Source organism: Ovis canadensis, chromosome 9 (genome assembly GCF_042477335.2).
Source record: "Ovis canadensis isolate MfBH-ARS-UI-01 breed Bighorn chromosome 9, ARS-UI_OviCan_v2, whole genome shotgun sequence".
NCBI classification, from domain to species: domain Eukaryota; kingdom Metazoa; phylum Chordata; class Mammalia; order Artiodactyla; family Bovidae; genus Ovis; species Ovis canadensis.
In genome coordinates this window covers 46,212,759-46,356,937 of record NC_091253.1, presented here as the reverse complement: position 1 = coordinate 46,356,937, position 144,179 = coordinate 46,212,759, and the positions used below count along the sequence as shown (strand labels likewise).

Here is a 144,179-nt window from a genome sequence, read left to right as displayed (position 1 = left end):
AGAACATATTCTTTGTGAGCCAAAGATAGCTGTGCCCCATTATACAGGAAAAAAATAAATGAGATTATTCAATCTGTTTCAAGTATAATTTCCCTCCAAAGAACAGAAGAGAAAGGCTCAAGAAAGGCCCCAAACTGGAAGGATCAGATTTGAGTCACAGCAAATCACTCTTAATGCACTCAGGTTCACCTGCAAAATAATGGGAGGTTATTGACCCTCACTTCTGCCCTGTATCTAAACTCAGCTCACCCATTTCGTCCGCATAACCACTCCGTCATCTGTAAGCACGTGTGTCCTCCTGGCCACCAGGTCAGCCGACCACTCTCGGGGTGTCCACTGTTCTCTGTCCCATATCTGACTATGAACAGACAGATGCTCAGTATTGGGGAAGTCCTCAGGGATCTCGGCCAACCTCACTTTATCCCGACAGAGGAGATAACACGCTTTTGAATTGAATCAGGTGGAGGGCCTGGGTGTCCAGGCAGGGGCCTCGGATGCACAACACGCCCCCAGATAAGCAGGCAGCAAGGGGAGTGTTTGCCCTTAGGTCCAGAGAGTAGAACTTTGCTCAGGTACTTTCTAGAAACAGACTGCAGGTGCTTCTGCCGGCCTGGGAAGTCAGAGGATGAAATACCACAAAAGGATGTTCCAGGCTATGAAAAATAACCGCTAATTTAAAAAAAAATAATATGACCAGTGATTTTCCCCAATATCCACGTGAGTTGTGCTCAGGAAAGATACCGGTTCACAGAGCACGAGTAATTCGGTTTCTACGGGCAGTGGACTTTGCAGGGTAGAAGCCACAAGCATGGAGGCCGGCGGTTAGCCCACCAAGCGGGGGAGTTTCTGGGGTTTTAGGTCAGGTCTTAGAAGATGATGCTGTGAAAGTGCTGCACTCAATATGCCAGCAAATTTGGAAAACTCAGCAGTGGCCACAAGACTGGAAAGGTCAGTTTTCATTCCAATCCCAAAGAATGCTCAAACTACCGCACAATTGCACTCATCTCACACGCTAATAAAGTGATGCTTAAAATTCTCCAAGCCAGGCTTCAGCAATACATGAACCGTGAACTTCCAGATGTTCAAGCTGGTTTTAGAAAAGGCAGAGGAACCAGGGATCAAATTGCCAACATCCTCTGGATCGTGGAAAAAGCAAGAGAGTTCCAGAAAAACATCTATTTCTGCTTTATTGACTATGCCAAAGCCTTTGACTGTGTGGATCACAATAAACTGTGGAAAATTCTTCAAGAGATGGGAATACCAGACCGTCTGACCTGCCTCTTGAGAAACCTGTATGCAGGTCAGGAAGCAACAGTTAGAACTGGACCTGGAACAACAGACTGGTTCCAAATAGGAAAAGGAGTACGTCAAGGCTGTATATTGTCACCCTGCTTATTTAATTTATATGCAGATTACATCATGAGAAATGCTGGGCTGGAAGAAGCACAAGCTGGAATCAAGATTGCCGAGAGAAATATCAATAACCTCAGATATGCAGATGACACCACCCTTATGGCAGAAAGTGAAGAGGAACTCAAAAGCCTCTTGATGAAAGTGAAAGAGGAGAGTGAAAAAGTTGGCTTAAAGCTCAACATTCAGAAAACGAAGATGATGGCATCTCGTCCCATCACTTCATGAGAAATAGATGGGAAAACAGTGGAAACAGTGTCAGACTTTATTTTTTGGGGCTCCAAAATCACTGCAGATGGTGATTGCAGCCATGAAATTAAAAGACGCTTACTCCTTGGAAGAAAAGTTATGACCAACCTAGATAGCATATTGAAAAGCAGAGACATTACTTTGCCGACTAAGGTCCTTCTTGTCAAGGCTATGGTTTTTCCTGTGGTCATGTATGGATGTGAGAGTTGGACTGTGAAGAAGGCAAAGTGCGGAAGAATTGATGCTTTTGAACTGTGGTGTTGGAGAAGACTCTTGAGAGTTTCCTTGGACTGCAAGGAGATCCAACTAGTCCATTCTAAAGGAGATCAGTCCTGGGTGTTCATTGGAAGCACTGATGCTAAAGCTGAATCTCCAGTACTTTGGCCACCTCATGCGAAGAGTTGACTCATTGGAAAAGACTGATGCTGGGAGGGATTGGGGGCAGGAGTAGAAGGGAACGACAGAGGAGGAAAAGGGGACGACAGAGGATGAGATGGCTGGACGGCATCACCGATGGACACGAGTTTGGGTGAACTACGGGAGTTGGTGATGGACAGGGAGGCCTGGCGTGCTGCAATTCGTGGGGTCGCAGAGTCGGACACGACTGAGCGACTGAACTGAACTGTAGTGTCCCCATCACCTCCGCCAGGTGCCCCCGAGGACGGCGCCGCCAGCAGTCTACCTCCCGGCGCTCGGACTCCGCCTGGCCGACAGGGGGCGCGCGCAGCCACGCCTAGCCTGCCCCTTCGCGGGAACCCCATCCCCGGCTCACGCAGCCGCCTTAGAGCCCGCCGGACGATTCCTCTTCCGGGGCAGCGCAGAGAGGCGCGCGGGACCCGGATGCAAACGCGAGCGCGGCTATATAAGCGCCCCACAGGCCTCACGCCTTCCTCTTTGAGGAAGACGCGGTCGCCGTTGCAGCGGCTCTGTGTGCCGCCCGCTCCTGCTCCTGACTCACCGCTGTTCGCTCTCGCCGAGGAACAAGTCGGTCAGGAAGCCACGCCGCAGCCATGGTGAGTCGGAGGCTTCCGGGTCGCGTCCTGGAGGTAGATTGGGCGGGAGGCAGGGAACGGGACTCGCTTCTCCAGGGAATGGTCTTATGAGACGCCGCCAGGAACTGTGAAGCTCCGAGCGCGCTGGTCCCAGGATTTGACAAGCTTCTTAAAGAGTTTTTTATTCTCACTTGTGTGGTAACAGGCCTTTAAAGACACCGGCAAGACTCCCGTGGAGCCAGAGGTGGCCATTCACCGGATTAGGATCACCCTCACCAGCCGCAACGTGAAGTCTCTGGAGAAGGGTCAGTGCGGCGAATTCGGGGGTCTCGGGGCTTGTTCTGAGCGAGGTCGGCTCTCGGGGGGCCAGCGTCCTCTTTCAAAAGATAGAGTTAAGAGTGGTCCACACTCGGGGTATGCCGTGTTGGCGGTGAGGAGAGAATTGCTGTGTTGACTTAAGGTGATCGTCTTATACGCTATTCTGAGCCCGCGGCGGTTCGACTTTGAGCCGGCTCTTGTGCGTTAAGGGAACCAACTGAAGGATGCTTTTACTTCCCTGCAGTGTGTGCTGACCTGATCAGAGGCGCGAAGGAAAAGAATCTCAAAGTGAAAGGACCAGTTCGGATGCCTACCAAGGTGAGAAAAGTGTCCTGGGCAGGAGGTGGAAGATGGTAGTTGGAGAGAAGATAGAGAAATTAGAAAACAAACTAAGTGAAATAGGAGCACTGAATATGAAATAGAAAAAGTGAAGCAAACTAGGTAAAAGGATGTGTTACAGTCCAGTTGCTTTTAAACGTGGCTGCTCGTTAGAAACATCTGGAGCTTTGGTGAAAAAAAGCAATACCTGGGCATTTGTATTTTTCAAAAAACTCCCAAGATAATTCTGATGTGCATTTGGATATCGGAATGCATTTTTGCCTTTTAGGGTGGAGGATTTGGCTAACAATACACACCCAGGGTCAAATGTTGGTAAAATCTGGTTCGTGTTAAATATGTAATTTCTGGAGGTAAACCGGTTGAAGGCTTTTGCTGCTGGTGTTCGGTATGTGCAGGCTGAGGCCCTGGGAAGTTTTCAAATGGAATCTGTAATGATTCTGTAAGTGTCCTAGGGAAGCACAACAGATCATAAACGCTTGGTTTCCATTTTTTCTTGTTGCAGACTCTGAGAATAACTACGAGGAAAACGCCTTGTGGTGAAGGTTCTAAGACTTGGGATCGATTCCAAATGAGGATCCACAAGCGACTCATTGACCTGCACAGCCCTTCTGAAATTGTCAAGCAGATCACTTCCATCAGTATTGAGCCGGGAGTCGAGGTGGAAGTCACCATTGCCGATGCCTAAAATCAACCTTTTTAAATAAATCTATAATCAGTTGTTAAGTCTTGTTGACTTTTATTCATAATACTGACAAGTCTTGGGAATAGAGTTGTGTTATAGAATTGATTCCACTTTTTAAGTAGAATAATTAGAATTAGATGGATAGCCTGTGGTGGTTGACCCTGTTTCCATTGTAAGCTAGTTTACACATGACAGCATTTGAAAATGGAATTGTGTTAACTGCCACATGAGATCTTGCTGTTGATGAATATTGGGGGTTTTGAACGTGTGTGGGTTTAACTTTGGAACTGTCAGTGGTTTCTGGGATGATTTTAATGGGACCAGCTATGGTTAGAAACCTAGCGTGATGAAAGGCAAGGAACTCAGAAGCTAGATCTTAATATCTGACCCTGATCCTGCCATTTGTCATAACTCCTTTTAAACTTGGCAAATTTCAGTAAGTTGTGGAAACTTATAGATACTGGTGCCTTAGTTATATTTTAGATGAGATAATAAAATATAAAACAATCATACTTAGATTTAGGTTATATCTATAGATACATGTTTTATATATATTCCTTGGAATCACTTTTCACTTAATGTATATAGGTCATTCAGTATGAAGCTAAGTTAAGCATTTATGTTTAGAGCTGAAAAGTATATCTTAGGTCAAATTCCATTTATCCAAACCTCTATTATTGGATAACACTGCCTAGCTCCAAGACCCTGCTTATACATGTATTCCCATTGTGTAGACATAGAAATTGGTTTTTGCGTTTTAATTTGCCCAGTGTCCTGAGCTGTAATAGCACAGCTGAAATTTTAGTGTGTCCGTGGGTTGAGGATCCATCTTGATGTCCCATTGAAGGGTTGTAGTCTTAACTGTTTTTAATTGGGTGGCTATCTAAATGTGTGTCTATTCTACAGAAGTATAAGATAGGTGTGTAAGCATTTTACAAATGATAAAATTTGCCACTCTTAGGATTGCAGTAATGAAATTCCTGCCTTTCCTCCCAGGAACCCAGCCCACTTTGGATTACCTTGTCCAGTGGCTTCAGTTAGCAAGTATGAACTGTTAAGTTTTCTCTATATCCAATTACGTGCCAGATGCCAGAACCTCACTGTAAGTTGACAAGCCCCTCACACCTGGTTTTAACCCATGTCCAGCACATGCCACACGGTTGTTCTGATATTGGAATTCTCATCCCTAAACATTTCTGCAACATCCAAGTCCTTTTGATTGTGTTTTTTTTTTTCCTCCTAGTAGGTCTCCACCAGATGTTGAAAAGGGATTTTAGTGGAGCAGAACCTGGAAAGGTGTTAATGCTAAGGTTTAGCAAAGATGCTATGCTAAGGTAACCTATGTTAACCCATTTATAACAACATTGTGCCAGATCAACTAATTAGTTTGGGAAAACAAAATTTCACTGCATAAGAAGAGTCTTACAGTTCTGTTCCTGAGGCCAGCAGTGATTTAACCTTTTCCTAGAGGAGCTGGTGTTCTCAGTTCAACTGAAGAAGTTGGTAGGAAATCAGCCTAGCAATGAGCTACTGACTTGCCCTCTAGCCCAATTTTCAGCATTCTCTGCACTAGGAAGTTCTACAACTACAGGGGCAGTTAAGATCAGTAATGGCTAGAGTAGGTTGTTAAGCAAAATGTGCCTTCCTAAATCAAAAAATACGCTTGCATACAGTTCTGAAATTTAACCAACACATGCCAGGGTGACCGATGGTTCAGCAATTGTCATGACACAAGGATAATTGCATTTAAGCCATAAGCAATTCATAGGGCCTGAAATACAGCTAAAACCTGGCACTTAAAATTCAGGAACTGCTATTATCTTCAATTCCTTTGTTAAGTCACTAAGTTTTGTGGGGCTCTTGCCCCATGGACTGCAACACACCAGGCTTCCCTATCCTGACTGTAGATAATGTAGCACAGGGGAGATAGCAGTGAACTAACTGGGTTTTAGTCTTAAGTTCCACAGCTGGTTGGTTAGGTGACCTTAAACAAGCTTGCTTAAGCTCTTTGGTCATTAATTCTCATCTGCAAGAGAGGAAAGGCTACCCACTCCAGTGTTCTGGCCTGGAGAATTTCATGGACAGTATAGTTCACGGGGTCACAGAGTTGGACACGACTGAATGACTTTAAACTTCCAGGTAAGATTTTTTTCTCCCCCTAAAAAAGAAATTCTGAGACCTTCAGAAATTGACTTAACATGAATGAACTAAAGTGTAATAAACATCTGCCCACTACCTCAGAGGACTTTAAAAGGACAAATGAGAAAATACACATAAAAATGCATTTGTTGTTAAGTTACTCTGTCATGTCCATCTCTGTGACCCCATGGACTATATAGCATGCCAGGTTTCCCTGTCCGTCACCAACTCCCAGAGCTTGCTCAAATTCATGTCTATTAAGTCAGTGATGCCATCTAACCATCTCATCCTCTGTCTTTCCCTTCTCCTACCTTCAATCCTTCCCAGCATCAGGGTCTTTTCCAATGAGTCAGTTCTTCATATCAGGTGGCCAAATTATTGGAGCTTTAGCATCAGTCCTTCCAGTGAATATTCAGGACTGATTTCCTTTAGGATGGGCTGGTTTGATCTTGCTGTCCAAGGGACTCTCAAGTCTTCAACACCACAGTTCAAAAGCATCAGTTCTTTGACGCGCAGCCTTCTTTATGGTCCACCTCGCAGCACTCAAACAGTAAAGCATCTGTCTGCAATGCGGGAGACCCGAGTTCGATCCCTGGGTTGGGAAGATCCCCTGGAGAAGGAAATGGCAATCCACTCCAGGACTATTGCCTGGAAAATCCCATGGACAGAGGAGCCTGGTAGGCTGCAGTCCATGGGGTCACAAAGAGTCAGACACAACTGAGCGACTTCACTTCACTTCGCACATCTGTATAGGACTACTGGAAAAACCATAGCTTTGACTATACGGACCTTTGTTGGCAAAGTGATGTCTCTACATTTTAATACACTCTTAAACATTCAAAAATGGCTACTTAAAAGTAAAATCCCTACTGGGCCTTCAAATATTAGTAACAAAATAAGAGTAGTTTACATAGTGGTATCGATATCAATGAGTCTGGGTTGTAGGCCAGCTTGTATGGATTAGGGAGGCAGAGTGTTAGTCCCTCAGTCATGTCCAGCTCTTTGGGATATGGACTGCAGCCTGCCAGGCTCCTCTGTTCATGGAATTCTCCAGGCAAGAATACTAGGGTAGCCATTCCCTTTCTCCAGGGGATCTTTCCCGCCCAAGGATCAAACTTGAGTCTCCCACATTGTAAGCAGATTATTTACCATTTGAGCCACAAATTTAGCCCAAGGCAGAGGAAGGTTGAAAATGGGAGGCTCTCCAGTCCTTACCACATTCCCATTAGATTCACAGCTACTTTGTTTTAAACATGCAGCTAAACCAGAGACAACAGCTATGCATTGCTAGGTCAGATTTTTCTACTTGATGCTCCTAAAGTATGTATTAAATAGGTTCAGGATCTGGGATGTAAGGTAAACAGGCAAGAGAGGAGAAATTCTCGGCTGTGCTGTCAAATCTGTTTCAAACTTAATTACCTGGATATGCAGGCTTAATAAAATACTTCTTGGAGCCTCAATTTTCATGTGCAAAATGAAGGTACTTGTGTCTATCTCAAGGTCACACTGGGGGTTCCTTTGTCTCTCTGGGAGACATTTTCTAACAAAATCAAGATTGGTCTGCTAAGTGCATAGATTTCTCCCTCGGCGACCTCGATTCCCACAGGGTGTGGTGCACTGCTGACCAATGGTGTTAGGTGAGATTACTTACAGGGGCATTTGAGCCCAGCACCTGGCTTTCCTAACCGCTTCCTCCTTCACCAAACTAGTGAGTACACAGGTCCAACTCTAAAGCAGAACGTGGCAAAGCCAAAGTTTAACCTTTAGAGACTAAGAAGAACTAATTCTCATTCTAGGTATACTACTTTCACTTTCATAAGTTCTAGACTTCTAGAACAAGGGAACTTGATCTTTTTGTATGTTTTGTCCTATAAAGTGCTTTTTTTTTTAACCTAAAACCCACCCACACCAAAAGGTATTGTTAATATTGAAATCTTCAGAACTTCTCTTATAAATATAAGTATATGTGATTTTAAGCTAGTCAATATTTTTTCTTTAGCCATATAAAATTTATCTCTTTAAAAAATATGTGTGTGAGAATACTAAACATTGCTGTCTGTATATTCTGATATTAACTGATTATCTGATATGTGATTGGCAAATTCTCCCATTCTGTAGGTTGCCTCTTCATGTCAATTCATTTTGAGTAAATTTTTGTATATGGTATAAGGTGATTTTTGTAGATGGCTTCATTCTTTTGCCCCATGGAAAAGAAATGCAAAAAAGCCAAATGGCTGTCTGGGGAGGCCTTACAAATAGCTGTGAAAAGAAAAGTGAAAAGCAAAGGAGAAAAGGAAAGATATATAAGCATCTGAATGCAGAGTTCCAAAGAATAGCAAGAAGAGATAAGAAAGCCTTCCTCAGCGATCAATGCAAGAAATAGAGGAAAACAACAGAATGGGGAAGACTAGAGATCTCTTCAAGAAAATTAGAGATACCAAGGGAACATTTCATGCAAAGATGGGCTTGATAAAGGACAGAAATGGTATGGATCTAACAGAAGCAGAAGATATTAAGAAGAGGTGGCAAGAATACACAGAAGAACTGTACAGAAAAGATCTTCATGACCAAGATGATCACGATGGTATAATGACTCACCTAGAGCCAGACATCCTGAAATGTGAAGTCAAGTGGGCCTTAGAAAGCATCACTATGAACAAAGCTAGTGGAGGTGATGGAATTCCAGTTGAGCTATTTCAAATCCTGAAAGATGATGCTGTGAAAGTGCTGCACTCAATATGCCAGCAAATTTGGAAAACTCAGCAGTGGCCACAGGACTGGAAAAGGTCAGTTTTCATTTCAATCCCAAAGAAAGACAATGCCAAAGAATGCTCAAACTACCGCACAATTGCACTCATCTCACATGCTAGTAAAGTAATGCTCAAAATTCTCCAAGCCAGGCTTCAGCAATACGTGAACCGTGAACTTCCAGATGTTTAAGCTCCGTGAAATTCCAGATGTTCAAGCTGGTTTTAGAAAAGGCAGAGGAACCAGAGATCAAATTGCCAACATCCTCTGGATCGTGGAAAAAGCAAAGAGAGTTCCAGAAAAACATCTATTTCTGCTTTATTGACTATGCCAAAGCCTTTGACTGTGTGGATCTCAATAAAGTGTGGAAAATTCTTCAAGAGATGGGAATACCAGACCACCTGACCTGCCTCTTGAGAAACCTATATGCAGGTCAGGAAGCAACAGTTAGAACTGGACATGGAACAACAGACTGGTTCCAAATAGGAAAAGGAGTACGTCAAGGCTGTATATTGTCACCCTGCTTATTTAATTTATATGCAGATTACATCATGAGAAATGCTGGGCTGGAAGAAGCACAAGCTGGAATCAAGATTGCCGAGAGAAATATCAATAACCTCAGATATGCAGATGACACCACCCTTATGGCAGAAAGTGAAGAGGAACTCAAAAGCCTCTTGATGAAAGTGAAAGAGGAGAGTGAAAAAGTTGGCTTAAAGCTCAACATTCAGAAAACGAAGATGATGGCATCTCGTCCCATCACTTCATGAGAAATAGATGGGAAAACAGTGGAAACAGTGTCAGACTTTATTTTTTGGGGCTCCAAAATCACTGCAGATGGTGATTGCAGCCATGAAATTAAAAGACACGTACTCCTTGGAAGAAAAGTTATGACCAACCTAGATAGCATATTGAAAAGCAGAGACATTACTTTGCCAACAAAGGTCCATTTAGTCAAGGGTATGGTTTTTCCGGTAGTCATGTATGGATGTGAGAGTTGGACTGTGAAGAAAGCTGAGCGCTGAAGAATTGATGCTTCTGAACTGTGGTGTTGGAGAAGACTCCTGAGAGTCCACTGGACTGCAAGGAGATCCAACCCGTCCATTCTAAAGGAGATCAGCCCTGAGTGTTCATTGGAAGGAATGATGCTAAAGCTGAAACTCCAATACTTTGGCCACCTCATGCGGAGAGTTGACTCATTGGAAAAGACTCTGATGCTGGGAGGGATTGGGGGCAGGAGAAGAAGGGGATGACAGAGGATGAGATGGCTGGATGGCATCACCGACTCGATGGACATGAGTTTGGGTGAACTCCGGGAGTTCAGGACAGGGAGGCCTGGCATGCTGCCATTCATGAGGTCACAAAGAGTTGGACATGACTGAGTGACTGAACTGAACTCATTCTTTTGCAGTATATCTCTGTATTTCTCACAACACCATTGGCTGGAAGAGACTTCTTTTCCCCAGTTGCTTGGTCTTGGCATCTTTGTTGTTCAGTCTAAGTCATCCAAATCTTTTCGACCGTATGGACTACAGCACTTCTTGTCCATAGGGTTTCCCTGTCCTTCACTATCTCCCAGAGTTTGCTCAAACTCTTTTCTATTGAGTTGGTGATGCCATCCAATTGTCTCATCCCCTTCTCCTGCCCTCAATATTTCCCAGCTTCAGGTTTTTTTCCAATGAGTTGGCTTTTTGCATCAGGTGGCCAAACTATTGGAGCTTCAGTTTCAGCATCAGCCTTTCCAATGAATATTCAGGATTGCTTTCCTTTAGGATTGACTGGCTTGATCTCCTTGCAGTTCAAGGGACTCTCAGGAGTCTTCTTCAGCACCGCAATTCAAAAGCATCAGTTGGCATCCTTACTGAAGACCACTTGACCTTCAGTCAAGGCTGAAGCATCCTTGTGTTGCAGGAATAAATCCCACTTGGTCATGGTATATAATCCTTTTATCATGCTGTTGAATTTGACTTGCTAGTATTTTGTTGAGGATTGCCTCAGTGTATTCATCAGAGATAATGGTGTGAGTTTTTTTAACTGAGGGCTTCCTTGGTGGCTCAGGAGGAAAGAATCCACCTGCAATGCAGGAGGCTGCCTGAAATGTAGGAGACGTGGGTTCTGGCTGGGAAAGATTCCCTGGAGGAGAGCATGGGAACCCACTCCAGTATTCTTGTCTGGGAAATCCCATGGACACAGGAGCCTGGCGGGCTACAGTCCACAGGGTCCCCAGAGTTGGACACGATTTAGTGACTAAACCAAACCACCATGATTGACATATAGCATTATATTAGTTTCAGGTGTACCATGTAATGATTTGATATTTGTATATAATCAGTAGTTTTCTTGTAGAGTTTGGTTTTAGTATTGGAATAATGCTGCCCTCACAGAATGAATTTTGAATTATTCCCACCTCTTCAGTTTTTTGTAAGAGTCTGAAGAAGATTGTTGTTAGTTTTTCTTCAAATGTTTGGTAGAATTCCCCAGTGAAGCTGTCTGATCATGGACTTTTCTTTGTTGTTCTTTGTTAAAGATACTTCAGTGTCCTTACTAGTTCAAATTTTTTATTTGTTCACGATTCAGTGTTAAGAGGTTCTGTATTGCTAGGAATTTATCTATTTCTTCTCGGTTATCACATTTGTTAACATATAAGCATTTACAGTATTCTCTTATAATCCTTCTTATTTCTGTGGCATTAGTTGTAAGGTCTTACATTTCAATTCTGATTTTAGTTAGTTTTTTCCTAGTTAATCTAGCTAAGAATTTGTCATTTTTATCTTTTCAAAAATTCAGCTCTTAGTTTTATGAATTTCTCTGTTATTTCCCTATTCTCTGTTTTATCTCTGCTCTAATCTTTATTATTTTCTTCCTTCTGCTAACTCTGAGTTTAGTTTGCTTTTTTTTTAGTTCTTTGAGATATAAAATTAGATTATTTATTTTTCAAGAGTGTATTGTTTAATTTCCACATATTTGTGAATATTCCAATTTTTCCTTTGCTATTGAGCCCTAGTTTCATTCCATTGCAGTCATTTGGTATGTTCATTTCTTTCCTCAAATTTGGAAAAAAAATTTTTTTTTTTGCTATTATTTCTTCAAGTAAGCTCTCTGCATACCCCACCCCTTCTCCTTCTGGAGTGCCTATAATTATTACATTGATCTGCCTGATGGTGTCCCAGAACCCCCAAACTGTTTCACTTTTCCATTCTTTATCCTTTCTGCTCCTCTGACTTAATAATTTCAAATGATCATCTTCAGGTCATTTGCTGATTCTTCCTTCTGCTTGATTAAGTCTGCCACTAAATCCTCCTATTGAATTTGTTGATTCAGTTATTGTATTCTTCAGCTCTAGAATTTTTTTAAATATAATTTCTATCTCTTTGTTGATATTCTCATTTTGTTCATCCACTATTTTCCTGATTTTCTTTAGTTGTCTATCTGTGCTCTCTTTTAGCACATTGAGCACCTTTAAAGTGGTTATTTGGATTCTGTGTCTGTAATTCATAGATCTCTTGTTTCTTTAGGGTTGGTTTCTGGAAATTTATTTTGATCAGTTGATTGAGCTGTGTTTGTTCCCCCCGCCTCCCCCCCACCCCCACCCCCGTTTTCTTTTTTTCCTTGTAAGCCATGTGATCCTTTGTTAAAATTTGGGCATGTGAAAAATGGCCATCCCTCCCAGTCTGTTGTTTATTCACCAATTTGTGCCTGACTCTTGCGACCCCATGGGCTGGACTGTAGCTTCAGGCTCCTCTGTCCATGGAATTCTTCAGGCAAGAATACCAGAGTGGGTAGCCATTTCCTTCTCCAGGGGATCTTCCTGACTCGGGTTGAACTCGCGTCTCCCAAGTCGGTAGGCAGATTCTTTACCAATGAGCCACTAGGGAAGCCCAGTCTGTAGGGGAAGTCTAGTCTGTAGGGGAAGTCTAGTCTGTAGGGGAAGTCATCTTGGTTGGAGATTTGGGAACCTCTCATACCTTTTCTGGGGGGTACGTCTCTCTGGGCTTGTGTGTATGATTTACTAGAGACAGAGACTTGCCTGTTTCCTTGTCAGGAGCCTGTAATCTCTTACTCCCTCTGGTGTCTGTCTGTGGTACTGCATTCTCTGTGGTTTCAGTTCAGTTCAGTTCAGTCGCTCATTCGTGTCTGACTCTTTGCGACCCTATGAACTGCAGCACGCCAGGCTTCCCTGTCCATCACCAACTCTGGCAGCTTACTCAAACTCATGTCCATTGAATCGGTGATGCCATCCAGCCATCTCATCCTCTGTCGTCCCTTTCTCCTCCCACCTTCAATCTTTCCCAGCATCAGGGTCTTTTCAAATGAGTCAGTTCTTCGCATCAGGTGGCCAAAGTATAACTCCAACTGAACATGCCTTTGTTCTCAATGGCCTCGAGTCCGGCAACCACACACAATATACTGCTTTCCCATCAGTGCCCTGAGTTCCAGAGACTGAAATTAGTCCCTTAGGCAGACCCCCCAAAAGCCAGGACTTTGGACTCATGTTCCACTCTATTTTCCCTTCCAAGAGAGAAGCTGGGAGCTTTCTTCTGGTCTCTGTCCTGGACGGGGGTGTGGGTGGGACCAGGGCAGGCAAAGCTCAAGGAGCTTCCTTACCTACTGTGACCCTTCTTGGCTTTGTGCTCTCCTCATGCTGCAGCCTGTTGCCTGGTTCCTGGAGGTGTCACAAAGATGCTGTGGTCTGTGTATCACTGTTAGGTTGGTGTCTGTGTTAGGAGAAGGTCTGGGGCTTCCTATTCCTCTATCTCGCTGACATCACTCTAATGAATCTTTTTGAAATATAATCAAATATAAATAAAAATAACCTCTTAATATCCTTAAATATCCAGTAGTATTCAAGTTTCTTTAAGTATTTTTGTTTATTTATTTGAATAAGGATCTGATTGATGTCTCTCAAATTTCTTTTAATCTAGTGGTTCCTCTTCCATCTAAGAAATTGTTTAGGTACAGACAAGCCTCGTTTTGAGCAGTAGCATGGGATCAGACAAAGTAAACATGCAAGCTGAAAACTTGCAAAATGGTCTTAATAATCAACAGGAAAAATTATGGTTGTTCTGTTACCTATAAAGTTTTACAAAAAATTAAGTCTTTGCTTTTAGTTACAAATGTAAAGGAAAATATAAAATGGTAGAACTGATATTCAGTTTGTGTGTGCTGTGCTAAGTCGCTTCAGTTGTGTCTGACTGTTTGCAACCCTGTGGACTGACGCCCACCAGGCTCCCCTGTCCATGGGATTTTCCAGGCAGGAATACTGGAGTGGGTTGCCATGCCCTCCTTCAGGGGATCGTCCTGACCCAATGATCAAACCCATGTCTCATATCTCCTGCATTGGCAGTCCAGTTCTTTACTACTACTAGTGCCACCTGGGAAGCCTGATATTTAGTGTACTATCACCTAAAACATTAGTAATATTAAGAAAAAATTCTATGCCTTTGTTAAAAAAAAAAAAAAGAACAAAAACCAAAAACCCAAGCTCATCAATAGTATGAACAGTGCTTGCTTTCTCATTCCATAACTTAAGGCATTTTTTTTTCCTATGCCTTGGTGAGCTGTCATATTTCTGACTTTGGTCATGAAGTATTTCTAGTTTCTTTTTAACGTATAGCTTTTTAATGGTATTCCCCCTCTAGGACATCATCACCCTTTTCATCACAGCCACGCTCGTCCTTCACCTCAGTAAGTCTGTCTTCACTGAATCCCTTTGGCTGTGCTTCTGAGTCTCTCAACATTGCCCTGTCAACAGGCCCAGGGTCCACTGTTCGCTCCACAACCCTGTTTACGTTTAATTCAGACTTCATATCCAGCATTCTCATATTGCTTCTTCGCTGTTCTTCTGTCTTTATGCGCCAATTTCCTGTTCTTAAGTCTCCATTTTTGTAAAACAGCACGTGGGTTTATGGCTCCATGCTTTGTTGTCTCTGCTGCCTCTGTGAAGACTGAATAACATGAGCCATCACCAGACTTGGAGAGAAGTGATGTTGTTATGTGTGTGTTGATGATTTGTAGACTGAAGTGCTTGCCACAGAGTTTATCTTCTCTGCAGCTTCTCTCACAGTTGATGTACTGTGGTAACTGATACAGGAGCTACATCAGTGGGGGCCTAGTGGTGCAGGCCTCTACTGTGATAACCGTGGTAAAGCTCATGCTTATCAGAACCTGGCAAAGCAAAGACCACCCACATTTGTCTTGGAATTATCTCTGATTTCTCAGGGGCAATTGTCTATTTTGATTTTTTCCTTTGAAGCTATGGGGAATCTTTGGTTTCTTTTATTTGTAGTTAAGAATCGTAATTAAACTTTTCTTTCTGGTACTGGCGGGGGGAGACCTGTTTCTCTAATAGGCTCTTCTTTACCATTTGAAGGATTTTCAAGGCCTGGAAGTCCCTGTAAGGTACACGTATAGGCAGCCAGCTGCTAGACTGGGGACCCTCACAACAGACACCACTTAAATGAAGAGCAACACTTGGTCACGTTTGGTGCTTTTATCTCTTCCCAGGGGTTAGTCAGGTTATAGACAGGTACAATCTCCCTCTTGTCCTTAGTGAGGCAGAAGCTTGTGGGGCAGGCTGACAGGTATAGGTGTTTCAACAACACACTCTCAGTTAGAAATTAAGCCCCCTGTTGGTAGCCTTCTTCAAATCCTGCATCCAGGGGTGCACCAGCTCCTCCCTAGCCAGAGCCCCAGGAAGGGCAGTTCCCACCACCAGCCCTACCAGAAACATATTCTAGGGCATGCCTCCTCCATTCTGTCTCTTCTCATACATTCTGAATCCTAGAAAGCTGTTGAACTCAAAAGTCTGTCCCATTCTCTTTCTTGTTAGCGATTTAATCCTTTGTTTTCCTCTACGATAGTTTCAGTGAGGTCTCTAAACAGAGGTGAGGCAACTTCCTTGGCTCAGTCTGCACTCCTGAGCTGATGTCTAGCTGATTCTTACCCGTCCGGGACACATCTCCTTAGGAAGAACAGTGGAGTAGTGTAGTAAGGAGAGTAGGTGCTCCTAGCCAGGCTGTCTGTGCTCACAATTCAACTCTGCTCTTTTCTAGCTGAAACTTTGAGTTATTTATCCTCTTGTATCTTGCTTTTCTCATCCAGGGTTTCCCTGGTGGCTCAGATGGTAAAAATAAATCTGCCTGCAATGCAGGAGACCCAGGTTCGATCTTTGGATTAGGAAGATCCCCTGGAGAAGGGGATGGCACCCCACTCCAGTATTCTTGCCTGGAGAATCCCCTGTGGACAGAGAAGCCTGGCAGGCTCCATTCCATGGGGTCACAAAGAGACAGACATGACTGAACAACTAACACTTTCACTTTCTCATCAATAAAATAAGAAAATCCCTCATGGAATTGTTTGAAAATGAAGTGAGTTAATATTTTTAATGTACTTAGGACAGTGGTTAGCACAGAATAAGAACTATTTAAGTATTTGAAAATGAATAGCTTTGAATTACAAGAGATGAAAAATGAATCTGAAAATGTGGCCCCTTTAATTTCTTGTCTCCACATTTAGAACAGAGTTCCCTGAATACAAGGAGGCTTAAGAAAAATTTTTTTTCCTGCTTAAAAATCACTTAGGTTCAGTGGTGACTGCTTTTGCAGTTAAGTAGGGACAGGGGAGCCTGGTGGGCTGCTGTCTATGGGGTCACACAAAGTCGGACACAACTGAAGTGACTTAGCAGTAGCAGCAGCAGTAGGCAGTTCATAAGAAGTAAATGTGTAAGTCTGAAGGACTAAGTGTATCCCTGACAGGACACACAGGCATCAGAGTAGCAACTGAAATGAATTCACCATACAAACAACTAACAGGGAGGAGACACAGCCTGACAAAGGAAGCTCAAAGACAGGATTCCAAACATCTGTTTGCTTCTATTTTTGGTAATCATTGCATCCTCACAATACTTCAGCCAAAGCTCGAGGAAAGCAAAAACACTACCTATTGAAAGCCCAACAAAAAGACCACAATGAAACATTCAGCAAAAGATCAAGTTCTAACAAAACTGCAATTAAAAAAAAAAAAGAACTGTGGACATTGTTTTCCTATGAGCATTCAACAGGTGTTTTCAATCATTTATCATTTGTTCACTTATGATTGAGCACATTTGTACATTATCAAGTCTCAGATGTTTTCATTTCTAAAAGCGTCAACACTGAGCTGGAATCTTTTCCAAATACGAATCCCATTAAACTTTGGTTTAAAGAAAATGATGGAAAACCCACGAGAACAAGAAGTAAATTGTCTCAAAAAAAAAAAAAGTAAATTGTCTCTTTAAAATAGGAAGGAGAAATAAACAAGTTATACTACGAACAGGAAGCCTCATTGATCCCAATTCTTGTTGGGATCCCAAAACTTGTTGATCCCAAAACTTGTTGCTGCCATGTCAGAAAATAATGTTGACAAACATATGTTCCTTAAAGATTCTTTCTTTCATTTTTCCTTTGTAACTGCAAACTTACATAAAAGCTGTAAGAACAGTACAAAGAATATGTTGTCACCCATTTGGATAAAGATGATAACATGACACCATCATTCAAATATTTCCCTATGTGTATTTCAGCCCTGCCCCCTGACAACCACAGTGCGGCCACCAAAATTAGACCAAGGATGCTCACCTTGGTCTAATCCTCATGACTCATTCAAGTTCTGTCAGCAGTCCTAACTCAGTATCAGGCTGAGTCAGGCATCGCACTGCATTAAAGTTCTGTTTTGCCTGATTTAGCCCACCCATTCCTCAGTCTTCCTTTGACCTTCATGACCTTGGCACTTTGGAGGGTTACAGGCATTGTAATTTGGATACCTGCCTTACCTGCTCAGGCTGCAGCCCCACTCTGGGCTCGCTCCTGCAATCTTGCCCTTCTCCGCTGAGCCCTTCCCTCTCGGGCGATGTCCTGGGCTGGGCTGAGCGGCTGGTCCTACCACCTCCCCCCGCTGGGTGCTGACACCCTGCAATGAGGCCACTGCCCTCCCACTCCCTCTGGGGGTGATCACACCCATGCTGAGATGCTCAGGGAGAGAGGGATAAAGGATAAAGGGGAAATAAAAGAAAAGGAAGAGGCCTCTAACAGTCTAGAGAAATACGTTTTCGTGTTGGTCTAACCGTGAACTGTAGCAGGTAAAACTTTGATCCAGTCGATGATCTGAAGTCATCTTAAGCAGAATCACAGATTTTAAACAAAATGTCTTTCCATTTATGTCATGAATCTCAGAGGAATATTTTGAGGGGTTAGGAAGTGGTCATACTTAACTATGATTATTTAAAAAATGCATACAGAGAATTCATGTGGTCTTAAACATTTATGTATGTACCCCAGAATGATATTCAATCTCTTTTGCCCACACTGAAAAATGAAATCAGTAAATTATTATCTAAAACATTTAAAGTAGTTAGAGGTTATTATGAAATGTGGGTTTATGTTCTGCAGTGATATGTTAGAGTTCTCCAGAGAAATAGAATCAATAATATATATGTATATATGTTGTATGAAATTTATTGAAATGTATGAAATTTATTATAAGTCATCTCATGTGATTATGAAAGTGAAGTGTTAGTCGCACAATCATGTCTGACTTTTTGCAACCCCAAACGACTCTTTGACGTCTGTGATGATTAATTTTATATGTCAGCTTGACTAGGGCATGAGATACCCAGGTATTTGACCAAACATTTTTCTGGGGGTTTCTGTGAAGTGTTTTTGGATGAGATTAATATTTAAATCTGCAGACAGTAAAGCAAGTTGCCCTCCCTAACATGAGCAGGCTTCAGCCAATCAGCTGAAGGCCTGAGCCTGAACATGGCTTTATTCTGCCTTCAGCCTTGAGCTGAAACACTGGCTCTTCCTGGTCTCTAGCCTGTTGGCCTTCAGACTAAAGTTATTCCATAAATTTCCCTGGCTCCTAGGCCTTTGCACTCAGTCTAGACCTAAACCGTCAGTGCTCCTGATCTCTTGCTTGTTGCCTTGTCCTGTAGGTCTGCCCACATCCATAGGGGCTTTCCTGGTGGCTCAGGTGGTAAAGAATGTGGCCGCAATGCAGGAGACCTGGGTTCAATCCCTGGGTTGGGAAGATCCCCTGGGGAAATGTATGGCTACCCACTCCCCTATTCTTACCTGGAGAATCCCATGGACAGAGGCGCCTGGTGGGCTACAGTCCATGGGGTTGCAAAGAGTCAGACACGACTTAGTGAATAAACAAAAACAGAAATTTAATCCTCTAGTTTCCAAAGCTTTTTTATTATTCACTCTCAGGGGAATTCTTCTAATATGCGCTATGCTGTTCCCTGCGGTATTAAATAGGGTGTACCGATTATCTAGGCTTTATCTGCTAGAGGGCCATCTGAACCTCAGGTGCTAAAAAACTGTCTGTCCTCAAGGGCCGTGGCACCATGAGGGGCTCTTGAGTTCACTTAAGGAGCTGCTGCTCTAGTTGTTCTCCTTCTCTTCCAGGAAAGCTTCTCAAGGCTCTCTTTCCCAGTGGCATCATGCTTACTAGAAAAGTTATCTTTTGGAAAGAGTGAGCAAGGTGCCAGAAGGCTGAGTGGAAATGGACTGGAACGCAGCTAGGTCCCTGCTTGGTCCTGTAGCCACGCGATTGCATCACTTGCCCTTCTGAGGCTCCAGGAGCCTGTGCGAGGTGCTTGTTGTTTGTTGTTCAGTCGTGTCTGACTCTTTGTGACCCCATGGACTGTGGCTTGCCAGGCTCCTCTGTCCATGGTATTTGCCAGGCAAGAGTACTGGAGTGGGTTGCCATTTCCTATTCCAGGGGATCTTCCTGACCCAGGAATCGAACTTGAGTCTCCTGCATTGGCAGGCTGATTCTTTACTGCTGAGCCACCTAGGAAGCCCAGTATAAGGTGATACACACCCACTGAACTCCAGAGAGAGTGCCCCTAGCCCCCATCCAGGTCTGGCTATAATGCCTTTCTCAAATTCTGTGTTATCCTATGGTGAGCTCTTCTTTAACAAAGAGCTTTTTTCCTTTCTTAGGAGCTTCAGATTGCTGGACATCTGTGGATGGACTTCAGTGAATTAACTTTGAAATTACAGACAGAATTTTGCTTGGGCTTATGCCTGACCCTTCTGGAAAGAAGATCCAACAGTGTCATCAGATTCTCAGAAGGAATGAGATGGGCTGAGATATTACTCCTAAGATGGGCTGGGATCTTACTCCTAAGAAGAGGAAGTGATGAAGCGAGGTCATTAGTCTTCTGAACAGGTTTGGTCTGAGCTGAGCAGGTATAAGCAAACTGATGAGTAAATTGCCAGAGTAACGTTTGTGGATTGAGGCCCCAAGGCACCCAGGTGTGCACATGGAACTCAAATTACAGAGCTGTCTATACAAGGCCCTGGTTTCCTTCACTTACATATCATAGACATCATTTTATTTTTGTTTATAGATCTGTTCTAATATTTTAAAAATAATTACATAGGATTCCACTGTATGGCTATACTGCAATTTATCTAGCACCTCATGGATAGATATTTATGATTATTTTTCTTGTTATTTTTGGTCATAAACAGTGCTACCCTGCAGATCTTTGTACATATGATTTTGCACAACATATAACAGTATCTTTTTGCTCATTCCCTTCCAGCACAGGATATTGTGATTATCTTTTGGACATTTTCCTGAATGAAAGGTGAAACCTATGTCTTTTACTTGGTATTTATTCTCTGGAAGTTGTTCATTTACTTATGGATTATCTGTGTTTCTTCTTCCATAAAAGGTATGTTCACATGTTCACATTTGCCCCATAAATACAATCTTTCTAGAGCATGAAGTGTTACAAGTGAGAAGCCAGAGTGCTAGAGGCACAGCTTCCATTTCACCAATGGATGTGTGATTTGACCCTGCTCCAGGACAAATTGTCCATGTCTCTGTTCTCTCTTTGCAATGATTTTTTGCTGGATCTGTTAAGGTCAGCTGGAAATCTGATAGAAAAGTTAACTGCCAGAAGACTAACATTGCCCTGATGCACTGACTAAAGATTTATTAATACCCGAAGTGATATTCCAGGAAATAATATGAACAGAGCAGATTAAGAGGTCAAAACTTCTATAACATGACCCCAACTTAAGTTGACTATGAACCTACTTAAGGAAGTGCTCATAGCAATCATCATAGTTTTTTTTTTTTTAAGTAAAGAATGCTTTGTTGTAACCATAGATCTCATTATTATCTATAGAAAAATAATTTAATGTCCTGTAGTGAAAACTATTATAAAACTTCAAACGGGTTGTGATTTTTAAATGCAAACTTTGAGTTTTATTCCTTGAATAATCTCCCTGCAGGTTTTTGGAAGTTAGTCTATTTCTTTTAATGTGTGCTTGATCCTTTATGAGCTTATTAGGAATTTGGCTCCATAAGAGGTGAAGGGCTGAGCTCTGTGTTGAAGGCAAGCCTTGGTAAATCATATGTTTGTCTGTAAATTTCAACATGGTTATGATAAAATCACGGTTTCAACTCAATACATATTTGTTTTATTATCTGCAAAGCTAGATGTTTCACCTAACTCAGATTTTGGGAATAAAGGTCAGAATAAACTAGATTGTGGATGGGTGCCAGAGGTAGAGGGGGTCAGGGAAGTACTAAAGAGGATGAGAACAGGTGAAGGGACATTCCAGGAACAAGGACCAGCTCGCAGCTGAGAAAGAGCATGGCATGGTAAAGGGGCTGAGAGAAGTCAGGTGTGGATGAAATACCTAGGCTGGGTTCATGTGAGGAGAGACACAGGACTGGTGATGTAAGAAGGGTTGGGTCATACTTTACCCTATGCTAAGGAATGTAGCATTTATTTTCCAGCAAAGGGGAGAACATCGGAGTGTTTGGTCAGACGCGTAAGATGAGGGGACCTGCTATTAAGAGTGGACTGCAGGGAGGGGGAAGCCTGGAGGCTGACGGGTGATTGAAAGGGTCCAGTAGAGGCACGAATGCAGCTTGAACTAAAATAGAGGGACTGAGGATAGAGGAAGCTCTATCACTATGAGAGGTTTCAGAGGAAAATGCTACTGCAGTTGTGAGTAGGCCGAATAGGAGGAAGGGTAAAGAAAGAGCGAGGCAGGATCTCGAGTGGTGAACGGCTGACAGAGCGTTACAGAGAATTCTGAAGAAGGGTTTGTAGGGCTGGATCTGACATGTTTGAAGTGGCCGTGTGCCTTCCATGTGTAGAAACTGATAAATAGCTGGACAATGTGGATCTAAAGATTAGGAGAGGAATCTTGGGTGGGGAGGTGGACCTGGGAACCTCTGCATAAAGATGATAATCACAACCATAGTCATAGGTGAGATGGCCCAGGGAGTGTGAGACCGATGAGCTGAGCTGGACGGAGCCCTGAGCAGACAGATCCTGAAAGGAAGGGAACCCATAAGTGGGATCAAGAAAACCAGCAGACCAGACTGAGGGGGACGCGAAAACAATATTTCAAGAATGAGGGAGGTGTTGATTGGTTCTGATTAGACACAAGTCAAGTGAGTCCATTAGATTTAGCAAAAATTGATAAAGGACAGTTTCACAAAGGCGATGGGAATGTGAGGTAGATTACAGAGGAGAGAGAGAATGGAGACCCTCGAGCACAGACAAATCTGAAAAGTTAGGCTCTAAAGGAGATAAAATAGACGAACAGCAAGAGTGCAGCAGTGTGTAGTCGAGAGTGGACCTTTGTGTTTCTCAGATGAACTTACAGGATGTTTAAAGGTTTCTGGGAAGGAAGCAGTAGAGAGGTGAGAGCTGAACACACAGGACGAGGCAATGATGGTGACATCATCACGGCGGGGGCGGGGGAGATGGTGGAAACTAATACAAAGTTCTATGTTAATTATATCTCAATAAAAATACTTTTGGAATAAGATCAGCAATTTCAATTAAGCTTTGCATTTCATCAACAGAAAGACTTTAAAATCCTGCCTTCAGGGCTTCCCTAGTGGTCCAATGATTAAGAATCTACCAACATCATTTCAGTTCAGTCGCTCAGTAGTGTCCAACTCTTTTCAGCCCCATGAATCGCAGCACGCCAGGCCTCCCTGTTCATCACCATCTCCTGGAGTTCACTAAGACTCACGTCCATCGAGTCCGTGATGCCATCCAGCCATCTCATCCTCGGATGTCCCCTTCTCCTCCTGCCCCCAATCCCTCCTAGCATCAGAGTCTCTTCCAATGAGTCAACTCTTCTCATGAGGTGTCCAAAGTACTGGAGTTTCAGCTTTAGCATCATTCCTTCCAAAGAAATCCCAGGGTTGATCTCCTTCAGAATGGACTGGTTGGATCTCCTTGCAGTCCAAGGGACTCTCAAGAGTCTTCTCCAACACCACAGTTCAAACGCATCAATTCTTCAGTGCTCAACCTTCTTCACAGTCCAACTCTCACATCCATACACGATCACAGGAAAAACCATAGCCTTGACTAGACGGACCTTAGTCGGCAAAGTAATGTCTCTGCTTTTGAATATACTATCTAGGTTGGTCATAACTTTTCTTCCAAGGAGTAAGTGTCTTTTAATTTCATGGCTGCAATCACCATCTGCAGTGATTTTGGAGCCAAAAAAATTAAAGTCTGACACTGTTTCCACTGTTTCCCCAACTATTTCCCATGAAGGGATGGGACCAGATGCCATGATCTTCGTTTTCTGAATGTTGAGCTTTAAGCCAACGTTTTCACTCTCCTCTTTCACTTTCATCAAGAGGCTTTTGAGTTCCTCTTCACTTTCTGCCATAAGGGTGGTGTCATCTGCATATCTGAGGTTATTGATATTTCTCCCAGCAATCTTGATTCCAGCTTGTGTTTCTTCCAGCCCAGCGTTTCTCATGATGTACTCTGCATAGAAGTTAAATAAGCAAGGTGACAATATACAGCCTTGACGTACTCCTTTTCCTATTTGGAACCAGTCTGTTGTTCCATGTCTAGTTCTAACTGTTGCTTCCTGACCTGCATACAGATTTCTCAAGAGGCAGGTTAGGTGGTCTGGTATTCCCATCTCCAACATATCCTGGTTCAATCCCTAATCCAGGAAGATTCCACGTGCCTCGAGGCAGCTAAGTCCCACGACTGCTGAGCCTGTGCTCTAGAGCCCGGGAGCCACCACAGTGAGAAACCTGTGCAGTGCAACTAGAGAGTACCCCCTGCTTGCCTTGCCAACTAGAGATCGCTTGCTCAGCAATGGAGAACAAAAATAAATAAATTAATTAATTTAAAAAAAATAGAATCCTGCCTTCATACACCATATGCCTTGTCTTTATACAGAAAAAGATATATATCCAGCCACAAACATCCATGTGAGGAAGAAGAAATAGTTATTGACAAATTCTGTTAGAAGAATAAATGGGCTTTTATATTTATAGCGGTGGCAAAGGAAATAACACCTAAAGATACCACAGTTTAAAATGGAAAGCTAACCTCTCTGCTGAGCAAGGAAAATAGCTCTCTGGCTGTTTTTTTTTTTTTTTTAATTGAAGTATAGTTGATTTACATCCATAATTTCTGCTCTACAGCAAAGTGATTCATTTATATACGTTCTTTTTCACCTATAGATAATAATACTGCAGTGGACACTTTAAAACCTGTTAAGAGGGTAGATCTCATGTAGGGTCTTTTTTTACTATAATTAATATTACCATGTGATAGACCAAGAAATCTACAAACGAAAGGGAAGATGTGCAACAGAAAAAGATTCTGATTGTTACATCCAGTCAGCGTGAAAGGAAGCCAGAGCGCATGATGAGCCTCTCACAGCAGCAGGTGAGTCATGACCGTGCCTACATGCAAGCCTGCACAAACGGCAGAGCTGAAAGAGCACAGGGCTTAGTACTGGGAGGGATGGGCCTCACTTCTGTTCTTCCTTCTTGCTGGTCCTTGAGCAAGTAGTTTGACCTCTCTGGGACTCGGATGCCAATTATATAAAAGTTGAGGCTAAGTGAGATCTCAGCTTTGAACTCTACAATTCTATGATTATATTAAAGAGAAATCATTTTTTCCTGATCGTAAACAAATGTGATGCGAACTTCCTCCCATGGCTAATTACAAGAGGGCTTTCTATTGCTGTAATTCTGACTAAAGATCTGAGAATACTGGCATTGATGTGCTTGGAGAAGTGCCAGGATTTTTGTTTTAAAGTGGCTACAGCAAAGAATCTAGTATCATTCAATAAAACAAGTTTTTGTTGTGGTTGTTGTTGTTAGAACGGAGTTTTAGTAAATAAGAGACGCTAACTTATTTTTCATGTTTAAATAAATGCACATAATTGGGTGCTAAGTTGCTTCAATTGTGCCCAACTCTGTGAGATCCCATGGACTGTAGCCCACCAGGCTCCTCTGTCCATGGAATTCTTCAGGCAAGAATACTGGGGTGGGTTTCATCTCTTACTCCAGGGGATCTTCCAACTCAGGGACCGAACCCATGTCTCCTGTCTCCTGCATTGGCGGGCAGATTCTTTACCATGTTGCCATGTGGGAAGCCCTAAATAAATGTATGCAGTACTGAAAATCCCAGGAGATGCACAAACTTTCCCCATGTAATTAATGAAACCTCTCCCTTTTACCCCCTCAAAATATCCCAGTTTGGATGCTAAGACGGAAGGGCACCCTACTGTTAGTAGGTTCTTTTCTACTTTGCTTAATTCCAAACCCCTTCAAAGATATCCTTCATCTGGTTCTCAAGCGGCTTCAGATGGGCGTTATGAGAATCAATGGCAGCCAGAAGAGTGGGTTCCCCTTTCTTTTTCATTTCCTAGCTGCGGGGTTATTAAGAGCATATTTCCAGCGATCCAACACGCTGATGCGGTTTCTGCTCTGACAGGTAAAGAGCTCAGACGTTGTCATTCCCTCCTGTGATGAGAAAAGCTGACCAACGGAGAATCAGAGGATTTCCCTGTACTCATCTTAGAACTACAGCCACAGGGCACCCTCCCCCTGAACCCCACACTGAATCTGGAGGGTCTATCACAACCAGAAAAGTCCCTGGAGCAGAAACTGGGGATCCCAAACTGGCAGAAAGATTTAAACCAGCCCTCAGGACCCTCTCTGCCCTCCCTCCCAACCCTGCTTCCTGGAGAACGTCCCTTCCATTCTCCACAATGTTCCAGAACTCACAGCCCAATATATCTTTATGTGTTTTTATTAATTCCAGGGACTCAAGATTGGCATGAAATTTATTACAGCAAATTTAAAGCATTGCACAATTTCATTGCAACTTTGAAGACATTCCCTAGGGATTTTTTTTTTTTTTTACTTGAAAATTTAATCAAACAACCCCTTGGTCATGAATCTGCCTGGCCAGTTGATGGGGAGTTGTGTTCACACCTGCAGTGACGTGTACTCCAGACTCGATTCAATTACAAATCTCGGTGATCTCAACTCACCTACAAATGGCACTGAATGGGCAGCTCTGCTTGCTCTCTATAATTACAGTGACGTATCCAGTTCTGCAAATCAGTGAACAGCTCCTGAAATTGCTATACAGCAAAATGGTGCAGAATTACATGAAAACTGAAATCCTACTTCGTTCAGTCAACAGGGAAAGGCTTGTATCATCTCTGATTTTCATTTGTTTTTTAATCAACTTATAATGGCTGTAAATGGATGTTTCTCAGAGAAAATTTGACTAAGCTCACTGTCAACTACAAATGTGCACTCACCATAGGCACTTGCCTCTACAAGGCTGAAATCATGAACTACTGCAGCTGCTGACTTTCAACACCTCCTGATAGGAGCTCAGGGTGGAGCAGAAATGAGGAACGCTGTGCTAGGGTAGAGGGGAGAAGGGAAATACTGGCAGAACAGGTCTTCAGGTAGTTTGGTATTTTCAGGAGCCGATTTTATGAGCCCAATTCTTATATCTCCTCGGGTCTAGAAAAGCACTAAAACCCTCCATGGAGACCACTGCTCCTTGTGACTAGCAGAAAGTTTCTGGGAAAATTTGTGCTTGATTGCATGTACTCTCCCATCACCAAAATCACACACATACTGACCTTCCCCCACTGTCTCTTTGGAGCGGTCTCTTACAGCTATCTGAGGTGCTGTCTCCCGGGCTGCAGTCCTCATTTTGCCCCCAATAAAACTTAACTCACAGTTCTCACATCGTGCATTTTTTAAAGTTGACGTCACGGCCCCATTTACTATTGGGAGTTGCGGGGCGGGGGGTGTTTCTGTTGAAACCTCACTCTCTCTGGAGAACACAGACCACTGCAATCTCTCTTCCTCCCTGAGGACCCAGCATCCTTCAAGAGACCATCTTATCACAGCCAAAGACTACTCTTTCCAAGCACCCCGGAGACACCAGCCTGCTCCTCTTTGAGCTCCAGCTAGTCCTTCTGTATCTGTTGGAGATGATGGTGGCAGCTGTGCCTCTTGGTGCTTCGTCCTAGAAAAGCTGCCTCTCCTCGGCCTCCCTGGGGCTTTCCCATCCTTTCGAAGTCCCAAGACTGATGCTAAGAGATCCTTGTATGTGCTTAGTTACTCAGTTGTGTCCGACTCTTTGCAACCCCATGGACTGCAGCCCACCAGGCTCCTCTGTCCATGGGATTCTCCAGGCGAGAATACTGGAGTGGGTTGCCATGCCCTTGGATCTTCCAGACCCTGGGATCAAACCCCGGTCTCCTGCATTGCAGGCAGTTTCCTTAGCTTCTGAGCCATCAGGGAAGCCTTTATATCTGTACATATATGTGTATATATATATATATATATATTCTTTCTCAGGTTCTTTTCCGTTATGGAAGATGACTTCCTAACCAACGGATACACATCTTACAGACATAATCTCTCCAGGGGTCTATCTTAACATGCTTTGGTGGTTAGAAGACTACGAAGGGTGTCAATCAGATTAACAACTGAAGTGATTTTTTCCATCTATTCCATATGCCAAGTATATAGGAAAATATGGGGGAGGGGAATAAATTTTTGCCATTTATATTCTAGGCAATCTGCTACTTTGATTATTTGCAATTGAAATGTGCCAGTTATTTCAGCTGTGTTTCTTTTTTAATGACATATTTTGAAAAAACATTCAGGTTTATAACCAATATATGTTAATTAATAATTTCAATTTTTTCCCTTGAGATGTTTTAGACCATAATTGACCTCATTTTTCCTCTTTCAGTCTTTATTCTTAATAAAAGTATAACTTTATGAATAATAATCTGATATTAATAAAAGCATGGACTTATTAAACAAGGGAATTTTATGTAAGTGTTAGGGTAAAGTTAAATAACACAATATTAATATATAGCTTTATGGTTTCTAGAACAGACACTTGGAATTGAGAGATCTCAATTCTGCTATCTTAGAAGGCTTAAGTTATTTCGTAACTTTTTAAAGTGGCTCTTACTGACTTTTTCATCACTTTGTATTTCTGATAAGATCCTTTCATACACATTATTATTGGACTGAATATTTTAAATATTTAAAATATTTTATAAACAAAGATTCTAGGCCGAGCTTGTAAGTGAAACCAAGTCACTACAATTAATGGTTCAAGTCATTTGGTATTAAAAGCACTTTTGGGGAAGGTGGGAGAAAGTGCTTCCATTTCATTTTCTTTCAGTTTTGTATTCGGATGTAAGGTAAGGTATAGCTGATGAAGCAACCAGACCACCTCCGGTTCACTTATGTGACAGAACACTAGATGGCACTGTCTTCCTCAGGATTGATCAGAATTCTTTTTCAGTCCATTTGTCAGGGATATGTTTCTTTTGTGTTTTCCAGAAATCGGATAAAAATATTCCCTTCACTTTGTTCTTAATGAAGTGTTAACTTTGTGAATAAGCATCTACACTTGAGACAAAGCGGACTGTTTGAATAATGTAACTGAGTAAATGCCGGGTTGGTAGCTCTTTATGGCTTCTGGGAACCAAGACTCCTGGAACTGGTTTACTTTTCCATTGCTGTTGACTCTAATGAACTTTAGAACAGTTTCAGGTTTACATAAGCATCTCAGAGCTAGTACAGGGGGCTGTCATGCACTTTGCCTCCAGGTCCCCATTATTGCTCCCTTACTTTAGTGAGGCACACTTGTTACAGCCGATGAAGTGATGTTAACTTACTATTAGCTGAGGTCCAGACCTCATCCAGTTTCCTTAGTTGTTACCTCATGTCCTTTTCCCATCCCAGGATCCCCTCCAGATGACTGCTGGACATGTTGTCACCCTGTCCCCTCGAGCTCCTCGTGATGGTTGCCAGGTTACTGACTTGGTGAGCATCTGGTGCTCCTTTGGTTATGGATTTAGGGGAGGAAGACCACAGAGGTGCCAGGCCGCCTCCTCACCTAGTGTCAGGGTGCACAGTGTGCTCAGGCATGTCCGACTCTGAGACCCCATGGACTATGGCCCACCAGACCCACGGGATTTCCCAGGCAAGAATATTGGAGTGGGTTGCCATTTCCTTTTCCAGGGTGCACACTATTTAAAACATTAATTTATTTTTAACTGGAGGATAATCGCTTTACAATATTGTATTGATTCCTGCCATACAGCAACATAAGTCAGCCACAGGTATACGTATAACCCTCCCCCTTGAACCTCTTTCCCACCTCCCAACCCATCCCACCCCTCTAGGTTGTCACAGAACACTGCTCCCCATGTCATTCAGCAAATTCCCACCTGCTATCTATTGGACATATGGTGATGTATATTCTTCTGTGCTGCTTTCCCAATTCATAAGTGTCCACAAGTCACACTATCGATGTGATCAATCACTGTGTCCATTGACCTTCCTCTCCCAGCTGAGGGGTGCTTGTCAGGCTTCCTGTCTCCCCACCGTCAACGTGCCTTTCCCCTCCTTTTCTACACTTTTCTCCTTGGAAGGAAGTCACTTTGCACAGTGAGAACTTGAGGAGGTGGGTGTGATGATTCACCTCTTGGAAAGTGAAGTATCTATTATATTAATCATCTGGAATTCTTCTGTAATGGAAAAATTTCTCTTCTCCGCCATTTATTCACTAGTTTATTTATTTATAACAGTGTAGACTCATGAATATTTATTTTACCCTCTGGGTTATAACTCAATACTACTTTATTTATTTTGTTACTCACATTTTTCCAGCTTTGGCCCTTGGGGGATCTTTCAGTTGGCTTATGTGTACCTTTGACATACCTCCATCAATGTATTTTTTTTTCTTTTTAAGCAGTTCAGTCTACAAATGGGATTTCACACCATTATTCTGTGAGCATGACTTTTCCATTACTAGAGTAATATGTTAATAATGAAAACTGAAAGATAGATGAAAATAGAAAGAAAAAGAAACAGTCCACTTTGTTTAAAAAGTCTTCGTTACTTTGTCAATCTTTGTTACTATTCATGTATTCTCTGAAAGTGTTTCTTTTTTCATTATTATTCTGCATACTTTTTTCTTACATTTCCTCTTTAAAAAACAGGTTTACTCATTCTTTGTAAATAATTTCATATCCTGATCATTTCTATTTAACAATACATCTTGGATGCTTTTCCCATGTTATTACATATATTTTACTTGAAATGTCCTCCATCGAATTAACCTTTCCTTTAGAGTTGAATTGGCTCATAAGTCTCTTCAGTGTGCAATTCTGGATGCAGAACCGACCTTTAACACATAGGGACTGAATAAACTATCTCTCAAAATTATCTGTTTCAACGTTTTAGAATTATAGTGATGAAATGCGTACATTTGAGCCTACAAGTTCTTTAAGCACTTTCTCCTTATTTCACGTATTTAAGATTGCTAGGAGTTGAGCTAGGTCCAAGGAGAGCAGCCATATTTTTGAAGCCCTTGATTCATGTTTGGATTTTACAAAATTGGGCAAGCTGTATGAGGGCAGCCTAGGAAAAGGAAGGGGAAGATGTTGTCCAGACTACGCAGGTAAGCCAGGGATCAACAGCCAAGAAGCTAAGCAAAATGAGCTGCTTAGTAAGAAACAGGCTTTTCATAGAAATGATGTCTAATTCAGAGCCTGGGTGCTGACCTTCTCAGCACAAATTCTTACTCCTTTACTGAGAAATTATGCAACTGACTCAATTCCACATAGTTCAAGAAAATACAGGAAGAGATGACTCCACATCCTGGGTGGTACTAGTCACCTTATCCCCTCAGGAGCTGTCCTAAGTGGGCAGAACAGTGAGAACTTGGATTTTTCCCTAAGATCTCTGCTTAATCACACCACCATGCTATCCGAAATATTCATTAAACAGTTAACACAAGTGACTAAAAACAGAAAACACCAGAGGCTAGACTCTCAGACATTTAACCAGAGGTTGTGCATTAGAGGAATGAAATTCAATTTCTGTCATTTTTTGTTTTAAAATGATTTTTCTCTCCCAGGAGCGAGTTCAGCCCTCATTTTGTATTATGTGGCATAATAACACGGAATTTCTTTCTCAGGTTTCACATTCAGAGGTTAAACCTCACGCACATCGTCTGTGTGTCTGGCGGGGAATCCTCACTGCCCCACTCACCCCCAATTCTCCCGTGAGGAGCTCACAGGGTTTTCACTTCATCTTGTCTCAGCTTTGTCCTTGGGGAGCTGGGGGTTCCTATTTTCTCATCCACAGCTCTTGTTCCAGAAATTTGTGTATGTGTGAATTCTCTTCTCAGAGGACTTCCTTGTTATACTATTGATTGATAAGAAGAAAAATATTTATTTTTTATTTGATTCTCTGGAGTTGAGGGTTTTCATCTGATTTTTAAGTTTTTCACACTCTCCTTTTCTTTATTTCCTATTACAGACTGAGCAGCTCTCTGGAATATGATTGGGATATTTTTAAAGCTGTTGACAGATGGGGAGCTGTTGTTCAGAGAGCTAAGTGACAAATAACTGTGGATGTGTGTGTGTGGCAGGGGGCATTCGTGTCGGGGTGTCCTTAGAACGAAGTGCATTCCAACCAGCCAGCACCCGGCACGCTCCCTGGCACAAGCAAGTGATCCACACCTACCTGTTGACTGAATAAATGGACGAATAGCTGGTATTGTATTGTGATAGGATTCCCGAGCTTGAGATCTTGTGGTTGTTGTTCAGTCACTCAGTCATGTCCAGCTCTTTGTGACCCCATGGACTGCAGCACGCCAGGCTTCCCTGTCCTTCACTACCTCCTGGAGTTTGCTCATGTCCATTGAGTCAATGATGCCATCCAACCATCTTGTCTTCTGTCACCTCCTTCTCCTCTCTTGGAGCCAAGGGTGGTCCCAGAGAGGGATCCCAAGAAGGGAAGATGATGCTCTGTCCCAGAACCAGAAACTCAGGGGTGGGCCAGGAACCTGTGATGAAGAGGTGATTCCGAGGCCTCTGAGACTGAGAGTCATGCCCTAACTCTACAGTCTGGGGGCTCCATCCTTTGATGTCCACCCCCCACTTTGCTGCCCTCCTCCCCCCTCGCTTCAGCCTCTCTCTGGAACCCCCTGCAGCCTCCTCTTCTGCTGCCAGCACCCTGTCTCTCCTCTAAGCCAATCCTGAAGGTCACTTCTTCACAAAGCCTTTTTGCTGTTTGTCCAGGTCTGTCTTTGTCACCAGCCCCACCACCTCTCCACAGAAAGATCCTCTTCACCTTTCCCCCCCTTATAATCATTTTCCTACACTTGCTTGATCATCACTGCCCTTGTCCCCTTAAAGCCGGCCACCTGAAACTGAATTCAGTGACGCACTGTAATGAATGACCACTAGTAACTACGGAATAAGGTTCTTTCAAACTAAATACCTTGACAAGAAATTAGGAGTGATGATCCACTTTGGGGAAGAAGTGCCTTACAAAGAAGGATTCAAATCCTCTGACAGGGCAAGTGTCTTAACATCTGTCACCTGCATCCCCTTGCTCACATCAGAGTGAATTCCAGAGCAGTTAGATTTGGGAGTCCACCATCAGTGATCAGAATTGAACGGAACGCCCCCTTGTGGTCTTTTGTGAAAGAGCATCTCCTTTTGTTTGTGGTCTTTGCCGGCTACTGCGCCCATTATCTATTTCAGCAACCACAGTTCACTGGCATCTTTGTGGTCACTAAAACCACCAGACATTTCTTCCCATTTGAACTTCGAAGTCCCAGGCCTCCCTGAAGTGCATTTGATCAGAGAGTGTTTTAATGACTATGTTGCTTCAGAGCTTCCCTGGTGGCTCAGACAGTAAAGAATCCACCTGCCAAAATAGGAGACCGGGGTTTGATCCCTGGGTTGGGAAGACCCCTCGGAGGAGGAAACAGCAACCCACTCCAGTATTCTTGCCTGAGAATTCCATGGACAGAGGAGCCTGGTGGGCTACAGTTCATGGGGCCACAAAAGGTTGGACATGACTGAGCAATTAATACACACACTCGTTGTTTCAAAGAGATGCATAAATATTGTGCATCTTGCAACATAGCTGCATTAAATAAGTTTTGAGTAACCACAACCCCCATGTTGGTCAATTTGAACTGGACACTTCTCTAACACTAAGGTTATCGCCTTAGTCGCGGACGTCCAAAATACCCTAAACCACGCATATTTAAAGAACTCATTTGGTGGTAAAACTTGATCTGAAGCTATCTATAGGCTATATTCACTCCACTTCCTATGAACTCAGGCATTTTTCCTACAGAAATGTTTTATTTGTTTAGTGGTTTCTTCCCCAGTGTTCACCGAGAGAAATCCACCAAATATTAAGTATATTTACTGTATTAAGGGAAGTCGCTCAGTCGTGTCTGATTCTTTGCGACCCCATGGACGGTAGCCAATCAGGCTCCTCCATCCATGGGATTTTCCAGGCAAGAAAACTGGAGTGCGTTGCCATTTCTTCTTCCAATTTATTGTATAAGCCTTTCAAGTAAAGACAGAAAAGCAAACCTTAAATCAGAAACACATCTGACCCTGAGGTTAGCAGATGAGGGCTTAAGAACTTGTCTGAGCCCCAGCATAAAGTGTAATTTAAAAATGCACGGATTTTTTTGTTTTGTGACATGGTATTGACTTTCAGTGCTGTAAATAAAGCCACCTTTGATTCTAGAAGTTCTATATTAACAGGGCACAATGACCAATCCAGATTATATCTGAAAAATCTTATCAGTGGCCTAGAGATGGAGGCCCAAGCCTGCCCCTATCATTTCCAGATTTAAGGGAAACATTCGCGTTCACTTGGTGACCATCTTGAGGACCCTGTGACATTTTTGGCACTTGCTCCTACTCCAAGTATTTAGATTCATAAGAATACAGGAAATTAAACTGGAAGGCTTCCCTCTTACACATCTCTCAGATTAGGACTTTCTGGGATAAATTTTCATCAGTTTAATACAACCTCAATGTCATGAAATGGAGTACAAATGTTATCAAAGCAATTCATTCAAAAGCATAGTTTCCATAAGTTGTCTTTTTAAAAAGAGTGAATGGTGAGCTAAATACTTGCATGACTTTTCTCCCCAAATTAAAATTTTTAGAAGAAATTTTTCTCACATCTGTCTGGACTTCAAGTGGGGCATCTTATACCTGCTTAGAACATCTAGCCGAGTCACGAAGATGCCACTGTAAAGAAATTTCACTTGTTTTATTTTGCAAGAAAATACGAAGAGAAACCACTCTATTCCTTTTGTGGCCCTGAATGCAACTGATTTCTCAGCCGTGAATAAGCGATCCCAATGTCCAGGTATTCCAGAGTGACTGTGTGAGCTCACGGCGATCTTTTTTTTAAAGTGCCAAAGCACTGAATGGAGAGAACGGTGGGTGTATGGGTATCTTTGTGTACCTATAGTCATTATTGCCATCAGGAAGAAAGGCAAGGCACCCCCAGTTCATCAGAAAACCTCATGTAGTCACAGCACAGAGATAGAGAACTGATGTCTCATTCAACCAGCAGAAGTAGAAATGCAGGTACAGAATCGGGGAAAAGGTGGGTGATGTGAGAGGATCTCTGATGGGAATTAAGCGTGGGCATGGAGAGAGGCTTTAAAATCAGAAGGGTGGGGGGCTGACCCATAGGATGAGCAACTGTTTTAATTCAGTTGAATTTATTAGATGCTGGTGCTTCGCGTCCTTTTAGCTGCAGCTTCCTCGGCTATAGTTGGTTTGAGCAAAAGGAAAGCCTTCAGCACAGGCAAGATGAGAAACGAGCTCACAGTTAACTTCAGTGCCCTTGATCTGCCACATTGTGTAAACAAATATGGCCCCTCCTCTAATCAACCCTCTTCTGCGCTCCTGGGTGTGGTGTGTCCCCTAAAGGCAGACCCAGACATGCTTCACTGGCGGGATTCTGACAGCACCCCGAGAAGGCTTCTGGCGGGCCTATGGAAGCACCGAGTGTCCCCTCCTCCCAGGGACACATGTCAGGGCTACGAGCTCTGCTTTAGGTTCAGCGAGCTTCCCGTTTGTAAGAAAGGAAAAAGCCACACTTCCTCCTCCGTCTTCCTCCTCTACTGCAGCCACCTTTGGGAAGGCAAGCCATCTAGGGAAAGAGAAGGTCTTCTTTTGAGCAGATCACTTTGCAGTACAGGTCAAAGCTGGGGCTGGCTCTTGAACCTGGGCATGCACTATGCTCACCTTAGATTCCTGGGAAGCTTTTAAGTTCACTGACACCCCTGTATCTCCCCCACCCAGTGGAGAACAACAGAGTTGGGCTCTCGGGGGTGGAAGTGGGGTGGCCATTCTGTTTTTCAAATTCTCAATAATGACCTGGGACATGAAGATGTAACCAGCCTGCACGTCTCTGTGGACCCCGAGATTAAACAAGTACCTGCCCAGGCCCTGGTTCTGCCAGTCAGGAGCCCTAAGAGTGCGTGTTGTCTGCCGAGCACCACCTAGTTGGACGTCGAGAACAAGCGAGGAAGCCCAGGCGACAGCAGAGGCGCTGAAGGCAAAGGAATTCAGACTTGACCTGGAGGTGGGGTGAAGGGTTGGGGGACAGTTGAATGTAAAACTGCCAGAGGAAGCAGAGTGGAGAAAAACGAGGTAAAGGTGAATTTGGTCATTTCCTAGAGATGTTGTTTTGCTTTGGGGATTCCTTATGCTCTTTCTTGATGCTGGATCACGTGTGAGCTTCTGAAATGGAGTGTGAACAGGTGTGCGTATGTAAAAAAATGCAGCATGGTGAGTCACGTCACCAGCTCTGCAGACATTAGATGGTGATAACAGTTCACCTTTGTGAAGGTGGTTCTTGTGAGTTGAGAATTTTAGAATACTTACAATGGACCTTTAAAAAACATTATATGGGAAAGGAAGTTAAAAGCTAGGGGAAAGCAGAATATTTCATCCTTTTCTCCAGGCACCCAACACCTAGGCAACACATACAAAGTGAAATTGTAATGGTGCTTGGTAGATAAGCCCGGTTTCCCTGCTGGCTCAGTGGTAAAGAATCCGCCTGCCAGTGCAGGAGACACAGGAGATGTGGGTTTGATCTCTGGGTTGGGACGATCCCCTGCAGGAGGAAACGGCAACCCAGTCCAGTATTCCTGCCTGGAGAATCCCATGGACAGAGGAGGCTGGTGGGCTGTAGTCCATGAGGTTGCACAGAGTCAGATAGGACTGAGCTACTGAGCACACACACATATACTTTACTAAGCCTATTTGAAAACAAATCCTGTTGGGCCCCCCGACAGGGATGATGGGTGTCCAGGCCACCAACTCCTCAGTTCTCCAATCTGAAAACACTCAAAGGATGGAGGCAGAACTTGTACACACTTTTCAAACGATGTAATCAATGGAATCACCTCCCAACCCCCACTCCCCCACCAACTGGTACCCATTTTTATATTGACAGTTGGAAATGTTAAACATCAGTGAGAAACTTGAGATGTTACTGACCCAGGTATATTAAAATAAGATCAAAAATAGAAATATTAGGTATATACACAAACAGCATAGGTGAAATGTGATATGACATAGCCTTTTCCATTCAAGCTACAGTAGAAAAATTTAACAAACAAAACCTCTATCTAATTGCTCCAGTGATTCAGAAAAGCCTCCTCACTCATTTAGTTTCCAGCATAGCCTCATATAAATAGACTCACACAGACCACACAAAATTTAGAAAAGATTGCTGAATCACAAAAATAGCCCCTGAACACGGCATTTTTACTTCCTAGAGTACAACTAAAATGAATACTTGATCAATAAAATAATGTTCAGAATCATTTGAAGCAGTAAAGAAAGCTCTGATGTTTTGTAAGGCCCTAGAAGTTCCGCAGAGATTAGAATCATCTTGTTCGTCCAAACTACAAGGTCCAAAGAAGTCTGGATAGAGGAAATTGTGGAATTGAAAAGCTGGACTGTCAAAAAACATTCCTTCTATTGGGAGAGCAGTTCCTGAAGCTCCCTTCCAGGGGAGCTGGGCAAACCTGGGTGGCTGGGGAATCCGCGTGGCTTAACACAGTGGCCCTGCCTGCTTGCTGACGACCCTTTCAAGGAAAGAGATTCCTCTGCCCAGCTGGGGTTCTGAGTGATCTCCACGGAAGGAAGTGCTGACCCGTCCAGATTTCAGGGGGTGGGAGGTCACAGAAATCTGGGAAGGACATGGAAGCATCTGACTTCACCTGAAAAATCTAACAGGTTGGATTAGTAGATTTTTTTTTTTTTTTTAACAAATTAGCTCAAGCACAGAGAACATACAAGGAAGTGCAATGAAGACAGCTGGTTATTTCAGTTGTGCTCCTGTCTGTGATCTACTGAGATGGCCTCCAAACCTCTGAGTCACATGCCCCCTTGTAAACAAGAGGCCGATGTGGGTGCACTTTGGTGGGATAGGTGTTTTCTTCTCAGAAACCCATGTCTGGGTGTTGGACTCGCAGAGCCAGTGTGCCTGCTGGGTGCAGGCTGGTGGACATATCGCCCTTGAGAGGAGACTCCTTTCCCGTGGAAGAAGTCCTTCCTGAGTTTTAGCCCTGTGTGAAGGAAGCAAAGACAGCCGGGGAAGCCAGCCCAGGAAATAACTAGTGACCGGGGATTGTTGTTTTTCCCTTTGGAGGGAGGCGGCGGTCCCGTGCACGGCTTGAGTCCTCGGCACTAAGGCTGCTGCTGGTACTGGCCCTCGGTGGCCGTGTAGAAGTCGTCCAGCACGCTCTGTAGGTAGTCGAACGTCGGCCTCTCCTCTGCCTTTTCCTTCCAGCACATCTTCATGATGTCATAGAGCTCATCCGGGCAGTTCTCCATGCGGGGCATCCTGTAGCCCTGCGACAGGGCGGTCATCACGTCCGCGTTAGTTCTCCCTGGAGGTGAAAAACCCACAGGTACTGTTTAGAAGCCTGACTGAGGGTCACGTGATGCAGTGGTACCCACCTCCTTCATCCCTGGTTGGAGGGAGTGTCGGAGGATGCTGTGGGCCGAACTGTGTTCCCACAGTCCCCGCTCTCCTGGAAATTCCTATACTGAAGACCTAGCCCCCAGGACCTCAGAATGGAACTGCGTTTAGACATAAGGCCTGTAAAGAGGTGACCAAGCCTTTAGGGTGGGCCTAAGCCCCATTTGACTGGTGTCTTTATAAGAAGAGGTGATTAGAACACGGGGATGCCAGAGAGAAGACAGATGGAGATGTTGTCTCAAGGGCCAAGGATGAGCCTTGGAGAAAGCAATCCCGTCAACACCTTGATCTTGGACCCCTACCCTGAAGAAAACACATTTCTGTTGTATAAGCGATTCAGTTTGTGGTATTTTGTTACAGCAGCTCTCAAAACTGGTAGAGGGGCTAAGGACATTTCTGTAAGCAACGTAATCCTATAAAGGGGGGCAGTACAAAGAGGCTCTAGGCAGCATTCAGCTGCCAAAGTAAAAACCAGTGAACGTGATAAGCAGAAGACAGAGCGAGTTCTCTTTAACGACAAAAGGATGTTGGACCTGACAGATCTTGTGAATAAACAAGCCCAATTCTAACATTTCATCTCACTGTCTTTTGCACTATTTTTTCCCCCAGCTTCTAATGGTAATTAATTTTAAAAAAACCATCATTTTCTCACCCATTATCTCCCAATACTTTTTAAAAATCAGCTTTTCATTGCACGTTTACTTAAAGAAGTCAGGATCCTTAAGTGAGCTAGACCAACTGTTTCATTTCCACTCCTCAAATTGTCCTCAGGACAAGAAGAGGCAGAGCTCGGCAGGCTCTGGGGAGGGAACCAGCGTGCCTGCGTGCTACGTCACTTCAGTTTGTCCGACTCTTTGAGACTCCGTGGACTGTAGCCCACCAGGCTCCTCTGTCCATGGGATTCTCCAGAATACTGGAGTGGGTTGCCATTTCCTTCTCCATGGGATCTTTCTGACCTAGGGATCCATCCTGTGTCTCTTAAACATCTCCTGCACTGGCAGATGAATTCTTTATAACTAGCTCCACCTGGAAGCCCAAGGCACCCACTATTCCTGCCGGGCTCTGCAGGATTGCTGACTGTGGAGGATGGCTTTTACTCTAATCACTTGTCTCAGGTTAGCTCAGACACTGAACTGTCCGTCTTTGACACTGAGAAGAGCTTTAAGGGGAAAAAAAAGGTCATTTTAATAGTATTTTTCTCCATCATTAAAATGGGATAATAAAACATGCTAATTCAGCCATTTTAGCAGCCTTCCCTGGTGGCTCAGTGGTAAAGAATCCGCCTGCAATACAGGAGACCTGGGTTTGATGCCTTGGTTGGGAAGATCCCCTGGAGAAGGGGATGGCAACCCACTCCCGTATTTTTGCCTGGAGTACCCATGGACAGAGGAGCCTGGTGGGCTACCGTCCATGGGGTCGCAAAGAGTTGGACACAACTCAATGAATAAACAACAACAACAACAGCAGGGGCTGGAGGTGGGTAGGTGGGTCGGGGAGTTAGGGTCTAATGGGTACAGTATCAATTTGGGAAGATGAAGACGTTCTGGAAATGAATGATGGTGATAAGTCCAGCAGGTGAGGGCAAGGTGGCCAGGATTCCGTAGGAGCCAGTGATGCGGCTCTGGGCCAGAATCTCCTTCTCTTGAGCCCCAGAGCCTTGTCCACACTTCACTGTGGAGCGTGCAATACCTACCACACAACACTTGTGAGGTTGTATGTTTATTAATCAGGTGTCATATATAGGCAAAGTATATAATCTTTCTCTATAGGTTGTAGATTATAGATAGATATCTGGGCTGATTCAGAAATACCGTCCCCATTTTGCGGTGGTTTTATTCATTAACTTCGGTGTCTAGAGCAAAGCAGCCATCAGAATATGAAATCTGGCACCGGAGGGTTTCACGGGACCGTCAGCCCACTGTGTAGGCCCCACCCAAAGGCTTCCCCCTCCCGCCAGCCCTCCAGGCCCAACAGCAGCAAAGGTGACTAGGAGCCTAGAGGCCACATCACTGCTCCACCCCAAAGTCTCCCATCTCTTGCAAAGTCAGAGGTGAAGCCCCTGGGCAGCCTCTGAGGCTCACATCCGCTCCACGTCATCCCCACACCTCCTGCCCCTGCTCGGGACTGGTGCTCTGGCTGTTTCCCCCATGGGACACCCAGCCCCGGACAGCCCCTGGGGCTCTCTGTCAAGGCACTGAGTCCCTGCTGCTACTGGATCGCTTTTAGAACCTGCAACCCACCCCCCTCACCCCAATCCCTAAACCATCACACCCTCCCCCAACAGCATACTTCCCATTCTACATACGGTCCTTATTATCAGTGATTATTATAAATGATTGTAATTAATACTCAACTATTACTCAAGGGAGGAGCTGGGACTGCTCCATCCAGCACCTTGGGAATGCTTAGCACCCTCAGATTTTTGAATGAGGGAATGATTTAAACATTAAAGGTTTACTTTTAAACTGGCCATATCCATTGATTTTGTGAAAAGCCCAACATTAACAAGAAAGAGAAGGCTTTGGGGAAAAGTCCCTCTGCTTCCATGTTCTGGAAAAGGGACGGCTGGCAGAATCTGGCTGGGAAGATGTTAGGCATCTGGAAATACTGAATGACGTCCCCACAGCCAGTAAGTTGAGGATGTGAAGAATCATTTGTTTGCAGACAGAGGTGGTTGTCTCTTGAAGTGGCAGAGACTCCAAAGTACATTATACAAATCTCTGTTTCAGAACTGACCAAGCAAGAATCATACAGCATCATTTCTATGTCCGTTTCCTCCACCATCCGGCGCGAGGCTTGGGAGGAGCCCCGTGTCTAGTCCTCCAACCATGTTGCTTCAGCAATATCTGTGACCGCGCCAGGCACATTCAAGGCGGTTAGTGGTGGAATTCATTAGTGGAGCGAAAGACATGCACTCAGACACGAAGGCGGAGAAGTGTCTAAGCATATTTTACAATACCTTCCACTAAAGACAAAGTTCTCACACCCTTGTCTTTCCTCTGGATATTTGTTCATCTTTTTTATGTCTCATACCACCCGGCTTTTTTCTCATATATATCCCGCAAATGGAAATAGGTAAGTAAGCAGTACCTGGGTAGGGAATTTTCCCATAGGTGACAATTTCGTACAGGAGAATCCCAAAGGACCACACATCAGACTTGATGGTGAAACATCCGAAGTTGATTGCCTCTGGAGCTGTCCACTTAATGGGGAACTTAGCACCTAGGGGAGAAGACACAGGGGCTTTACTTGGGTCTCTGAGCTGAAACGAAAAAGTCACAGGCGTGTGACTCTCACACTTTCCTTCTTTGAGGGGGAAAGTTTTGATGATTTATTTTGAATGGGTAACACATGCATATCCCAGGTGGCTCAGTGATAAAGAACCCGAATGTCAATGCAGGAGACCCAGGTTCAATCCCTGGGTCGAAAAGATCCCCTGGAGAAGGAACCGGCAACCCACTCCAATATTCTTGCCTGGGAAATCCCATGGATAAGAGGAGCCTCGCAGGCTACAGTCCATGGGATCACAAAGAGTCAGACATGACTGAAGCTGGTGAGCACACAAACACACAGAGGCCTGTCAAATTCTACAAAACCAATATAATAAATTGATCTCCTGGGTCTGAATCCTGGCTCTCCCACTTACTATATGGCTTCAGAAGCTTCTGAGCCTCGACTTTCTCCTCATATACAAGGAGGAAACAATACCCTACTTATCATATAGGGTTACTGTAGAGATAAATGAGGTAACGTATGAAAGGCACTTAGAACAGCAGCTGCCTCACTGCACAGCTCACTACCTGCTGCTGTCGACTGCTGGTGCTGTTGTTCAGCTGCTCAGTTGTGTCTGGCTATCTGCGACCCCACAGACCGCAGCACACCAGGTTTCCCTGTCCTTTACTACCTCCCAGAGTTTGCTCAAACTCATGTCCATTGAATAGGTGATGCTATCTCACCATCTCCTCCTTTGTCACTCCCTTCTCCTCCTGCCCTCAATCTTTCTCAGCATTAAGGTCTTTTCCTTTTACCTACTTCTTCTCAAACTGTTTTCCCTGACCTGCCATTTTGCTGAAGGTGATTAAGGCCAAAGATACATTATAGTCCACTAAAGAGTTACCAAAACTTGAGGCAGGAGAACCACCTTAAGCGTGACAAATGCAAGAGATGTTTCGCAAATCAAAACAATGTTTTCAGTCTGTTTGTCACAGCTATGAATTCTGTGGGCACCTTCCAGAAATAACACACATGTCGTTAATTAATCCTTAACAAGTCTTAGGCATGTCAAGGAAGTGCTTGGCTCTTTCAGTAGAGAAAGCACTGCAAAAAACCCCCAAACACTACCCACTGAACTTTCAGGAATGAGACTGTCGGAGTCCTCAGATCACAAACAACAGAGAACAGTCTCCAGCAGGAGAGGCCAGTGCAGCGCCAGGCGGGCCGGCCTCGGAGCGGCAGGCCAGGGACTCGGGGTTTCCACGTATAATATGGAACGTGGGGAAACAAAGGAGCGTGTTTTTGCAGTGTTACGTTTACTTCTGTGTGTGTGTGATAATTCTCATGTTTTAATTTGTATTGGGTTGGCTAGAAGGTTCATTCGGGTTTTTCCACAAGATGCAATGGAGAAACCTGAATGAAATTTTTGGGCAACCCGACAGTTAAAAGGCCAGAATACAGCCTTGAATAGTATAGTATAGAATTATCGTTACAAATATTTTTTCTACAGTGAAGCAAAGTGTACCTCATTGGGTGAAAAGCTCTGACATGTAATATGAACAAAGAATTACGATTCTGCCAAGCCTCTTCTTGTTTTGCCTTGCTTAATTGAAATACAAATGACAGCATTTTTAAATTTTATAAAAGTATCGTACAGAGACAATCGAAAGAGTAATTTTTTAAAAAGAAAACAATTAGGATATACCACAAACTGCAACTATGGTACATTTTGAATATTGTACCAAATGAATTCTTTTTTTTTTTTTTGATGCCTATTGTAATTGCTTTGTTAAAAATAGGCAAAAACAAAACAAAAGCAAACAATAACCAAACACCTAAAGATGGCTCTGGGAACATACCTTCTCTGGCTGTGTACTCGTTATCTTCAATCACTCGAGCAAGACCAAAGTCTGCGATTTTGCACATGAGAGACTCGGAGACTAACACATTAGCGGCTCGTAGGTCCCGGTGGATGTAGTTTTTCCTCTCGATGTATGCCATTCCCTCGGCGATCTGGAAACAGAACAAGGCTTTCCTTTAGACGTTCTACTTAGGCCCAGAGAGGAAAATCAGAAAGCTTCTGAGTTCTTGTATGATATCTGAAGGTTCAAGTTTTTCAAACAGAGGGTAAATTAAAACTGCCCCCTTGAGTCCTCTCTAAAATAACTGCTCCTCCAAATCTCCAATGATGACAATCAGTCTCAACATGATTTTTTAAGTTGTCTCAATCTTTCTGAATGTGTGGAGGCCCTTTTGAAGACTCTGTAGATACGAGGACGTCATTGTCCCAGCTTTTCAGAATCGAAAACAGAGCTGGGGGATTGATGCGCTAACAGACGCAAAAGCAGGCTGGACCTGTCACCACACATTCATGCAAGAAAAGTTGATTCTAGATTCCATTAGCCAGAGTAGTCTGATTTCTTCCTGCTGTTGCAAAATAGAGAAACAGAGCTGGATTTACTGGTGTCCCTGTCACCACATCCCTGCTGTCCAGGTAGCTGACTGCCCACAGGACCCAGGCTTCAAGCTCTCTCCGCACAATCCCTCCAGGATGAGCAAAAGAGTCACCCAGACACAAAGCTGATGGATGGCAGGAGAGAAGCAATGAGCCAAAGATAAAACAGGGGAGGTGAAACTGCTATGTAGCATTTACTGGAAAATTGGGTTAAGGAATTAAAATAGGGTTATTTAGGAAAACATTACCAAATTATTAAGATAAGAATCAAAAAGTAAGAAAGGAAGGGAGGAAGGCAGGGAAAGGAAGGAAAGAGAGAGGGATGAGTGAAGGAAGGGAGGGCGGGAGGAAGGGAAGGACCAAGGAGCTGTGTCTGGTGAGCAGTTAGAGGGAAAACTAATTAGGATTACTTCACACAGGAATGAGTGCATTCTGCAGATTCTACCTTGAATTCCAGGCAGCTCAGGGTGGCGGACTTGACTCTTTCCTAACTCCATCCTCAACAGCATCCTTCTTATCACTCATCAAAGGCCAGTTCAGCCAGGCGCTGCAGCTCAGCAAAGGCTTAGCTCCTTACTACATGTGATGCTTCTCCCAACTCCAATGACTACAGACTGGGACTATAAACTCCAAAGACTGGACTGGGAACCAGGAAGAGCCGAGGTTTGCTGTGATTCCAACGCAAGCTGGACACTGCATCAGGGACCCTCGCCAGACACATCTCCAGGACGTGACCCACCACTCCGAGGAGCCCAGGGACACAGGCTGAATCTCTAACCAGGGGCACCAAGGACTCACATCTCTCTCATTCTCGGTGACGGATCTGAATGCTCAGCTCATGAAAAGCATCCTGGGAACTTGTTGGTAAGGCTCTTCTTACACACTCACTGAGTTCTGCATTTACACAAACCTGAATGCATTTTTACAAAACATGATTCTCTGAAATAACAACAGACTTGCAGCAAGTCTAGCTTATTCTGGCTTTCTTTTTCATCTCAGGGTTTGTTAAGAAGCTCATATTGCAAATAATAATAATGGCGCTCACTGAGACAAAGATTCGAAACAATAGCATTCGCCAAGTGGAATAAACAATAGATATGAGAGCGTAACAAAAGCTTTTGGATAGGACTTGTTCTGAGGTCACAAAAGACTACAATTCTCTTTTTATATAAAATGTACTATTTCCCTGGTCTGTATGCATTGGTCTTTCTGGGTTTCTTTCTTTTTTTAAACCTTAATCTTTTTTTTTTTTTTTTTTGGTTGTTGTATTTACTTTGACTAAAGTAAAACCAGCTCTATTTCTCTATTTCGCAACACCAGGAAGAAATCAGAGACCACTCTGGCTAATGGAATCCAGGATCAACTTTCCTTGCGTGAATATGTTCTACCTCCTCTGGGCCACTTAGTCTAGCAGCTGTCAGCACGGAAGAAAAAGCTGTTGCATAAATACATCACCCCCAGGCTCAGCCATTCACCAGGACCCAAGGAGGGAGGGGCAGTGCTCACCTCCCACTTTCTTTTTAATTAAATTATAGTTTATTTACAATGTTCCAGTCACAATGTACTGCAAAGTGACTCAGTTATACCTGTATATTGGATTGGCCAAAAAGTTCATTCCAGTTTTCATAAGATCTTACCGAAAAATTGAATGAACTTTTTGGCCAACCCAATACATGTGTATTCTTTTTCAGATTCTTACCATTATAGGTTATTACAAGATATTGAATATAGTTTCCTGCACTCTACAGCAAGTCATTGGTGTTTATCTATTTTATATACAGTAGCATGGATCTGGGGCTTCCCAGGTGGCTCAGTGGGTACAAAATCTGCCGGCAATGCAGGAAATGGGGAGATGCAGGTTTGATCCCTGGGTCGGGAAGATTCCCTGGAGGAGGGCATGGCAACCCACTCCAGTATTCTTGCCTGGAGAATCCCATGGACATGGTGGGCTATAGTCCCTAGGGTCGTGAAGAGCCAGACACGACTGAAGTGACTTAATATGCATGCATGCATGCAAACAGCATGTATCTGTTAATCCCACCAGCTTGGGAAGGGTGAATTGTGAAGAGTTAGGTGGAGTCGCTCAGGTCTGATGAGGACAGAATCTGATTCAGGAAGATTCCTTTGCACCCAGAGGTATTTTACATAGATGATGATAATAATAATAAGGTGGCTGATTGACAGGTAGATAGATATATAGAGAGATGGTAATAACCATCACTTCTCCCAGCACTAAAGGAGTGCTTTTCATGCACCAGACTCGGTTTTACCTTCATTAAACCTACTTCACATTTCATCTGAAAAACAAATCTATCAGGAAAGTTTTATTTCCATTATACACATGTGAATGAGACTTAAAGAGGCACAGGAACCTCCTGAAAGTCACAGAGGGAGGGAGAGAGCCAGGACTGATACCCAGGAGGGCTGACCTCCAGGTCACATCCCAGAATGTCCCATCAGCAAGAAAGCTCACAATTAGATGCTTCTGGAACTCAAATTTTTCATCAAGAGGAAACTATTTCGCTGAGAAGAGGAAAGAATGCTTTTGATGTTTCCTCTTAGAATTCATTGTTGATAAGCCCAACTTTCACAGCTCCGAAATGCTATCACAAACCCTCCCCATGTAGAGCTCAGGAAGGACATACAAGCTTGGACACGCATGGGCTGTCTTTGTCTGGAGCAGTGCTTCTCAACCTTTTCTCATTATCACCCTCTAAGGAGAAAAATTGGAGGGCAAGAGGAGAATGGAATGACAGAGGATAAGATGGTCGATGGCATCACTGACTCAATGGACATAAGTCTGAGCAAACTCTGGGAGATAGTGGAGGACAGAAGAGCCTGGCATGCTGCAGTCCATGGGATCGCAAAGAGTTGAACATGATTTAGTGACTGAACAACAACAACAAGAAAAATAAATACTAAGAAATAGGATTTCGTCCAGTAGGTCTGAGCTGTGGAGGGCCACAGAAACATCTAAACTTTCCTCATCCCCCATGAATGAATTCTGACTCCCGTGGGGGCAATCTTGCCCCATTTTGAATTCTTGGTCTAGAAGCTAAATTAAGCAAAGAAGGTATAAAGCTCATTTTTCCCTATGACTCAAAAGTGGCAAATAAGATGGATGATGATATATTCTTGGCTTGGATGAGGTTAACACTCTGTCAGAATGAAAATAACCAGGCTAAAATTAAGCAGGAAAATATTCTTTCATTCAAGTAGCCCTATATATTGTGAAAAAAGCAATAACTATCTTTACTTTCAGAAAATTCGACAAGGCTGAAAGGAAATTATTTTCCTAGAGTCATGCCACAGGTTAGCGCAATGGTTTGGAAGTGACTTTAATTTCCCTTCTGCTCATTTAATGGTTAAATTCAGTTTTAACCCTTATGACCATATTTCTTAACTCTGGCTGGCTGTGTCCCTGGGCATCTTACGGTAACCCTGGTCTCACCCTAAACCCCCTAAACCTGCACCCCTAAGAGTGAGGCCTCCCTGGCTGGCTGTGATGTGCAGTCCAGGCGAAGAACTGCCTTGGCCCTTGTCACTTTCCGGGAGCTTGACTCCGATCCTGATTTATTCAGTAAGAACCTGGGTTTTAATAAGCTCTTTGTCTGCACACTGAACTTGCAGAAGCACTGCATTAGATCCAGTGCTTTTCAACTTCAGCTGTCTTAGGATCTGAAGTTCTACACAGACTGGCATGAAATCCCAGTCTCAGCCTCATGAATGGACGGACGATTGTCCTCCTAAGGCTGGGGAAAGGAGGTCCCCCCACAACTCAACTGAGGAGAAATAAGGAGCAAGATGAGCATAGCCGGCAGGAAAGAGCCCAGGCGGGGAGGCTAGGGTGCCAAGCGGGGGCTGATGGCCCAGGTGGTGGGCAGTGCAGAACGTGTGTCCTGAGCTTCTGTTTCTTTTGTAACTTAGGGAGAACACCAGGCTCACAGCTCAGAGGCAGGGAAACTGGAACCCTTCCTGCACATCAAGGTTCTGGGGTCAGGCCGTTATTGACAGGGCTTAGAAAATTGATTTAACCTCTCAGCTTTAAATAGTCGGAGGGGATTCTCTACCTCTTGAGCCACGTCGGCATCATACCAGCATCAGGCTCAGTGATGCACAAACATGAGAAAATCTTGCCTTTCTGAACCACCTGCCAACACTAAAGAAGAACTAAAAATGTCTCTTTCTCCATGCGCTAATTTCCAACTCGGTACTAGAGTGTCTGTGTGTGAAGCAAGTGGAAATTTGAAGTAAAAACCTCCCCTATGACCTAAAATGAGAATATTCATACAAGGAGACAAGGTTGGTGATGTGTCTGGACTCTTGGTTTAAAGCTACCTTGATTGACGGTCACATGGGCTGGCCATTTCCTGAGGTCAAACAGCGTGGCAGGCGTACATGTCTAGTTCCTCTTTTTCTACTGTCAGTGGAAATATATGGTGACATTTTCTCTCTTTAATGTTTCTGTGTGCAAGTGTGTGTGTGTGTGTGTGTGTGTGTGTGTGCGCGTGCACGTGCGTGTACAGTATCCCAAGAAGACAGGGAAGAATCACTTGGAAGTGAACCGCTGGGACCCCCACCTGAGCAGTAACCCAGCAGCTTCTGGCAACATTTCCCAGGCATCTGGTATCCAGTAAAAGTTCTAGGCACTGAGAAGACATTAAAAATGGTGCTTCCTGAATTAGAGGTCAATCTCATCTTGCATGCATGCATGCTCAGTCACTTCAGTCATGTCCAACTCTTTGAGAACCCATAGACTGTAGCCCATCAGGTTCCTCTGTCCATGGGATTCTCCAGGCAAGACTACTGCAGCGGGTAGCCATTTCCCTCTTGAGGGGATCTTCCCGATCTGGCGCTCGAACCTGGGTCTCCTGCATTGCAGGCGGAGACCTGCAATGGCTCTGTACCACTGAGCCATTAGGAAAGCCCCAATCTCACCTTGGTGCTAAATAAGCAGACCCCAGCCTCTGGCTGTTCTCCAGGGAGGCCTTTCAACATGCTGTGAGAAGGAAAAGTGTGACCATTGGGTGACTGTCAATCAGCTTCCCAGACAGGACCAGAGAGGATGCTCTGACCCCAAATACTGGGAAGCCGCTGTTCTGAGAAACGGGCGAGTAACAGGTTATCTTCTCAATAAGTGATTTGTAAAATTTTAATGAGCAGAGCCCACACAAAACAGAGCGGATGGAATAAAGGAACCTAAATGACGGACTTGATGTGATTTCTCGAGCAAAGCTAAAATCTGCCCCAGGAAATTCCAGCCCGAAAGAAAACTGGAACTGAAAACCCAGCCTGTCTTCGAATCGGCCAGTTGGAAAACATTTGTCACTTAGATGAGCAGTGAGAGAGAAAGAGCAAGAAGTCTGCCAGAAAGCAGGAGAGACTGAACTTTGGTTTTCTTGTGGCATGTCGTGGCACCTGTCCCATGAGGCATTACTCTCTAGATACATATTTTCTTCCTACACTTGGGAAAAATGGAATTCAAATAATTAATCGCTTGCAAAAACCCTAGGGAGATTACAAAATAATAATAGTGTTAATATTAATAAGCTGGAACTGAGCCAAAGGGTAAAAGCCTCTCAAGCCTCTCTGAAGGGTTCTCTCCATCACCCTGGGGTTAATCCTAAATGGATCTGAAAAGACCATTTCGTGACAAAAGAAAAATACAATGCAGAGAAAACCGTCTTCAAAAAGAAAGTTTAAGTAAGAACGCATTTCCTTGGTCCTCCAAACGGCCCAGCATTTGCTTTGTGTCAGGTGATACTTCCCACAGACGTACTTTTCTATCATTATTCACTGAGCCTCCATACTGGATCCCTGCACTCTTTAGTCCATAATTTGGATGAAGGAAGCGATGGCTTAGAGAGCTCATTCCTTGCTATGCTGGAGCATCACATTTCTTAGAAATTATGTTTTAGCTTTACTGGGTTATTAAAATATTCTTCTTTATTCCTCTTTTTCCAGCAAAACTTCTTAGAAATACTGGAAACTATGGCTTTGATGCTGATGGTGATGACGATGGAGGCAATGAGGAGGATGGTGGGGACAGTGACGGCGATGATGATAATAGTGACGGTGATGATGACAGCTACCAGTATTGGCTGCTTACTCCGCCCAGGCACCTTGCCAGGCATTTATAATCCCTAAAATAAGCCTGTAAAGCCGCCAAGATTCCTAGTAAAGATGAGAAAGCGGAGTCTTGGAGAAGTTAAGATTTTTTTCCTACACAGACTTGGATTTGAATCCAAAGCTGGCTGGTCCTACCCCCTCTGCCCTTAATTATGTATCTGTACTAGCTTTTTCCTTTTAAAAGGGCTACAAACAGTAGAATGCTTGCAAGTTGACATCAGGGGAAAGGGGAGAAAGGAGAAATAATAACTAGATCATGTAACAAGTGGCCACATTAAAGTGTGCAGTCTGTAATATCTTCATAGCTGAAAGATGAGGGCAGAGTTTGACACATACAAACTCAGGGCTGGTGAGGTTCTCTGATAGATCAAAATTTAATCGGTTCAGGGACTTCCCTGGTGATCCAGTGGTTAAGAATGTGTTTCCCAATGCAGGAGATAGGGTTTGATCCCTGGTTGGGGAACTAATATCACACATGCTATGGGGCAACTAGACAGCCCGTGCATTGTAACTAGAGAATTCTTCATGCCTCAGTGAAGACCCAGTTAAGCCAAATTAAAAAAAAAATCAATCCAAAAGCATGAAAGGACCCACAAAGCCTCAGGAAGACACAATTTCCACACAGACAACATCACAAAATAATCATACTTAAAGCAGTAAGTTTCCATCAAAGAGATTTACCTTCATTAGCAGAAAAGAAAGAAGCATTTGTCAACTAATTCTCATAGACCTTCTCCTGCAAATACTTATTGGACCAGCTCACATCCATTAGGATGGTTGTTATAAACACAGTCAAATAACAACAACAAAAAGAAAATAAACAGTGTTGAGGAAGTGGAGAAATTAGCTATTGCTGATGGGAATGTAGAATAGCACAGCCACTGTGGAAACCAGAATGAATGTTCCTCAAAAAATTCAACATAGGATTACTACACAATCCATCAATTCCACTACTGGGTATAAAGCACAAAGAACCAAAAGTAAATAGTTAATATTTGCACAATCTTGGACAGATGCACCCCCGATCATAGGAGCATTATTCACAATAGCCAAAAGGTAGAAACAACTCAAGTGTGATCAGTGGACGAAATTAAAAAAAAAAAATTTGCAGTCTATACAAACAATGGAGTATGATTCAGCCATAAGAAGGAATAGAATTCTAACACAGACTACAACATGGATAAACCCTGAGGACAGTAAGCTAAGAGAAGTAAATAAGCCATAAATCATTAAGAAGGGCAAATACTGAACGATTCCACTCACGCACGGTACTTAGAGGATCAAATGCACAGAAAGGCGAATAATGGCTGCCGAGGGCCGGTGGGAGGGAGGAGCGGAATTAACGTTTCATGGGTGCACAGTGTCAGTTCTGCAAGATGAAAAGGGTTCTGGAGATAGATGGCAGTGATGTCCACACAGCAGTGGGAATGCCACTGCCAACCGGATGCCACTGAACTGTGCGTTTAATAATGGATGAAATGGTAGACTTTACGTTATGTGTATTTTATCACAGTTGAAACATAAAACAGGGAGCTTCCAGCTGCAGGAAAGCAGGAACAGAAGGTGGAGAGCCTGCTGCATGCAGCAGAGAGGCTGTGCAGTGCATTCTGCGGCTTGTGGTGGCACCCTCGCCAGGGACGCCCATGCACACCTGCGGGGACCAAGTCAAACTGGGCAGTGGTCAGGGCTCCTCCCATACCACTTCCTCCCCAGGCCACTCCTCAATCTAACCTCAAATAGACCCGGCCGTGATGTGAATACACAAGCAGGATCAGCAGGAAGTAGACCAGTGACGCCTCCGAAGATAGTCAGCTGGCTGTGACTATGGGTCAGAGACTCACAAGGAGTCATCTTGGGTTTTATACAAAACAGGGGCAAGTTTCTCCTCAAAATCTCAACTTTTCCACTCTATGAAATGCAATAAGAATAGCATCACCTGAGAGCGTCCAGATGAGACTGAAAAGGAGAATGCAAGACCACTCAATGCAAGATGGAGATGAATGATTCCTAACATTAATACACCCTACTCTATAGCACATGGATCTCTGCTCAGTGCTACGTGGCAGCCTGGATGGGAGGGGAGTTTGGGGGAGAATGGATACACATATATGTATGGCTGAGTCCCTCTGCTGTCCACCTGAAACTATCACAATATTGTTAATTGGCTATACTCCAGTATAAAATAAAAAGTTTAAATGGTTAAAAAAAAAAGATGAAATGGGATCATAGCAAATAGTAGTGATTTCCTTTTTTTTTAATCAATTTTTTTTTTTACTTTGGGAAAATAGGCACCCACAGGTGCCCAAGTGCAGCCTCTCGCACACTGCCTTCCCTGCTGAGTGGCTGCCACAGCCCTTGGGAGGATCTGGAGCTGGACACCATGTCCACTGATGGGCTCCCTGGTATCAGCTGCCTGAGGCTGAAAAGGGATGACCTGTTGAGGATCACCTCCTCCCAGTCAGGTCAGGGACTCCCCACTCTGTACCCCCAGGAGAGGGCAGTGAATAACCGACACTAAGATCAGAAATCTCCTTCGCTTACTGTCCTCTCTTCTGCCTCAGTTTCACTGCTGCTACTGTTATCAAGACGACATACTCTGACCTGCGGCTAATGAACCATGCTTATCATCTTGGAAGGAGAAGAAGGAAGCAAAACATTCTCAACTTATCCCAAGGATGGAGGAATGAGAGAAAAGCCACTGGTTCTGCCCAAGCTTTTGCAGGAGAGAAGAGGTGTGATGGCTGGATCAGTGTTGCCTCGTAGGAGGAATGTGGCCTGACAGGGTTTGCCCCACACACCTCCAGCAGAGGGACAAGTCTCGGGATGCAAACGTGCAAATCTGCTCAATGAAAACTAAAACTGTCAATGACTCGAAAACATTCCTACTCTGATCTTATTATGTGGCAACTGGGGCATAATGAAACAGGTGCAGTAAGTAAAGAAAGGTTTTGTTACTTGTATTAATGGAAAAGTAGAGATTCCCCAAACATAAACCAAAGAATGGTAAGGAAATCACAATACAGTTACAGGAATAGAATATTATACTTTAATAGGTACATACATGTTGATGGAGAATTAAAACTAAAAAAAAGGCTTAGTTTATATTTATTTATTTGGCTGTGTTGGGTCTTCGCTGCATCATGTGGGATCTAGTTTCCTGATCAAAGATCAAACCCGGACCCTCTGCATTGGGAGCATGGGGCCTAGCCACTGAACCACGAGGGAAATCCCTGGAGAGTTTTTAATTAAATGAAAAACTGTAATATTCCGTTCAATACATATAACACAGCACATATGGTACAAAGCTGATATGCAATGAAAAGAATAGTTAGAAAGGATGGATAATGATGAACTAATAACAACAACAACAAAAATGGTTAAAAGCTTAAATAAAGAATTCCCAGAAAAATAAACTGCAAACAAAGAATAAATATAGGAAAAGATGCATGATTTCATCTATACTAAATAAACACAACTGGCAATAAAGAAACAGTGCATGCCTGCTAAGTTGCTCCAGTCATGTCTGACTCTCTTGCAACCCCCTGGACTGTGGCCTGACAGGGTCCTCTGTCCACAGAATTCTCTAGGCAAGAATAATGGAGTGGGTAGCCATAGCCTCCTCCAGGGGATCTTCCCAATCCAGGGATCAAACCCAGGTGTCCTATATTGGTAGGCAGATTCTTTACCGTCTGAGCCATCAGGGAAGCATCCTGCATTTAGGGTGGGCCCTAAATCAAAACTGAGGCCAGGAGAAGGGGGAGTTAGATGGTGAGATGGTTGGATGGCATCACTGACTCAATGGACATGAATCTGAGCAAACTCCAGGAGACAGCGAAGGATAGGGAGGCCTGGAATGCTGCAGTCTATGGGGTTGCAAACAGCCGGACATGCCTTAGCAACTGAACAACAACTAAACCGATGAGCAGTGTTGTTTTAAGAGAAGATACATGGAGAGACACACAGAGAGGAGAAGGCCTGTGAAAAAAAAGTGATGCTGCCGCAAGCCAGGGAATTCTAGGAACCACCAGGAGGCAGAAGAGGCAGGAGAATCCTCCACTAGAACCTCTGGAGTGAGCGCAGCCCTGCTGATACACTGAGGTAGGACGTCTGGCTTCCGGAATTGTGACAGGATAAAAATTCCTGATGGTTTAGCTATCCAGTTGGTGGTAACTGGTTATGTCAGTCCTAGGAAAGTACACAGTGCTCTCAATGAGATCACTCAGGAGGTGAATCTGGAGAAAGAGGAGGTCCAAGAACTGACTTCAGGGACCTTCCAGTGTTTAAATGCTGGGAGCCGAGGAGGAAACGGCCATTGAAGTGGGAGGAAACCCAGAGAGCAGTGTCCCAGAAGTCAAGTGAAGAGGAATGTCTGGGAAGAGAGAGAGAGATCAAGCACGCCGCTCTGAGTCTGAGGAGTGCCCTTGGACTTGCGTTGTGGGGTCACCGAGGAAGACTTGTCTAGAGCTGCTTGCTCGAGAGCTGGTGGGCTCGAGCGAGAGCCGGAGGGGAAGAATTGTGAAGAGAGAATATGGTCCCTCAAGGACCTTTGCCATGACGGGGTGGAGTGAACTGGAGGTAGAGGCAACCAGAGAGGGGTGTGGAGGAGAAGGGGCGCTGTATCATAGTTCCTATGGGAACGGCACAGAAATAAAGGGAAAACGGCAGGGCAGAATTTCTAGGGCAATACCTTGAAAGGAGGGCTTCCCAGGTGGCTTGGTGGTAAAGAATCAGCCTGCAATGCCAGAGATGTGGGTTCGATTCCTGGGTTGGAAAAACCCTTTGGAGAAGGAAATGGCTACCCACTCCAGTATTCTTGCCTGGAGAATTCCAGGGACAGAGGAACCTGGCAGACTACAGTCCATGGGGTCACAGAGTCAGACATGACTGAAGCGACTAAACGGGCACGTACATCTTGAAAGGAAGAGGGGTCAGGACTTGGTGCCCAGTGCAGGCGGCCTCAGTCAGGAAGCAGTGAGTGTGCCGGCTTCTCCTCAGGGGGTGACAGCAAGTGACCCGAGAGAGTGGGAGGGGAGGGGTTTAGGCCCGGGGACATGTGTGTGTGAGTGGGGTCCCTATGGCAGCTCGACTCTCATCTAGAAGCAGAAGAGCCAGCGCCTGCCGTCAGCACTGGTCACGGCTGGTGTGCGCACATGGGACAGGCGAAGGGCTGGGCTGGACGCAAGCGTCGGTGATAAAGAAGGGGGCAGGTGGTGCACAGAAGCCAGGTCAGGAGAGAAAAGAAACATGGGGGGCATGCAGAGGAGGAAACATGGAGGCCTGGAGCAGGAGCCAGGCAGATGGGGGGTGGGGGACGAAGGGCAGGAATGGGGGCCTGCAGGCAGAGCCTCTGGTCGTAACCATGGTGGGGCTCTGGCAGCTGAGAACAGAGTCCTGGAGGAGAGGAAGTCAAGAAACAGAAGGACTGAGCGTGAGGGTCTACATGCCTGGGTGGCCAACAATGGCTGGGGCTTCGGGGGATGGAGGGGGTGCCTGGGTGAGTGTTGAGCTGAGAGGCAGTGCCCAGGGATCCTGGGATGGACGGTGGGCTGGCAGATCTCAAAGCGGGGGGTCCAGAGAGGGGCAGATGGAAGGTGTGGAAACGATGAAGATCAGCTAAAACATAGGGCTGTCAACCTGAGTATAATATGATGGTTACCAACCAATGTGCAGGTGGTTCTCCAGCTCAGAGCAGCTCAGATAGTGATGTCATAGACACGACTCTGTGTGTGTGTGTGTGTGTGTATAACAGGTAACAAGGGCTGGAAACCCCGGTTGCTAAGAAAAGCCTGCCAGCCCCTTCACCCCTTGAATTCCAGCTTCAAAGGAATCTGAATGGCACTAGAGAGGAAAAACTCGTCCATTTAAAAGTGCTTTTCCGATTAAAAGCATCTGCCACTGGCTGCTATGCGCAACATTTCACTTATAGTTTCTCATCCCCCTGGCGTTCTTTACTCCACAGAGTAGAAACAAGGCAGCTCTTTGTCTTTTCAGAAAGGCCCGGCTACTTCTGTTCTACTTCCTTTTTATTTTCTCTCACTGTGATTTTGACCAATAATGTAAGCTTGGTACAGGGAAGTCAGCACGGCCAGAGTGGGGGGAGAAAGAAATGTACCAGGAACATGTTTTATGGGTAAATCCACATGAAGAGTGGCCCAGAAAACACCAGAAACACAGGCTCTTCTATTACTCATTCAGAGCCATGCAAAGCAGGCTCTGTTGTTTTAAACTGAACATGGGCAGCCCCCGCGTGGGTCAGTGCAGTCATTCGACAAATATTTATTGAGTACCTACTGCATGCAAGGCACTGTGCTAAGTGTCTGGGACACAGAGATAATCCAAAACTGCTCAAATATTCACACTGCAGTAGGTGCACTGAAAGAAACAGAAAAGAGAGAGTGGGTGGTCTCCAAGAGTGGGCTTGGGAGAGACACTGAGATAGGAGGCTGGTGGGCTCCAAACCTGAAGAAGGCTGGGGCCGTGTGCCCTCAGGCCATCAGGAACTTTTTGGCTTCCCTGGTGGCTCAGATGGTAAAGAATCTGCCTGCAGTGCAGGAGACCTGGGTTTGATCCTTGGGTCGGGAAGATCCCCAGAAGGAAATAGCAACCCACTCCAGTATTCTTGCTCAAGGATAAGCCCACTGCCACTAGGGTAGGGGGCCGGGCAGGACCCATGGGCCCACCATCTGGGGCTACATCCTCGGGCAGGGCTCTGTGGGGGCCGGAGGCTGGGGAACGGGTCTTGGTGCATGGAGGGGGCAAGGCTGCAGGGTGGCACCTGTGGCGGGGCACCATGTGGCCTTGGGCATCACCTCTCTGCTCTGGTGGCCCTGTGGTCACAGAGTTGTCCTTCTGGCCCTTGAGCAGGACCCCAGGCTGAAAGTGAAGCTGGAGAAAGTGCCTCCAGCTCCACCTTGACCTCAGAATGAACGCCAAGGACAACAAATTCCTCTTAAACTGGGGATGGAGTGACTTTTGGCGACTCAGTTTTAAGCCTTCTATTGGATTATATGAAGCCAGGGAGTGAGGTAACACAAGTGTCTTAAAGCAGGTATTCCAGGGGTGGGGAAGGAAGGACTCATCTGTGAAAGGCTACAAAAGCATCTAAAGGTTTTGGGTAAAGGTCATTCATGTAAAGGTCACTTGAAGTCATTTCTTCCATTATTTTTTCCTGCATAGAAAAAGTCAATATGAACCTGCTTTTAAAAATAACAACCAAACGATTCCATTCAAGAAATACCAGGTATCAGTTGTTTGGAGAGCATGACTGAGAGAGGCCAGAGGGGGAGTGGGGTGGGCACAGGAAGGAGGAGCAGTCAGGTCCAGGGAGGAGGCTCCGGAGGCAAAGGAAGGGATTCCAGGAATCAGGGACAGAGGAGGAGACCCCGAAACAGGGAAGGGGACAAGGCCCCAGCTTAGCTTCCACTGGAATCATCACTGGAAACCATCCAGCTGTTACCGGGGGACTTCCTTGTTGCTGGTGGCATCCGTCCAGATGATTTTGTGGAACTGACTATCTCTGCAGACTGGTGGTACCAACTCAGAGTTATTACAAGGGATGCCCTGTCTATACCCCATTTTATTGATCAGTAGATACTTCAGTGAGGACAGACTCAGACACTCTAATGTCAAAGACTTTTGTATTAAACAGGCTGAGAATTACATGATAGTAGACTGAGGTATCTGACCTGCCTTGTTCCTCAATTTCCAACTTAAATGTGTCCTACCCTTTAACACGAGAAGGCAAAATGCATCTTGAGCGTAATCACTATGTGGCACAAAGACCTGCATCTTGGCAATAGAGATTCTTTGGGGGAAAGAAAAAAACACTAAAGATATTATTAATTCTGAAAATCAGAATCTATAAAAGGGGAAAATGCACATCAGCAAAATGCCAGGTGCAGGTGACCACAGGGCAACTCTGATCATGAAACTACAGTGGGGTGCAGAGGAAAGGACCAGTTATCGAGAGTCAGAGGAGCCACGGTGGAGCCCAGCAATTCTACCACTAGCTGTGACCTTGGAGTCCAAGGTCACCCCTCCATGTGTAACATGTATCAAAGTGAAAGTGAAGTCGCTCAGTCGGGTCCAACTCTTTGTGACCCCATGGACGGTAACCTACCAGGCTCTGCAGTCCATGGGATTTTCCAGGCAAGAATACTGGAGTGGGCTGCCATTTCCTTCTCTGGGGGATCTTCCCAAGCCAGGGATTGAACCCGGGTCTCCTGCATTGCAGACAGACGCTCTACCGTCTGAGCCACTAAACAACAATATAAATGCTTTCAAGGTTGTTGGGCTTAAGTTAATGATGGAGGTAGAACAGTTTATCATCCAGAAAGAGTTAAAGGAATGTTACTTGCTGCCATGATTATAACAGCAACTTTGATTTTCCCACTCTTACTGCAGTTTTGTTGTTGTTCAATCGCTAAGCACTGTCTGACTTTTTGTGACCCCATGGACTGCAGCATGCCACAACTTTGTTATCGTGAAGGGGCTTGTGTAACTCAACGAAGCTATGAGCCATGCTGTTCAGGGCCACCCAAGATGGATGGTTCATAGTGAAGAGTTCTGACAAAACATGGCCCACTGGAGGAGGAAATGGCAACCCACTCCAATACTCCTGCCTGGAAAATGCCATGGACAGTATTGCAGCTTCACTCACACATAACTGTGTGTTCTTTGACTTTTGGTACTTTTTATACCCCCCAAAGCTCAAGAAATGCCTTGATTCCCCTGAATTACAAGATGATTTATCTGACCTCCATATTGCAACTGTGAAGTTCCCACTTCCTTTCCTTCTCGGTTTGAGGAGTCTACAAGCCCATTTCCATCTCTGCTGAGGGAAATTCCCACAGATTTCACCCACTCCTCTTTCCAAGTTCATTTTTTTCTCTTAAATGAGGCAAGGGCTGGAAAGCAGTTGGACAAAGTCTCTCTGGTTTGAAAGTATCAAACTTCCTTTGCAAAGGGGTCATTTTTCTACTTCAGCACAAGATGGTTTTAATACAAGAAAAGCACTGGATATGGCTAAGTTGGGATTTCTTAATCTCCACTAAGTGGAGAGGAAGACACGTGGCTGGAGAGGTGGGTTGGTCGATGACACTGGGGTTCCGAGGAACCTTTCAGAACTCATCCTGAGACAGGAAGTGATGAAATCAGCTCTCACAACTCACTTCCTATCTTGATGTGCCCTGAGGGAGCTTGCGGAGGGGACAGGAGCATGGGGAAGTAGCTGGTGGGGAGAGGGAAGAATTGCTGAGAGGAGAGTCTGGGAAAAGTCCCAGCACTGCCCCTCACATGCCCCACCCCCACCCCCATTTCCTTATTTTTCTGGGGCTGGGAATCAGTCAACTGGTTGATTTCTGCTCTCAGTCTCCCATTGCAAAAACTACTGAATTTAACCATAGCCTCTTGTGAACACTCAGTTTCCCAGATCTCTGATGCTACTGACAATGCAAATGGAAGAAAGAAAGTGTAAAAGTATTTTATAGGTTACTGATTGTTGAGTTCAAATACCACTCAGATCCACAATTCTTCCACTTTGCCCATTTGCCACTTTCAACAGTCTAGTGGAGGTAAGGGTTGAGAAGACTGGATTACTAAGACACTGGCTGTCCCGAGTCACCCTACTGATTATTGGTGTTTAGTCACTGAGTCGTGCCCGACTTTTTGCCACCCTGTCAGGCTCCTCTGTCCATGGGATTTCCCAGGCAAGAATACTGGAATGGGTTGCCATTTCCTTCTCCACGTGTCACCTTGGGGCAGCTTTATGAATATTTACTCTTCTCAAGTTATTCACTATGGGAAAGTGACAATGTTCATTACTGGCACACGATGGAGGGGAAAAGTAGAAACAATTCAGAGATGACTTTATTTGTACAGAGATGGTTTCAGAAAAGCCCGTGAAGACGGAGGAGTGTGGGGAACGCCAGTCACAAATAAAGGGAACTGACTATCACAGAGGGATGGGGTGGCCAGCACGGTCGACAGCGATCGGATGCGTGCGGTGTAGGATTTCAAACCGAAACTGAGGCATACATGCCCTACCCTCACTGCCAAGGTGCAGGTCCCTCCAGTGTTACAATAAGAAAAGCCACGAGCAGACGAAATGGATGACAATTAAGAACAGACAACAGGAGATCTCAGTAGCTCTCCCTAGAGGGGAGGGCTGGGGGAGAGTTGAGGCGAGGTTTACCCATGAACAAAGATGGTCTCAAGGAGAACTGAGTGTCTGTGGAGGGTCCTTACAAGGACCTTGAGCTTTGTGCTGACCTCGCCTGCTAGGGGCTCCCTGGTGCTGCCGACCCTCCACAGACACTCAATTCTCCTGCTCTTAAGCTAGACGTGGTTCCCAGCAGTCACTGCTGGGAGAGCCAGCCTGAGACGGATGAAGAAGAGCATCATCCTGTGAGCTGGATGCAGGACGCTGGCTTGGACGGTGACCACGGTGGGCACCTCGATTGCTCCCTGGCCCCTCCTGGAACCCACAGTCTGAAAGTTAAAGATTAGAAAAGGAGGCCTTGACTTGAACCTTAAGAACTATGTCAAGATAAGGTTTTATAAGACAAAACCAGATACAAAGATAAGTGTGACAAGATAAGTCCTACCCAGACATAGCACACACCCCACTGTGCTAATTTCCACCCTACAGAATGGCAGGCAAGAATGCCGCTGAGAACCTGGACAGGGATGACCATCCAGGCCTCCAGGCCATGCGCCCTTCTCCTCCACAGCCCCCTTCCCCTTCTGAGAAGCAGGTGCACAAGCTCTTACGACGCCCCTCAACGTCCCCATACAACGGGGACTCCCATGTCACCAGCCTTGGCAGGGCTCCCCAGCCTCGTATAATGGTGCTGAGAGTGACACAGGCTCCTGAGCCTCTGCCTTCTCAGTCTCCTGACTCCTGTCCATGCGGGGTGCAGAGCTGAGCCCAAGTCATCTCTCCTCTCACTGCCCAGCAGTGGTTTTCAAAGCGTAGGTCTGGGGACTCCCCTGGAGGTCCAGTGGTTAAGACTGTGCCTTTCAATGCAGGGGGTGCAGGTTCAATCCCTGGTAGGGGAGCTAAGACCCCACATGCCTCTCGGCCAAAAGACCAAAACAAGCAATGTTGTAATGAAGTCAATCAAGACAAAAAATGATCCACATCAAAAAATCTTAAAAACAAACAAACAAACAAAAACTGTTAGCCCAGAGCCTGGGGTCCCACAGAGCCACACAGGGGCAGCTTAGAGAGTTTGAGAAGAGGGTTCAAAAGTCAGGTGGCCTCCCCAGACCCCACAACAATTTTGCTTCTTTCCACATTAGATATTGGAGTTGCAGATGCCGTTTGAATTGCCTACTGCGATAAGGAACCTGTAAAGAGCCCCAGCTGTGCAGACAAGGTGACGACTAAGCAGGACGACTTCCTCACTCACCTTTACTGCAGGAAGGGGGACAGTCGCCCCCAGGGTCTCTTCAGTGTGCCCCCTCTGGCTCTGAAGCACCCAGTTCACGCCAGCTCATTTGACTCTACCCTCAACACCTCTCCTTGCCACCTAGGCAGCCCGAGGCTAGTACTAGAAGTGTTACAAATGAACATTTCTCAGAATCCTAAAGACACATCCAACAAGGAGTGAAAGTGGGTTAGAGAGGGAAGTAAAACAGTTCTTCTGTTTCCCAGAACACTGAGGCATCAGAACTTAGTAACTTAAACACTACATATACATCACTGAGAAGGTGCCATGCTTATATTGCATGGAGTTCATCTCCAGAACGCATGAAAGTGATAGCTCAGTGGTGCTGTTTCTATCTTTCATGCAGAAATGAACACAAGTATAAAGAGGTGAACTGGGTCAGACACAAGAGGATCCATGTCACCACTCAACACGTGCACACACATTCCAAGAGAAACACCCATCTCCACCTCCAAGGACCTGTCCTTCGAAGGTCTACTAGGAAACACAACCCTAATGCCTTCCCCCTGAAAGTGCAGTTCCATCCCGAGTATGAAGCAGGGGGACATTTACAGTACTTTACAGCTGCTTTTTCATACGTCACCTGAGCAGAGAAGTCAATCAACTTCGGAAGCAGCACCTTGCCCCCCTCATCGCTCTTCAGGAAATCCAGCAAACTGCCTGTTGATGAAGAAGAGCAAATCAGTGCAGTTCAAACATGCACACACACAAAGAAATCCAAACAAAATTCAAATGATCATTCCTACTGGCAGCGCAGGGAGGAGGGATCAGGTGAAATGACTGCTTCACCATTCTGTGTGATCACAGTGCCTTTTCCTGGCATTGGTCAAACCCAGTCCCCTCCTACCTGTCCCCTCAGACTTGTTGTGAGATGTACACGAGCTCCAGGTAAGAAAGGAGCATTTGCATCTGCCACCGTGGCCCGCGTCCTACAGGGCCTCTCTGGGACAAAAACCAGCCTGTTCTCCTGGCTGCGCGCTCCATGCCCACAGCAGGCACTCATCCGTGCCCAGCACGGATCTCAGGCACCACCCAGGTGCCCAGTGAGGATGTGATGAACCAACTGTGCTTTGGAGGAAAGTAAGATCTCACTTAAAAGGGAGCAAGTGTGCCCACCGGCATCGTCTCCAGCATCCCCGGACTTCATCTCGAAAACACGCCCTGCTCCTTCTTCTAGAACTTGTAGCACCAACTTGAGGGTGACTTTGGGCAAGTTCTGTACCTCGTCTGAGCCCCTGTCAAGTGGGCAGTTCCCAGGAACTCTACCACAGTCCACAGGAGGAGGGGTTTAAAGCATGTGCCAGGGTGATGGCAGGTAGTAAGCGCTCAATGGATCCGTAACACAGAACAGCAGTGCTCAGCCTAGACTGCAAGGAAGATGAGCGCGTTTCTCAGGGAAGACACCAAGTGCCATCTGGCATATAGTAACTGCTCAATACCAGGTGGGCACTGCTACCATTTACATTTATGGTTAAGAAACTATTAATCAACCCCACAAGTATCTGTGAACTCCTGCTTAAGCGTCTGATCCTGAGCCTGGCTCCTGAACGGCAGCAACCTAATAGGTAGTAGGGCTTTTCCAAACTGTATTTATCTTTTTATCTTCGTTCTCTTGGCTGTGCTGTGCGGGCTGCTCTCTAGCTGCGGTACAGGCTTCTCACTGCAGTGGCTTCTTGTGAAGCATGGGCTCTGGGCGCATGGGCTTCAGCAGCTGTGGCTCCTGGGCTCCAGAGCACAGGCTCAGTGTCTGTGGCGCATGGGCGGAGTTGCTCCGTGGAATGTGGGCTCTTTCAGGATCAGGGATCGAACCCGTGTCTCCTCCACTGGCAGGAGAATTCTTAACCACTGAGCCACCAGGGAAGCCCTGATAGGGCTTAAAAAAATATTCTTTTTTAGAAGGACTCTGGAGGATATTAATATTCTGAAATATTAACATATATTAAATAAGAAAATGCAATATTCATCTTTCTAACCTATTCAGTTATGGCATCACACTATAATCTCCATTCTCAGGAGGTCACTGTTAATTCTGGATAATGGCTTAGGTATCATCTTCGTTCCTTCTGAAGATTCTTTAGAAATCACGGGCAGTTTAATTAGCATTTCTCCTGAGCTGGAGGAAGAAGGATGATGACTTAAGATCCTTGATCTGAAGGGGACAGCAGTGGGAGAAAAGATGGCTGCTTGAAATCACTTCTTCAGGGATTCTGTGACGATGCAGGAACTTGACCTGGCCAAGTTTTTCAAATATTTATGTTTTAAAGTGTCATTCCGAACGTTTAGATAATGCTAAAGAGGACAAGGAACTGGTTTTCAGTTTTGAGAACTCACAATTGGAACCCCAAACAATAATACTCTTATTTGAAATCGGTATTTACTTATTTGACAAGTATGTCCAGGGGGCCGTCTAGGCTTAGGGTCTCATTCTTGAGGCCAGCAGGTACATTGAGATAAGTGCCCAGAAACTGGGAAGACAACATATTCCTTTTACAGCAGATGACTTACAGGGAGGTGGCTTATGAAAGGGCTTCACTGTCCTGTGTTTTCTGATGTTTTTGTAACAAGCCTGTGTGCCAAGTTGCTTCAGTTGCGCCCGACTCTTTGTGACCCCATGGATTCTAGCCCACCAGGCTCCTCCGTCCATGGGATTCTCCAGGCAAGAATAGTGGAGTGGGCTGCCATTTCCTCCTCCAGGGGATCTTCCAGCCCAGGGATCAAACTGACATCTCTTATGTCTCCTGCATTGGCAGGCGGGTTCTTTACCACTCGTGCCAGCTGGGAAGCCCTTGGAGTGAGCCTGCTGCTGATAATCTGAATTATCTGAGGGGTCTCTGAATGTTTAGGTGTTCTCCTTCTGAGGGCTGAGCCATCACATGCCTGGGTGTCCTTTCCGAGGGCTGGGCCGCCACAAGCCCTAGTGGGGGCGGGTACTCACCCTTGGCCATGTACTCAGTGATGATGTAGATGGGCTCCTCTCTGGTGACCACGGCATACAGCCGCACCAGCTTGTCGTGCTGCAGCGTCTTCATGAGGTTGGCCTCCTCCAGGAACGCTTGCACAGACATTGTGCCTGGCTTCAGTGTTTTTACAGCCACTTTGGTGCTGTTGTTATAGTAACCTAGGGAGGGAAAAGAAGGGAGGTTATGATTCATCAAAAACTTCATGCAGACTTAGAAGAATATTTAGCTATAGACAGAAAAAACTTCTATAAACCCTATCGTGTTCACATTATCTAAAACCTTTAGGGACTTCCCTGGTGGTCCAGTGGCTAAGATGCTGAGCTCCCAATGCAGGGGACCCAGGTTTGATCCCTGGTCAGGGAACTAGATCCCACATGACACAACTAAGAGTTTGAGCCTTTGACTGTGTGCATCACAATAAACTGTGGAAAATTCTTCAAGAGATGGGCATGCCAGACCACCTGACCTGCCTCTTGATAAACCTGTATGCAGGTCAGGAAGCAACAGTTAGGCCTGGACATGGAACAACAGACTGGTTCCAAATAGGAAAAGGAGTACGTCAAGGCTGTGTATTGTCACCCTGCTTATTTATCTTACACGCAGAGTACATCATGTGAAATGCTGGGCTGGAGGAAGCACAAGCTGGAATCAAGATTCCCAGGAGAAATATCAACAACCTCAGATATGCAGATGACACCACCCTTATGGCAGAAAGTGAAGAAGAACTAAAGAGCCTCTTGATGAAAGTGAAAGAGGAGAGTGAAAAAGTTGGCTTAAAGCTCAACATTCAGAAAACGAAGATCATGGCATCTGGTCCCATCACTTCATGGCAGATAGATGGGGAAACAGTGGAAACAGTGGCTGACTTTATTTTTCTGGGCTCCAAAATCACTGCAGATGGTAACTGCAGCCATGAAATTAAAAGAAGCTTACTCCTTGGAAGGAAAGTTATGACCAACCTAGACAGCATATTAAAAAGCAGAGACATTACTTTGTTAACAAAGGTCAGTCTAGTCAAGGCTGTGGTTTTTCCAGTGTTCGTGTATGGATGTGAGAGTTGGAGTATAAAGAAAGCTGAGCACAGAAGAATTGATGCTTTTGAACTGTGGTGTTGGAGAAGACTCTTGAGAGTCCCTTGGACTGCAAGGAGATCCAACCAGTCCATCCTAAAGGAGATCAGTCCTGGGTGTTCATTGGGAGGACTGATGTTGAAGCTGAAACTCCGGTACTTTGTCCACCTGATGTGAAGAGCTGACCCATTGGAAAAGACCCTGATGCTGGGAAAGATTGAGGGCAGGAGGAGAAGGGGATGACAGAGGATGAGATGGTTGGATGGCATCATTGACTCGATGGACATGGGTTTGGGTGGACTCTGGGAGTTGGTGATGGACAGGGAGGCCTGGTGTGCTGCGGTTCATGGGGTTGCAAAGAGTCGGACATGACTGAGCGACTTAACTGAACTGAATTGAAGATCTCACATGCTGCAACTAAAAAGATCACGCATGCTGCAATGAAGACCTGGTGCAGACAAATAAATAAGTGCTTAAAAGTAATAATAAAAAGAAAAACAAAACCTATATATGTAACATTAGGGGGCTTCCCTGGTAGCAGCTCAGCTGGTAAAGAGTTCGCCTACAATGCAGGAGACACCGGTTTGACTCCTGTGTCAGGAAGTTCCCCTGGAGAAGGGATAGGCTATCCACTTGAGTATTCTTGGGCTTCCCTGGTGGCTCAGACAGCAAAGAATCAGCCTGCAATGCCGGAGATGTGGGTTCAATCCCTGGTTGGGAAGATCCCCTGGAGAAGGAAATGGCAACCCACTCCAATATTCTTGCCTGGAGAATCCCACGGACAGAGGAGCCTAGTGGGCTACATACAGTCCATGGGGTCGCAAAGAGTCGGCCATGAAATTGGTCGCAAAATGACTGAGCGACTAAGCACAGAACAGCACCTAACATTAGGGGCAACTGAGTAAAGGGTATATGAGAATTCTTTGTATTATCTTTATCAAAGAACTTCAAATTATTCTAAAATCAAAAGGTTTTTTTAATAAAACAATGGTAAACAAAGCTCCATATGCACTGTACCATTCTCTCTTAATTAATTTGATTTTCTTAATTTCATTAGATTTTTTCTAATTGATAAAATGTTTTTATCCCAAGACAAAAAAGCCCACGCACCATAAACCTATTAGATACTCTTACACACACACACACACACACACACACACACACACACACTGACAACTGTCTGGAAGAAAATACACCAGAATACACTGAGTACTGGCTTAATTATGAGTGATTTAAATTTTGCTCACCATACCTTTAACTCCTTACCAACTTTACTACAATGAATATGAATTATTTTTATAATCAGAAAGAAAAGCTTTGCACCCCACTCCAGTACCCTTGCCTGGAAAATCCCATGGATGGAGGAGCCTGGTAGGCTGCAGTCCATGGGGTCGCTAAGAGTCGGACACGACTGAGCGACTTCACTTTCACTTTTCACTTTCATGCATTGGAGAAGGAAATGGCAACCCACTCCAGTGTTCTTGCCTAGAGAATCCCAGGGACGGGGGAGCCTGGTGGGCTGCCATCTATGGGGTCACACAGAGTCAGACATGACTGAAGTGACTTAGCAGCGGCAGCTGCTTTATTAACTGTAAAGTACAAAGAATACACAGGAGTCAAATAACTATTTCTCAAAGTTTTCAAAGAGAACTGGACACAGTGATTCTATGCAAAGGAAGGGCTCTGGGTTGAGCCACCTGGGAACCCCTGCCTACCCCACGCCATCTCACCCAGGAGACACAGCAGGAGTGCAGACAGCCCAGCATGGAAGATGCCCGTCTGGCTGGGTTAACCACAGCATTTCCCACGCCATCTCAACCTCAGAACACATCTTCATGTACCTTTTATCTCCCAGAACACACTTCAGGAAACACTGCCTCCTTAATATAGTTCCCCCAAGGCACTGATTTTCTGGGACCTGCCTCCATGATATGGTTACTTTTCCTTGCTTTAAGATTACATTTGATGTGGACCCATTTTCAAAGCCTTTATTGAATTTGTTGCAATACTGTTTCTGTCTTCTGTCTTGGTTTTTCGTCCGTGAGGCAGGTGGCATCTTAGCTCTCGAACCAGGGATCAAACCCGTCCCCCCTCCATTGGAAGGTGAAGTCTTGACCGTTGAACTGCCAGGGAAGTTCCCAATGATGTGCTTACTTTGGAGCTTGATTTTCTCCTGGAAAAGCCTTTTCTCGGTGGTTTGGAAAGCAGGAATAGAGGCAACCACATGCAGCTTTTCTTTCTGTTTCCCTAGTTCTCTTGGAAGGACAGGAAAAGGTGAGGATGGACTGGCAGATGGTCACCGCGAATCACCCTCAAGGTCACCTCTACCTGGTGTGTGGCAGCCTGACAGCCCCAGGCCCAAGAGAGACAAACATCTCAGAAATGGTGATGTGAAAACGTCCAGTCCCTTTTCAGGTCGCACGATTATCAGTACACACACAGCTCACACTCAGTGAAAACCAACAATGGCGGTCTCCAGAGGACCTCTCTGGTGTGGTTAAGAATCCACCTGCCAATTCAGGGGACATGGGTTCAATCTCCAGTCTTGGAAGATTCCACGTGTCGTGCAGCAACTAAGCTGTGTGCCAAACTACTGAGCCTGTGCTCTAGAGCCCTCGTGCTTCAACAAGAGTAGCCCCCTCACTGCAACGAGAGAAAGCCCATGTGCAGCAACGAAGACCTAGAGAAGCCAAAAAAAACCCCACAAAATCTCCAGGAGAAAGAAACCACCACCCAGCAAGACAAAAATGACAAAGTCTGACAATCTTGAGCGCTGGCAGTGCTAGCCCCTTAGGAGGACAGCTGGGGCAATTCCTGCAGGTCCCTTCTGGGTTCTCATCTGAGCATCACTGAAACTGAGTTGTAAAGCTTCTATCTTCAACAGTATCCTCAATGGCCCTGGAAGGATGCTGACAGAGCAGGCTCCTTTCTAGAGCAGTTATACTGAGTGACCGCCCGCCTGACTCTGAACCTGTGTACACTGGTGGGGAGGGTGTAACCCAGAACAGCATCTATTGGAACTGAGGGCTTCCCACGTGGCTCAGGTGATCAAGGATTCAATCCCTGGGTCAGGAAGATCCACTGAAGAGGAAATGGCAACCTACTCCAGTAATTTTGCCTGGAAAATCCCATGGACAGAGGAGCCTGGCGGGCTATGGTCTGTGGGGTCTCAAAGAGTCAGACATGACTGAGGGGCCGAGCACTGGAACTGAAGATTCACATACCTGTGATCCAGTAAATCCACCCCGCTCATCTAGAGAAACTCATGTACCCTGGCACCAACCAGTGCAAAAACGTTCACAGTAGCCTTGTTCCTAATAGCCAGAACATGGGAGTAACTCCAATGCCATTGATAAATGATAGGGTTTCTTTTATATAAAGTTTAAAACCGGGCAAAAATAAACTACTCTGGGTGCACACAGCCCCATACACAAAAGCAGCAGAACTACAAAGAAAAGTCAGGAAATGATCACAAAAGCCAGAACGGCAGCTGCCTTCGGGGGACAGGTGGGGTTGTGGTCGGGAAGGGGAGAACGGGGGCTTCGGGTGTGATTCAGTGGTCACCACACAGGTTTTCATGCTGTCAGTAGCTGTGAAAGCGAACGCTCGTGTGGTAGGCACTTTTCCGACTGCTTCTTATACTGCATGTTACAGCGACAGGAGAGAGAGAAGCAGGGCTGGCTGGTCTCCTTTTGTCATCACAAAAGCCATGGGACTCACCGAGACTTTTCACAGAACATGAAGTTACGGGTCAAGGATGAGGAAAAAAAAAAAATGCTCTCCAAGCGTAGGGGAAAAAAATCACCAGGAAATACTGCAGCTGCTAAAGATATTAAAAATGCTGATAAGGAGTTTGAAAAGAGCAGCAATTAAAACAGCTGTGTCAAACCCAGCTGAGTGCAGGACAGCAGCTTCCACTCATGGCTGCTTAGGGCTGTGACGTTTGCACGACAGGGCAGCTTTCCATCTACACCAAAGGTGTGAGTTTTACTCAGCGCTAAGCATCAAATCGTACTTGACCGATACACTGCCCGGTATGGGCAGGTTCACAGGGGTCACAGAGAGTGGCATGATAGATGGAAATATACACATGCTACCATGTATAAAACAGATGAATAGCAAGGACCTACAAGGAACTCTACTCAATATTTTGTAAAGACCTGTATGGGAAAAGAATCTGAAAAAAGATTCTTATACATAACTGAATCGCTTTGCTAAACTACCACAACACTGTAGATCAACTGTACTTGAATAAAAAATAAATTTGTAATAATAAAGAAATAAAAGGAAGCTGCAAAAAAATTTTTTTAATCTTTTGAAGGAAGTAAATAATTTTTTGTGGGTGCTGCTTTGCCATAGGTAAAGCAGAGAGCGCTCCAATGCAGGTGTGGCTGCCTCGCTACACCACAGGACGAAGGTGGCTTCGTTAATACAAAAAGATGAATGCAGTCGCTTTTAGAAGCTGGCTGGTGAGTCATTCAGTGCAGTTGGGTCCCATGAAGATGGATCAAGCGAACTTCAACGCAAAATCAGTTTCCTTTCTTTCGCAAAGTCTCTTCAGAGACTGAGCGGGAACAGGAAATGTCACGCTTTGTGTCACTCATGGGTCAGTTCCCTCAGTGTCCAGCGGCCCGAAGAGGAAAACGGGTCCCCGAACCAGACGGCTGAGGATCACACGGACCAGAGGAAACAGCTGGAGGGACAAACCCCTCTCTCTTTTCCCCCCACCCCTGCTCCCCCCAGATCAGGGCATTTCCTAGTATTTGTCCACTGTGCTTCGGACGAGAAAATCCAGACCATAAAGTGTGCCTGGGAGCCTCTGCGTCATTTCTCATGCTTCACGATAATATTCACTTACTTGATTAACAGGGATGCAATTTTTAATCTGCTGTCCTTTTTCTATCCATCAGCAAAGGCAGCCAGCTTATTTATCCCTCAAGGAGTTAAAGCTAATTGCCAGCAGCTCTAAGCTGCACAGACAGACCTTGCTTTTACACAGAGCCTTGATCAGAATGAGACGTGCAGACACACAAGGGAGGGGCACATCCTTTGACCTGATTCGTAGCACATCACTCCCCTCTGTTCCTTTGGTTTTATTTCCAGCATTCCCCTGCTAAATGCATTCAACAAACTGACGTAATTTCAGCAGCGCAGGAAGAGCTCCCTGGCTGGCAGCCAGGTTCACAGAACCACACTTGCACAAGACCCCAGAGCAAAACTATTTTTCTCCTCTTCTTTCTTTTCCTTCCTTCTCTCCCTCCCTCTCTTTCTTTTCTTTCTTTAATACAAAACTAGGGGGAAAGCACCATTTAAAAACAAACAACTTTCAGCATCAACATTCCAGCGGTGATATTATACTATAGTGTTGCAATATGTTACTTTTGGGAGAAACTGAGTAAAGGCTACATGGGACCTCTCTGTATTATTTCTTTTACATCTATAATAGCTTTATTGAAATATAATTTATATGCCACATTAACTTCCCATTTAAAACACACCATTCATTGGTTTTGGTATATTCAGATTTGTGGTACCATCACCACAATCAATTATATGGACATTTTCATGTCCCCACCCCCCAAAAATGGTCCCTATTAACAATTACACTGCCATCCCCTGCACCTGAACCAACCACTCATTTCCTTTGTCTCTACAGAACTGCCTTTTACAGACATTTCACATAAATGGGAGTCATCTAACACATGGTCCTCTGTGTCTGGTTTCATTTCTTTATTATTGTGTTTTCAAGAGTCATCCATGTAGCATGTATCAGGGCTTTCTTTTTATTGCCAAATAATATTCCATCACAAGGAAACACCACATTTTGTTTATCCGTTCATCAACTGATGGACATTTCTGTTGTTTACACTCTTTGGTTACTATGAATAATGCTCTTACTTATGAACAGTTGTATAAAAATGTTTGTGTGAACAGATATTTTCATTTCTGTATTATTGCAGACAACTGCGTGTGAATCGATAGTTATCTCAAAATGAAAAGTTTAATTGAAACTACCCAAGAAACAGCTCATGTTGAGGGGGGACATTCTGGGCAATTTCTCCCCTCTATGTCATAGTCTTTGCTCTAATTTATCAGACTATCTTTATAATATAATTATTTAAAATAATAACAATAGTTCTTAAATGCTGTCAACTATATTAAATGATTACTTGCATCACCTCATCTTGTTTTTACACCATCCCTATTTTATTGTTGCTGAGCCACTTGAGAGTAAGTTGCTGTTGTTCTGTTTGATTTTAAGGAGGTCTACCAGATTTCTCTGTTTTAAATGTAACATTTTAATTCCCTGTTGTAACTGATGTATTCATTACCTTAGAGGAGATTCTTTAAAATTGTTTAAATATCCAAAAGCGCTTTCCCCAGATGGTTTCAGCATCACGTGCTCATCTGATTCTCATCCCTCTTAGAAGTCATCACCTCTCTAAAAGCGGCAGCCGTCTGTCCTCTGACCTGCCTTCACCCTCCCCGGCGCCCCCACCCAACCCCAAACACGGTTATTCCAACCTCTGGCTCAGTCTGGGAACTAGGGACTCTGCCCTCCCTCCTTGGCCTGTAGGCAATAATGGAACCAACCATCATTCTGTGCCTCTGAGGGATGCAGGAAGACACAGCATCGCTTAGTACTTAGATGCTATTCGTGACCCAGGGCATAATCTGGACAAAGTCATGGTAAACACTGGGAAATTCAAATGAGAGACGTTCTACAAAAGGACAAACCTGCCATGAAAGATGGAGACAGGCCAAGGGACTCTTCCAGATTCAAGGAGACTACAGACAGATCAGTTAAAAGCAAACTCTAGATTCCAACAGCCCCGGGGACATCACTGGGACAATGAGGGGAATTAGGATGTCGACTCTACATTAGACTCTGCAGATCAGTGCAGAACTTCCTGAATGTGACCACCGTGCGGCCTGGTACCACAGTCCTCTGAGGAGACGCCTGCATGAGCGTTCAGGGGTGAAGGGCGTCACATCTGCACCTTACTCTCAAGTGGCTCCGCAAAAATAAAACATGTCTGTGTGTGTATGTATAGAAATGATACAGGAAATATAGCACAATATTAACTGGTGAATCTAGGTGAAGAAGATACAATGTATATTATATCTGCTCCTACTCTGTGGACTTGGAAAAACTATATTAAGAAATGAATGCAAATATCTCAGGGGAGAAAGAGGTGACAATTTTTTAAAAAATGAGTAGATCCAAGTTAAGACAGTTCCTTAAAAAGTTAAGCACAGAATGATGTGACTCAGCAATTTCACTGCTAGGAGAATGTATATCCCTAAGAAAATGAAAACACCTGTCCACACAATAATTTGCACATGAATGTTCAAAGAAGCATTATTCATAATAGCCCAAAGATGGAAACAAGCCAAAGGTCCACCAACAGATAAGTAGATAAGCTGTGGCATACCCATACATGGAATAGTGTTCGCTCATAGAAGAAAGAAATTCTGACAAATGCGGGTGAACCTTGAGGACATCATGCTGAGGGAGATAAGCCAGACACAAAAGGACAAATGTGTGTAGGATCCCACTGATGTGAGAGCCCTAGAGTATTACAGTCATAGAGACAGGAAGTAGAGTGGTGTCCAGGGGCTGGGGAAGTGGGGGTGGGGGTAAGTGTCTGCATTATGGGTACAGGGCTTCCTTCTGGACTGATGGAAATATTCTGGAACTAAATAGAAGTGGTGACTGTACAATATGAATGTGAATTGTTCACTGTAAAATGACTGACCTTATGTTACATGAATTTTACTTCAATAAGAAAGGAAAGGTGAACAGAGCAAGGAGGAGGAGGTGATGATTTTGGCAGCAGAGTGGGGACAGAGGCACACCTAGAGCAAGATCACGCCCCCAGTCTGTGGACCCGACTGGAAAGAGTGCCACGTACTCACACAGATCCCAGTGAGCACGGTGAGGCTGTGTACTCACGATTTAGCCTGATTCCATTATCATGTTCCCAGAGAATTACAGCACAGTAAGAATTAATTATGGACTTTCCAGGTGGTGCTAGTGGTAAAGAACCTGTCTGCCATTAGAGGAGATGCAAGAGATGCAGGTTCGAGCCCTGGGTTGGGAAGATCCTCTGGAGGGGGGCATGGCAACCCACTCCAGTGTTCTTGCCTGGAGAATCCCATGGACAGAGGAGCCTGGTGGCCTACGGTCCATAGGGTCGCAAAGAGTCAGCCTTGACTGAGTGACTGAGCACAGGCGCCCAACTGTTCCTTTCCCCGAGATGCCTGCACTTAACCGTATGTCCAAAGAATCTGCTGATGAGAGAGTCAGAAAGAGTAGACAGATAAGCCAGGATAAGCGCCCACTGCCCCTTCCTTGTAAACACTCATCCAACAAGAGAAAGCCTAAGTCTCAGAGAAGATGAAGAGTCTAATCATGAGGACTGTGTGGGCTTGTTCTTGGCACCCAGTGGACAGAGGGAAATGAAAGCATCAATGGTTCTGAGAAAACTGATAGAAATCAGCTGGAGCCCTTACTTCTCCAGAAGGGACTCAGGCTCCAAAGCCACACACTCACCCATCCAGACTTCCCCGAACTGCCCGGCGCCCAGCCTCTTCACCAGCTTGATGGACTCTCGGGGGATCTCCCAGGCATCCTTGTCCCATGGCTTCTGTGGTTTGGGGCTAATGCACGCCTTCTCCAATCTCCGGCACAAGCCATCTGACTGCTCTAATTTCAAAGAGAAAGTAAATGTGGAAAAGTCATCCTTTGTATTTTACCAGTATCTACAGAGAAATCTGAACTATGAGTTTTATCATTTCCAACTCGCCAAGGTCTACAAACTTAAAATGTTTATGGGTGTATCTTCTGTGAAACCATGACTTGAACTTCTTAAATGAAAGACAATGTAAGATGCACTTGATTTGATTCATCAGTAATACTAATCTATGAAAATAAAAACAATAAAATAAATAGACAAACATAGGCTGGCAGGTTGTCACACTTAATAGACTATAGTTTTAATTACTGAGTCTGTGTAAACTCTTCAGGGCACAATGGTGAGAACTTGGTCAGGTCACCAGGGGACACCCCCCCACCTACTGCCCAGCCTCAGAACAGAGCCAGGGCTCCACAAGTAATCAACACATGTGCCAGATGAATAACTTGATGGGGGTACAGAGAGGGAAGGACTTACTACTCTAGAGTACTTGCTCTCTCCATACTTGGGGACATACGCAAAGTTTATGTGTATTACCTTAGAGCAGCTTGAAGAAATAAGCAGTAACAGCTTCCCACTACAACTGATCTCAAACACAAAGGGAATATACTTAAAGGCTATTCAGGGGATCAGCCTAGCAAGGCTGTAGGGCAAACTGGGGACAAAGGACCACTGACTGGCCACTTCTAATTGTTTTGGTGTTATTGTTGTAATTTCTGTTTTCTTTTACCAAGGGTATGTATTACTTTTACACACACACATACATATGTCTACACTAGAACACAGATCTACAGATCTGCATTCCTAGCCTGGATATTAAAAGATGTGTTGTAAAATCATGCACTATATGAAAATAATAGTCATTTCTATCTTTGTAATTTTTGAACATTAACTGTTAAACAGCACAGGCTAGGTGGGAAGGACTAGGATAATTATACACAAAGATCAAATCTGACTTTGAATGCTTGTGTGTGCTTAGCTGCTCAGTCGTGTCCGACTCTTTGTGGCCCCATGGACTGTATAGCCCACCAGGCTCCTCAGGCCATGAGCTTTTCAAGGCAAGAATACTGGAGTGGGTTGCCATTTCCTCCTCCAGGGGATCTTCCCAACCCAGGGACTGAATGGGTGTCTCTTGTGTCTCCTGCATTGGCAGGTGGATTCTTTACCACTAGTACCACTGTTGAATGTATAGTTATAGGTTACTTTAGGACCAGTTACAGAATATGATCCTGCAACTTTATCCAAAAGAAATATGATTCTTCTTTCTAAAGAGGCTACCAGGAAAACTACTAGAGTTTGTCAATGAATTCTGTAAAGTTTCAGGATACAAAAATTTTTTATATAAGTTTGACATAATATATGTATCATAACAGATGTATCTTTCTTTTCTTGTCTGACCTTGTGTTTTCACTTACTTTGATAATGCTTAATCATGTCACTGATACAAGGAAAAGTGATTCGTGGGGAGATGTAATAACCCCCATTGTCCAGACTTCTGATTTTGTAGTGCTTAATCACATCACCGTGCACAGGGTCACAGTCTCTGACAGACAGAGAATAACTTCCTGCAGAGAAAGAATTACAAGCAAAGATTACACTTATATTTTGTAAACAAGATTGGCATTATGGGGAGGGAAGTTTTGGGAGTTTGGGATTAACAGATGCAAACTATGACACATAGGATAGATAAACAACACAGTCCTACTGTGATATACCAGAACAGAAAAGAGTATGAAAAAGACGGCATATATGTATAACAGAATCACTTGGCTATACAGCAGAAATTAACACAACACTGTAAATCAACTATACTTCAATAAAATAAGATCTGCCCACAATTCTTTTTCAACAGAATTCTAGAATCATTTCTAAGAATGATTTCCTAAACAGCATTTGATAAGAGGCCTTATGTCACCTCCTACCTTTTAACGTCTCGCTTTCTCTGATCAGGAAAGCTCCAGCACTGTTCCCTGGGGCCAGAAGCTGCCTTTCTGCATCTTTCCTGGTTATATCCTTGAAAAACCACCTGTGAAGACATAGTAACATCCCATGGCTGTTGTAATCCCGGGGAGAAAAAAGATGAAGAAAACGCAAGAGATCCAGCATGTCACACAGAACCACTCCAGACCACTCCACGAGGGGACTCACTCTTCCGTTTCCAAGGTGTTGACTTTGGCCACATAGTTGCTGGGAATGAAACCTTCTTTCTTTGTCGAAATGGACTTGGCTTTCCACCACTCTCCGTGCCTGGAATAGAAACCTGCATCAGAAAGGGTTTGTCGGACTTCCCTGATGGTAAAGTGACTAAGAACTACCTTGTAATGCAAGGGATGTGAATTCAATCCCCCGCCAGGCAACTAAGATCCTGCACGCCATGGGGCAGCCTAGCAAGTGCTTGTGCCTCCAAGAAACGGGCCACACGCCACAGCTAAGACTCGACGTGGCCAAATAAACACGCATTATAAAAAGAAAAAAAGGGTTTGTATTCAATGACTCAAGAACTACAAGAGCAATTGTCTTAAGGTGTTTGTCTTAAGGGGTGTGGGACAGTGGGGAAGACCCTGGGACCCCAGAATGCAGGGGGAAAGTTAATGTGTCCTGATGAAATACAAATATGTTTAGTGAAGGATGCAAAGGAAAACAGCCTCAGGACTGAAGTGTGGGTCTCTGTGCTCAGAGCTGCTGCATAAGAGTTGGTGAAAATGGTTTCCATCTTGCAGAAACAGAGTTCTTAACTTCCCCGGGGATATCTACAAAATGGGCTTCCCTGGTGGCTCAGAGGGTAAAGAATCTGCCTGTAATGCAGCAGACCTGGGTTTGATATGTGGGCTGGGAAGATCCCCTGGAGGAGGGCATGGCAAACCACTCCAGTATTCTTGCCTGGAGAATTCCCAGGAGAGAGGAGTCCATGGGGTCACAAAGAATTGGATACCACTGAATGACTAACACTTTCACTTTTCACACTTACAGAAATGGGAGTCAAGGGAATAAAAGGTCATAGTTCTTCAGTTATAAACGCCTTTGTTGAGATAGCTAGTGTCCATAGGCTGATGCCATGGGACAAAAAAGAAAACCATAAATCAGTCCCAAGCAGATGAGCCTCATTACCACCTCACATCTCCTGCGAGAGGCATGGAGCCAGGGAAGGAGCTGGGGAAGGAGAACGGATGGGTCGCCAACGGATGAGCCTCAGCTGTGTTCCCATCAGGTTCCCACACCCAGATGGGACCCTCATCTGGCAAGACATGAAGGACAATTTCAACTGGCACTCGGCTGTGGTACACTACACGCCTGTGCCATATTTATAAAAGGCACACACACACATAAGCCATTTCTGGTTTCCAAGCGAGACACTAAGATACAGAGTTAAAATGACTTGTCACGGTCACACAGCGATCAAGTGGCAAGGACAGAATGAGGCTCAAGTTCACATTCAGCCAGTAATGGACAACCCCTCTCAGCTACTCAACACCTTATACTTAATAAGGGCCTCTCTCCTCCAGCCAACCAAGGGTCTCCTGTTGGCAGGCCAAGGTGATGCTATATGAGGAGTAGTAGAATTACTGAAGTTCCTTATTCTCAGCTCAGTCCTGAGCCCTGTGAGTCAACCTGGAGGGGTCAAGAAAACGATGTCCAAGCATCTTCACAGAAGCACTAAGTGCTGAGCAGGGGCTTTCCCGGAGATGACCGCTGCCTCGGTGCCCCACCCTGATGACTCACACCCAGTTGGACCCATACACTCAGTGTGAATTTGAGGAAAATAACAAAGTAAAAACGACATTAAAAGAACATGCAGGGACTTCCCTGGTGGTTCAACGGTTAGGAATCCACCCACCAATGCAGGGGACACGGTGCGGATCCCTGATCTAAGAACTTAGATCCACGTGCCTCGAGGCAATGAAGCCCACCCGCCACAACTAGAGAGCCCGTATCCTGCGACTACTGAAGCCTGTTACACTCTAGAGCCCATGCTCTGCAACAAGAGAAGTCGCTGCAGTGAGAAGCCTATACACTGCAACTAGAGAGTCGCCCCTGCTCACAGCAACTAGAGAAAGCCAGAGAGCAGCAACAGAGACCCAGCACAGTCAAGAATAAATTTTAAAAACATTTAAAAAAAAGAAATGCAAATTCTACATAGATCTAAGCCTCTTAAGGCAGCACAGATGGATAAGGAAAGACAATGGTGTTTGGTTTCAAAGGAAAAACTCTTGGGAACTGCTCACAGTAAAGCCGAGGAGGAAAATCCCTCTGGCCCTGCTCCTTTTGGCAGCAACAAGGCTGGAGTTCCATGCCCACCCCCAGAGGGGTGTCTGCCGTGCCACTGGCGGCCAAGCCCGAGGAGGGGGATAGGCTTCGGGACTTGGTGCCATAGAAGAGGGACATCCGGTTGCACTTACTGCTCCAGGACTTTCATCTTTTCCCCTTTCTTGAAGGACAAGTCGTCTGGGTGGATGCCATCGTACGGATACAATGCAATCACGATGTCCCCTTGCTCCTCTGGATCTGAAAATGAACAAGGCGAGCAAAGACCTTTAAGAATCCACAGCAGAATGTTTAAAATGGATAACCAACAAGGACTGATTGTATGGCACAGGGAACTCTGCTCAATGTCATGTGGCAGCCTGGAGGGGAGGAGAGTTTGGGGGAGGATGGATACATGTATACCTATGGCTGAGTCCCTTCACTGTTCACCTTCCCTGTTCGCAACGTGGTTAATCGGCTATACCCCAATACAAAATATAAAGTTTTTTTTAAAAAAAGAATTCACAGCAGAAATGTTGTAACACCTTGTCATGGGGCACAGAGTGCAGGGATATACTGAGGAAACAGGCAGCTGGAAAGAGGACATGTTTTCCTCCCAGATGGCTCGGGGTCCACATGGTCCATGGTTGGCCACACACTGTGCACACTGGTACAATGTCTGTCATCTCAAATCATAGAGACCTAGGACCTCAATGACTTCCAGCTCTAGGTTTAAAATGTGATACACCTGTGCTCATAGCAGCATTGTTTACAAACGTTAGAAGGGGAAAACCATCCGAAGACACTGTGTATACATACCACAGAATAAAGGAATCAAAATTCAGACACCTGCTACCACATGTATGAACCTTAAAGACATTATGCTAAGTGACAGAAGTCAGCCGCAAAGGACAAATACCATTTGATTCCACTTAGGCGAGATCCCCAGAGCCGTCAAACTCATAGAGACAGAAAGCAGAATAGGGGTAACAGGGGCCGGGAGGATGGGGGATGGGAGTTTGCGTTTGATGGGCACAGAGTTTCTGTTTGAGATGATGGAAAGTTCATCATCCCAGATGGAGAGATGGATGGATGGAGGTGATGGCTGCACAAAAATGAGAAAGTAGTTAATGTTACTGACCTGAACACTTTCATGGCTAAAATGATAAATCCTATGTTATGTCTATTTTTCCACAATTAAAAAAAAAATTCGGAGACACATAGTTTTTCAAGGCAGAAGCCTAGTGTGTCTCCCTTTGCCTGGCAAAGCAATAAAAGTATCATTTTCTACCTCACCCTGCCGCCTGCCCCCACAAAATCAACAAAAACACCCAGGACAACTACTTTACAGAGACTTGAACAGCAAAGAAAAGAAACTACCATGGCGTTATGAAAACATACCTTTAGTCTGAAACCTCTGTCCTGGTAAAAGCTGAGAGTCTGGAACCTAAGAGAGAATATTCATCAGAAAAATATTTTCTATGTTTAGCATTTTATGCTTACATTCATACTGTATATTATGTCATTTTTGAACAGAAGCAAATAGGGTTTAGATTTGTTAATTTATTAAGCCAGAAAGAAGAGAAGTGCAGAGGAACAGTCCTGCGGAGCTGTATTCCGATCCTTGCCCCCCGCCCCAATCATTGAAGGGCTTTTCCTTCTTCAGCAGCCACTGGCCTGGGGGTGACAGGACATTCTGAGCCGCTGCTGAGCCAATAGGCTCCCTCCCCTTGATTCAGTACCAGAGCCCAAGTAACCTTAGGAGTGGCGGTTTGCCCAGCTCCATGGTGATGCTTCCCAATTCTCCAGCCTTCTATGCAGATGGCAAGGAGTTGACCTGCAGGCAGGTGATGGGGCTTTGGGATCGGCTTTCTTATTCCCTGGGCTGCTTCTTTCTGCCCAGAAGCAAGTGATGAGCTGGGATTTCAGCAGCCATGGATACCAGTGACCAGAGACAGCAGAGCAGAAGATGGAGAGCGGTCCTAGGGGCCACCTGGGTCCTTGGTGACCTTGTGGAAGTGCCACCCAGGCCAGGACTGCTGATCTTCACTTTTCCCAGACTTGTTTTAAAAGCTGCTGTAAGGGCTTGGTCACTGGCAGCTGAGAACAAGTCCTAACAGATCCAGGCTTCCTGTGGCTGACCCCGATTCTGCTATGGGGACAGATGGCATCCCTGTTATTTTAGCTTGGAGCTGAATGATCAGGAAGGGCCTGATGGTACAAAAGGCCACCCCAATCACCTTGGAAATCAAATTCCTTTTTCATTCGTTGACATGGGGAGGATGTGCGAGACTTCCCGGGTTTTATCATGTTTCTCTTTGATTAACGTGATTGAATGGAATATGAACCAAAACAGCTTGTACTGAAATTTAAATTTCTGATGGAAGTCAGCCCATCAAATCTCCAGGGGCGGGGAGCAGGGGATTACGTTTTTCTGGTTCAGAAACTCTTGGCTCCGGATGATCTTTCAATACTTATTTCAAGGAGTTCTATACTGATTTTTAAACTCATTCAGATTTGCATAATTAGAATGTATGATCAATTTTAAAGGAGTTAGAGGAAACAATTAGAAGATGAGAGACTGATTAAATCATTTTGAGAGCAGCAAGCTGATTTTCAAATGTCAAAGAGTCCTTAATTGACAAATGATTGAACACATTCTTCAGAAGGCCAAAACATATGTATAGACCTCATCTGTCACCACTCTCCTTCTCTAAAATGTCTTTTCCTTAGAGTGTTATTGAATTTGTGTCAGTTCAGCCTTGCTGTCACACAATACAGCCTGTAATCAATCCAGGGGTGTGTTTCGGGCACATCTGGCTGGAACTGAATGTTATCCATGGAATAAGGCCCAACTGCCCAGTTACAAACCAGGGCACCTGTGACCAGAGAAGGTGGAGTGTGCTGCGCTCCGGGGGTGCATGAGGGAACTGAGAGATTTCAAACATGCTTCCTACTTCTGCTTTCGAACTTATCTTTTAACCTCCTTTACTCTTGGCAAGAGGAAAAATGGTGTGTACGTTTGTACTGGTCTCCTTTGCTTTTCTGAATGAAGGACATCTTCTTTCATTACATTAACAAAAAATGGGGGATGGTAAACCATGTAAAATCTACAGCACATGACACTAGAAAAAGTCAGGTCCTTTTTATGACACCTTTGAAGTCTATAACGAGAAAATTATCTGTGACTCCAAGTCCTTGTATCATTTCATTTTCTGTTAGTCATATTTCCATAGCATAGCTCCACATCTATACCTATTTATGTGATGTCTTTTTGAATATTATGTTTATAGGTATTTATAACTAAATTATAAAACTTATTAATAATCTTGTACATTTTGAGTTTCTGTTATAAAATTACAACATTTAAAAAATCTTTTTCTTTATTTTTGGCTGTGCTGGGTCTTCATTGCTGTGCATGGGCTTTCTCTAGTTACGGGGTTACTCTCTAGCTGCAGTGTACAGGCTTCTCAGTGCAGCGGCTTCTCTTGAGCACGGGTTCTAGGCCCACAGGCTTAACTGCCCTGTGGCATGGGGGTCCTTCTGGACAGGGTATCAAATCCATGTTCCCTGCATTGGCAGGAGGACTCTTAACCAGTGACCACCAGGGAAGTCCACAATGTTTTTCTTAAATTTCTTTTTTGGTTGTGCACCACAGCCTATGGGATCTTAGTTCCCCAGCCAGGGATCAAACCCTTGCCCCCTGCATTGGAAGCACAGAGTCTTAAAAACTGGACTGCCAGGGAAGTTCCTAAAATTAACCTTAATTTATCTGTCTAGAAATATGTAGGGAATTAACAGCATAATGTACTCACTTTTCATCTCTACTTTTTTGCAAGAATGCCAACACCGACTTACTAATCTCAACAATGACATGTGACCTTGACACACACCATACCTGCAGGATAAGGGTGAACGTGGGGGAGGGGGCTGGTACAGGGAGTGACAACAATGGTATACTTCGAGAATGCCAAGGCATTTAAAAACATGTCAGATTAGAGAAACAATGAAAACTCTTAATGAAGGCATTTGGACTCATGTGGAATAAGCTGCTTTCAGCTTAAACGCTGAAACACTGGTTTCCATAAAAACCAGGCAATGGGGGATGTACATATATACAGTCAGCAAACAGAAAGGACCTAAGATCTGAAGTAAAGTGCATTTAAGGTTGTAATTATCCAAAGCTCTGTTCCTTTCTTCCATGAAATGTGGTATTAGTTCTTTGCCAAGCATTTCTCAAACACATCAGAGAGCACATCCATCATGTAAAAATGCTGGTACAGATATTTGCCCTACGTTAGAAGGCTTAAATCTTTTAATTCTCTATAATAAGTCATGACAACTTCAGTGTTCATACTAGTTTGAATTAATTGAAGAACAACATGATGGGATAAAGTATGATGGCTACCCTGGTGGCTTAGCAGTAAAAAATATGCCTGCCAACGTGGGAGACACAGGTTTGATCCCTGGGTCAGGAAGATCCTCTGAAGAAGGAAATGGCAACCCACTCCGGTATTTTTGCCTGGGAAATCTCATGGACAGAGGAGCCTGGTGGGCTATGGTCCATGGGGTCTCGAAGAGCTGGACGTGACTGGGTGACTAAACAACACCAACATCTACCAAAGGGCATATTAGCACCTATTTTGGCTTCCGACTAGAATTCAGCATTTCCTTCTGCTTCCAGACCACTAATCTTATGGCCCATCCTAAGTCACACAAGCTCGTATACGTGTCTTTACATATAAAGAGAGGGTATTTGTACCAGTGACAGGAAAGGTGATAATCGCCACACATAAGAAGGTGACCAAAGGCCCCTTTATTGTACATTAAGTGGCCTGGTTGTCTCGAATATATTTATAAACTCTTTAAAGGATTAAGTTACAAAGTATATCAAAAATTATTTGAGGCCCAAGTAATTAACATGATTTTTTTTTTTTTGGCATGCACATGGTACAGATTTGGAGTTTAAATTACGCAGCCATGTTTTGATCCTGCCGTGGGAACGCTCCCCTGAGACTATCTACTTACTGGCCTTTGGTGTTTATTGGACGTTGGATCTCTCACATAAATAGTTCGGTCAGTATTACGTACTGGTTGCGTCTTCAAATCTACTCCATCGTCATTCAGATTGTCTTTCCTTTTTGACTTTATACATCCCATAGTTCCTGTTGGAATACAAAAGCAATGGCATCGTTTTACCATTCCAGAACTGGCTTCCAGCCACCGAAGCTTCTCCATTAATAGAGAGAAGGTAACAGCGACTCAACAACAGCAAGCACACTTCTAGTCTTCATCGCTGATGATTTAACCAAGTCAAAGAGGTGAAGACCGTTCACAAGCCAGGTGCTTGTTCATAATCTGTTCACTCATTCATTCAACAACCATTTATTGAGCATCGATTTTACGTCAGCATGAATTCCTGCCCTACAGACGCTCCTATTCTTGTGGTGAAGATGTGTGAATTAAAACAACAATGTGACGTGGCAGGTCAACGACAGAGGATGCACAGGACATAGGAAAGGACACTGACCTCAGGCAAGAGGAAAAGGATGTGGGCAGGGGAAGTGTCCTGATGGAAACGCTTCGAGTCAGAATGGGAGTGATGTCAGCTACGTGGCAGAGTCAGTAAAGGGATTCCAGGAAGAGACAACTTCACATGCAAAGTACTGGCCCCGGGAACACGGCCCCTTCGGGGAACTAGTTCAAGTCAAACCCTTCAGGGAACAAGTAGGGAAGTCCAAGAGTTGGGCTGGAGGGGGAGGCATGGCTGAAGACAAATGTCACTGTGCAAGGTGAAGTGAGGGGACCTGGGGCTTCAAAGGCAAACATGAGGAAGAGCCAGGAAGCATAAAGGGTGGCTCCAACCTCATGTGGTTTGGGGCCTGGGACAATGGTGGTGGCCTTCACGGAGACTGGAAATCAAAGAGGAGACACAGGTACGGAGGATAGATGCTTGTAGGAACACCCACACGATCACATCTGTAGACGTCCCAGTGAGACGTGTGAGTGTGGAAAACAGGAGAGATGTCAGAGCCAGAGGCACAGAGGGTGCCGCCAGCCAGCTTAAGGCTTCAGGAGAGACACCTCGACAGAAGGGGGCTTGAGCACAACCAGTGAGACAGACGGAACCACCCTTCTAAAGGCTAAACTCTTTTCTGTCTATTCAGTTATTCTAGGATGTGCAGAGTGCCACCCAAAGCAAACTGGGAACTTAGATCTAAAGGCGACTTTAAAACTGAAATTGGATATGACTATTCCTCACAGCACAGCCTCATGGTCAAATTTATACATTAAAGACAAAACAAAATCTGTATGCACTCCACTACAAGGTTCGGGAGGGTGGTGTTCCCGAACCTAAAGGCACACAAGAATCGCCGAGGTTCACAGAGCAGATTCCCTGGACACAGTCCAGGAACTTCTCCAGGGGCACAGTGGGGTGGGCACTCCAATGTGACTGTCATTCTCAGGCACTGCCAAAGGGGACCCCTGCCCAGAACATCACAGAACAAGGACGGTTTCACGTGGGGAAGGCAGGTGATGGGAGTTAGGAACTCCTCCTAGAGGAGGAATGGGTCAAAAAAGCCTCAGAAGCTCATCCCCATTGCCCCGGCTCGGCCTGCCTCTGGTCCCACAGCCATCAGCGACCACCGCCTTGTTTATCTTCTCATTGGCTGACATAGGAAGCCTCTGAAGACGGTCACGCCTCTTGCTGAAACTAGCGAGCTGTAGTTCCCAAAATAAAGGGGAAGCAAGTACTTCTTTGACTCAAAACAGCACAGTATTTTTTTTCTTTCATGTGCTAAAGTTTCTGAAATGGGATGGGTTTTCTAGTTGATCTGTAAATAAACAGGGGAGCTCTTTTTTGACCCATCCCACCTCCACCCCTACTCCTACCCTTCAAAAAAAAAATGTGTTTTTAACTTATTCGCATCAAAATGGGGCTGCATGAAGGAGGGAAGTTGGTATTGGAAAAGGCCAACCCTAGTGGACACCAGTGGCTCCCTGAACTGTGAAAGGAGCAGCCCAGCGGGTCCCCAGGACACACACATCCCTCGTCTGTGCACCTCTCCCCAGGATGTTTCCCGGAGGCCCACTTGTCTCCCTAGACCCTCCCAGACTCTAACACACTCCAGTTCTGTCTTTTTTCCAGATCTGGACCCAAATGTTGCCTCCTCAGATCTTCTGAAGCAGACAGGCTGGGCTCCCAGCCTGTTTCTTCTCTGTAATGCCACTCCGAGCAGGTGCTCAAGGGTTCATGGAAAGAAGGGATGCACCAAGTACTCAGGGTGCTGCACTCTGGGCTTCCAGCGTGCTCATCCCAGCCCCTCCCGCTCAAGACAGGCAAGGAAAGGGAAAGGGGACATCCCTGCCCCAGCCGTTGTTGTTGTATTGGAGATAGAGGCATAGAGACCTGTAGAACTAAGTACTAGTTCATAGGAAACAGAGGAGAAAGGGTCAGAATAATCAGACAGGTCCATGATGTGTCAAAAGGTGAATGAGGTTTGAATGAACAGGTGAGTGGGGGAGGACACGTGGTGGGGATCATTGGAGATATCTGAATACATGTGAACTTGATCCCAGGGGATTACACATTTCATTGATGTGATGTGGTACTGTGGTCATGCAGGGGAAGGTCCACATCTGAGAGGATGCTCATGAGGCGGGTAGGGATGTGGGCTCGGGGTATCTGCCAGCTGTCAACATTTTCACCAAAACGAAAAAGAAAAAAGGGGGACAAGGGAGCAAGAGGAGGGGACAAATGTGGCAAAATAGCTTTAAAAAAAATTAGTGACTCTAGGTGAGGATTTTTTTTTTCTGTAGATTTGACATTTTCAAAATAAAAAGTCGGAAAAGGGAGAACACAGAAGGACATAAACGACTTTATGCCAAAAAATTCCCAGGAAAATATTAGCTACCCCTGTAGTGTGTGCGTGTGCACACACATTTGTGTGTGAAGGCAGATGTGATTAGAAAGTCACTTTGTAGGTGTTAGTGATATGGCACAGATTGGGGAATTGGTGGTTTGGTCCTCTGAAGGGGTGATGGCAATCGTCTGAAGGCCATGGCCATGGGAAGGAAAACAGAGAATGAAAATAAAAAGTGGGAGGATGTGTGAGGGGTCGTCTAATCTGCAGTATTATTTATTTATGCATATTTCATGATTTCCCTCTCCCCATCACATGGGCTTCCCTGGTGGCTCAGATGATAAAGAATCCGCCTGCAGTGCAGGAGACCTGGGTTCAATCCCTGGGTCGGGAAGCCCCCCTAGAGAAGGGAATGGCAACCCACTCCAGTATTCTTGCCTGGAAAATTCCAAGGAAAGAGGAGCTTGGCGAGCTACAGTTCATGGGGTCACAAAGAGTCAGATACCACTGAGTAACTTTCATTTTTCATCACACAGATAACTGAGACACCCATGTGCACACTGGAGACGAAAACCCTAACCCACTACCACTGAGCTTTGAGTTTGGGTCCCTGCAGTTCAAACATTCCAGCAAAAGAGCTCAGAGAGCATCCTGTTGCATCAGAGGATAAACGCTGCCAGGTCTTCAATTCTTTTCACTGAGCCACGGTACCAGAAAAACACAAAACCCAGTGCACTCCTAACAAAAACTAAGAGCCCAGTTACACGTTTGCAAGTGGCAGGAGCTACGCTTTATAAGCATTTACACCTTAGTATTTATTTTTCAATTAAATATCTGTAATTTTCTGAGCATCTCATCTAATCCTTGAAGAAACCCCATGACCCAGGTATTATTAATCCCATTTTACAGAGGAGTAAATGGAGGCATGGAGAGATTACATGACTGGCCTCAAACCATCGCACAAGGGAACGGTGGACTCACATAGCTTTCACCTGAAGTCCGTGCTTTTTTTTCCTTACCCTTTTGCCAAACAATGGCTATTTTGAAACGTGTTTTATCTCATTATTAATGATGCTAAAGACACTGTTCTTTATAGCCTGCTTCTTTCTCAAAAAGGATTTGAAATGCTTTTACCAAAAAGTGAGTTTAACAAATTGGAAACAGAAAACTCTAGGCGAGGAAAAGAAGACAAGGCAAATGTGGATCCAGATTTGCAGTAGGAGCTTTCCGGCAGGAAGAGCCAGAGCCGGCATCACAGGGCGCTCTCCTGGGAGAAAGGAAGCCGACCTGGGTCCACAGTGGACGGGCACGCCCCGGCATAAATTTCTAGTTTCATAGGATGGGCTTCACTTAAAGTGCTGTTGGCAATGTCTTCGATATTTCTTTTTTAACAGTAAATGAAAGCACATTTTACATGTGGACTCTGTCGTTCAGTTGCTCAGTCATGTCTGATTCTTTGTGACCCCATGGACTGCAGAACATCAGGCTGCGCTGTCCTTCACCATCTCCCGGAGTTTGCTCAAACTCATATCCATTGAGTCAGTGATACCATCCAACCATCTCAGCCTCTGTTGACCCCTTTCCCTCCTGCTCTCAATCTTTCCCAGCAGATATGAATTAATCATGATAATACCTGAGGGCCTCACATGCAAATACACCCCTAGGATGTTGTTCATCATAGAAGCTCAAGTAGATGATCTAACCAGACGCAGACAGCAGGTGACCCTCTGTCACAAAGGGACCTCCACCAACATATCCAGAAATCAGGATTGGGCGACTTTTCTGTACAGACGTTCACTGGGGCAAATATCCATTAGTGGTGCCTCATCCTCACTGAAGGGCCTTCGAATACCAAAATCTTTGTTTAAAAAAGAAAAACCGGAAGAAACTCTGGGATAAAAGGCTAATTATGACTCCTCGTTTATCATCAGGCTGCTCATGGTCAGACCAAATAATGTCCCACAGTTATCGACATGCTCAGCAAGGAAGCAGCTGTCCACCTGGAATTGCACTTCTGAAAGGCTGTTCTTTTTCCTCTCTCTCCAGCTTTTTTTTTTTTTTTTAACAATCTTATTGATTTACTGGCTTTGCTGGGTCTTCGTTGCGGCATGTAGGCCTCTCTAGCTGCAGTGCTTGGGCTTAGTGGCCCTGTGGCAAGTGGGATCCTAGCTTCCCGACCAGGGCTCAAACCCCCGTTCTCTGCATTGGAGGGTAGGTTCTTTACCAGTGGATCACCAGGAGAGTCTCTCTCTCCAGCTTTATTGAGATATAATTGACATATACCACTGTATAAGTTTAAGGTGTACAATGTGATGCTTTGATATGCTTTCATATTGTGAAACGGTTACCTCAAAACAGTTAACACATTCATCACTTCACATTTTTAGGGGTTTTTGTTGTTGTTTGTTTGTTTTTTATGGTGAAAACTTGTAGAGAATTTGTTCTTTAGATATGCTTACACAGAGCAAAAGGATGTTCATACTGGTGTTATTTATATGACAGACACACAGACAATCTAGACGTCCATCAATAGGGGTTGTGTTGCTGTGTGTTAGTTGTTTAGTTATGTCTGACTCTTTGTGACCCCATGCGCTGTAGCCTGCCAGGCTCCTCTGTCTATTTCATTCTCCACGCAAGAATACTGGAGTGGGTTGCCATTCCCTGCTCTAGGGGATCTTCCCAATCCAGGAATTGAACCCAGGTTTCCTACATTGCAGGCAGATTCTTTACCATCTGATCCACCAGGGAAGCCTGATAGGGGAGAGTTCATTAAATTAAGCCAAACTAACATATTACATCACATGGATCACAGTCTTGTCTAACTCAGTGAAACTAAGCCATGCCATGTAGGGCCACCCAAGATGGACGGGTTATGGTGGAGAGTTCTGACAAAATGTGGTCCACTGGAGAAGGGAATGGCAAACCACTTCAGTATTCTTGCCTTGAGAACCCTATGAAAGCAGAAGGAGAGGGGGATGACAGAGGATGAGATGGTTGGATGGGATCACCAACTCAATGGACATGAGTTTGGGTAAACTCTGGGAGTTGGTGATGGACAGGGAGGCCTGGTGTACTGCGGTACATGGGGACGCATAGAGTCAGACACAACTGAGCAATTAAACTGAACTGAACTGAGCATATTATAAGAGTGGGGCGGGTTAAAAAGAGAAATTTGCATAACTTTGATGCTCTTGACCACCAATCATTATGAATTGAAAAAATTCATATATCCATCAATTTATGTAATCAATCAGCACACACACACACATGCGCATGCACACATCCATATATAATTAATGTGCACAGAAAATAGTCTGAAAGGATCCCACCATCATGTTGCTTAGGTTCTGAAGTCCACTTATAAGATGCAACAGCCCATAAAGAAATTTTCTCTTAAAAATGTCTAAGGAAGGGAGTTTCCTGGTGGCCTAGTGGTTAGGATTTGGTGCTGTCACTGTGGTTACTCGGGTTCCATCCCTGGCCCAGGAACTGAGATCCCACAAGCCCCACGGTACAGCCAAAGTATATATAGTTTTAAAAGTTCCTAAGGAAGACAACACAATTTGCAAAATATTTTGGAGAAAAGAACTGTGAAGTCAGATTGCTAAACTCAATCCTGCACCCCTCAATTATTAACTGTGTGATCTTGGCAAGCAACCTAACCTCTGGGCTTCAGTTTCCTTCTGAAAAAAATGGAGATCACTTCATCTAGCTCATCAGTTTGTTATGAGGGTGATGTGCCTTAAATCAGTAATATTTGTAAAGTGCTTAGAAGTGTACTTAAGCAGCGCATAGTAAGAGGTATATACATCTCTGCTAAATAATACATAAATAAATGTAGCCCAAAGGCTAGGTTTCCCTCCATTACTGGGAGAGAGAGAATTCGTGATGAGAAGCATAAGGAAACCCCATTTCACCCCAAAGAGGGACCCGCAGCAGCACACTTCCCAAATCAACTTCTGGCTGGCACATGCCCCACTTCAGTTCAGTTCAGTTCAGTCGCTCAGTCATGTCCAACTCTTTTCGACCCCATGAATCGCAGCACGCCAGGCCTCCCTGTCCATCACCAACTCCCGGAGTTCACTCAGACTCACATCCATCGAGTCAGTGCTGCCATCCAGCCATCTCATCCTCTGTCGTCCCCTTCTCCTCCTGCCCCCAATCCCTCCCAGCATCAGAGTCTTTTCCAGTGATCAACTCTTCGCATGAGGTGGCCAAAGTGCTGGAGTTTCACTTACACCTTCTAAATGGAGCTTTTCTCCCCTCTCCCTCCTCCCCTCTGTTAGGCAAGGTAACCTAGACGTCAGGTCACTCTGTTGCCTACTTTTTAAAAAAAAAATTACATTTATTTAGTTTTGGCTGTGCTGAGTCTTTGTGGCTGCATGGGCTTTTCTCTAGTTGCTGGGAGCTGGGGCCAGTCTCCAGTTGCCATGCTTGGGCTTCTCACTGTGGTGGCTTCTCACTGTGGTGGCTTCTCTTGTTGTGGGCGCTCAGACTTCAGTAGTTGCAGCTTGAGGGCTCGGTAGTTGTGGCTCCTGGGCCCTAGAGCACAGGCTCAATAGTTGTGGTGCACGGGCTGAGTAGCTACGCAGCATGTGGGATCTGCCTTGATCAGCGATCAAATCCATGTCTCCTGCGTTGGCAGGTGAATCCTTTACCACTGAGCCACCAGGGAAGCCCTGCTGTCCACTTTAATAACATGATGATGTGAACATAAGTGTGCGTATTCAGTTCAGCTCAGTCGCTCAGTCATGTCTGACTCTCTGTGACCCCATGAACTGCAGCACGCCAGGCTTCCCTGTCCATCACCAACTCCCAGAGCTTACTCAAACTCATGTCCATCGAGTCGGTGATGCCATCCAACCATCTCATCCTCTGTTGTCCCCTTCTCCTCCTGCCCCCAATCCCTCCCAACATCAGGGTCTTTTCCACCGAGTCAACTCTTTGCATGAGGTAGCCACAGTATTGGAGTTTCAGCTTCAGCATCAGTCCTTCCAAAGAAATCTCAGGGTTGATCTCCTTCAGAATGGACTGGTTGGATCTCCTTGCAGTCCAAGGGACTCTCAAGAGTCTTCTCCAACACCATAGTTCAAAAGCATCAATTCTTCAGTGCTCAGCTTTCTTTATAGTCCAACTCTCATATCCATATAAGACTACTGGAAAAACCATAGCTTTGACTAGATGGACCTTTGAGGGGAAGGAATTCTGCAATGAAAGAGGTTCCTGAGCTTGGATTTATATAATATACCATTCAGGTAATATTTTGTTTTTCACCACAAGTTCCACAAATTTAAAAGATATTCCATCACGTCCATTTCAGCCTGAAGTTCATATAAATTCACCTTGGCTATAGAAAGATTTTTAAATCACCAATTTCTCCTATTCTGAGAGCTAAAAGAAATAAAAACAGGAAATTGGATTGCTACTTCCCCTATAAAATCTGAACCCACATTTTAACAGCTATTTCACACATTTATGTTCAGAATCCTAGATCTTAAAATCAAAAAACAACGCTACTAGAATTTAACCCCTGAGAACACAAATTTCTTGCCTTTATAAAGTGCTACCAAAGAAACTGTTTTTTTTTGCTTTGTTTTGTTTTTATTATGACAGCATTTTCTTTTTATGATGACTGATGTATTTGTTTTCTTTAAAGACTGATGCCTTTATCCCAGCAGCCACACAGAAACTCAACAAAAACTTTTTTTTTTTTTTTCACTTCACTGCAACTTCCCAGACTGAATGTGTACATTTGCACTGCGCTTTCCCAGGAGCTAGTGAATAACTCATCCAGAGGTTCTGCAGTCCCCCTCCTGGCCCACTTTGGCCTGACATTGCAAAATGTAAGTGGTCATTCTGGAGTGACCAGAAGCATCTCTAGGGCAGGAGATAGACAGCATGGGAAATGAGAGGAAGATGAGGACTTGCTCGCTCTGTGACTGGCACAGTGCAGACCAGGAAGACACTACCAGAGATGGACCCATGCCTGGTGATCAAAGGTCCCTGAGCCCAATGGCCTTGGAGTTGCACTTTCAACCACCTAAGGCCTCTTGCCTGACCGTACAAGGAGTTCACCTGCAGAAGAGCTGAGTGAGGGAGGCTCAGAAGAGAAAGGAAGCCCCAGGAACATAGGGATGGGTGCCTACGATCCCAGACAAAAGTGGTCTTGAGCTTGCAAAGCAGGTTGAGCTTGGTACCAGGATCATTCACAGGGACTCATCCCCAGGACAATTCTTATCTGGGCCACCTGGTACTGGTTATGTAGCCTGAGAGATGTACCTTGCCTGCCCAAATAGAAACCTTTCAGATGCCCTTTGACTGTTTTCCTTTTTCCTTTACTTTCAAGAATGAGACTTTGGAGGCTTTTTTAGAGATGCAAAGCCTAGGGAGGCGTTAGGATCTTTTCTCCAAACTGCTTATAAGAGAGAAAGGGGTCAGAAAAGCCTCCTGGGTGTCCTGGGGAAGGAGGGGGACAGAAGAGGAGGGAGCATCAGAACTCAACTGCATGACCAGCATCATCAATTCCAACTTAAGTAGCTGTCTTTCTCTACTATAAAGCCCCTGCTAAGGTCTAAATCACTTTAGACCGATATTACTTTTTGAACAAAGGTCCATTTAGTCACAGCTATGGTTTTTCCAGTAGTCATGTACAGATGTGAAAACTGGACCATAAAGAAGGCTGAGTGCCCAAGAATTGATGCTTTTGAACTGTGGTGCTGGAGAAGGCTCTTGAGAGTCCCTTGGACAGCAAGGAGATCAAACCAGTCAAAACAAAAGGAAATCAACCTTGAATACTCATTGAAAAGACTGACGCTGAAGTTCCAATACTTTGGCCACCTGATGTGAAGAGACATCTCATAGGAAAAGACCCTGATGCTGGGAAAGATTTAGGACAGGAGGAGAAGGGGATAACAGAGGTTGAGATGGTTGGATGGCATCACCGACTCAATGGACATGAGTGTGCAAATTCTGGGAGAAAGAGAAGGACAGAGGAGCCTGGTGTGCTGCAGTCCACGAGTCGGACATGACTTAGTGACTAAACAACAATAGGCATTTCCACGTGTTCTAATATCAACCATTTGCTTGAGGTGGGGGATGGCTTCTTTCTCCCCAAATAACACAAGAGAAACCTGCATCTATCTACATCTTGGAAGAGAGCAGAAGAAACAAGGACAACTCTTATCTTGAAGGTGCAGTCACAATGGAAAATAGACTGTTTAAAATGGAAATAATTTGACCCCTGTTGGTCAACTTAAGGTTTTTTTCCCACCTGCTGCTACTCAGAGCGCTGGAGAGAGGAGTTAGACAATGTGAAGATTTCTTTTCCCTCCTTTTTCCTTTCTTTCCTTTTTTTTTTTTTTGCATAGTTGAACTGCAGTGTGTAAAATCTGCAAGCCTGTTTCACAGAAGATGCATCAGTTTCCGGAATTAGAGAGTGGTGATGGTTTTACAACTCATGAGTATACTAAAAGTGTATCAATAAAAAATCAATTTGAAAAAGCACCTCCCCACCCCCGCCATACTGAAATGAGAGACTCCAGCGCATTACGGCTGATTCCCTCTTCATTAACTCTTCTTCAAGCCTTTGAAATAAAAATCTGAACCATTTTAATTTACTCATGTTTGCTGATGTCTTTATCCAGTTTGAAACCATTTCTTTATTTTGTGATCTAAGACCCAGGTGCGGCTTCAGGAAGACCCGGGGATCGGGCAATGAACTATAACATCAATGTGTGGCATAAAACTGTGAACCTAACCTGACACAGAGATCTTTCGAAATAACAGTCAAATACGAAAGACAGCAAATTGATTGTGTTTTTGGAACTTTAATAACCTGGTACAATTTTTATCACTACATTAATTAGAGTGAGTCCAGAAAAGAAATGCAAGACAGTTTCAGAGGTAGATGAAATTCAAACACCTGGAGGTTTGGTGTCCAGCACAGAGAAAGTGGAAGAGAAATCTAGCTCTTGCCTGGAAGACAGTGGAGAAGTGACAAAGGTGTGGGGAAGTTAGGAATCTGGGTGTCTAGCTGCAGGTCTGGCCCGGACAGTCCTGTATATGGACAAGACTAAGCCGGTCTCAGGATTCTAATCTTCTCACCATGAAATGAAATCGGTGGGTGTGATGGGAGAGAGTGTGTGATACTCTTCACCTTGACAGCAGGTAACAAGGGTCTTTAAAACATATCCACTTCTCAACAGAACGCCCACACCTCTCCCAATAAGAGATTTCTAAGAAAATAACTGGGTAGTTACACAAAGCTCTAAGAAAGGGATTTTTATTGTGAGACTGTTTGTATTATAATACCATCCAATCAGAAATAGGCTTGTTTGATGTGTAAGAAACCTAATGTCCATCAACCGACGAATGGATAAAGAATAGGTGGTACACATGTGCATATATATGTATACACACACCATATATGTGCAAGTGGAATATTATACGTATAGAATAGAATCTTACTCAACCATAGAAAGTATGAGACAATGTCATTTACGGCAACACAAATGTACCTAGAGATGATCATACTCAGTGAAGTATGCTAGGCAGAAACAGACAAATATCACACATCACTTATATGTGTAATCTAAAAAAAGGACACAAATGAACTTATTTACAAAACAGGAAAAGAGACATAGAAAACACACTTTATGGTTAACAAAGAAGAAAGGTGATGGACAAATTAGGAGTTTGGGAGTAACATATACACACTACTGTATATAAAATAGATAATCAACTGGATCTACTGTATAGCCTAGGGAACTATACTCAGTATTTTGAAATAACTTATAATGAAAGAGAATGTAAATGTAGACTATATGTCATTGTCATTTAGCTGCTAAGTCGTGTCTGACTCTTTGTGACCTCATGGACTGCAGCCCACCAGGCTCCTCAGTCCATGGGATTTCCCAGGCAAGAATACTGGAGTGGGTTGCAGTTTCCATCTCCAGCGGATCTTCCTGACCCAGGGATAGAACCTGTGTCTTCTGCATTGGCAGGTGGATTCTTTGCCACTAAGCCACCAGGGAAGCCCATATATATGTGTGTGTGTGTGTACGTGTATGTAAAACTATATATAACTGAATCACTTTGGTGTACACCTGAAACTAACACAACATAGTAAATTAACTATACTTCAATTAAAAAAAAAAGAAAAACAGATTTGTTTGCCAGATAATAGGTCAATGGTTAAATAAATGGAGACTAGCTCTTGAAATTCATTTCACACAAAACCAATTCTCTGAAGATTTTTACCTTACAAGATGACAAATTTACCAAGTTTTGTATCTTTTAACTCTGTGTAGTGTATATAATTTCATATTTGATGTGATGTTTTAACAGCTAAAGTTTACTGCTGGTTTGTGTTAGTATTCGATAGCTTAAGGGTATAATAATTATTATCCAATGTAATTGTTTTAAAAGCTTTTGAAGATTTCTATGATGCTTTTTTAAAGGAATGTTCTATTTTTAGAAACTAAGACTTGTTGAGTCTTCTTGGAACTATATTAGTCTTGTGCTTGCGTGCTCAACCATTCAATCATCTCCGACTCTGCAACCCCATGGACTGTAGCCTATCAGGCTCCTCTGTTCATGTGATTTTCCAGCCAAGAATACTGGAGTGGGCTACCATATTAGCCTTGATTAATAGTAATTGGTAGACAAATTATTAAGAATAATTATGAGATAACTGGAAAAATTTGATCATTTATTGAATATTTGATGATAAGGAATTATAACTTTTATGTTTAATAATGGTATTAAACTTATGTTGAAAATGTGATTCTTTATCTTTTAGAGATTAAAATTGAAATATTTATGGATGTAATTTTGGAAACAGTAATTAGCTTCAGTGTAATAGGAGATATACTGGAGAAGGGAATGGCAACCCACTCCAGTATTCTTGCCTGGAGAATCCCGTGGACAGAGGGGTCTGGCGGGCTACAGCCCATGGGGTCGCAAAGAGTCGGACACGACTGAGCAACTAACACACAATGGGAGATACGAATTTTCCTATAGTTTCCTACTTCATTTCTTAACTTTTAGGACAAGCTAACTTTTAAAAATTCTTTCAGATATGACTGAGCAACTAACACACAATAGGGGATGTGATTTTTCTGTAGTTTCCTACTTCATTTCTTAACTTTTATAAGTGTAAGTGTCAATCACTCAGTTGTGCCCAACTCTTTGCAACCCCATGGACTGCAGGTCACCAGGCTCCTCTGTCCATGAGATTTCCCAGGCAAGGATACTGGAGTGGGTTGTCATTTCCTTCTCCAGGGGCTCTTCCCAACCCAGGGATCAAACCCGGGTCTCCTGCACTGCAGGCAGATTCTTTACCGACGGAGCTACAAGGGAAGCCCTTGAAAGTGAAAGTGAAAGTGAAGTCGCTCAGTCCAATGGACTGTACCCTACCAGGCTTCTCTGTCCATGGGATTCTCCAGGCAAGAATACTGGAGTGGGTCATAGTGGCATGTTTTTTACTGTATGAGGCTCAAGTCTTCTGCTTCTTTCTACAAATTCCTCTATACATCCTTTCCATATCTCAAGATTCTTCTATCCTTTCATGTCAACTGATTTTACAAACAGCAGACAGATCAACACAGCCTTACTTATCCTTAGAATCCAGAGATTTATCATGCCATATGTGTTGGGAATGTTTTTTTAAAAATATTCATTCATTTATTTGGCTGCACCAGGTCTTAGTTCTGGGATGCAGGATCTTCAGTTGTGACATGTGGCAGCTAGTTCCCAGCCAGGGATCGAACCTGGGCCCCCTGCATTGGGAATGAGGAGTCTTAGCCACTGGACCACCAGGGCAGTCCCTGTGTTGAGAATGTTTGATCACTTCCAATTACTTTCTGATCCTTCTAAATTTAAACTTAAACTTAAAATTCTAAGTTTTCAATTTCACAACTCTCAGAGTTGATATGCCATTTGAAGAACTAGCAGGAGAACATTAAAATGCTTAAAGTTTCTTTAAAAATAGAAAGAATATTCAAATAGTTCAAAGAAGCATGTCTTCTGGTAAATTAGAACATTTGATAACTTCATCAAACTGGCCTTCAGGCAACTGAGTTTTGTAAAACTGGTCTAGAACATGATACCTCAACAAAAAAGAATACTAGTAGTTATTAAAACATTGTACATTATATCTGTTGACATAAAAGATATTCATAATATATTTAAGTTAAAAAGCAACACATATAGCCAGATGCTATTTTTTTTGTGAGGAGAAATGATATAAACAGGTAGGAAAAGTGTCTAGGAAGAAATATCCTAAAATATCACAATGCTCATCTACAGGTGATGAGTTTTGCAGGTATTTTGGGGTTTGCCTTTTTCTTATCATATACGTATATATATTTACATGTATGTGTACATATGTGCTAAGTTGCTTCAATCATGTCTGACTCTTTGTGACCCCATGGACTATAGCCCACCAGGTTCCTCTGTCCATGGGGATTTTCTAGGCAATAATACTGGAGTGGATTGCCATGCCCTCCTCCAGGGGATTTTCAAGACCCAGGGATGGAACCTGTGTCTCTTATGCCTCCTACACTGGCAGGCGGGTTCTTTACCACTAGCACCACCTGGGAAGTCCTACGTGTGTGTGTGTGTGTGTGTGTGTGTGTGTATAGGGCATATATATAATTTCCTATTCATATATATATATGCATACACACACATATCAGAGATTGAAGAACCTTAGGTCATGTGTTTAATTACCCTTAATCTAAAATTTTAAAAGATGTTTTTATTTTGTGTAAATTATACATACATATGCAATGTGTCTATTATATATAAGTATATATATATAACATATAATATGCACACATATACATAAACTTGTACAAAAATGGATGGAAATTTTAAAACAAGAGAATCTGAACCCATAACCTAAGGTCCTTTAAACCCAGAGAATCTGTAGGAGGAAAGAACTTGGGGAGACTCCAGCTGGAGCCATCGTCCATCTACATTTGCTAAGATCAGTTGGAAATGAAATGTCAATCATGTAGATGGTTACGGACATCAGGAAAATGGCTCCATGTCCAGGAGGCGCATACCACCATGCCCTGGACGGACAGAAGGCGCCTGCTGGCTATCTCAGGAGGCGACAAGCACTCAGTTCCTCATGTGGACACAAGAGGTAGGTTCCGTGGATACCTACAAGCCTTCTTCTCTTTGATTCCAAGGCAGTTTAAAGGTCATGCCAAGATCCATGCCGGGAATGAGGAAATAGATGGGGAAGGAGTAGGTGCAGCTGGAAGAAGGCTGGGGCTGAGCTTTACGAGGGGAGGCCAGGGTCCTGGCTCTCTCGTGACAACAAGCCCACCAAACATGCCAGTGACAGTCCCCGGGATTGCGTACACAAAGTTGATCCTATTTGCATAACTCTTAGTTGAGCAAGTTCACCCAGAGGAAGACACGGGGGATTGCTGAAACAAGTGGGGGTTTTGGGTTTCATTTCTCTTCACAGTAAAAGGGAACACTATGAAAACAAGATGAGCTAATGGAAAGTTAGGTATCACAGGGAAAACGTGTCATTTCAAGGACCAGAAGAGGAAATTCAAAGCAGAGTCTGAATTCTGTTTGCACAACCCACCAAGAAGCAGATGGAACATCAACCTTATTTCCAGCCTCGGAATTTTAGAATCAGTGGTCCAGCCACTTCTCTTTAGAAATATACAAAACGATATGTTTAAATTCTACTTGAAGAGTTAGTCAGGTTTTACTGTACAGCACAGGAAAGTCTACTCAATGTTATGTGGCAGCCTGGGTGGAGGGGAGTTCGGGGGAGAATGGACATATGTATGTGTATGGCTGAGTCCCTTCCCTGTTCACCTGAAACTACCACAACATTGTTTGTTAATTGGCTGTACTCTAATACAAAAAACAGTTTAAGTCAGGATTGCATAAATAGATGCAACAAAATAGAAATTATTATGAAATTGAGAAAAAGTGAAACAGCCCAAGATAGCTCAAAGCTAAAGGTCATATCTTAAGTGGTCTGCACAATTGTTAGAGCAGACCAAAAATCTCCAGAAGTTTAGGTTTTCTTGAGGCTAAAGCAAGAGGAAAACATGCCCACAGATAAAAATAAGTCTGCATCTCTGCAACAGGCTTTCTCAGCCTCAGTACTACTGACATTCTGAACCGACAAATTATACGTTGTAGGGGCTGTCCAGAGCATTGTAAGGTCATTAGCAGCATCTTTGGCTTCTACCCACGAGATACCAGTAACACCCCCGCCCGCTCCACATGGCCACATAGAACAACAAAAATGTCTCCAGACATTTCCAAATGTCCCCCCATGGCAGGAAATCTGGTGTTTCAATTACTGGTAATGAGCTTATGTATTGATATGTTCTGTTAAAGACTGGGACAGAAAAATATGCTTTGTCACTCATCAGAGAAAGGCAGGCCTACTATTCCTTTATAAAAGGTAAAGGACATTCATAGCCAAAAATTGTGTCCAATAGATGTCTGCCACTCTGCTTACACACACAGATACAGACTCACAAACACACACACAGACCTGGTGTTTGTTGGACTAAACCCAGAAACGTTCTACGAGAAAATCACCACCCTGGCTCCATACTTAAATACAATACAAACTAGTCTCATGAGATAAAACTAGAACAGTTGTTGTTCAGTCACGTCCAACTCTTTGCGACCCCATGGACTGCAGCAGGCCAGCCTTCCTTGTCCTTCACCATCTCCCAGAGTTTGCTCAAACTCATCTCCATCAAGTCAGTGATGCCATCCAACCATCTCATCCTCTGTCAAGAACGATCTATTCTACCCACTTCCTCTTATGAAGAAACTAAGGCTCAAAGAAGTCAAGCCAAGAGTAGCTACCAATAGATTCTATTTCCACTGAAGGCAACAACAACAGCAAAAAACCCAAACACCTATACTGTAAAAGTATAGTAAACACTTCAACAAACAGCCTAAAAACTGTAGTACTATATGGATAAACTGTATAGATTATAGTGGAAATACCATTTTGAATAGCATAAAAAATTTAAAAAATAAAGTAGAGTAAACAGAATAGACAGTCCAGAAATAGTCAATTTGTCTTTTACAAAGGAGCAAAGGCAACTCCGTGGAGAAATGACAGTCTTTTCAATAAGTAGTGCTGGAAAAACTGGACACCCAAATGCAAAAGGAAAAATTATTCTAGATCCATATCTTATACAAAAATTAACTCAAAATGCATAACAGAACCAAGTATAAAATGTAAAACTGTAAACGCCCTGGAAGATGGCATAGAAGAAAATCCAGGTGACCTTGAGTTTGGCAATGACTTTTTAAATAAAAAACCAAAAGCGTGAGCCATAAAGTTGGACTTTATTAAAGTTAAAAGCTTCTGCTCTGCAAAAGAAAATTAAAAGACAAGCACGAGCTAGGAGATTGTTTCAAAACACAAATTAAGAATTGGTGTCTAAAATAATACACAAGAATTCTGAAAAATCAATAATATGAAAACAAATATCCCAATCAAAAAATGAGTATGAGATTTGAACAGACACCTCACCAAAGAGGGCAGAAAGATGGCCACTAAGCCTGTGAAAGACGGTCCACATCACATGTCATGAGGGAGATGCGGATTAAAACAGTGAGATACCACCACGCACCTATGAGAGTGGCAAGCATCCAAAACACCGACACCACCCACGTCTGGACAAAAGGCAGAAGGAGAGGAACTTCCATTCAATCACGGAGAATAAAAAATGGTGTAGCTGCTTCAGAAAACAGCTGGGCGATTTTTTACAAAACTAAATATACTCTTAGTACCTGATTCAGCAATTCTACTATTTACCCAAATGAACTGAAAACTTAAGTTCACACCACAAACATGCATATGGATGTTTATAACAGCTTTACTTATAACTGCCAAAACTTGGACACTACTAATATATCCTTCAGTGGGTGACTGGAGGAACACACTGTGGTCCAACCAGACAACAAAATATTAATTATCAACAAAAGGAAATGAGCTATGAAGTCATAAAAAGGCATGGAGGATACTTAGATGCATATTGCTAAGTGAAAAATAGCCAGCATGAAAAAACCACATAATGTATAATTCCAATGACATTCTGGAAGAGGCAAAACTGTGGATGAGGAAACAGTTAAAAGGTCACTGGTTGCCAGTGGTTCAGAGAGAGGAAGGAATGAATGGGTGGAACACAGGGGATTTTGTGGGTACTGAGCTATTCTGTACGACACCGTAATAGTAGACACATGTCATTATACATTTGTCAGACCCACAAAAGGTACAGCCCCAAGAGTGAGCCCAGTGAAAACAGCGGATCTGCAGTCATCACAATGTATTAATATTAATACTGGCTCATCCATTGTGATAAATGCACCACACTATGCAAGATGTTAATAATTAGGGGAAACCGAGAAGGTGGTGAGTACTACATGGAAAACCCTCTGTACTTTCCACTCAATGTTTCTGGAAACCTGAAGCTACCCTGAAAATTAAAGCATTAATTTTTAAAAAATTTAGTAGATTAAAATTTGTGACAGAATGGGCATGGAGCCACATACTTCTGAGTTGATATTTCAGAAAAATGTATCCTCAATTTTGAAATGACTGTATTACCTTAAAATATTTCTGCTGAGAAAAGTTGTCCACAGCTACTAGCGTGTCCCTTCCTAGCACCCAACAGTCTTTGCGAAGATCGCAATGATCAAGGGCAGGCTGCTCTGCCTTAATCATCGTTATGTAAAATACAACAGAATTTTGCTAAATCCTCTTAACTGAATCCCCAAACTTCTACAATGTTAGCTTGGAAAAATTACTGATAAAAGGTAGAAGTTTACTAATGTTTATTAAAGTCATATTCCTAATGATACGCCTGTAGCTATCTACAATCAACGAAAGATACAACTAAATTAGACATAAAAACAGAAAGACAGAGACCATCAGATGAGGCAGCCCTGAGTAAACATACATATCTGCATAATGAACAGGATTTTATCAGAAATTAGCAATCCTGAAGAACCACTGCTGTCAACCAATAGTTCAGTAAGTTGATTAAATAAAAATAGGACGGTTCAGTTCAGTTCAGTTGCTCAGTCGTGTCCGACTCTTTGCAACCCCATGAACCGCAGCATGCCAGGCCTCCCTGTCCATCACCAACTCCCAGAGTTCACCCAAACCCATGTCCATTGAGCCGGTGATGCCATCCAACCATCTCATCCTCTGTCGTCCCCTTCTCCTCCTGACCTCAATCTTTCCCAGCATCAGGGTCTTTTCAAATGAGTCAGCTCTTTGCATCAGGTGACCAAAGTATTGGAGTTTCAGCTTCAACATCAGTCCTTCCAATGAGCACCCAGGACTGATCTCCCTTAGGATGGACTGGTTGGATCTCCTTGCAGTCCTAGGGACTCTCAAGTCTTCTCCAGCACCACAGTTCAAAAGCATCAGTTCTTCGGTGCTCAGCTTTCTTTATAGTCCAACTCTCACATCCATACATGACCACTGGAAAAACCATAGCCTTGACTAGATGAACCTTTGTTGACAAAGTAATGTCTCTGCTTTTTAATATGCTGTCTCGGTTGGTAGCAGATACCTAAACTATATGGTAACATTCAAGATACTCCAGCCTGGTGTAAAGCAATTGGATGGTATATGCTAGGATGGACAGGTGAGCATCTGAAGTTTCAAAGTGTTTCAGTTGTTTTGGTTTTTAAATTATGCACAAGTATCTCCTTGAATGATGTGAGTTGGACCATAAAGAAGCCTAAGCGCCAAAGAATTACTCTGTGACAAGTGACACTGCTTTACTTTCATAGAAGTATGATCTTTTTATTTAAAATTGATAACCAACCAGGACCAGTACAGTACAGGAACTCTGCTCGATGTTATGCGGCAGCCTGGATGGGGAGGGGAGTTGGGGAGACTGGATACATGTATATGTATGGCTGAGTCCCTTTGCTGCTCACCTGAAACCATCATGACATTGTTAATTGGCTAAGTCCTAGTCACTCAGTACTGACTCTTTATGACCCCATGGACTGTAGCCTGCCAGGTTTCTCTGCCCATGGGATTCTCTAGGCAAGAATACTGGAGTGGGTTGCCGTGCCTTCCTCCAGGGGATCTTTCTGACCCAGGGATCAAACCTGCATCTCTTATGTCTCCTGCATTGGCAGGCAGGTTCTTTACCACTGGCACCATTATTATTTTTTTAAATGGTACTGAATTGTGATAACGAATGCATATGAAGTGGTTTGACTCCCTAGGGAATGGGACTCTGGTGCTCCTGCTCTAGGATTGCTGTGAAAGACTTACTGAGACCCTCAGGGGGTTGTGAACCAAGGGGGTTGGGGACCTATGAATCTGTAACTTTACACAGTGAGCAGCAGCAGGAGGGGGAAGATGCAGCAGGTGGGTGCTGTCAGCTGAAGCAGCCAGGCTGAAAGAGGGTGGAGGGTGGGGCCCTGGCAGGTGCACGTGGGGGGAGGGGGCTGGGGTGCTGCCGCTGGAAACCCACCCTGTCACCTTCCAGGCTGCCCACTGAGCTCTAAGCAGAAATCACTGATTCTCAGGGAGTACTCATGCTGGGCTGGGTGCCTCCTGGTCACTTCCAGAAAATTCTAAATCAGTTAAACAGCGTGATGGCTATTCTGTTGAATTTCCATTATTCGTAGGGCAAATTTCTCATTTTCCCCACCATCCTCGTCACCCAGGATCAAAACCTCTGTCATCTTTGCAGTCCCATTTTATTCTCCATTGGGCCCTTGTCACTTTCTGTGTAACCTCGCTGGGTTTCTAGGCTTAGGGAAAGGCACGGACAAGGCCAATAGCATCATTCTGATGGTTTTCCCCTACATTAGTCTTCTTTCTCTACTAAACCCTGTGTGCATGCTCAGTTGCTCAGTTGTGGCCCACTCTTTACGACCCCACTCTTGGTGCCTGCCACATTGCCTCTGTCTATGGGATTCTCCAGGCAAGAATACTGGAGTGGGTTGCCATTTCCTTCTCCAGGGAATTTTCCCAACCCAGAGATTGAACCGCGTCTCCTCTGGGTCTTATTGCAGGCAGATTCTTTATCCACTGAGTCACTGGGGATGTCCCCTACTAAACCTTACATGATATTAATGACTAAAAGGTCCACTTTAGATGTGACTGTTCTGAGTAGTGTGGTTGCCTCCTGGCCAGGCTCTGTGGCATCAGGCTTTTCCCGACTCTGGGCTCAAATTTGTGAATTATCATCTCATCTTTTCATTTACATTCAGGATCCATCAGACCCACCCTCTGCTCTTCACCTGATTAAATGAATGAATTCTACCTTTACTCAGAGGCAAGCTTCAAAACTGAGGTGTGCTTTCATTCACCCACTCCCTGCCCACCACTCTGTATTCACATTTCTCCATGGCATGACCATACGAATTTAGCTTACAGGATCTATTTCAGCATTTGCCTTGCCCCTCCTTGATGAACGGCAAGCCCTGTGAGAGCAGGGATTTTTGTCAGGTCTGTACCCCGTTGGACTGCCAGTCTGGAGAACAGAGCTTGGCACTTGGAAATGCTCATTCATATTCATCATGGCACGGAGGCCACAGTAGAATAAATGCTCAGAAAGTGTTAAGACACCATTATTACTACTATACCATCATCTCAAATTCTGCTTGCAACATCTCTGGTACTGTCAACAGGAGAAAACTGCAAGTTTTCTGCCCCACACAGCTCCTCACAGCCTGGCTCCAGTCTGTCTTGCCGCTCAATGTGACAAGGCCAGAAACTTGCATTTATTGACATGGTAGCGCCATTCTGCCTCCCCATGTAGGCCATCCCACTGATTCTCCAAAGCCTGATTCAGACTGAGTCTTGCCTACATCCTTCTCTCCCTGACCACTTCTCTCCATCATCAATTTGGGATGTAGCCACAAGCCCCAGGACACCACCAACCGTCCTATTTTATGTGGGTCTGTAACTCCTGCATCAGCTGCTGTTAATGTGTGTGTCTCTCTCCTCCATGGAGACGGTAAATTCCTCGACGTACTATCTGATCAGCCTCCTTGTACACCACCCTGCTTCCACCACTGAGACACACACAGTCCCCTGACCTCATCACCACGACACGGCAAAACACCTCGGTTGAATTGAAGTTGAACTTAGAAATCCCACGGACTATGCTGGGAAAGATTGAAGGTGGGAGGAGGAGGGGACGACAGAGGATGAGATGGTTGGATGGCATCACCGACTCAATAGACGTGTGAGTCAACTCCGGGAGTTTGTGATAGACAGGGAGGCCTGGCGTGCTGCAGTCCATAGGGTCGCAAAGAGTTGGACACAACTGAGCGACTGAACTGAACTGATACAGTAGTTTGCAGTCAGAAGCAATTCTGTAGGTAGATCCCATTATTTTTATTAGCCACAATCTATCTGGTTTATAATAGATCAACAAATGTTAGTTCCCCAAATCATTTTCGTTTCAGACAAATCCGGACCATGGCAGCCGCCTATTCACTCAGTCTGTGACCATTCAAACAATCTGGGCTGAAATCTCAACTCAGTCATTTCTCCCAGATGAAGGTGCCAAGAGCTTTAGGATGACGAAATTTGGGTCCAATCTGACTCCTCTATTTCTTGAGAGCCAAACAAACACTTAATTGAACTTCATCCTACTCATCTGTAACACGCAGATAACACTACTCCTTCAAGGGTTATTGGGAGGATTAAACACAAGAGCATATGTTAATCCCTCTGCCTCAAAACAGTGAACAATGCATTACTTCCCATTTTCTCTCCCCATCCCCCCAAACAGGGAGAGCCAGATTATAGAGAAGAAAGGCTCATGGGACCTTTGGCACAAAGAAAACTGCTAAATAAAAATCACTAGGGAGTCTTTACAAGTGTAGGTTTCACCAACTAAAGTGTTACAGTTTGCACAGCACCGCAGACAGGCCTCTAAGGCACCCCACACTCAGCCCCATCCCAGACTTTTGTTCTCTTCCCTGAGATGGAAGCAGGCCAGATTACAGAACCCTCCCCACTCACACAGGGCTCCCCTCACTGAGCTGCTCAAGCCTCTCACTGTCTTACAGCCCCCACTCACCCATCTGGCAGACAAACGAGCTCTGTACTTACAGGTCTTTCTTTTTCAACTGGCTTTGGGTCTCTCCTCTGATTTGTCACCAAAAGAGTAAAAGCCTGAAGAATTCTATTTTTGGCTTCCGGGTGTGGTTGGCTGAAGGACCCAGAGGACTAAGGGGCAAACAGCGGGGACACAGTTCAGTCCCCCGGTCCTTCACTCCCCAGGTTTACATCGAATGAAAAGGCAGCTTTGGTGCTTCAGACTCCAACGCCCAAGCCTGCAGCCTCAGCTACCATGTCCAGAGTTCCTCCTACAAGCAGCCGTTCTCTGCCTATCACCCATCCACCTCCGGGAAGCCCTCCAGCCAGCCTCACGCTGAGCTGGAGACTCAGACGGGCACAGCAGGCCTTTCAAGCAGCCCCAGGAGGAGGAAGTTTCTTGTTCCCACGGGCCTGGGTTTTTCTCTTTTGGGTCTGTTTTCTCTTTCTGAAACCAGGAAGCTCAATTTGCCTAATGGTTAAACCCAAAAGGATTACAGATTTTTTTTCTGTAAGAACCCGCAGTCCCATGGTCCATCCCTCCTGGTAATAAGCAATCCGTTTCCAAACCATCCCGACACAGGGGGGCTTTCTGTTCTCCCCAGGGAAGACTCTTTCATGCCACTATTTGGATGAAAAGTACAACATTTACAGAGCATTCATATTTTTGTTTTCCCCTCTCACCAAAATGCTAAAAGTGCAACCACTGAATTACATCTCAATTCCCTAAAGAGACAAAACCTAACTCTTTCTTTTCTCCCTGTCTCTGTTTCTTTCTCTGCTTTTAACCAAACTGCTTTTAGGTTCAGACTCTCACACTTAGATCCCTCACATTTCCGTTCATTAGCCCTGAACGCCCAGCGACTTCTGCTTTTCTTGCTGTAATTGAGGTTCTCCTTCTCGCCTATGTTTTTTGCTAAAAATGTGCCCTCCCTTAGTAACACAGCCAAACCTTCAGCAATCCTTCCTTGTGCCATCAGCTCCCCTGGTTTTAACCTCTAGGCAAGGGAGTAGGGGGCCTCACCCATGGCCCCAAGTGGCCCCAAGAGGGAACCATGGATAAGAGGGTGTCACTCAGGATCAGAGAGCTGTGGCTGAATGTATGACTGTTGAGCTGCTGGTCGATCTTGGGAAGTCATTTACTTCCCCCATCCTCAGTGGACTTACTGGGAAACGGGGCCACTGCCCACTACCCGCAGGGCACCTGCTTTGGGAGGGCTCTTGTCAACATCACTTAAGTGTGCTTACTCACAACTGCCTGATTCTTCCCAAAGAATCCTTTCTACATGAATCACTCAATTCTTTTGTTTAAAAGAAACGTTTTATTTCGTATTGGAGTATAGCTGATTAACAATACTGTCATAGACTCAAGTGGACAGCAAAGGGACTCAGCCATACATATAATGTATCCACTCTCCCCCAAACTCCCCTTGCATCCACGCTGTCACATAACACTGAGCAGAGCTCCTTGCGCTGTACGGTAGGTCCTTGTTGGTTATCCATTTTAAATACACTAGTCTGTACATGTCCATCCCAAACTCCCTAGCTACTGCTTCCCCTCATCACCCGTAAGTGTTGCTCAATTCTTTGAAACATATTGTCAGCTGTGCTGGTGGCAGGAGTACATCCTGTGTTTGCTCTATCACTGTGTTTATTCAGGCCACAATTCCTTTATTATTATTATTATTGGAGTTTAGTTACTTGACAACGTTGCCTTAGTTTCTGTTGTACAGCAGTGACTCAGCCATACGTATGCACATATCCTCCCTCTGTCAGCACAGCGCGCTCAGTGGAGTTCCCTGCGCTGTACAGCAGGTTCTTGTTATTTATTTTCTGTGATTATCTGTAAGGCCCACTTAGGCCTTGATTCTTCTTCTAGGTCCTTGTTAAACCTTTCTTGCATCTTCTCAGTCCTTGTCTCTAGGCTATTTATCTGTGATTCCATTTCGACTTCAAGATTTTGGATCATTTTCACTATCAATATTCAGAATTCCTTCTCAGGTAGATTCCCTACTTCTTCCTCTTTTGTTTGGTTTGGTGGGCAACTCTCCTGTTCCTTTACCTGCTGAGTATTCCTCTGTCTCGTCATCTTGGTTATATTGCTGCGTTTGGGGTGGCCTTTTTATTTTTTATTTATTTTTTTGGGGGGGTGGCCTTTTTATATTCTGGTAATTTGTGGAGTTCTCTTTATTTTGGAGCTTCCTCACTGTGGGTGGGGTTCTATCAGTGGCTTGTCAAGGTTTCCTGGCTAGGGAGGCTTGTGTTGGAGTTCTGGTGGGTGGAGCTGGGTTTCTTCTCTCTGTTTTTGAAGACAATGGTCTGCTTTTCTGGTTGCCTGATGTCCTCTGCCAGCCTACAGAAGTTGTTTTGTGGAGTTTGCTCGGAGTTGAAATATTCTTTTGAGGAATTTGTGAGGGAGAAAGTGGTCTTCCCGTCCTATTCCTCCGCCATCTTTTCTGAATCCTAGGCCTTGATTCTTAACCTGAGCTAGGCATTCAATACCATGGGGCTTTAGGGAAAACACACGCTCCGGTTCCATGCCAGACCAGGCTCTCTGAGAGTCAGGCCTGGGCATCAGTATTTTAAAATCTCCACAGGTGAACAAGTAACTCTAAAACTTTTTAATCATTCCTTTTTAAAAAAGATTTTCTAGATGCATACCATTTTTGAAGTCTTTATTGAATTTGTTACAATATTGCTTCTGTTTCATGTTTTGTTTTTTTGGCCCCAAGGCATGTGGTATCTTACTTATCCCACCCCGGATGGAACCTCAACTCCTTGCACTGGATGGTGGAATCTTAACTACTGGACCGCCAGGGGGGTCTCCACCTCTAAGAGTTTTAGGTGGTGGTGAGTGTGATGCAGAAAAAGCAGGGTAGCAGGAGGTGAGGGAGGGGACGGTTGGTGAGCAAAGTCTGGGTGAGAACATGTTCATGGCGAGGACCCCACGGAAGGGAACAGAACCACTGAGCCCCATATGTGGATCAGAGACGGAGTGGGCAGAGGGCTGGGCTGCCCAGCATCCGAAGTGGGAGGTCTCGAGATGTCCTTGTCCCTAGTACCGCAGACTTGCTTACTCAGCCCTTCCTTTGGCTCAGGGCAGTTTTGTGTAAGACCTCAGCTTCCTTGCAATATTTCCTCCTTTCTGCTTACGCTGTGGCCAGAGCAGGTTTCCATGGGAACCCAAAGACCTACTAATGCCACAGGTTATCTAGTTTAGACTCATCTTATTTGTGGAGCCATAGCTGACAAATTCCAATCAGGGAATCTGGGGGGAACCGAGTACAGCGACCACCACTGAGGATCCCGGACGCACTATTCCTTTACCTGGTCTAGACAGCCACTGTCTCCTCATTCACAGTACTCGTGGGTCAAACAAAATGTCCCCATTTCCAGCTCAAATTCCATGCACCTGGGGTCACTGTCACTTGCTGAATCTACCGTAAGAGACACAGGAGCTGCAGACACCTTCCAGACATGGGCCTCCCCTCAAGGAGCACTCTTTTCTTCCCTTCTTTCTTCAGTTCATGTCACCAGCTCCTCCTCCTCCACTTTCTCAACAAGTTTGACACAATATCATTAGCGTATCCAGTGGTAAAAATGTTTGAAGAGCAACTGCAAAAGAATGACTCTTGCTGATCGCAGCATGCTCAGTCACTTCAGCACAGCTGCCCCTTTGCGACCCCACAGACTGTAGCCTACCAGGCTCCTCTCTCTATGGAATTACCCGGTCAAGAATACTGGAGTGGGATGTCATTTCGTCCTCCAGGGGATCTTTCCCACCCAGGGATCAAACCTGTTTTCCTGCATTGACAGGCGGGTTCTTTACCACTGGGAAAGTCATCTGGGAAGCCTGTCATCATTCCAAATGAACAGAAACCTGGTCTTTTATTTTTCTGTCTGTGTACACACACACACACACACACACACACACACACACACACACACACACACATACACACAGACTTCCCTTGGGGGCTCAGACAGTAAAGAATCTGTCTGCAATGCACGAAACCTAAGTTGGATCCCTGGGTTGGGGAGAATCCCCATGGACAGAGGATCCTGGGGGGCTACAGTCCATGGGGTCAGAGAGAGTCAGACATAACTGAGTGACTAAGCACGGCATGTGCACACACATACACACACAGTGTTGCCATCCCCACATCTCTAGGTCAGTGTGTGCTTGTCCCTCAGGGGTGGGGCATCGTGACATGCAGGACATGATGAGGGGTTTACACCTTCCTTCACATCTGAAGGAGTCAGAAGTCAGCATCAAAGGTAGGACACCCACCTAGAACCCCTGTTCCAATGGAACCATCTCCACTGCTCTGGGATCTGTACCTTGCACACACACCCTCCCAGAGTGGCATCAGGTCTGGAAATAAGGCATAAACCTTTCAAAATCACCCCTAGTAATCTGACAAAGTCCAGGAGAAGCACAAAATTTACCCTGAAAAGTACTATTTTTATTTTTTAACTTTTTGTTTTATATTGGAGTATAGCCCTGAATATTCATTGGCAGGACTGATGCTGAAGCTAAAGCTCCAATACTTTGGCCATCTGATGTGAAGAGCTGACTCACTGGAAAAGACACAAATGCTAGGAAAGATTGAAGGCAGGAGGAGAAAGGGACTACAGGGGACGAGATGGTTGGATGGCATTACTGATTCAATGGACGTGAGTTTGAGCAAACTCTGGGAGGTAGTGAAGGAGAGGGAAGCCTGGTGTGCTACAGTCCATGGGGTCACAAAGAGTCGGACACAACTTAGTGACTAAAGAACAAAGAGCTGATTAATAGCGTTGTGATAGTTTCAGGTGAACAGTGAAGGGACATAGTCATATATATACCTGTGTCCATTCTTCCCTGCACTTCCCTGGTGGCCCACAATGTGGGAGACCTGGATTCGATTCCTGAGTTGGGAAGATCCCCTAGAGAAGGGAAAGGCTACCAACTCCAGTATTCTGGCCTGAGAATTCCATGGACTGCACAGTCCATGGGTTGCAAAGAGTCGGACATGACTGAGTGACTTTCACATTCTTCCCTGAACCATCTGAACTCACCTGAACCCCTGTCTCATCCAGGCTGCCACACAACCCTGAGTAGAGTGAAAAGCACTATTTTTAAGTGAGAAAACAGCATATCATGGGAAACACAACCTCATCAGTTCCAATTTACTGGTTTCAAAGCTAATATCTATGGAACTCTTACTGTGTACTTGGTACTGTGTCAAGTTCTTTACATGGATTATTTCATTCGATACTTAGAACAGTCTTTCAGATACTATAATATTATCTCCATTTAACAGATGAGAAATTTGAGGCTTTGGCAGGTAAAGTAACTCCTCCAAGGTGACAGAGATAGTAAGCCTCGGAGCCCTAGTTGACTTGCTTGCGCTCAGGTCAGCACCACTTGCCCCCAAAACCCCGAGAGTCCACACGTGGGAGCATGCTGTGCAACTGAGGACCACTGTGCCCCATCACCCACCCAGAACGGCTGCCCTCTGTGCATGGGTAAGACTGGCTGTTGGATGCTGACAGGTAGAGGGTTTCTTAGCAGGTGGGGTGAGCTGTTGGAAAAGGGAAACAGGACCACAAGGGGTGAGCTTGGCAGAGGGCAGGAGAAGGAAGGAATGATTATAGAATATACCTCTGAGGGCAGAAACTGGCAGATAGAAACATCTATTTAAGAAACGTAACAAATCCCCCGACGCCCTAACCCCCGACACTTTACAGACAACAGAGTCAACATTTCTGAGCTGGGGAGACTTAAGTCATCTAGACCAGCAACTTCAGCATCTCCTGGGAAATGGGTTACAAACACCGCTTCCCAGCTGGAATTGGGGCATCACTGTCTTGTCAGTAAAACAGGGAGGCTGCGCTAGTCAATCAGTGGTTCTGGACCTTACCACAGGTGTTAAGGATCGCTGGAGGTTCTCTCACATCCAGACTGCTGGTTCCACCCCGAGAGGGGCTGTTTCTCTGGGGGTAGAGGGCAGGGGGTTGGCGTTTCTACCTAGCCCATGTCCAGAACTGCAAAACAAAATCGTGGAAGATGGGGCAAAGGACAGTAAGGGCTACAGTGGAAAGCAGGCAGCAACCAGTTCTAAAATTCAGAGAATTTAGAGATCTTGGACCACTGCAATGCAGTGCAATGGAAACTGAAATGAGAAGACAACTTTCAAAAGGAAGAGCAGATAACAGATGAGGCGTCAAGACGAAGCACAGCCTCAGTCATCAACCCCGTGTTAATGTGTGTTATTATAAAATGGATCTTTTACATTTAATTAACAAACCCATCTGGCTTCCCAGGTGGCACAGTGGTAAAGAATCCACCTGCCAGTGCAGGAGACACAGGTTCAATCCTTGGTTTGGGAAAATCCTCTGGAGAAGGGAATGGAAACCCACTCCAGTATTCTTGCCTGGGAAATCCCACGGACAGAGGAGCCTGGCAGGGGGGCTATAGTCCATGGAGGTGCAAAGAGTAGGGCACAACTTACTGACTGAGCGCACACACACACCCATCTGAACTCCCCATCTACGTGGATGTCATTCACTCCTCCTAATTCCAAGCAGGGGAAACCTCGGGCAACAGAGGGTTGAAGCCCCTCCCTAGGCTGGCAGCCCAGGACCCCCCGACACCAACCCACTGTCATTGCTCACCTCCTCCACCTTTCTTTCAAACTGGGTTCCCACGTTACAAACACAATGAACAAGGTCGGGGAGTGAAAAAAACACCCTAGCATTTTCCTTGGTCTTTCTCCCTTCACCAAGTAGGTGAATCTACTGGCTTTTGTTCTGAGATGGTGTTTTCTCACGTCTGGAAGGGAGAGTGGGGCGGGTGCAGCGGAGGGACGAGGAACACAGCTCACACGAAGAAGCAGATGTGTGGGCTCCCTGCAGAATCTGGAAGACACCCCAGGGCTTGGGCTGGTGCCTGGACGCCTCAGCTGGTCCAAGCAGCGCCCAAATCAAGGCTGCTGGTTGTGCCAACCCACCTGCAGGGCCCCTACCGCCCTGAGACCCAAGGGACCAAAGCCTCTCACACGTGGAGACTGGAACATTCTGGCTTTTTCTTCCCTACTCTGACTTGAAGGGAATATTCACTCCCTGAGGTATGGGATCATCCCAGCAGGTTTCATGTTAATACTTCAGATGCTTCTAGGGAGCAGAGGGCTGGCCTCCCGGGGGCTCACTGTGCTCTCTGTGCCTCACACTCCCACCAGAGCTGAGTTTGAAACTCTCCACCCTGGCTTTCAGCCCTCTCGTTTCCCCTCTACCCCAACCCACAGCCCATCCGTCATGCTGCACGGTGCTCTTCCAGGTCTCTTTCCAAAAACAACTGCAGCTCTCTGCCGTTTCCTCGTTCCTCACACGATAGAGCTTGGCAAGACTCTTCCTTCACAGCAGCCTACATTCCTGGTTCCACAAGCTGCTCACCTCACCCCACCCACCCTAAGGACCAGCTCCATGGGAACCCCACACCTGAGGGCCCCATTCTCCTCTAACCATCACACCTGCTCCTTCTTGGAATAACAACCCTCCCCCAATCCACCCCACCAGCCCATAAGCAACCTCCTCCTTCTGGTTTCAAATGAACCATTTCAAATGCCTCGTCCTGCGTGCAAAGCTGTCCGGAGCTACCAGGCAGAACTGACCGTCCCTCCTGGCTCATGTCTCGTCCACACAGCACCGTCAGTGCCCAGGATGCTTTCAAGCCCATCGGCAGACATTCAACAAACTCTGATGAACTGTGTAACTAATGAGACCACTTATGTGCCATTATTTCTCCTCCAATCTCTCAAAAGGCTCTTTCACTCACATCTTCAAGACAGTTGGAATTCAACGATTGTATTTTATTTTAAAAATTATTTATTTATTTATTAACTGTGCTGGGTCTCTGCTGCTGCGTGAGGGCTTTCTCTAGCTGCGGAGAGCAGGGGCGATTCTTTGTAACGGTGCCTGGGCTTCTCATCGTGGTGGCTTTCCTTGTTGAGGAGCACAGGCTCTAGGTGTGGGCTCAGTAGTTAGTTGTGCTCGGGTTAGGTTAGCCAGAAGCATGTGGGATCTTCCCGGACCAAGGATGGAACTCTTGTCTCCTGCATTGACAGGTGGATTCTTTACCACTGAGTCACCAGGGAAGTCCTCAATGACTAATAATTATTTCACTCAAGCCAGTGTTTTCCAGATTTGCCAGCCCACGAAAATGGCTGGCGTATTTGTTAAAAATACAAATTCTTGGACCCTGCCCTAGGCAGACCACTGAATTCAAATCTATGTGAAGCAAGTGAGCATTCATAACAAACATTACATGTGATTCTCCAGGTTTGACTTAGGGGACATTCTGTCCCCCAGTGGAAGCCGAGCAACTTCGGAAATAGAACAACAGCAATAAGCCTTATTGACTGGCCATACGGAATTTCTGGTAAAATTGTTTTACTAAAAGATTTAAGTAGAAGGGGTGGAGAAAAAGACAGAGTCGTGGCATATATCCAGTTTTCACTTTTCCAAAACATTCTCTGGGGCCATTTTACATCCAAACCCTCTGTAATCAAAATATTTATTTAATCAAGTGGCTTCACCCTACAGAAAAATAAAGTCAAGGAGAATGAACTTTTTACAAGGACCATTTTAAAATAAATCTTAATATTTGTAGTCCAATTTTTAAAAAAATGTATCTTTTTAATCAGGAAATGCAATGTCACAACAGTGCTTGTACACACTTGTTTTTTCTTCATAAAAATAGAAATGAGAAGGCTAAAATTCTTATTTGGGCTAAAATTTCAGAAAATACTTCAGTGTAGCCATGCAGTTAGTTGTAATGTTTGTTTGGTTGTCAAGTCGAGTCTGACTCTTGTGACCCCATGGACTGTAGCCCACCAGGCTCCACTGTCCCGGCAAGAATGCTGGAGTAGATTGACATTTCTTCCTCCAAGGGACCCTCCCAACCCAGGAATCAAACCCACGTCTCCTACATTGACAGATGGATTCTTTACCATTGAGCCACCTGGGAAGCCCAATTGTAATGTTAGATATTACAGTTGTAATGTTTGGTATAATTGTAATGTTGCATTTTATAAAAGCTGTGACTAAGACACTTCTGTACCCAGTTTATTTTGCCTGTCCTCGGTTGTCCACATAACCACTTCATTGCAAAAACTGTCCTATTTGTCCTGTTTCATTATGCCTATCGATGGATCCTTAAAGACATTGCAAAAGAGGCGCACAGAAATGTTACACAAGGAACTATTAATAGAAATAGTCTGTAGCCCAGTTCCCAGGAAGCACATTTCTGTTTTCCCACCATTTCCCTTAGTAGCAGCTTGAAAGTGTGCAAGTATTAGTTGCTCAGGCATGTCTGACTCTTTGTGACCCCAAGGACTATAGCCCACCAGGCTCCTCCGTCCTTTGGATTCTCCAGGCAAGAATACTGGAGTGGGTTGCCATTCCCTTCTCTAGGGGATCTAAATGTTTATTTAGAAAATAGCTCGTCCCAGTCACCTGTGTCCTGGACTGCTTTTCTCTATTCCTTTGGAGCAGAGAACACAAGATGGGTCGGGGGAGGAGGAAGGGGAGACAGTTGGAGGGGTGGGCCTGTACAGAGAAGCGGGACAATTCATGAAATGTCCACGTTTTCCTGTTTACACACCCTTAGACAAGGCTCGTCAGTATCACAACACACACACTTCCCGCCCCATCTTCTCCAGCCCAGGTTAGGGCCTCCCAGGTGCTGGGGTTGGAGACCCAGAAGTCATCTTGTACTCCTCTGTCTCACTCCCCAGATCCAGCTCATCAGTAAGGCCTCCCCATGGACATCCACTGCCCATTCTCAGTCTGACCTCCCGGCTCCAGCCCCATAGCCTCCCACTGCCAGAGAAAACGCAGGATATCCAGCAACACCGGCATTTCACGAAACAGCCAATCATTGTTTAGTATAAGTGTGTCCCGAACATTGCATGAGATATACTAAAAATTCATTACATGCCTGAAATCCAAGTGTAACCTGGGCATTCTCTATTTGTATTTGTTAAATCTGGCAACTCTCTCTAGGGCTTCCCAGATAGTACTAGTGGTAAAGAACCTGCCCGCCAACGCAAGAGACGAGAGAATTTGGTTCAATCCCTGGGTTCGGAAGATCCCCTGCAGTAGGAAATGGCAACCCACTCCAGTATTCTTGCCTGGGATATACCATGGGCAAAGGAGACTAGCGGGTTACAGTCCATGGGGTCACAAAGAGTCAGACACAACTCGGCAACTAAATTAGGCACTAAGACATATTGCTGATGAATGAATGAATGAGTTTCCTGTCTGTAAAACGAGATTTCCTTACATTGTAAGCAGTCTTCACTGCAGCATGTCCAACTTTCATAATAATATGTTGACATCCCCAAACAACCTTTTCTGCCCCAAACTCAGACTTTTCCCTCTCAAACAGTGAATGCACATTCCTGCCTGTTGCATGGTGCTACTGCCTGCCCTCCAAGTTCAGAGTCACCAGGAGCTCCGTCCCAGCCCCAACAGGTGATAGATGGGACAGTGTGTTATTCGAGCGTTTCATTATATTTTAAAGTGATAATTTTAAAGATGTAGTAGGAAGCTAAAAGTCCAAGGTGTTGATATGAATGCTAGGAAAAGACACGATGAAAATTACAAGGTAGGTTGAAAGCAGGAACTCTTCAGTCTTAAGCAAAACACTCTTTTCAGTGTAAGCTGGTTGCATTTTCTGGTGAAGAAAATGCATGCAATTGAGACCATGGACGGAAATGCTGAACACATATTGAAAACTGCGTCTGAACAGGATTATGCCGTTTTGAAATGGTACAAACTGTTCAGCTGTCCGGGAATGGAAGCCCTTATCACACACTCTATTTCTGGCTTTGGGATTCCGGAGAGGAAGAAGGGCCTGCAGGGGACCATCTGTGACTCAGCTGAGAAGCAAGGCAGCCAGGTCCTCCCACTGCAGCATGCAAAGACCCCTCCCCTTATTTTACAATCCTTCTGATTCCTGGCAATTGTTGGAGTTTCTGAAGAAGAAAAACATGAGGTCTTAGTTTGGACTTTTCTGAGCTGCTGGAGGAATGGCTTATTTGCAGTTGTCCAGGCCCTTTGGGCTGGGTAGATAGGCAACCTGAAGGCGGGCCAGGAAACCACAGGACAAGGAGGAAGGGAAGTGCTGAAGGCCCATGTCGGGTGGGAGAGCCTGAGAGTTGACTTCAGCAAGAAGGAACAAGAGACATGAATGCACACGCTAACCAGAAGCAGTGGTTCCAGGAAACCGTGCAAAAGGCTCCCCAGTTCAAGACTCTAAATCACACGTGGTTTCTTGAGCCATTTAACAGATGTAGCACTGTTTTCTTTGAGAAAGCCTTGGAAAGGTACCAGGGTTCGTGCTGACACAAGGACCACTAGGCGTTCAGCACACGTTCACGGGAGCCTTCCTCACGCGGATGACGGCGGAGGGCGATGAGCAGGACTATCTCGACCCTCGGGAGCTCTCGGTCAGTGGAGAAGCAAGCAAGTCTGTGCTGATGTGGAGGGCACAGGTGTCCAGCAGAGCAGTGTCCACCGCTCTTGGGAGCTGCAGCAGGAAGCAGATGGCCCTGTGTGTCCAGACATTTGAGGCCAACACCTCAGTTACAGCTGAACTGACCTCACCACATGACAGCGTTTTTAGTGTGCTTTTCTTACTGAGGCAAAATATAGAGTCTCCTGGAGACGAACGGTGGTGAGGGTTGCAGGACAGTGTGAATGTTTTTAATGTCACAGGATACTTAACAGTGGTTAAGAGGGACTTCTCTGATGGTTCAGCAGTTAGGACTCTGCGCTTTTACTGCCAAGGGAGCAGGTTCCATCCCTGGTCAGGGAACTAAGACCCTGCAAGCCAAGCTGTTGTGGCCAGAAATTTTTTAACTAAAAAAAAAATTAAAATGGTTAAGACAGTAAATGTTGTGTTAGGTATACCACAATAAAAAAAAAGAAGAAAAATAAATTTTAATTATTCACCCCCCCACCCCCGCCAAAAGCTATAGAGTAAAATGCACAGATCTTAAATGCTCTGTGAGATCAATTTTTTGATAATGTCTCCACCCACAATCCCAGCTTCCAAAGCAAGATGTCGAACAGCCATGTTCTGTGTGGACACAACCTCAGCACCCTTTGGTCCACTTCTAAGTCACCTCTTCCCCATGACCACTGTTTGTGACCTTCTGAGAAACAAGATCAGACAGTATGTATTTCTTTCTGTCTGACTTATCTGTCCTTCACTTAATATGATGTTTTGGAGATTCAACCAGTCATTGTTGGAGCAGTGTCTTTTTTTTTTGGTTTGAGTAGTCTTATTTTATGAATACATCATCCAGCTTTATTGAATCACTTTCTGATAATGAATATTTGTTTTATGTACAGGGTTTTTTGTTTTATGTACATATTATGAAAAGAACTGCTATATACATCACCGTACACATCTTTTTGTGGACGTGCGTCTTCATCCCTCTTGCATAAATACCCAGAAGTAGAAAGGCTTGCCTGTGAGGCATTTGTATGTGGAATTTTATAATAAACCACTGAATGGCTTCCTGCAGTGGCTGGATCATTTCCACTCCAGTCTCCCCACACCCTTGCCTTCGCCAGCATACTGTGATTGTCAGTGATTTTTTTTTTAATGGACCCTAATCGCTCATGGAACCAAAGTGAATGATGCCAGAAAAGGGTAACAGCTTTCAGCCAGGGCTACTAGTTTCCTAGAAGTTTGTTCCTTCCCTCAAGAAGAGAGGGCCAGCACCCCAAGCTAGAGTTTGAATGGGGTTCCTTTCTTTTCTTTCCTTTTCTTAACAAACCATTTTCACATACTCTTTCACAACGAATCCTGATAAGAAATTCTAACAGATGGTGAAAGAGCAGCTCGGAGATGCGGTAATTTGCCCAGAGCTCACAGGGTAAATCTCACCACCCTGGTCCTCTGCCTGAACAAGCACCCCGTCTCTGAGACTTAGGTCAATCTGGATGTTAAAAAAAAAAAAGAAAGAAAAACTTGTGAACGAGCTAAAACAGCACTATGCTACTTCCTGGCTCCTACATGGACTTCCTTTCTCACTCATGGGTCACTTTGACAGAACCTTGCTCTATAGAGGTCATGAGTGACCCTCAGACCTTGGAGTCCTGGGGAGAGGGGAGTGGTCCCCTCGTGCAAGGGAGATGCTCGGAAGCGGGAGGAGCTCTGTGTACTCACACACCTCACAACACAACCAGGACTTGCTGTGTTGGAGGCTGAGGCTCTCCCAGCAGGTAGAGTATCCCACCCCACCCTCAAGCTTCTGGAGTATGTGGCGGGGAGACTGGAGGCACAGGCTTTCTAAACCCAGGAGACACACCATCCTCCTAACTGGTGCCCAGTGTGTTGGCCCCTTCTCTAGGGACAGGGAGCTATTCCACACATCTCAGCTCTCAAGACATTTGACATTCAGGTGGGAACTGACCAGATGTTAATAAGACATCTGAATTCACTGATCTGAACTTCAATCCATAATAGCCCCAACATCCTCAACGGCTGGATCTGGTGAAGTGGTTCAACCTTGGTACACAAGCAGGGTCTCGAGGAGAGTGCTAAAAAGCACCAATGGGGACTTTTCTGGCAGTCCAGTAGTTAAGACTTCACCTCCCAGTGCAGTCTGCACGGGTTCAGTCCTTGGTCAGAGAGCTAAGAGCCCATATGCCTCTCAGCCAAAACACCAAAACATAAAACAGAAGCAATATTGTAGCAAATTCAATGAACTATTTTAAAAATGGTCCACATCCAAAAAATCTTTAAAAAAGAATAAAAAGCACCCATGCCTGGGTCCTCCACTATCCCCCTTTTATTAGCTGGGGTGTAGCTTGGGCCCAGGGAGAATTAAATTGCTCCCCCATTGACTCCAGTGAGTAGCCAGGGCTGAGAACCACTAGAAAAACCCTATACTTTTGACTTCACCTGCTCTGAAAAAGACTTTACAGTCCAATGGTGTTGGGATCCTTTTATCAGACACTGAACTCCACTTCAGAACAGAAATCATAGTAATAGACAGGCCATGTGTGTGGTTGTGTTGTAGTCAGTTGCTCAGTCATGTCTGACTCTTTGCAACCCTAGCAACGACAGGCTTCTCTGTCCATAGGATTCTCTATGCAAGTACACTAGAGTGGGTTGCCATGCCCTCCTCCAGGGATCTTCTCAACCCAGGGATCGAACCCGCATCTCCTGCATTACAGGCAGATTCTTTATTGCTGAGCCACTGGGGAAGCCCAGATGGGCTATGTGGAAATGAAAGTCGCTCAGTTGTGTCCGACTCTTTGAGACCCCATGGACTATACAGTTCATGGAATTCTCCGGGGCAGAATACGGGACTGGGTAGCTGTTCCCTTCTCCAGGGGATCTTCCCAACCCAGCGATAGAACCTAGATCTCCCGCATTGCAGGGGCATTCTTTACCAGTTGAACCACAAGGGAAGCCTGAGAATACTGGAGTGGGTAGCCTATCCCTTCTTCAGCAGATCTTCCCAACCCAGGAATTGAATCAGGGTCTCCTGCATTGCAGGCATATTCTTTACCAACTGAGCTATCAGGGAAGCACAAAGCAAAACTCGTTCAGTCGTGTCCAACTCTTCGCAACCCCTTGAACTATACAGTCCATGGAATTCTCCAGGCTAGAGTACTGGAGTGGGTAGCCTTTCCTTTCTCCAGCGAATCTTCCTGACCCAGGAATCAAACACAGGTCTCCTGCACTGCAGGTAGATTCTTCACCAACTGAGCTATCAGAGAAGCCAAGGCAGGCCACAGATGGTTTCATTTCAGATGTCCTGCTGGCTAGCTGCTACAAAAACCATCTCATATTGCATTACAATTTCATGCTCTTGTGCAAGAGTGGACATTGGAATTTATCCACCACCAACCTAACCCCATACCTGAACTCAAATAAGAAAAAAAAAAAAAAAGCTCAGCATGGGGGCAAAAAAAAGCACTGATTAATAAATGGAGCCCACTATTAAAAATTTGCTGGTGCAGCAAAATTGACTTTCCTATCACAATTTGTCTTCTGCGAACTTAATTTTTATTCTAGAAACCTGTTAATTTTTTATTTTATTCTATGAACTTTATTTTGCTCCACCTGGCCCCAAATGGAAAGTTATTTAGTCCTGGATTTGGTTATACTCTAACCACAAGAAAATGGTAGTATTTGCAAAGTATTAACTTTGGGGCATATTTTATGAAAAATATTAATTCACTTATACTTATCTCAGATTTATCTACTATAAAACTATCACTATCATTTTCCTTTAGTTCAAGAGTCCTTCTACCTTATAGGCTATAATCAATGCTCAGAGAATGAATGTTTATGAAAAGCAGAGCTACTTCAAGCTTCAAACCTCAAGATCTACATAAACAACAAAATAGCTTAAGGTTCTATATAAATGAACAATAAACTAATCATGACTTATAAATGATGAAGTCTCAATAAACCCAGTGAATTCAGATTATACTATCAACACAGAAATAGAAAGAACTTACAGTAAAGAGCAGCTTCCTAGGAAATAACTTTTCTCCTGACCTTAAAGGTAAAACTTAGAACAGCAGAAAATTACCAACCAGTTCATTTCATGAAACATTGGCAGTCAAAAACATCAGAAGCATAGTTGACCCTTGAACAGGGTGGGGCTAAGGGTGCTGTCCCCTTGGAAAGGAAAATCCACGGACACCTCTACAGTCAGCTCTGGTTTACCACATCCACAGATTCAACCAAGGCAGATCGTAGTACTGTAGTATTTACTAATGAAAGAACTCCAGGTATAAGTGGACACATGCAATTCAAACCCATGTTGTTCAAGGGTCAACTGTAATTCAATTCATTATTCTTCTATTATTGGGGTTTATTGCATATTTTTTAATTTTATCTCACAGGTCTGGCATACGGGAACCTCAGTCAATTTCACTGGGAAGCTTTCCTAGTGGCTCAGTGGTAAAGAATCCACCTAACAGTACAGGGGACAAGGGTTTGATCCCTGGCCCGGGAAGATCCCACATACTGCAGTGCAGCTAGGCTCGTGTACTGCAACTGAGCTTGTGCTCTGGAGCCTGAGAGCAGCAACAAGAGAAGCCACCAAAATGAGACGCTCTCTCACTGCAACTAGAGACTAGTTGAAACTAGACAGAAAAGCCCGTGCAGCAAGTAAAACCCAGCAGAGCCAAAAACAAATAATTTTCACTGTTCCCCATAAGCTCACAATTGTTCTCCTGAAAACTTGAAAGAAACAGTCAAACAAGGGCTCCATCTAACATCTGGTCTACCATCTGCATAAACACAGTGAGACATTTTTTAAATGACAACACATCATCACTCACTCATTCAGCTTTTCTCACCCTAGACTCAATCCCATGTCTATCCAGGAATGAGCCCATTATGACCCTGGGGTAGTTTATTACCCAAGTCACAGTCCTAATGCCCTTTCTGGCTTAGGTTCTTCTCATCTGTTTACATTTGGTTGAACCAGGAAGTGCAGTTAGACAAAGAACTAGCACAAACTACTCAGCAAGGAGTTCTTTCCTCTGCATGCTGCCCAGCCTCCAAAAGATCTCAAGCAAGTGGCTAGTCCTGGACGGAGCAGAGGTTCTACAGCCCAGAGGTTCTCACACGATCAGCAGCGGGTCCAAACTGTCAGTCAATTTTGTTTATTTCAGTGTATGACTCATGTTGCTTCTGGATAGGCATCAAAAATATGGACACAAGACTCCTCCAGCTCTACCCTCCTGCCCACAGAAAGCACAGATGACACACAACCTCTGCTAATGCCCAGCCTTCAGGTACCATATTTGGAGACTATTTGTCCTGGAAAATCCCCAGAAGTGGTTCCAGCCAGGCCACAAGGTAGACCAAAAGAGGATCCTGTAGGGGCCCAAGAATGAACACAAGGACTGATGTGGAGATTAAACAGCAATGTTTATGTTAACATCAAGGTCAAAACACTTCATCAAGACCACAGAAAATTAGGATTTTACTTCAAGAGTCACCTGGCACCCCAGGAATGGAAGGAAATCTAGGGATCCTAATACATTTTCCCTTTTAAAGAAAGTTTAAGTCTCATCCACTTTCCTTTTCATTTATTTTTGGAGAACAATCATTCAGAAATGGAAACAGCCCATCGAGGAACCTTAGAGAGACAGCAAGCAAGGGGTAACCAAGTGCTGAATGCAGACACTGTCCAGAGGGTTGACACACTTCCCAGGGAATAAATCGGTTTAGCCGAGGCTTAACCATAGATGATCTTGAATTCATCCCTGCAAATGCCACAAGAAACAGAGGAAGGTAGTGAGCCAAGGATGGATGTATGACTCACCAGATCCGTATTCTTTGCCTTTTATCTAGCCCTTTGCCATTAGTAATCTATTAACTACAATCTTAATAACTTTTCAAAGTCCAAGGCTTTGTAGCTGCATTTTAAAGAGGTGTGGTAACGTAAGATATTGCTTCATTAGGAAGAAAAACACAAGCTAGATGAGTACTTAGCAAAAGAAAAATATGAGGGAACTATGAAGAAAAGGCTAATCCAATCATGACTCAATCTTAGCTACAAAACAACTGATTTGCTTTGCTTGGCCAGCAGAGGAAAATCATTTCTTTCCCAACAAATGGTAACCAGGACACTAGAGAGAAATGGAGTCACCAGCTGACGTTAATGCATATAAAATCAACTGGCTTTATCCTAATCACACTTAAGCTCTCGATTTAATGTTCATATTTTCAGCTCAATTTCAATATTTCAATTTTATTTGTCTTTGCAAGTTGTGATCATAGTAAGAATGACACCAAACTGTCAGAACTGAGGGCTCTCTCTTGCTTTGGCTGGTTGTGAGTGTCTGGATTTTTTTCTCCCTCAAGTCAAGAGGTTGCATGTTGGAATCGCACAGCTATAGAGTTGGCCTTAAAAGTCAGATTTCCATGATTCAAATTCGAGCTCTACCCCATAGAGATGTGACATTGAGCAAGTTAATTAACCTTCAATTATCCACCAAAAAAGGGGATGATAACTGTACCGATTTCATAAGGTTGTTGTGAGGATTAAGTGAATAAAAACTTAGCAATGTTTAGAATAATGGATGATGTACAGTCTGTGCCCAGTAAATGTCCCCAAGCTGTATTTATTATTGATCTCTCAGGAAGAGTTGCATTCCTGTGTTTGCATTCAAGTTAATGTATAAAGTCAACTTGATAAACTATCCAGGATATTACCTTACACATATTATAACCATGATTTTTTTTTAAATAACCTTTCAAAGTTAAATAAAACACATCAGCCTGGGAGTCGAGCTGTCTCATATTCCATTTACTTAGTAACCAAAGAAGAAAGTGGACTTCCCAGGTAGCTTAGTGGGTAAGGAACACACCTACCAATGCAGGAAACACAGAAGACCGAGCTGGATCCCTGGGTTGGGCAGAGCCCCTGCAGGAGGGCATGGCAACCCACTCCAGTACTCTTGCCTGGAGAATCCCAGGGACAGAGGAGCCTGGTGGGCTATAATCCATGGGGCCACAAAGAGCTGGACATGACTGAGTGACGGAGCACGCATACATGTCAAGGAGAAGGTATTTATTATCTCTAAGCCTTGGTCTCCTTAACAATACCAAGAATATCAATAACAAGCCTTGTAAGGAATGGTCATCTAACAGAGGACACACACTTAATACATGACTGCTCTTTTTATTATATTTTCTGTAAAAGGTAATTATGGCCTGATACAAAAGTCTGGCAAGTAATAACAGTGCTGGCATCATTGTAAGATTCTTCTGGGAAGTCCCTGGCGGTCCAGTGGTTAGGACTTGGCACTTTCACTGCCCCGGCCCAGGTTCCAGCCCTGATCAGGAAACCAAGATCCTGCAAAAGTGCGTGTTAGTTGCTCAGTCATGTCCACCTCTTTGTGACCCCATGGACTGTTACCCAACAGGCTACTCTGTCCATGGGATTCTCCAGGGAAGAATACTGAAGTGGGTTGCCATTCCCTTCTCCAGGAGATCTCTCCCACCCAGGGACTGAACCCAGGTCACCTGCATTGCAGGCAGATTCTTTACCATCTGAGCCACCAGAGAAACCCAAAAGCCTGTGGCCAAAAAGAAAGAAAGAAAAAAGAAGATTCTTCAGTTAAGAAGGAAACTGGCTTTCATTTTGCCAATTTAACTACTGTGCCCGAACTAATCACTCCCAGCTCCTTTTCTCCTTGGGCCTTGGACATCAGTCTCCTCCACCGAAAGAAAGTTCAGAGTGGATTCCCAAGCTCACCTTGACCTTGTCTTTAGTAAGACAGTCTGAATTTTGGGACCTGTGAGCTAGAGAGGCCCTTTAGGTCCCTATAGAGCCCAGGCAGCATGGAAAATGTAAGTCATCTGGTGTGGTCTCTCCTCTGTCCATCACTCATCCAAACATTTTCTCCCTTTCAGCCACACATGGTGTTTCTGAGCTTGAACAAACACTTCCAAATGCACTTCGGGCTCAAGTCCTAGCGCGCACCTAAGTTCAGACGACCACAACCCTCTCAAAATCTCTGCAGTCACTTCCATATTGTTGCACAGAATCAGCTCCCCAAAGCCTATTATGGCTAAAAAAAAATGATCACTTGAACGAAAAGAAAATCAAATATGAAATATTTGTTAGGTCTCTATTACGTTTCAAGTACATCCATGCAAATAAACACAGCTGAACTTCAAAAGACCTTCTGTTATGAACTGTCACCTAACAGGTGGCCACAGGGAGACGTGGAGAAGTCAGACGACTTGGTCGAGATGACACCTTTGACAGGGAGGACTCACACTTGCGAAGGTGCAGCCAGGTCATGTGACCTGTCCTCTGTCTGTCCCACCCACAGGACATTCCTCCTCTCACAAAGAAGAGGAAGCACTGACTCAAATGACCCCATCTTCCTTGATGTCAGTGACAGCCTGAGAGAGGCAACGGCCTTAACTGCTCTCCAGGTGAGGAGCCTGGGCTCATGGACGCTGCTGCCCAAAGGAAACTCGGGAGTTAAGAGCAGGGCCATCTCCCCTGAGGCAGCAGGGTTGGGGGAGCGGGCAGCAGAATTTCGTATTTGTTCAGTTGCTAAGGCATGTCCGATTCTTTGTGATTGAACGGACTGCAGCATGCCAGGCATCCCTGTCCTTCACCACCTCCTGGAGTTTGCTCACACTCATGTCCATTGAGTCAGTGATGCCATCCAACCATCTCGTCCTCTGTCGCTCCCTTCTCCTCTTCAATCTCCTCCCTTTTCCTCCCTTCTTCTCTTCAATCTTCCATAGCATCAGGGTCTTTTCCAAATAATCAGCTCTTCACATCAGGTGGCCAAAGTAGCAGAACTTCAGCTTCAGTCCTTCCAGTGAATATTCAGGGTTGATCTCCTTTAGGATTGACGGGTTTGATCTCTTGCTGTCCAAGAGTCTTCTCCAGCAACACGATTTGAAAGCCTCAGGTCTTCGGCACTCAGCCTTCTTTATGGTTCAGCTCTCACATCTGTTCAGCAGCAGTGCAAATGCCCAGAGTTCACCCCTAGAATCTATAGCTCAGCTTCCCAAGGTCTGCGCCTTAGTAACTTTCATCCAGGTTGAATAACACCGCCCTGTACCATCTTGGAGGATTCTTCTGGAGAGGACTTTTACTCTTCTGGGGTAGGAGATTTAAAGAAAATAAGTACTACGAGTATCCTTCTGCTCCGCAGACACCTCAAGGTCATCCTGGAGCAACGCGGTTCTCAGAAGCTGCTAGGTTGTTGCCAACACACACCATAGGTAAGGAAGCTGGCTAAACTGCTTTTCCATCTTTTCTTTTTTTTATTCTCAACTGAGGAATGCACTTCTTCCCTGGAAAACTGGCCAGTCCCCTTGCTAATCCTCCTCTCCCTCCATCCCCACCTTCCCTCCCGGTTCCAATTCTTGTGGATCATCCAGAGGTGAAAACACAGACGCCAAACATCAGCAACTGCAGCTGGAGGAAGATGAACCTGGGGCTGGAGCTGTGGGCAGTCTAACCCTGGGCTCAGCAACCGCCCCGGCGTGGGGTCATTCCCAGCCTTGACCTCTGGACCACAACCGTGACTTCTTCGCAGGAAGATGGGTAACTCTGTACTCTGCTACCTGACTGTATTCCTCATATTTCATGTGAAATAGACAGTTACATTCTTCAGCCCACTTTAAAAAACATTTTAACTTCCTCAGCATTTATGGAACAATTCTGCTATTGAAAGGTGATGGATGGGAGGGCAAGTTGTAGGCCTGCACATTCATGACCAGGGAGCATCTGAGAAATGTTTCCGAATCATGAACAGATGAACATTACTTCATGCGTTAATGCATCCTGCAGGTCAAACGACAGTGCTCTCTCACTTCCAACCAAAATAAATGTCAAAACTACAAGAAGTGGAACAGTCAGTCAGTCACAGGGTGCTGTGTTCCTTCACATCAGAAAAACGAGTCCCCTTTTATGAGGACTCTCATAACTGAATTCACAAAGCCAGTTGGCACTTTCAAATGTCTGTGTGCACAGCAGGATGTTTGATTACTTGTGGGTCACTGGAAACCACCCTTATCACACTCACATTTCCACATTTGCATTTATACATTTACTGAGCGATGCAGAGATGGGTAGAAAAACAAGCTATATATGGTAAGTGCTATCTAATTTTACTAACTAATGGTTGGATAAACAGGTATTTAAATAAGACTCTGATCAAACCCACAGTGTGAGAATTTTGGCAGCTGAATATCCAGGGTATAAAACCTGACCAGGACCTGCCCTCTATCCTGCTGAACTGCAGTCAAGCCTGTGCCAGCCAAACCCACAGCTTGAAAACTTGTTCATCTGCCAAGCCAAATGGCTTTGTGCTGCTCTTCAGTGTCTTACACTTTATTGTGAAAAAGCCAACATGGGAAACTAAACCAAAACTTGAAGCAGGAAGGCAGATGCCTTTGAGGAGAGAAAGCAGTACGCATCGGGGGAGGCACCCGGAGATGCTGGTTGTGTGCATCGTTCTGCTTCTTGATCTGGGGTGGGGGTTACAGGAGGATCTGCTTTGAGCTAGGTTTGCCATTTCCTTCTCCAGGGCAACTTCTAGACCCAGGGATCAAACCTGGGTCTCCTGCATAGCAGGCAGATTCTTTACTATCTGAGCCACCAGGGAAGCCCTAGGCTTGTCTGTGTTTTGGTATTTTGCTCCATATACATTATACTTACCTTAAAAGGAAAAAAAAAAAAACAACTCTACGCTGGGAAAGTTTTTTTTAAAAAAAAACCTCTTCACATGTATTAAGAAATCCACTGAAAATATTCTTTCCTATTATGTAATTTGGAATTGAGGGTCTGTGGCTAGAAATAACATAACTATCAAATTAGAAATTGCCTTTTAGAGCCATCCATTTCACCTTTTCTAAAAGGCCCTGAAAGAAAGTCACTTAGCTTGTCCTTGTGTGTGTTAGTCGCTGAGTTATGTCCAACTCTTGGGAAACAATGGACTGTAGCCTGCTAGGCTCCTCTGTCCACGGAATTCTCCAGGCTAGAATATTGGAATGGGTAGCCATCCCCTTTTCCAGGGATCGAACCCAGGTCTCCTGCGTTGCAGGCAGATTCTTTACCAGCTGAGTCACCAGGGAAGCCCATGCTTATAAGCTTCTAACTTGTTTCCAGACCACCCTCATCTATTAATATCTGTACACAGTTCTGCTTACCAGGGGCTTCCCTGGTGGTTCAGACAGTAAAGAATCTGCCTCCAACACAGGAGACATGGGTTCAGCCCCTGTGTTGGAAAGATCCCCTGGAGAAGGAAACAGCTACTCACTCCAGTATTCTTGCCTGGAGAATTCCATGGACATAGGAGCCTGGTGGGCTACAGTCTATGTGGTTGTAAAAAGTTGGGCACAACTGAGCAACTTTTACTTTTCTGATTACCAAGTTAACTTAAAATTTTTTTTTTTATTTTTAAAAGTCTTTTTATTGAATACTGACTCTTTGTTTAGTCTTTTTATTGCTTTTTTTTTTTTTAATGTTTTGGTTTTAGGGCCATGAGTCATGTGGGACCTCAGCTCCCTGACTAAGGTCAAACCCACACTCTGCATTGGAAGGCAGAGTCTTAACCATTGGATCCCCAGAGAAGTTCAACAACTTTTTAACAATGTATTAAAACACACATAACAAAATTAACATCTTAGCATCCTTAACTGTACAAATAAGTGCCTACGTAGTCTTGTGTGACCGTTATCATGCATCTCTAGAACTCTTTTCATCTTACAATGCTGAGATTCCAGGTCCATCAAACAACTTCTTTTCTACTTCCCCCGCCCCTGGCAAACACCATTCTATTTCCTGTCTCTGTGAATTAGATTTCTAACCAAACCAGCCAATCCTAAAGGAAATCAGTTCAGTTCAGTCGCTCAGTCGTGTCCGACTCTTTGCGACCCCATGAACCGCAGCACGCCAGGCCTCCCTGTCCATTACCAACCCCCAGAGTTCACCCAAACCCATGTCCATTGAATCGGTGATGTCATCCAACCATCTCATCCTCTGTCGTCCCTTTCTCCTCCTGCCCTCAATCTTTCCCAGCATCAGGTGCACAAAGTACTGGAGTTTCAGCTTCAACATCAGTCCTTCCAATGAACACCCAGAACTGATCTCCTTTAGGATGGACTGGTTGGGTCTCCTTGTAGTCCAAGGGACTCTCAAGAGTCTTCTCCAATACCACAGTTCAAAAGCATCAATTCTTCAGCACTCAGCTTTCTTTATAGTCCAACTCTCACAACCATACATGACCACTGGAAAAACCATAGCCTTGACTAGATGGACCTTTGTTGACAATGTCTCTGTTTTTTAATATGCTGTCTAGGTTGGTCATAACTTTTCTTCCAAGGAGTAAGCGTCTTTTAATTTCATGGCTGCAATCACCATCTGCAGTGATTTTGGAGCCCAGAAAAATAAGTCTGACACTGTTTCCACTGTTTCCCCATCTATTTCCCATGAAGCGATGGGACCAGATGCCATGATCTTTGTTTTCTGAATGTTGAGCTTCAAGCCAACTTTTTCACTCTCCTCTTTCACTTTCATCAAAAGGCTCTTTAGTTCTTCTTCACTTTCTGCCATAAGGGTGGTATCATCTGCATATCTGAGGTTATTGATATTTCTCCTGGGAATCTTGATCCCAGCTTGTGCTTCCTCCAGCCCAGCATTTCTCATGATGTACCATGCATATAAGTTTAATAAGTAGAGTGACAATATACAGCCTTGACGTACTCCTTTTCCTATTTGGAACCAGTCTGTTGTTCCATGTCTAGTTCTAACTGTTGCTTCCTAACCTGCATACAGATTTCTCAAGAGGCAGGTCAGGTAGTCTGGTATGCCCATCTCTTGAAGAATTTTCCACAGTTTATTGTGATCCACACAGTCAGAGTCTTTGGCATAGTCAATAAAGCAGAAATAGATGTTTTTCTGGAACTCTCTTGCTTTTTCCAGCAGATTGCCAGCAGATGCTGGCAATTTGATCTCTGGTTCTGCTTTTTCTAAAACCAGCTTGAACATCTGGAAGTTCATGGTTCACGTATTGCTGAAGTCTGGCTTGGAGAATTTTAGGCATTACTTTACTAGCGTGTGAGATGAGTGCAACTGTGCGGTAGTTTGCACATTCTTTGACATTGCCTTTCTTTGGGATTGGAATGAAAACTGACCTTTTCCAGTCCTGTGGCCACTGCTGAGTTTTCCAAATTTGCTGGCATATTGAATGTAGCACTTTCACAGCATTGTCCCTGAATATTCACTGAAAGGACTGATGTTGAAGCTCTAATTCTTTGGGCACCTGATACAAAGAGCCGAGTCATTGGAAAAGACACCGATGTTGGGAAAGATTGAGGGCAGGAGGAGAAGGGGGTGGCAAAGGATGAGATGGTTGGATGGGATCACCAACTCAACAGACATGAGTCTGAGCAAACTCCAGGAGATAGTGAAGGACACAGAAGCCCAGCAAGCTGCAACTCATGGGGTCGTAAAAAGTTAGATAGGACTTTAGCAAATGAACAACAGCAAAAGGACCTCATAGATGGAATCATACAATATTTGTCCTTTTATTTCTCTTAACATACTGTTCTCAAGATACATCCGTGTTGTAGCCTGCATCAGAGTCTCCTTCCTTTTCAAGGTTGTATGATATTCCCTTGTATGTATACACCATATTTTGTTTATCCATTCACTTGTTGATGGAGACTTGAGTTGCTTCCACCCCCTGGCTATTGTGAATAATGCTGCTAGAATGTGGGCATACAAATATCTCTTGGAGACCCACTTTCAATTTTGGGGGGTCTCTACAGACAAGTGGAACTGCTGAATTGAAAGGTAATTCTGTGTTTAATTTTGGGAGTAACTGCCATACTGTTTTCCAAAGGGTCTGCACTACAGTCCCAACACCAGTGCAGAAAGATTCCAATTTCTCTATATCCTCACCAACATTTATTATTTTCTGGGTTTTCTTCCTATCAGTTTGATTTTTTTGGTAGTAACAATCCTAAGCAACTTTCTTTTGTTCATAACAATGACTACCATTGGCTATGTGCTTCAAACATAGTTTAGTTCTGAACCTATTACATCCTGGAATCCCCGCAACCAGCCTCTGAGGTTTAAATCTGAGGTCAGCAAAACCAGCATCTTATGCCTAGGAAGAGACAGACCTGGAATTTGAGCCCAAATGTGATTAATTTCATATACTGTGCTCTAACCACTTCACACACTGCCTTCCTTCTTTACCAGAACTCTTGGTTTCTGTGCACTGATTCAGATGCCTAGGGATTTCCTGAGCAAGGTGACTGTCCCACCCATGACCACAGAAAATTAATTTGTCAGCCTCTGGTGTGTGAACAGCCCAGACAGACTAGAACACAATAAACTCTTTAGGACAGGAAGTTCACACTTATTAAGGTTTATGTTTCCCCCAAGAACCCACCACAATGCCTGACACACAATACTCAATAAATGTGCTGCTGTTCAGTCGTGCAGTCGTGGCCGACTCTTTGCGACCCCATGAGCTGCAGCACGCCAGGCTTCTCTGTCCTTCACTATCTCCTGAAGTTTGCTCGAACTCATGTCCATTGAGTCGGTGATGCCATCCAACCATCTCATCTCTGTCACCCCCTTCTCCTCCTTCCCTCAATCTTTCTCAGCATCAGGGTCTTTTCCAATGAGTCGGTCCTTCGAATCAGGTGGCCAAAGTATTAGAGCTTCAGCATCAGTCCTTCCAATGAATTTCTGGGTTGATTTCCTTTAGGATTGACTGGTTTGATCTCCTTGTTGTCCAAGGGACCCTCAAGAGTCTTCTCTAGCACTACAATTCAAAAGTGTCAATTCTTGGGTGATCAATCTTCTTTATGGTCCAACTCACATTCATATGTGACTACTGGATAAACCATGGCTTTGACTATATGGACCTTTGTCAGCCAAGTGATGCCTCTGCTTCTTAATCACTATCTAGGTTTGTCATAACTTTTCTCCCAATAAATATACATTTTAAAAAATCCACTGTGATTACAGAAGCCCAGTTATCAGCATTAATTCCACACTGGTCTGTGTGACTAGGACAAACACAGAGCAGACAACCACACACAGTACAGATCACAAATTATTGATCAGAATAACTTACACTATCTCCCTTCCAATTTCCAGGTTCCTGACTTTCACATATTGTGTTGTATTTCTTTATCTTTTGTCCAGGTCTGACTTTTCTTCTCTCCTCTCTCTCCTACACCTTTTCTATTTGTAGCTTAGGACCATCTATGGAGCATCACTTTTTTCACCGATTACCATTCAACCCAAAGTACACCACTCATGAACCAATCACTGGTAAGAATAGTAGCATTTGACCAATCAGAGCCAGTTTATATAGATGGGGATATGGAAAACTTCTGCAGAAACTTCCATGGAAAAGCTGGATCTTGACATAATCTGGGCTCTGTTAGAAGAGAGGTGAAGTAATAGTGCTGGGTGGACAGTACAACAATTATGTCCCTACACATTCCATACTTACAGCCACAATGGTTGGATAGTCAGTCCAACAGCGGCTGGCTTCAACTGTGCAGAAACAGTGTAGAACTAGAACCAACAAGCAGAACAGTACAAGACAAAAAAAGCTGTTGAATATCCACAGCTGGACAAAAATGAAATGGGCCACTTTGGCCAACAGAAATATACCTGTCACAGTGCTTCTCACAATGTGACCTCCTTTACCACTGTTAGAATCACTGGGACAGACGCTAACTTTTGAGACCCAGTGCTCAAGAGAAAGTGACTGCTTGATAAGGCCTATGTTCGAGAAACACAGCCAAGATATCTTTCTCTTCTGAGAGTCTGATTTTCATGTTGGACACCAAGGTAGACAGGTGATGTCCAGAGTCCAGTGGCTGACACCAGAGGGGATGAGTCATTTGTTAAATGGGGCTGTGCAGCATACCCTTAGCTGAAGATAGAACTATAGCAATAAGGTAACATTCAAGTCATTTACCAAACTGCTCAGAAATTTTTTCTATTAAAAATTTGAAAGGTTATCCACAGATAAAGGAATTTATGGAAAATGACCATTAATTTCTCATTTAGTGGTTATCTTCACTTATTTAAAACTTTTAAAATAATTGAAAACCATAAAATAAAAGGTATGTAGACAGTTATGTAACTGAACTGTTGAATATTGTTTTTTATGTACACTTGCCATGCATTAAAGTTGAAACAGTTGGAAAAGTCAACATGGTCCAGAGAGACAAAAGCCAACTCTTGGGGTGCGTGTTTAATTATCCTGATGACCATAAACCGTGTATTAGCAACTTATCTGAAGCAGGGAACACATCCACTATTGTATTGGTCCATCACTCCTCGGATGATAAAGTCTCTCATTATTTAAGGATGCCTTTCTCTAAGGTCTTCAAGTGGTAAATTCCTTCTCCCCCAACCCTACATGACCAAGCATCGTACCCTCACTATTACCAAGAGTCCTGTCCTGTTTGCAGAGTGCTGTGTTCACCTGTCTAGGGCAAAAACAATCTCGCTCTGAGAGCCAGGCTATGGCCCCATGTCCCACTCCTGAGGGCATCTTTGAATGCCAAGAACACCAAGCTCACCCCGTAGCCTCTGGTGATTCCTGGTGCCCCAGGCAGATCAGAAGTTCACCTGTCTTCTGATTTGTGTCAGCTGGAAGACTATCTTCTTTCCACCACATTACACTATCTCTTCTCAAGGTTAAAACTAATAATCCCTCAGGGGCTGCAGTCCATAAGGTTGCAAAGAGTTGGACACGTTGGACACGACTGATGCAACTTAGCATGCAGCAGGCACTGAACACAGCATGTATTCAACAGGCCATGTCTGATTATGCAAAGGCACTCCTTGCAGAATTGCCCAATTATCCCGTTTTGTCCAACTGTTGCCATTCCTGGTTACAGTGATGTTTTTAAACACACTAATTTGTATATGGTAAGAACAAGGCCAACACCAAGCCGCTGCTGTACAGCAGTCTCCATTTGTTTATTTACTTATTTATTGGCACGCTTTGGGAATCTTAGTTCCTCACCAAGGAATTGAGCCCATGCCTCCTGCACTGAGAGCCCAGATCCTGACCACTGGACTGCAGGGAAATCCCAACTTAAATCTGCATTTAAGTCAAATGGAAAATACTGATAACCCTACAGAAACTTAGAACTCAACTCCTTTTTCCCCTCAGCAGTGTTGCCTCATCAGGAAGAGTCAGATAAATGTCTGGAGAAGGTCATCACCTCCCAGGGGAGTGACCAAGTATCTGCTCGCTGATGACTACAAACAAGTCTTAGGTCATGTACAAAGGCAATAGATACTACTTTCTAGCCCCCAGTTAGTCTCCGCAGAAGTCCCTGTTCCTCCCCTTGTTAATCATCCACCTATTCAGAGGATGACACTCACCTATTCAGAGGACACAGCCATTACTGAGTATCTCTGTGTCTCTACATTTTTTGGTAACACATCAATACTTTGTTACAGAAGAGTCTAGCCAAGAAAGTGATTGTGATGGGGAAAAAACGGTTTCCCACAGAGACTTTCCACAAGATTCACCTTGGCCTACACAGTGAAATCCAACACTGAGGGTCCTGGGGGCACGGCTCCTTCGCGCCTGCATGGACTGCCTCATCACTGCCTGGCCACCAGGGATGCTGTGCAAACTGGTCTGTTCTCCCCACCCCATACCCCTTCTCCCCTTCAGGGCTTCCTCCCCGAAACTGGGGCTAACGGACGGTAGGTTCTCGAGAAACTCAGTACTAAATATGAGTAAATATCAGTAGACACTTCTTTAGGAAAATATTCTGTCTGCTTACACCGTCTGCAGTGCATGAGTTCCTCTAGGGTCGGTCTGCCCATTCCCTTAAAGTTTCCTGCTGTCTCACCATCTTATTACGCGTCATTGCCCATCACACCACTGTCCTAAAACCACATAAGTCATAATCTTTGTAACAAAAGAAAGATGTACCAAAGTAAAATCAGCATTCACCTATTACCCAGAAAAAATCAGTATTGAAAACTTTAGTATAAAAAAATCATTGATATTCATAGTTTATCACTGTGTCAACATAACTATTATATTTCAGAAATGGTAATATATATTACTGTTCAGCTTGTGTTCAGCTTTTTAAAGAACATCTTTCACATTAGTAAGTATAATTTAATTCTATTTTAAAGATATTTACAAGGTATAGCATTCATTGTATGCCTGCTAAGTTGCTTCAGTACTATTCAATTCTTTGTGACTCCATGGACTATAGCCCGCCAGGCTCCTCTGTCCATGGGATTCTCCAGGCAAAAATACTGGAGTGGGTCACCATGCCTTCCTCCAGGGGATCTTCCGAACCCCGGGATCAAACCCTCATCTCTTATGTCTCCTGCATTGGCAGGAGGGTTTTTTACCACTAGCACCACATGGAAAGGCAGATGTATCTTAATTTGTGTTTGTGTAATAAACCTTATTGGACAGGAGCTTATAGAATAGCTGGGCTCACCTCTGTGCATTTTACTTTACTTATGTAGTTATTTTGGGGCCAAGCTGCTTGCTGGATCATAGTTCCCAGACCAAGGACTGAACCCAGGCCACAGCAGTGAAAGCAGAAAGTCCTAACCACCAAGTCACCAGGGATTCCTCACTTCTGTGTATTTTACATCTCACCAAGCTGGCCTCAGAGGACTGCCTGGGGTCACACTCCCCACCCACTACAAGCTGTGGGGAGGGGCTTTTCACCAAATTTTCTTTCTCTCTTCCTCTTTCTTTCTTTGCATACAGATGGATGTGCATTCTGGCACAAGATAAAACATGATGTTTCTTGATATGGATCAAGGTCAAAGAAGTTTGAAAGGTCACTGATCTACCCCAAGTATTTAAGGAGAGGCTGGTTGCTCAGATAGTAAAAAATCTGTCTGCAAATGCAGGAGACCCAGGTTTGATCCCTGGGTCAGGAAGATCCCCTAGAGAAGGAAATGGCAACCCTCTCCAGTATTTTTGCCTGGAAAATCCCCTGGACAGAGGAGCCTGGCAGGCTACACCCATGGGTGTCACAAAGAGCTGGCCATGACTGAGCGACTAACATGCACAGCTTAAAGAATTTTTAAAACAGCACTGATCCACTGTAGTTAAGATTAAGAAATAATTATACTGCCTGAACATTAAAAGATTTCAAAACCTCTACTCAAGAGTTTTGTAATGATTTCCATGATGCAGAATTTCAAAACGAACATCTTTCTGTGGCTGAACAATCCAGCATGGTCATGGGGGTCTCCCCACCCCAGGAGGCTCTGCACTGAGGACTGGCTTCATTCGCTCCTCCCTCCCCTCCCTTCCCTTCCGCCTTCTCAAGGACCAACTGCAGAGAAGATGGTAGAAAGAACCCCAACCCAGAGGAAAAACCAGGGCTGGGTGGTGAGGAAGGTGGGGCTGCAGGCAAATGACGGGCCTGGGCCTTCGAAGCAGAAGGAAGTATCACTTTCTTGCGGCCTCCTGCTACAGTTCTGCGCTCTGTGACCCAGCTTCCCTGTGGAAAGCAGAAGTGGGCCTCCCTCTCCAGACGGTCTCTCTGAGACAAGCTTCTCAGCTGCCCTCGCCCCTGTGTGGGTTAACATTTCCAGGAAGACTGGAGGCACCCAGAAGGCCCGGCACCTGGGAGACATCTCTACTCTGGCTGAAGGCAGGATGAACCCAGACCTGCCTTACCGTCTCACTGGGGACCCACACCAGTGCCGAAAAGCCACCATAGCTCCCACCAAACACTGGACCAGTGGAGAGAGAACTGGGGAGAGCTGACAATGAGTTTCCAACCAGCATGACTTGGGATCAATACAGAGAGTGATGTTAGATGCTTACCGGAAGGGAGGAGTGTGCAGCCATTAAAAAAAATGAAAGAAGGCTATTTGCAGCAACGTGGTTGGACCTAGAAAGTCACACTGAGTGAAGTAAGCCAGGCAGAGAAGGAGAAATACCATATGACATCCTTTATATGTAGAATCTAAAAAAGAAATGGTACAAATGAACTTACAAAACAGAAAGGGACTCACAGACTTAGAAAACGAACTCATGGTTGCCGGGAAGAAGGGATAGTTAAGGACTTTGGGAAGGTCATGTACACACTGCTATATTTAAAAAGGATAACCAACAAAAACCTATTATATGGCACAAGGCACTCTACTCAATGTTATGTGCCAGTCTGGAGGGGAGGGGTTTTGGGGGAGAATGGATACATGTATATGTAAGGCTGAGTCCCTTTGCTGTTCACCTGAAACTATCACCACATTGTTAACTGGCTATACCCCAATACAAAATGTTTTTGGTGTCAAAAAATTAAATTAAATTAAAAAAAGAAACGGGGGAGTGTGGGCAGTCCCAACAATATCTGACTGTATCTCAAGTGTGAATGGTAAAAAAGGAAATGAGACACTTAAAGACCCTCTGAACCTCTCGATGAAGACTTCTTCCCCAAGTCCTATAGCTCATCAAGAGCAGAGCCCACACCAAGAAACATCCATCCAATGGTCTCTGTTAACATATGCCCATTCATCCATCATTTTATGGAGCATCACTTACACGTCTAAGCACAATGAAGAAAGAACACAGTCACACTGAGGTTAACCAATAATGGTCAGTTCCTATCAATGCATGGCTTGCAGGCTCTGTATGACAGTGAGAAAGGAGTTGAAGAGGGGAGTTAGAGAAGAGAGACTGGACATACGTTGATGGTGAATAAAGCAGAGATAAGTAACCAACACTTTGGAAGAGTTCTATAAAAGGAAAATTGTATTCTGATTATAAATACAACTGTCATTAAACAGCTTGGCAGCAAATCAGGAGTGTTGATGCTTAGTCAGTACTAAGATGCAGACAGTGACTGCAGCCATGAAATTAATACACTTGCTCCTTGTAAGAAAATCTATGACCAACCTAGACAGCATACTAGAAAGCAGAGACATTATTTTGCCAAAGGTCTGTATAGTCAAAGCTTTGGTTTTTCCAGTAGTCTTATACGGATGGGAGAGCTAGAGATGGCTGAGTATCCAAGAATTGATGTTTTTGAACTGTTGTGTTGAAGACTCTTGAGAGTACTTTGGACTATAAGGAGCTCAAACCAGTCAATCCTAAAGGAAATCAGCCCTGAATACTCACTGGAAGGACTGATGCTGAAGTTCCAATACTTCGGCCACCTGATGCAAAGATCCGACTCACTGGAAAAGACCCTGAGGCTGGGAAAAATTGAAAGCAGGAGGAGAAAAGGGGCAACAGAGGATGAGAGGTTGGATGGCATCACCAACTCAATGGACATGAGTTTGAGCAAGTTCTGGAAGATGGTGAAGGACAAGGAAGCCTGCTGGCGTGCTATAGTCTGTGGGGTCGGGAAAAGTCTGACACAACTGAGCTACTGAAAAGAGCAACAAGGCAAAGTGAAGGTCAGGACAAGACTGAAGAGACAGCCCAAGAATGAGGAACCAGGCTGATAGCAGCCCCTGCAACCTGCCAGCATGGATGAGCCTTTTCCACACATCATCCCAAGTAACTCCTGAAACTTGTTGTTCCAAATGACAAGACAGCACTTCCAGCTAATGTAGTCAAGAGAATCTGAAAGAAGGTCCGAGTCTTTAAACTGGTGTGTTTCAAAAATTTGAATCCCTCCATGGGCAGACTTCCCTCGCAGCTGTCAGTAAATAATCTGTCTGCAATGCATGAAGCCTGGGTTTGATTCCTGGGTGGAGAAGATCCCTTGGAGAAGGGAATGGCATAGATACCCACTCCGGTATTCACACCTCAAAAATCCCATTGACAGAGGAGCCTACAGTCTGTGGGGTCACAAGAGTCAGACGGGACTTAGGAACTAAACCACCACTATGGGGAGATTTCCATACTATTTTCTATACACGGGCTTCTCCCCCAAATGGGAACTTACTCAAAATAAATGTCAGAAATGATGAGAGACTGAACTCAAGGTTTCACAATTTAAGTATCAGGAAACCAGGCAGCTGTAAGAAATCTTTCAGTACTTCTGATCAACTTCCTCTTCCTTGTCCTTCTTCTCATCAATCTTAAAAGCTGGGAGGGAATGTTTATTCATTATAGGAGTGTGGACTTAGGATGAGCCTGGTCCACAACAGGAGCCCAGGAAAGAGGCTGTGTGTTTCCACATGCATCCCATGGGCCCTGTCTCCTCACCTTGTATATTCCCCTCGAATGACACCTCTCACTGTTATAACAACCATACAAGGAGGCTTGTAGGGTTTATAAAGAAGCTAGAGGGAACTTTTTTAGAAAGTATTACTGAGTATTTCTGTACTGTCTCAGAGGCTTCCCAGGTGGCTCAGTGGTAAAGATTATGCCTTCCAATCTGCAGGAGACTCCAGTTGGATCCTTGGGTCAGGAAGATCCTCTGGAAAAGGAAATGGCAACCCGCTCCAGGATTCTTGCCTGGGAAATCCCAAGAATAGAAGAGCCTGGTGGGCTACAGTCCACAGGGTCGCAAAAGTGCTGGGCACGACTTAGCGACTAAACAACAACACACTGACCCATAAGCATGGAACAGTCCTGAAGGCAGTCACTAGTGCTGCTCTGACAGTGACCAGGACAGATGTCATCTGGGGAGTTATCAGGGCTCCCCCTTCCCTGAGCAGGTAGCAAAGTTGAAAGGCAGAAATTCAGCTTGACAGAACAGCCTCCGCACCCTGCTCACTGGTCCACCTGCTCATTTACTCTGACAGTCCCCTAGTGCAGACCATCTCCATATGATAGAAGAAGATGACCTTGTGATTCTGTCCTTAAAATGTTTCTTAAATGATGAGTTCGTTTCTTTACTTTTAAGTAATGGAGTACCTACTACAGATCCAAAGGCAGAAAAGTGGGAAAAGCTCTCAGAGCTGGAGTGGGAAACATACCTACTAGGCCCAATGATGTCACTTAATCAGGCCTGTGACACTGGTCATGCCAACCCGCCCCCCCTCTTTTTTAGGTCCCTGCCTACTGTGCAGGGTCCTGAGAGGTTTGGAGGTTATCAGCGTTCAGAAGGCTTCAGAGCCCTGGATTGACAAAAAAATCATCAGTACCACCATTGACAGAAAGAGCCAAGGAAAGGTCTGAGACTGTCTCTGACATCAACATGTCACTGATAGCATCCCAACTAGTGATGCAATGATCTTTTCTTTTCAACTCTCCCCATGCCTGAGGACGTGGAGGTCACAGATCAATGGTGTGAGTGGGCCACAGCAATGTTCCATGCTGAGGGGCATGTGCTCTCATTTGTGCAGATTTTAAATGAATATGGGTTCGTTTATGGATAATATGATTTCACGTTGTAATTTACAAACCCATATATTCATTTGAACCAGTTTGCATCTCAAAAGTTTTGGTGATTTTTTTTTTTAATACAAAAATAATGGAACTAAAAGGCTTTGGGAATCATTGAATCACTACCTCGCCGGACCATTTTCTGCTAAGAGAATGCCATGAGCAGCATTCAGGTATCACACAAGTACTCTACAAACCTTTCCAACATTGATGATTCTAGGATGTTATGTGTCTTTTTGATTGCATAACGGCTTGCCCAGATGTCAGCTTTGCAGGCTGCATCTTACCACTTCAAATCAAGACTTCTCTCTCAGTGTTCGAAGCGTGGAAACTAGCCCTGAGTGGAGAACTCTAGCGCTGGGATAACCTGACAGTCAACTTCCTCCAATTCCCATTTTAGAAGCCAGGACTAGAGGGCCAGTGGGCTACAGATAACTTAGGGGCCAGCCCTGTTCCTCAGACTTGCACGGAGTGAGGTTTGGAGGAGACCCTCCTTCCTTCTTCCAAGCAATCTTGACCATGTGACAGGCACCAGGGCTGGCGTTCTGGACAAACCAGACAAAGCTGTTTGCACAGACATTTCATTGTAGTGGTGAAAACGGACTATACACTTATGGGCAAATCATAATATAATTCTAATTACCATTGTGAAGGAGATGTTGATGGGATAAATGGTCCAAGTAATTTATCCCAAATCACAGTTCTGAAAAGTGATGGAAGACACCCAAACTCAGGCTTCCTGGCTCCTGGTTTCTCTCCCTTCACATCGGCTGCTCTCTATTCTTCTCTCAGGAAGAAGGCTACCCCATTCTGCATCCAAAGAGGACCAGTTACCAAGAGTCTCTTGTGATCAAATTAAACGACTTCAAGCCTCAAAAGACTGACTTCAAGAGAGAACTAGGAGCCACCTGAATCCTACCCTTTTCTATCAAAGCTTACCTTATCAGGACAGATTGGGAGGACTCAGTAAGTACCTATTCCCCTCCAGCCTGCTTTAGAAGGTGCTGGAGAGAGAGACCCACCCCCTACCCCCATGCCGGCCCTTCTGAACCCTACAGCCAGCTGGAGGTAGCCAAGAAATCAAAAGTAAGTCAAACCTCCTCATTGGCTTGTTCTTAGCCTGAGTCAGACTCCGGGCCCTGCTTTGGGACAGTAAATCACTGGTGTATTTATTATGCAGTGTATCAGTAAGGTCAAGTGGCTAAATTGGATAAGCCGTCTTAGGTTTAAAATCTTCAAACTGCAAAGAACCAGGGAGCCTCGTTGTTATGGATAAATTATTTGCAATAATAACAGCACAGTTTATGGAATGCCTAGTATGTGCTTGGGGCTTTACATGCAATAAATAGCTCAGAAGGTAGACAAGGAAACCCTAACCTAGAATTTCAGTAACGGGCCCCAGTTCACACTTAGCTAGGAAACTGAGAAGCCTGGGTTCAACGAGTTTCTGAGATCACAATAAGTTGGGTGGATTTGGGGTAATTCAAACAGACAGACACACACATACATACACACACCCCACGATCACGCTTGCTATTAGATGGAACATAACAAATGCTCAGCATCTTGAAGACACCGCAGTGGCCGAGATAACGCAGGAAAGTGGGAACTGACGCTCACACCCTTCCCCCAAGGCGAAGGAAAGGCAACCCCTGAATTCTTAAAATAACTCTCGCTTCCTCTCGGCCGCAGGGGGCTCGGGGCTGCGGCTCCGCAGGCTGGGAGGCGCCGGGCTCGGCGGGAGGGTGCGCACCGCCTCCCCCGCAGAGCCCGGACCTCAAGCTCCGCCCGGGCCCCGAGGAGGGCAGATGCCCCCGGTTCGCGGACGGGCCCCGGGCCGGGAGGGGATACCGGACTGTGCAGGTCTGGGGTCCCCCGGGGATCCCCGCCGCGCGCGCGCTCCGCGTGGAGACAGGCTTCCCCGCCCGCGCGGGGACAGCATCCGGCCCTAGGGGCAGCGCCGGAGGGCCCCGCGGTGCGCCCGCCCCGCCCCTGCGGCCGGGGCACTGAGACACCTGCGGAGCCGCCCGCCCCCGCCTTCGCGCTCCCGGGGCCGTCACCGCAGGCGGAAGGCATCCGAGCGTACTCACCGCCCCGCCGCGCGCTCCCCACTCCACCCTGCCCGGGTCCCGCCCGAGACTCACCAGCTCCGTGTGTGAGTCGCGGGGCGGCGGCGGCGCTCCACGGTGGCCGGGGATCCGAGCTGGGGCCGCGACGGGGCGGCCCGGCGGGGTAGGACGGGGCGGGGGCGCGCGGAGTGCGGGGTGCGGGCGGGGGCCCGGGTGGCGCGGCCGCCCCGCCTGCCGCGGGCTCGAGGCTGCAGGGCGACCGGCCCGGAGGCGCCACGGCCCGGAGCGAGCGGCGGCGGCGGCCCGGAGCAGCGGAGGAGGAACTGGCCGTCGCCGAGCTGGGCCGGGAGGTCCCAGCTACTTCCTGGTGCTCGGATTTGCATACCGCGCTGGAGGGCGGGGAAGTGACCGTTTGGCCCCTGCCCAAGGTTTGGGGCGCTGGCGTGGCTGTCGCGCAGCGCTTTGAAGGCACGGAGACCTGCGTCCCTGTGCGCAGAGCCGGGGAGTCTGGAGACGGACTGAAGGGTCTTCCAGGAGCTCGCCCGGCGCCTGGCGTCCTCACAGCGAAGGAGCCCCTCGCGTCTCCGTTCCTTCCCTTCCAGCCTACTCCCCAGTGTTAGCAAGAGGGGTGCTTCTGGCAGCAGAGGGGGCGCTCAGGTCCCCCAGCATTTGGAGTCCTCTGGAAAGAGGATGCTCCAGGTCTCCGTTAGTTCTTAACCTGTAGAGTCTCTCCTTCATGGTGTACTCGCGGGCGTACTGATGAGGGTGGAGGTGGCCGTGGCGTTAGATGGTCTGGCAGTTACCCGGTTCCTTAAGACTTCAATTTCCTTCTGGAAAAATGGAGACAGGGCTGCTGGGAGTTTATAAAGGGCACTGCGCCTTGCACAAGGTCATGGTCGCCGTAATCTTTCCCTCCTACCATCTCTGCATCCCTGCGCGCTGCACATACCTGACCAGTATTTGTTGAAACAAGACTTCATCTTCAAGCTCATGGTTCAACTGAATAAATAC

At 44.8% G+C, this 144,179-nt stretch overlaps 2 protein-coding genes and 1 non-coding gene across 8 annotated transcripts; 2 read left to right on the top strand and 1 right to left on the bottom strand.

The window, feature by feature from the left end:
• The first annotated feature begins 2,463 nt into the window (after positions 1 to 2,463).
• Positions 2,464 to 4,031, top strand: RPS20 (ribosomal protein S20). Its single transcript, XM_069601018.1, has 4 exons — positions 2,464 to 2,672; positions 2,857 to 2,956; positions 3,214 to 3,287; positions 3,811 to 4,031. Exons 1-4 carry the CDS (start codon positions 2,670 to 2,672, stop codon positions 3,991 to 3,993), a joined length of 360 nt encoding a protein of 119 aa, XP_069457119.1. The 5' UTR covers positions 2,464 to 2,669; the 3' UTR covers positions 3,994 to 4,031.
• Positions 3,077 to 3,143, top strand: LOC138446339 (small nucleolar RNA U54). Its single transcript, XR_011259279.1, has one exon. It is a non-coding gene; the product is annotated as a small nucleolar RNA U54 (small nucleolar RNA).
• Positions 4,032 to 34,317: 30,286 nt separating the features above from the next.
• LYN (LYN proto-oncogene, Src family tyrosine kinase) lies at positions 34,318 to 143,599 on the bottom strand. 6 transcript variants are annotated; one of them, XM_069600059.1, is made up of 14 exons: positions 143,244 to 143,551; positions 137,644 to 137,785; positions 83,320 to 83,456; positions 79,693 to 79,738; positions 78,447 to 78,552; positions 76,198 to 76,296; positions 75,972 to 76,075; positions 75,465 to 75,614; positions 73,908 to 74,060; positions 64,256 to 64,438; positions 61,904 to 61,980; positions 43,146 to 43,299; positions 41,164 to 41,295; positions 34,318 to 37,981 (listed from the first exon to the last, which is right to left on the bottom strand). In XM_069600059.1, exons 3-14 carry the CDS (start codon positions 83,449 to 83,451, stop codon positions 37,779 to 37,781), a joined length of 1,539 nt encoding a protein of 512 aa, XP_069456160.1. In that variant the 5' UTR covers positions 83,452 to 83,456; positions 137,644 to 137,785; positions 143,244 to 143,551; the 3' UTR covers positions 34,318 to 37,778. The 6 variants fall into 6 exon arrangements, with proteins under 6 accessions (XP_069456160.1, XP_069456163.1, XP_069456161.1 ...); XM_069600062.1 differs by having other exon boundaries at positions 83,383 to 83,456; positions 143,244 to 143,537; XM_069600060.1 differs by lacking the exon at positions 137,644 to 137,785 and having other exon boundaries at positions 83,383 to 83,456; positions 143,244 to 143,599.
• Between the last annotated feature and the right edge of the window lie 580 nt (positions 143,600 to 144,179).

What these genes read in the sequence shown, in the direction of transcription:
- RPS20 (XM_069601018.1), top strand. An exon ending in CGTGAAGTCTCTGGAGAAGG is followed by an intron (nt 2,957 to 3,213) that starts GTCAGTGCGGCG and finishes ACTTCCCTGCAG; the next exon opens with TGTGTGCTGACCTGATCAGA. An exon ending in CAGTTCGGATGCCTACCAAG is followed by an intron (nt 3,288 to 3,810) that starts GTGAGAAAAGTG and finishes TTCTTGTTGCAG; the next exon opens with ACTCTGAGAATAACTACGAG.
- LYN (XM_069600058.1), bottom strand. Translation starts at nt 83,451, where the DNA reads ATGGGATGTATAAAGTCAAAAAGGAAAGACAATCTGAATGACGATGGA. An exon ending in ACAGAGGTTTCAGACTAAAG is followed by an intron (nt 78,553 to 79,692) that starts GTATGTTTTCAT and finishes GTTCATTTTCAG; the next exon opens with ATCCAGAGGAGCAAGGGGAC. An exon ending in CACTGAGTACATGGCCAAGG is followed by an intron (nt 61,981 to 64,255) that starts GTGAGTACCCGC and finishes CTTCATCAACAG; the next exon opens with GCAGTTTGCTGGATTTCCTG.